This window comes from Scyliorhinus torazame, chromosome 10 (assembly GCF_047496885.1).
Source record: "Scyliorhinus torazame isolate Kashiwa2021f chromosome 10, sScyTor2.1, whole genome shotgun sequence".
NCBI lineage: Eukaryota > Metazoa > Chordata > Chondrichthyes > Carcharhiniformes > Scyliorhinidae > Scyliorhinus > Scyliorhinus torazame.
Genome location: NC_092716.1, coordinates 206,648,495 through 206,792,673, shown reverse-complemented (window position 1 = coordinate 206,792,673; position 144,179 = coordinate 206,648,495). Strand labels below are relative to the sequence as shown.

Genomic DNA, 144,179 nt, shown 5'->3' with positions numbered 1-144,179 from the left:
GACAAAAAGAACTGTTACATATTAGGATCTTGTCTGAGACATTCTGTCGTATACAATAATAATGCTGACACCCTATAAGTTGTCCAAACACAGATTTAGCAGTAAGCTTGCACTACACAAAGTTGAACTCTGTAACAGTAGAACCTTGTTTTGGAGTTGGGGAAGTTTGTGTCAGATTCAATAATATGATCAGAATATGATGAGATCCCAATATTCATGTCTTTCACAAATGGGCTTTTTCAATCCCTTGTGAAGACATTTGGTGAGAACAGACCAACTATGAATCATGAATCTGCTCTTTTCCTCACTGAATAAACATGACTAACAAGTCTGATCAAATTTACTTCTTCAAAAAGTGCAGATTGTCTTTGCTTAAAACGGCAAAATAATGAACACACTGCAATTCTCCATATCAGTGCATTGCTTTACTTCATTTAAAATCACTTCTAACTAACATTGTGCATTCTTGAGCCTGGTCCGAGGTAGATTTGCAGCCTTCTGCTTAATATTTGACCAATTTTGCACCTTATGCTGAATCTGATGGACAACGTGAGTCATTGTTATTTTTATTTTGTTCTCACTTTCTGAAACATTCTGAAAGGAATTGTAGACAATGGGAGGAAGCTGCATTCATGAGATCTGGGTGAGGAGCAGCACGGTGGCGCAGTGGGTAGCACAGCTATCTCACGGCGCAGAGGTCCCAGGTTCGATCCCAGCTCTGGGTCACTGTCCGTGTGGAGTTTGCACATTCTCCCCGTGTTTGCATGGGTTTCGCCCCCGCAACCCAAAAGACATGCAGGCTAGGTATATTGGCCACGCTAAATTGCCCCTTCATTGGAAAAAATGAATTGGCTACTCTATATTTATTTTAAAAAATAAGATCTGGGTGTGCTGGTAAGGCAAACTTTTATTGCCCATCCTTAATTGCCCTTGAGAAGGTGGTCATGAACTGCATTCTTGAGCTATAGCAGTTCATGCAATGAAGGTATACCCACCAGGGCTATGTGGGAGGAAATTCCAGGACTTTTGATTCCCAAGTCAGGAAGCATAGTGTGTGGCTTGGAGGGGAATGCAAATACATATTCTATCACAGAACTGACCCGTACCTTGTAGATGATGGGCTTTTGAAAGTCAGGAGATGGGTTTCTCACGACAGAATTCCCAGCCTTTGACCTGCTCTAGTAACTACATAGAAGCATCGAATCCCTACAGTGCAGAAGAAGGCCATTCAGTCCAACACGTCTGCACCGACCCCCCAAAGGAGCACCCTACCTAGGCCCCCATATCCCTGTAACCTAGTAACCCCACCTAACCATTTTGGTAATTAAGGGGCAATTTAGCATGGCCAATCCACCTGACCTGCACACCTTTGCACTGTGGGAGGAAACCGGGGCACCCGGACAAAACCTACGCAGTCACGGGGAGAAAGTGCAAACTCCCAGACAGTTACCCACGGAAGAATTGAACCCGGGTCCCTGGTGCTGTGAGGCAGCAGTGCTAACCACTGTGTTATACTAAACATTGGGCAATCATCAGTGAACATCTTCTGACTTTGTGATGGAGAGAATGTCATTGATGAAATAGTTGTAGATCAGTGCGCCTAGGATATTATCCTACAGTGATGCCCTGGGGCTGAGATGATTTGCCTCCACCAGCCACAACCACCTTCATTTGTGCAAGATATGACTCCAACCAACTGAGGTTGTTCCCCATGATTCCCACTGACTTCAATTTTCTTAGGGCTCCCTGAAGGTACTCCCGGTCAAACACTGCATTGATATCAAACGCAGTCACTCCCACCTCAACTCTTGTGTTCAACTCTTCAGTCCATGTTTGGATGAAGGCTGTTATGAGGTCTGGAGTCGAGTGACCCTATAGAACACAAACTGAGCATTGATGAACAGGTTATTGGTGACTATTGGCTTGCTATCCCTGTCAATTACACCATTATCACTTTGCTGATGATTGACAGTAGACTGATAGGATGATAATTGGCCAGGTTGGGCTTCTCCTGTTTTTTTGTGGACAAGACATATACAGGTAATTTAACATGTTGTGGAGTCGATGCCAGTGTTGTAATTGTATTTGAATAGCTTGGCTAGAGGATGGCTAGTTCACATAATCACAGTGCAGAGCGAGGCCATTTGACTCATTGAGTGGGCCTTGGCTCGCTGAAAGAGCATTCCACCTTGTCCCACTCCCCTGCCTTATCCCCATAACCTTGCATATTCTTTCTTTTCAGAGAGCAATTTATATTCCTTTGACTACCTTGATCAAGGTTTTCCATAGTTCTGGAGCACATCTTCAACACTGGAATGTTGTCAGGGCCTGTAGTCTTTACTGTATCCAGTGCTTTCAACAATTTCTTGACATCACAAGGAGGTAATCAAATTAGCTGAAAACGGGCATCTGTGATGGTGAAGACAGTGGGGACTTCAGGAAGAGGCTAAATGAATCATTCACATGGTATTTCTGTCTGATAGTATTTGCAAATACTGCAGTCTTGTTTTTTGCACTGAGCTCCCTTTTCATTGAGGAAAGGAATATTTGTGAACCACTATTCACGACTGGGTGTGTCAAGACTGAAGAGCTTTGATGGATCTGATTGGATGACCTAGTTCTGTCTATGACATGCCGTTTCCATTCTTGACATGGATACCTGTTGTACATTCATCAGGTTGGCACCTCATTTTTTATATGCTTGCTACGGTTCCCGGTATGCTCCCCACACACTTCATTGAACCAGTGTTTGTCCTCTGGTAATGATAGAGTGAAGGATATACCAGACCATGAGCTTCCAGGTTGTGGTTGAATACAACTCTGCTGCTGCTGATGGCCCACAGTGCCTCATGGATGCTCGGTTTTCAGCTGCTAGATCTGTTCTGAATCTATGTGATGTAACACGGTGGTTGTACAAAGATGGGACTTTATCTCCCCAAAGATTGTGAGGTATTCGCTATATCAATATTGTCATGAACAGATGAATCTGCATCAAGTGCATTGCTGATGATGCGGTCAAGTTGGCTTTTCCCTCTTGTTGGTTCCCTCACCACCTGCTGCAGGCCCAGTCTGGCGGATATGTCTCAGGACTCTGCTAGCTTGGACAGCAGTGTTGCTATTGAGTCAATCTTGGTAATGGACCTGGAAATGCCCTGCCCAGGGTGCATTTTGTGCCTTGCCACTCCCAGTACCATTTCCAAGTGATGTTTAACATTGGGAGTATTGGTTCATCAGCTTAGGGAGGGCTGTAGGCGGTGATCAGCAGGAGGTTTTCATGTCATGTTTTAAATCAATGTTGAGGGTTCTCATGGTTATGTCCTCCTCGCTGCCGCACCTCTGGCGGTCCGGTTCTGCGATGGGACAGGACGTGCCCAGAAATGGTGATAGAGCGGGTAAGGGACCTGTTTGTAGAGGGTGCGTTTTCAGGGTGGAAGGAATTGTGGGAGAATTTTGAGTTGCCGAGGGAGACTGAGTTTAGATATATACAGGTTCTGGACTTTGCACAGAAGGAGGTACCTTTGTTTCCTAAGTTTTTCAAAATAAATTTAGCGTACCGAATTCATTTTTTCCAATTAAGGGGCAATTTAGCGTGGCCAATTCACCTACCCTGCACATCTTTGTGTTATGGGTGAAACCCACGAATACATGGGGAGAATGTGCAAACTCCACTTGGACAGTGACCCAGGGCTGGGATCGAACCTGGGACCTCGGCACTGTGAGGCAGCAGTGCTAACCACTGTGCCACCGTGCTGCCCTTTTCTTTACTGCATTACCGAAACATACGTCGTTAGAAAAGTTGTTGGTCGGGCAACACGGTGGCGCAGTGGGTTAGCCCTGCAGCCTCACGGCGCCGAGATCCCAGGTTCGATCCCGGCTCTGGGTCACTGTCCGTGTGGAGTTTGCAGATTCTCCCCGTGTTTGCGTGGGTTTCGCCCCCCACAACCCAAAGATGTGCAGGGTAGGCGGATTGGCCACACTAAATTGCCCCTTAATTGGAAAAAAGTAATTGGGTACACTAAATTTATTTTTAAAAATAAAAAGAAAAGTTGTTGGTTCCAGATGAGTGAGAGGAAGGGGAATCGGGGATATTTATGGATGGTTGGGAGGGGAAGGAGAAGGCGCTAGTGGAAGGAATTAAGTGGAAGTGGGAGGAATAACTTGAGATCAAGTTGGGGTGGGGAAGGCCTGGAGCCAAATGATGCATCGGATCAACTCGATCTCCTCTTATGCAAGGATGATCCTCATAAAAGTCAAGGTAGTACACAGGGTCCATATGACGTTGACCTGGTTGAGTAGGGTTTTCCCGAGAGTGGAGGATGTATGCGAGAGGTATGAGAGGGGACCGGCGAACCACGCTCATATGTTCTCGGGGTGTGTAAAGCTGGACAATTTCTGGGAGGTGGTGTTTGAAACTCTGTGGGGGAGCCGACTTCCGGTTGCGGCAGGGATGAGCTAGCCGCACGTTTCGGCGGCTCCAGCTCCGACGGAACTTCGGGCTCTTTTAAGAGCCCCAACGGGGACTTGGATGGCCGTAAAACCCGGTGCGAGGCGCGAGGGAAGGGAGCCCCCCCCGAAAGACGGAGGGAAAAACCGGCGGTGGCAGCTGCAGCCCAAAGAATCTGCAAGCAGAAGATCAGAGAGAGAGAGAGAGGGAGTGAAACAAAATGGCGGCGGAGAAACCACAGGTGGCATGGGGGCCTGAGCAGGACGAGGTGGTGAGACGGTGCGTGGACCTGCTGAAGAAGGAGGTAATGACCCCATTGTTACAGGCAATTGAGGGGCTTAAGGAGGCTTTAAAGACCCAGGAGACGGAACTTCGCGTGGTGGAGCAGAAGGTGTCAGGTATTGAGGACGAGGTCCTGGGCCTGGCGGTCAAGACTCAGACGCACGAGGCACTTCATAAAAAGTGTGCTGACAGGATTGAGGCCCTTGAAAATGGAGCGCGAAGGAAGAACCTTAGGATACTAGGACTCCCTGAGGGTGTGGAAGGAGTGGACTGTGGAGCGTACGCAAGTAAGATGCTGAGCTCACTGATGGGTGCTGAGGCCCCTGCGGGCCCCATGGAGGTGGAGTGGGCAAATCGGATCCCGGCGAGAAGACCAAAAGCGGGAGAACCGCCCAGGGCGATAATCGTGCGATTCTACCGCCTTAAGGACAGAGAAGAGGTCCTGAGATGGGCCAAAAAGGTGCGGAGTAGCAGATGGGAGAATGCGGTGGTAAGGATCTACCAGGATTGGAGTGCGGAGGTGGCGAGAAGGAGGGCGAGCTTCAACCGAGCCAAAGATGTTTTGCACAAAAAGAAGGTGAAGTTTGGGATGCTGCAGCCGGCAAGACTATGGGTCACGCATCAGGAGAGACAATATTATTTCGAGACGGCGGAGGAAGCATGGTCCTTCATCAATGAAGAGAAACTGGACCGGAACTGAGGGACTGATGCTGCAGGGAACTGTTATTGTTGTTATTATTGTTTTTGTTAATGGGATGGTGAAAGTTAAGCGAGAGGTAAACAGGGAAGGGGGGGGACACTGGGGAAATGTGGGCGCCGGTGAGGGGGGAGAGGCGGGACATAGTCAGAGAATGGGGAAGGAGAGGGGGAGGGGAAAGGGAGCTGCGCCATAAGAGGCGGGGCAGGTAAAGGGATGTTCCCGCGCCAGAAAGAATAAGGCGGGAAAACAGGCGCAAGGTGGGTGGGAGTTCCCTCACACCGGGGGGGCCGAGGAGCGAGCAGGAGCAGCTGGGGTCAGTTGAAGTCAGCTGACTTACGGAAGTGATATGGGGGGAGCAATCAAGCTAGATATGGATCTAGCGGAGGGGGGGGGAGGGGAGGGGGGAACGGGACAACTGGGTTGCTGCTGCGGAAATCCAAAAGGAAATGGCTAAAGAGAAGGTGGTCAGGGGCGGAATGCGACACTGGGGGGAGCGTGCGGGAGCGCGGAGGCGGGATATGGGACTGGCCTAGAGAAGGTAATGGCTAGTCGACACGGGAGGGGGGCAGGTAGCCCCCCAGTGAGGCTGATCACGTGGAACGTGAGAGGCCTGAATGGGCCGATAAAAAGGGCCCGAGCGCTCGCGCATTTGAAAGGACTAAGGGCAGACGTGGTTATGCTCCAAGAGACGCACCTAAAGGTGGCGGACCAAGTTAGGCTAAGGAAAGGATGGGTGGGACAGGTGTTCCACTCAGGACTGGACGCAAAGAACAGAGAGGTGGCCATTTTGGTGGGGAAACGGGTAGCATTTGAAGCAAAGAACATCGTAGCAGATAGTGGAGGTAGATATGTAATGGTGAGTGGTAGGCTGGAGGGAATGGAGGTCGTGTTGGTTAATGTGTATGCCCCAAATTGGGATGATGCGGGGTTCATGAGACGGATGCTGGGGCGTATTCCGGACCTGGAGGCAGGAAATTTGATTTTAGGAGGGGACTTCAATACGGTGCTGGACCCGGGGCTAGATAGATCCAGCTCAAGGACTGGAAGAAGGCCGGCAGCAGCCAAGGTACTTAAGGGGTTTATGGACCAAATGGGGGGAGTGAATCCATGGCGATTTCTTAGACCCAGGGCTAGGGAGTATTCCTTCTTCTCCCACGTCCATAAAGTGTACTCCCGGATAGATTTTTTTGTTCTAGGAAGGTCGTTGATCTCTAGGGTGGAAGAAGCTGAATACTCAGCCATAGCGGTTTCGGATCATACCCCACATTGGGTGGACCTGGAAGTAGGAGAGGACAGGAAGCAGAGAACACTCTGGCGATTAGATGTGGGACTGATGGCGGATGAGGGAGTGTGTGCAAGAGTGAGGGGGTGTATCGAGCGATACCTGGAGGTCAATGACGATGGCGAGGTCCCTGTGGGAGTGGTCTGGGAAGCACTAAAAGCGGTGGTCAGAGGAGAGCTGATTTCTATTGGGGCCCACAAAAGGAAAACAGAGGCCAAGGAAAGGGATAGATTACTGGGGGAGATTTTAAAGGTGGACAGGGAATTTTCAGAGACCCCGGAGGAGGAGCTGTACAGGGAGAGGAGACGACTCCAGACCGAGTTTGACCTTCTGACCACCAGAAAGGCGGAGGTACTGTGGAGGAAGGCACAGGGGAGGAGGTATGAATATGGGGAAAAGGCGAGTCGCCTGTTGGCGCACCAACTGCGAAAGAGGGCAGCAGCGAGGGAGATAGGAGGAATTAGGGATGAAAGGGGAGACACCGTGCGAAGGGCAGGAAAGATAAATGAGGTGTTTAAGCCCCCAGAGGGAGAGGAGGGGATGCGGCAGTTCCTGGACCAGTTGAGGTTCCCGAAAGTGGAGGAGCAGGCGGTGGCAGGCCTGGGGGCGCCGATTGAGGTGGACGAGGTTATTAAGGGACTGGGAAGCATGCAAGCAGGGAAGGCCCCGGGGCCAGACGGGTTCCCGGTGGAATTCTACAGAAAATATGTGGACTTGTTGGCCCCGTTGTTGGCAAGGACGTTCAATGAGGCCAGGGAAGGGGGGACACTACCCCCGACAATGTCGGAGGTGACGATATCGCTAATTTTGAAGAGGGACAAAGATCCGATGCAGTGTGGGTCCTATAGACCTATTTCACTATTGAACGTGGACGCCAAACTGCTAGCAAAGGTGCTGGCATCGAGGATAGAGGACTGTGTCCCAGGGGTGGTGCACGAAGACCAGACAGAGTTCGTAAAAGGGAGACAATTGAATGTTAACGTGCGACGGCTATTAGGGGTGATAATGATGCCCTCAGTGGAGGGGGAGGCAGAGATAGTGGCGGCAATGGACGCAGAGAAGGCATTTGATAGGGTGGAGTGGGAGTATTTATGGGAAGTGTTAAGGAGGTTTGGGTTTGGGAACGGATTTATTCGCTGGGTTAGACTTCTTTATGGGGCTCCAACGGCAAGCGTAGTTACAGGTCGACATAGATCGGAGTCTTTCCAATTATATAGGGGAACAAGACAGGGATGCCCGCTGTCTCCATTGTTGTTTGCGCTGGCAATTGAACCTCTGGCCATGGCGCTGAGAGACTCCAGGAAATGGAGAGGGGTGACTAGAGGGGGGGAAGAACATCGAGTCTCGTTATACGCGGATGACCTATTGCTATACGTGTCGGACCCAGCGGGGGGGATGATAGAGGTTATGCGAATCTTGAGGAGGTTCGGGGAATTTTCGGGGTATAGGTTAAACATGGGGAAGAGTGAATTATATGTGATACATCCAGGGGACCAGAGTAGAGAGATAGAAGGCTTACCGCTAAGGAAAGTGGAAAGAAACTTCCGAGGCTTGGGGATTCAGATCGCTAGGAGCTGGGGAACCTTGTACAGACTTAATCTGACACGGCTGGTAGAACAAATGGAGGAGGACTTTAAGAGGTGGGACATGCAGCCTTTATCGCTGGCGGGCAGGGTGCAGGCAATTAAGATGATGGTCCTCCCGAGGTTCTTATTTGTATTTCAATGTCTCCCTATTTTAATCACCAGGACCTTTTTAATAAAATAGATAGGAGCATTACGAGCTTTGTGTGGGCAGGGAAAGTTCCGCGAGTAAGGAGGGGGTTCCTTCAGCGCAGTAGGGACAGAGGAGGACTGGCACTACCAAATTTGGGAGATTATTATTGGGCCGCCAATGTGGCAATGATACGTAGATGGATGATGGAGGGTGAGGGAGCGGCGTGGAAAAGGCTGGAGAAAAGGTCCTGTAAAGGGACGAGTCTAGAGGCGCTGGTGACGGCGCCACTACCGTTCTCACCGAAAAAAGTACACCACGAACCCGGTGGTGGCGGCAACACTGAACATATGGGGACAGTGGAGGCGACAGAGAGGGGTGCGGGGAGCCCTGGTGGGGTCCCCTATCAGGAACAACCATAGGTTTGCCCCAGGAAGAATGGATGGAGGATTTCAGAGCTGGTACCAGTTGGGAATTAGGAAGGTGGGAGATTTATTCATAGGTGGGACTTTTGCGAGCTTGGGAGCACTGGAGGAAAAGTATAAGTTACCCCGGGGGAATTTCTTGAGATATATGCAGGTGAGGGCGTTTACTAGACAACAGGTGAGGGAATTTCCGCGGCTCCCGACACAGGGGATACAGGACCGGGTGCTTTCAGGGGTGTGGGTCGGAGAGGGCAAGGTGTCAGAGATTTATAGAGAGATGAGGGAAGAGGGGGAGGAGTCGGTGGGCGAACTAAAAAGAAAGTGGGAAGAAGAATTAGGGGAGGAGATAGAGGAGGGTATGTGGGCTGATGCCCTAAGCAGGGTAAATTCCTCTTCCTCATGCGCCAGGCTTAGCCTGATTCAATTTAAGGTGCTACATAGAGCACACATAACGGGGGCAAGTTTGAGCAGGTTCTTTGGAGTGGAGGACAAATGTGGGAGGTGTGGCGGGAGCCCGGCAAACCACGCACATATGTTTTGGGCGTGCCCGGCACTGGAAGGGTATTGGAAGGGAGTGACGGGAGTGATTTCGCAGGTGGTGAAGGCCCGGGTCAAACCAGGCTGGGGGTTAACTCTATTTGGAGTTGCGGAAGAGCCGGGAGTGCAGGAGGCGAAAGAGGCCAATGTCGTGGCCTTTGCGTCCCTCGTAGCCCGGCCCAGGATCCTACTCATGTGGAAGGAGGCGAAACCCCCCGGACTGGAGGCCTGGGTAAACGATATGGCGGGGTTTATTAAACTGGAGCAGATAAAGTTTGCCCTGAGAGGATCGGCTCAAGGGTTCACCAGGCGGTGGCAGCCATTTCTCGACTACCTAGGGGAACGTTAGAGGGAAGACGGATGACCAGCAGCAGCAACCCAGAGGGGAGGGGGGGGAGGGAGGGGGGGAGGCAGTTGAGTATAGGTCAATAGAGTACGAGGTTTTGTTACTTGTATATTATTACTACTATTATTATTATTGTTAAAAAGTTTAAAAATTTCTGGTTTGTTACTGTTATCGTTTCGCTTGTTTTGTAAGCGGGAAAAATGTTGCTCAGGGAAAAAAATTTCAATAAAATATTTTTTTTTAAAAAGAAAAGAAACTCTGTGGGGGATAGCGGGGGTTAAGAAGACGCCATACCCTTTTGTGGCAATTTGTGGGTGTCAGACTTGCTGGTGCTGCTGAAGTGGAAGGGGGTCGAGATTGTGGTCTTTGCCTCTCTGATTGCCCGCCGGTGGATGTAACTGAGTTGGAGATTAGCAGCACCGCTTCAGGTTACTGCGTTTCATGGTTATTTTGAGGTGTTATGTGCTGTTTGCATCTAAATGTGTTTGGGACAAAATATATATTTTCCAGTTCCCCGGTCACATGGTTCTCGGCAGTGCGCCTGTTCGCTGGCGGCTGGATTCTACCTTCCCGCTTGTCAATGAGGTTTCCCATTGAAGCAACCCCTCGCCATCGGGAAACACATGGATGGGGATGCACTGCCAGCGGGAAAAGAGAATCCCAATGACTGGAGAAATCTGGCCAATATTTAAACAAAACTCCTTTTTCAGCTCCTTTTTGAGGAAATAAGTTCAAATGATCTTAAAACATGACAGGAATGAGCTCATTTATGTTCTCCTGCTTGCCCCATCCAGTGGTTTACCAAACCTAAGGACCTTTCTCATGTGAATGACATTTAGCTGATGATGACTAGGTTATGCAATAGATTACACAAATCCCTTAGTCATGGGTCATCTGAGTTGTTCCGAAGTACAGCTCAAAGGCTGAATCATGTGCTTAACAGGGTGAAATTAACTCTTTTGTCTGCTCGGACTGTGCTCTGTTTCTATGCTAAAGTTTGTATTTGGTTCTATTATGATTCTTTCTTTTCCTTTCTGATGTTCTCCCCCTTCACTCATAAAAATACTAATTCCTTGTTGAAGCAGGGTGGAAGTGTCTCCATTGCCCTTTGATCTCCCATTCAAATAGTCACATATGGGGATAGATAAATAGTTTTAGAAGGCGATATGACACGGTACGCATCACAGGCAAGACTAATCTGGGGCGTCATTCTCCGACCCCCCGCCGGGTCGGAGAATGGCCGTTGGCCGCCGTGAATCCCGCCCCCGCCCCCGCCGAAGTCTCCGAAGGGAGAAAAGTCGGCGGGGCGTTAATGGCGCCGCTGCCGCGGAGAATGTCACGGGTCTGCGCAAGGCAGCCGATTTTCGGCCTGCCGATATTCTCCCATCCGGATGGGCCGAAGTCCCGTCGACGTGATGACCGTTCACGTCGACGTGAATCAAACCTCCTTTTCATCGGCGTGACCCGGTGCTCCAGGCTCACGCCGACCAGCGAGGAGGTGAGTGACGGCCTGGGGGGTTGGCTCTGGGCAGGAAATGGCGTGGCCGCAGACTGATTGCGTGAGGAGAGGTGTGTCTCGGCTTGTGTGTGTGTGTGTGCGGCGGGGGGGGGGGCGTGGTTAGAGTAGGCTGGGCTCCGGGGGAGTGCCGGGAGGGGGTCCGTGCCGGGGTGGAGGTTGTGGGGGGGTCCGTGCTGGGGTGGAGGTTGGGGGGGGTCCGTGCTGGGGTGGAGGTTGGGGGTTGGGGGGGGGTCCGTGCTGGGGTGGAGGTTGGGGGGGGTCCGTGCTGGGGTGGAGGTTGGGGGTTGGGGGGGTCCGTGCCGGGGTGGAGGTTGGGGGGGGGTCCGTGCTGGGGTGGAGGTTGGGGGGGGGTCCGTGCTGGGGTGGAGGTTGGGGGGGGGTCCGTGCTGGGGTGGAGGTTGGGGGTTGGGGGGGGTCCGTGCTGGGGTGGAGGTTGGGGGGGGGGTCCGTGCTGGGGTGGAGATTGGGGGTTGGGGGGGGTCCGTGCCGGGGTGGAGGTTGGGGGGGGGTCCGTGCTGGGGTGGAGGTTGGGGGGGGGGTCCGTGCTGGGGTGGAGGTTGGGGGGTGGGTCCGTGCTGGGGTGGAGGTTGGGGGGGGGTCCGTGCTGGGGTGGAGGTTGGGGGGGGTCCGTGCTGGGGTGGAGGTTGGGGGTTGCGGGGGGTCCGTGCTGGGGTGGAGGTTGGGGGTTGGGGGGGGTCCGTGCCAGGGTGGAGGTTGGGGGGGGGTCCGTGCTGGGGTGGAGGTTGGGGGGGGGTCCGTGCTGGGGTGGAGGTTGGGGGGGGTCCGTGCTGGGGTGGAGGTTGGGGGGGGGGTCCGTGCTGGGGTGGAGGTTGGGGGTTGGGGGGGGTCCGTGCTGGAGTGGAGGTTGGGGGGGGGGTCCGTGCTGGGGTGGAGGTTGGGGGTTGGGGGGGGTCCGTGCCGGGGTGGAGGTTGGGGGGGGGGTCCATGCTGGGGTGGAGGTTGGGGGTTGGGGGGGGTCCGTGCTGGGGTGGAGGTTGGGGAGGGGGTCCGTGCCGGGGAGGGTGATGGGAGGGCAAATGAGTTGGTCCACCTGGCCAGGTGCCAGCCTCCAACAGTTGGACCCATGCGGTCCATGCCACCTGGCTGGGGGGAGGAGGGGATATGGGCAATGATGACATGTCGTCGTTCCCCTTCCCCCCCCACCAGGCCGTCATGTTTTCAGACCATCCAGCGATGTTGGCCGCCGTGGTGGCAGCCGCTCATGTCTATGTTGCCCTGGATGAGGAGGAGGAGGAGGAAAGGAGCGTGCCAGAGAGGCGGCGCAGGCTGCCGCAGAGGGGCAGGCGGCAGCCGCCCAGGCTGGAGGGACACCTGACCGACAGGACGAGGAGGGGGAGGAGGATGTCGCGGCCCCACGGCAACGGAGGCACCCGAGGGCGCCCCGTGTGTACCGGCCCCGGCAGTCATACCAGGACCTCACGGACGGGAATGCAGGAGGAGACTCCGGATGAGCCGGGAAACCGTGGCACACATCTGCCACCTGCTGGCACACCTGTCACCGCGTGGCACTGGCGGGGGACACCCTCTCCCCGTGTCCGTCAAGGTTACGGTGGCCCTGAACTTTTATGCAACGGGGTCATTCCAGGCACCGAGTGGGGACCTGTCCGGCATATCGCAGACATCGGTGCATCGGTGCATCCGGGCAGTGACAGATGCCCTTTGTGCCATGGCGCACCGCTACATCCGCTTCCCCGTGGACCGGGCCAGCCAAGGTGCCCGGGCCGTGGGCTTCTCTGCCGTTGCCGGGTTCCCCATGGTCCAGGGCGCGATCGATGGGATGCACGTCGCGGTGCGGCCACCTGCAGAGAACAGGGCCGTGTTCATTAATAGGAAGGGGATCTATTCGATGAACGTACAGGTGGTCTGCGACCACCGCATGATGATCCTGCACGTCTGCGCCCGTCACCCAGGCAGTGTACACGACTCATTCGTGTTGTCGCGGTCATCCATCCCCGGCATGTACGAGGGACGCCATCCCCGGCTGAGGGGCTGGTTGCTGGGCGACAGGGGCTACCCATTGCGATCGTGGCTGATGACGCCTATACGGAGGCCACGCAATGAGGCGGAGAACCGCTACAATGATGCCCATGTAGCGACAAGGGGAGTGATCGAGAGGTGCTTTGGCATGCTGAAGATGCGTTTCAGGTGCCTGGACCTCTCTGGGGGCGCCCTCCAGTATCGGTCAGATAGGGTCGGCCGCATCATTGTGGTGTGCTGCGTCCTGCACAACATAGCCCAGCAGAGGGGCGATGTGCCGCAGGCAGAGGAGGGCGGAGTGGAGGAGCAGCAGGAAGAGGCGCAGTCCTCCCCAGATGAGGGGGATGGGGGCAATGGTCAGGGCAGACGGGGTAGACACAGGCAGGTGGCTGTCTACCGTTACCGGCTGGCCCAGCGGGCACGGGACAGACTGATAGACGCCCGCTTCACTGACTAGATGGGCGTGGGAATCGGGTAGTATGGCCACAGACCGCACACCATGGCAACAGCCGACCACCCACACCCCCCACCCATCCACCCACCCAGCACCCTCACCCCCCTCCCCAACCCCACACACCCCACCCGCATGCACACCACCTCCCCCCCCCAATTGCCGATCCACCGGCGGCACAACGGGCCGGGCTCACCCAGTTGCGGGTGGACGCGTGTCTATCGCAGGCCATGGAGGATGATGACAACCCGCCTCCGATGAGCTCCTGGCTCTACATCGTTGGAGTATGTCTGACCCATGGCCACAGTACCACCATCCACCCGGACCATCCCTGCATGCGGCTGTGACACTGCAGCGCACGGTCCCGTCCTCTGCCCGGGGGATGTTGATGGCGGCCCAGGGGGAAGGGGGCAGACTCACCTGGGGCTGAGGTAAGACCACCCGTCACACACACACTTGCGCTCAACGTACATGACACGCCCGCACACTTTGGACAGAGCACAAAGGCAGCTTCGGTAGGTGTAACATTGACTTTAATAACCAAAGGAGTTCATGCACGTGCCCTAGCCCCTAAAACTCATCTGTGCCCTGCACCTGTGCCAACTTACTCAGTGTCTAATTGTTTGGCCTTACGGGCCCTTTGACTACGTCTACGTGGTTCCCCAGACGGTACAGCAGAACTGGAGGTGGACTCCTGTGATTCCTGCCCTCTGACACTGGATCCCTTTGGCGGCCGTTTCCTGGGGCGTCCTGGCCTAGATGGGCCAGGCTGCGGCCCGGGTGACTGGGATGGCGAGCTGCCAGCCTGTCCTGCCCGTTGCCCACCCGATGCACCTGGGACGGAAGGGGGGGAGTCCGAGGTGTCGCGGTGTACCGGGACCTCCCCTACAGAGGGAGCCGGGACGGACCACACCACCTCCTCCTCCCTCGGGGTGCCCGATGGCCCCCAGGCCTCTGCATGGGTGGGGGATGCGAACGGACTGGCCATCCGACGCGCCCCCGACATCTGGCGCTGCCAGTCCTGGAGGCCCGTGCTGGTATCGACAGGGGTCTGCAGGTTTGCAGCCATGGAGCCCAGGGGGTTGTCAAACCCTGTCTGTGACAGTGCGACGCCGGCTCGCACATGGCCACTGGCGCCGATGCCCTCAGCGATGGTCTGCTGAGACTGGGCCATGGCCTGCTGAGACTGGGCCATGGCCTGCAGAGACTGGGCCATGGCCTGCAGAGACTGGGCTATGGCCTGCTGAGACTGGGCCATGGCCTGCTGAGACTGGGCTATGGCGTTGAGCGCCTCTGCCATCTGGCGCTGGCACTGGCTCATGGCCTCCTGTGAGAGGGCAGCCATTTCCTGGGCCACAGACACCGCCTGCACGGAAGGCCCCAGGCCTCGCAAACCGTTCCCCATGTCTGACACCGTCGCACCCATTGCCTCCACCGCGGACGCCACCCGTGCGGTGTCAGCCTGGGTGGCACGCATGACCGGGACCACTCCCAGCTCCTGGACGCGGGTGGACTCCTCCACCTGCGACCGCAGCCGCCGCAAGCCACCCGTCACCCTATTCACTTGTCTCCGTGTCGGTGGTTGCATCGGATCTATGTGTGGGTGTGGTAACTGCAGGAACCCGGGATCCATCTGGGCGGCAGATGTTCGCTTGGCCTGGGCTGCCCTCCGACCGCCCGGTCCCTCTGCTGCTCCTACCTCCACCTGCTGTACCGGGACGGCTGTGTTGTGCGCACCAGTGAGTGTACCAGACGCCTCATCACTAAAGTGCCCAACCGTGGTGAGTGTTTCTGCGATGGTGGAGGGTGTTGGTGACAGCAGTGGCGTTGTGTCGTGCTCTTCGTCCCACTCTGACTCCATGGCACTTTGGGGTGGGGGTTCGTCTCCACCCATCCACTCTGAGTCACTGTCCGGTATTTCGTCTTCCCGGGTAGGGGTGTCCTTGGTAGTGCTGTCCCGGGTAGTGCTGTCCCGGGTAGTGCTGTCCCGGGTAGGGGTGTCCTGGGTAGTGCTGTCCCGGGTAGGGGTGTCCTGGGTAGTGGTGTCCCGGGTAGGGGTGTCCTGGGTAGTGGTGTCCCGGGTAGGGGTGTCCTGGGTAGTGGTGTCCTGGCTCGGATGTGACGGGGGCCTGTGGCTGCCCCCCTCATCGCTGGGTGGTCGCTCCCGCACGTGACGGGTGTGTCGTCTCCCTGTTGCTCCAGGTCTCTCCGTCTCCCGTGGTGTGCGAGGGGCATCCTGCGGGCGTCGCATGCTGGAGGGTCCGGGTCTCTCCGTCTCCCGTGGTGTGCGAGGGGCATCCTGCGGGCGTCGCATGCTGGAGGGTCCGGGTCTCTCCGTCTCCCGTGGTGTGCGAGGGGCATCCTGCGGGCGTCGCATGCTGGAGGGTCCGGGTCTCTCCGTCTCCTGTGGTCTCCGAGGGGCATCCTGCGGGCGTCGCATGCTGAAGGGTCCGGGTCTCTCCGTCTCCCGTGGTGTGCGAGGGGCATCCTGCGGGCGTCGCATGCTGGAGGGTGCGGGTCTCTCCGTCTCCTGTGGTCTCCGAGGGGCATCCTGCGGGCGGTGTGCATCTGCGGGGATGGGTGCCTGGACGTTTGGTCCTGCGATACACAATGAAGCATGCATGGTTAGACATCAGGCAGTGATCAGGTGATACGGGGGAGGGGGATATAGGGGAGGGGGGATATGGGGACGGGCTGTTGATGGCTCACTTGCTCGTGGGCCCCCGACCTCTGCATCAGCAACCTCCCGGTCCTCAGGTCCGCCAGCCAGTTCCAGGGCCCTTTCCTCGTGTACGGTCAGTGGCCTCTCATCAGCGGGCCCTCCTCCAGTCCTCACATGCTCCCTATTGTTGTGTGCGCGCTTCTCCTGTGGGGGGGGGGGGGTGGTGTCAGGGGTAAAAGGCAACAGTGTTAGGCAGGTATATGAATGCACGCCATCGGTTGCGCGTGCATTGCAGAGGTTAAGGTTAGGGCTGGATTCACTTGGGGATATGGGGGATGGGGGGATATGGGGGAGGGGGGATATGGGGGAGGGGGGATATGGGGGAGGGGGGATATGGGGGAGGGGGGATATGGGGGGATATGGGGGAGGGGGGATATGGGGGAGGGGGGATATGGGGGAGGGGGGGATATGGGGGAGGGGGGATATGGGGGAGGGGGGGATATGGGGGAGGGGGGATATGGGGGAGGGGGGATATGGGGGGATATGGGGGAGGGGGGATATGGGGAGGGGGGATATGGGGGAGGCTCACCCTGCCTGCTCTGACGAGGTTGTTCACCTTCTTGTGGCACTGGGTGCCTGTCCGTGGTGTCAGGGCCACAGCGGTGACGGCCTCTGCCACTTCCCTCCACAGACGCCGGCTGTGGCGTGAAGCAACTCTGCGGCCGTGCCCGGGATACATGGCGTCCCTCCTCTGCTCCACCGCATCCAGGAGCGCCTCCACATCGCGTGACTCGAACCTCGGGGCTGAGCGACGGCCAGCCATCAAGTCGGGTGTTGCGGTCGGCTGTTCCGGTCGCGGCCTTATGAGCCGTCACACCGTGCAGCGCGTATGACGCTGCACGGCGTGAACCACTGCGCAAGCGCGGATCCCGTTACGTCGCTGCTAGCCCATTTCGGGCCGCAGACTATCGGCCCATTTTTATGACGTGACGCAAGTGGGATTTGCACTATTTTTTGCGCCGATCGGCGGACTTTCCGCCGATAATGGAGAATTTCGCCCCATGTTCTCAACTGATATCCGTACATGTCAACGTTCCAAGTCAGATTTTAGCTTTTTTCTTGTCCTTGCTAATCTAGGGGTCCAGTAGTGAACCTGCTGCTGCCCAGATTGAGATTAGTTAACTCAGCACAAATTGGGAAATTATAACCTGATCTGCATAGATTATTACCTCCCTGGCTGGTGCCATTACTCATGATACCATAATATTCAGTGCAGCTTCTTTCACAGCATTGCAAGAAATTAGTGCTCCATCAGGTCATGCCATGAAACAGTTAGACCCGTGTCATTATTTCCAATCATCTACAAAGTTTCCAATCTCAGCTTTGGCTGCAAAATAAAAGCCAAATACTTGTCGACATAGAGGGAACCTGATGGACAAAGAATTCATATAATAATAATAATTCCTACAGTGCAGAAGGAGGCCATTCAGCCTATTAAGTCTGCACCAACCCTCTGAAAGAGCACCTTACCTGGGCCGACTCCCCCACCCTTTCCCTGTAACCCAATAATCCCACTTAACCTACACATCTTTGGACACTAAGGGGTAATTTGACATGGCCGATCCAACTAACATGCACACCGTTGGACTATGGGAAGAAAGCGGAGCACCCGGAGGAAACCCACACAGACACGGGGAGAATGTGCAAACTCCACACAGACAGTCACCCAAGGCCGGCATTGAACCCGGGTCTCTGGTGCTAACCACTGTGCCACTGTGCTGCCAACTTTGCCACCGTGCCGCCCTCTCAGGTAACTAGAGTTATCAATTTTGCCAAGTTCATATCAGGACAGAGCACAGCAGAGAGGTAGGGTTGGGACCGCAGGTGGATATATTCCTGCTGATCTAAGTTCTTTATTTAAATAGGTTAACAAAAAGGTGATTATGCATTTTTAGTTAATTTTTCACAGATACTGATGCTCAAGCACCTGTTAGAATAGGCCAGCTCTATAGTTTTGACGGTTGGCTTTGGGCCTGGGGGGCCATCAGAGCCAGCCTGCCAGCACTTTTATAGAAAACTATTGGGGGTGTTTCTTCAGGTAAGGAGAGGAAGGTGTAGGTGCTTGTGGGGAGTTAAATCAACTTAAAGTGTCAGGATCCAACATCACCTGCCCATTTCCAGGTGGCACCTGAGCTGGTTTGAAGGCAAGCAAGGAACCCTATGCAGCTGTCAGATAAGGCTAAAATATTGAAATAGGTCATTAAGTTCTGTTTTAACCAAGGCTTCTGGCTTTAACAGACAGCAGATCTGTTTCCTGGCTGTCAGCAATACACCAGAGTCATCAAGCCAAGTGCATAGGGGAGATTGCTACTTCAGTGAAACTAACAGGTTGGGAAGGCTTTGGGGTCCAGTTTATATTTTAGGCACTTTCACAGAGCATATTGAAATCTTGGAGTGTTTACTTCAATGACAGGTAGGTGGCAATGCCACATGTATCTCCCCTGTGGTCGAACGGCTACCTAAGATGGCATCCTGCAAAGGACGTTGGGAGAATTGGCCAACTATAAGCAGGCTGAAGTTTAAATAAACATTGATGAGTAAGCTGCAGCTTAGACGTCGCAATACACAGGAAAAAGGCCATCTCCAGGCCATCCCAGGGACAATAGTACTACACTGTCAATCACACTTTTTTACCAGACACAGCGGCACCTAATCTCCTTATTTGGAAAGCCTACATGTCCCTAACACCTGCAGGCATGGCCATTGAGGGTCCACCACAAAATCTATGTGGCAGCACCTGATTGGACCTAATCGATCAGGGTGACCGAACCCAGATCAATTGATTGACAATGACCCAGAGGCCGCCCAAAAGGGCGTGAAATCCAGGAAGGTTAAAAGGTGTTACACCAGCTTAGAATCTCTCTTTGCAGCAGCAAGAAACAACGGTGATCTTCACCGACCACCACGAGGAGGACCATCACACCACCAGCAGAAGGAAGATCAGATCCAGAGCATCAGACCAGACCGAGGACCACGCATTGAGGCCTACAGGAGTCAGCACACAGAGTCAGCACACTGATGTGTTGGGTGTTCTGGATCACATACAGGTCACCAACACTTGAAGTAGTGCAACACTATTTTATTAAAAGATTAACTATTTAAACATACTTGAACTGTGGGTAAATACGATACCAGCTTTAACTAAAGACTTTGCCTTGTCCTAACCAGTTGATGCACTCAGCACATGGTGAATGTCTGTGTTGCAGGCTGTGAGCTCTGTGCTCCTAGCTAGCTGCTACTCGAATGCGCGGGAACTCTGATGTCCCCTGTCTTATAGTGCGTGTGCTCTCACTGGTGATTGGCGGCGGTGTTGTGTATGTTGATTGGTCCCCACTGTGTGTCCATCAGTGTGTGTCTGCACCATGATATACTGGTGTATATTATGACATCCCCCCTTTTATATAAAAAAATGTGCCTGCGTGACAATAAATAGTGTGTGGTGAATGTTCCTGACTATGTGTGTGTGAAATATTTACAGGACTATGTACATAAAACTAAGCTATTTAAATGGAAGGTGCCTGGTGCAGAAAAAAAGTGTGTCACACAAATAACGAGATGAACACTATATACAAACCACTTGAACGATTAAACGGAAGAACAGAACAGACCAGAGAGTCCACTAGTGCAAAGTTCATAAATTAAGTCTCTGAGGTGGGCGACGAATTCTGGTTGACCGCCTCAAGGGTGGGTCAGGAGCCGCTGGCTGAGGAGCGGGCTGGACTGCGTCAGAGTGAGGAGGATGCAGAGTAACTGGAATCTCTGTACAGTCCAGGTCAGGGACAACAGGAGGGCGTGGCACTGGTGGAGGATCACGTAGCGAGCGTGGAACGAGACGAAGGGCACGCCGATTACGGTGCAGAATGGAACCATCCGGTAGATGAACCAGGAACAAGCGGGGAGCCACCTGCCGAAGAACCACAGCAGTTGCAGACCAGCCACCATCCGGAAGGTGGATGCGGATGTTGTCATCTGGAGCCAGAGCAGGGAGATCAGCTGCACGGGAGTCATGAGCCGCCTTGTGCTGTGCACGAGACAGCTGCATCTAGCAAAGGACCGGAACGTGGTCGAGGTCTGGGATGTGAATGGACGGCACCGTCGTCCTCAGGGTGCGACCCATGAGCAGCTGGGCTGGCGACAGGCCAGTGGACAGTAGGGCCGAGCGATAGGCCAGCAGGGCGAGGTAGACATCGGATCCCGCATCGGCAGCCTTGCAGAGGAGCCGTTTGACTATGTGGACGCCCTTCTCTGCTTTGCCATTGGATTGGGGGCACAGGGGACTGGATGTCACACGCACAAAGTTGTACCTCCTGGCAAAGTTGGACCGTTCCTGGCTTGCGAAGCAGGGGCCATTGTCCGACATAACCGTGAGTTGGATGCCGTGACGAGCAAAGGTGTCCTTACAGGCACGGATGACTGCAGACGATGTGATGTCGTGCAAACGTACCACCTCCGGGTAGTTTGAAAAATAGTCTACAATCAGAACATAGTCCCTGCCCAGCGCGTGGAACAGGTCGATGCCGAACTTGGACCAAGGGGACGTGACCAACTCATGGGGCTGTAGGGTCTCACGTGGTTGGGCCGGCTGGAACCGCTTACAGGTGGGGCAGTTGAGCACTGTGTTGGCGATGTCGTCATTGATGCTGGGCCAGTACACTGCCTCTCGAGCCCGGCGGCACTTCTCCACGCCAAGATGGCCCTCGTGTAGCTGTTCCAAGACGAGCTGGCACATGCTGTGCGGGATAACAATGCGGTCCAGCTTCAGGAGAATACCATCGACTACCGCCAGATCGTCTCTGATGTTGTAGAACTGCGGGCATTGGCCCTTGAGCCACCCGTCTGTTAGGTGGCGCATGACACGCTGTAGCTGGGGGTCAGCCGCAGTCTCGCTGCGAATTTGGACGAGGTGTTCATCCGTGGCCGGTAGATTGGAGGCCACGAAGGCCACATGGGGGTCAACCTGGCAGACGAATCCCGCTGGGTCACGTGGGGTGTAGACTGCCCTGGACAGAGCGTCGGCTATGATCAGGTCTTTGCCCGGGGTGTATACGAGCTGAAAGTCGTATCGCCGGAGTTTGAGCAGAATGCGCTGGAGGCGAGGCGTCATGTCGTTCAAGTCTTTTTGTATTATATTGACAAGCGGGCGATGGTCGGTCTCGATGGTGAATTGGGGAAGGCCGTACACATAATCATGAAATTTGACGACACCAGTCATCAGGCCCAGGTACTCCTTTTCTATCTGCACGTAGCGCTGTTCCGTGGGGGTCATGGCGCGTGACGCATATGCAACGGGGGCCCATGATGCGGCCTCATCACGTTGCAGGAGCACTGCCCCAATGCCGGATTGGCTGGCATCGGTCGAAATATTTGTCTCTTTCGCTGGATCAAAAAATGTCAATACCGGGGCCGTGGTAAGTTTGGTTTTAAGTTCTGTCCATTCGCTCTCGTGGGTAGGAAGCCATTGGAAGTCTGTCGTCTTCCTGACCAGGTTCCTGAGAGCCGTGGTATGAGAGGCGAGGTTAGGAATGAACTTCCCTAGGAAGTTGACCATGCCCAGAAATCGGAGGACCGCCTTCTTGTCCTCTGGCTTTTTCATGGCTGTGATAGCAGCTACCTTGTCCACATCCGGCCGCACACCCAACTGGGAGATGTGGTCCTCTAGGAACTTGAGTTCCGTCTGGCCAAAGAAGCATTTAGCTCTGTTGATGCGTAGGCCCTGCTCCCGTATGCGTTTGAACACGCGCTGGAGGCGACTGGAGGCGACCAAATGATTATGTCGTCAACATAGATGCGAACACCTTCAATGCCTTCCATCATTTGTTCCATGATCCTGTGGAATACCTCTGACGCCGATATGATCCCAAACGGCATCCTGTTGTAACAATATCTGCCAAAAGGGGTGTTAAAAGTACACAGTTTCCTGCTGGATCTGTCTAGTTGAATTTGCCAGAATCCTTTCGAGGTGTGAAGTCTGGTGAAGAGCTTGGCCCGAGCCATCTCGCATGTGATCTCTTCGAGCTTGGGGATTGGGTAATGCTCCCTCATTATGTTGCGATTCAGATCCTTTGGATCAATGCAGATTCTGAGCCCGCCGGACGGCTTCTTTACGCACACCATGGAACTGACCCAGTCGGTTGGTTCCGTAACTCTGGAGATCACTCCTTGGTCTTGGAGGTCCTGCAGCTGCTGCTTGAGGCGGTCCTTGAGGGGTGCTGGGTCTCTGCGAGGTGCATGCACCATAGGCGTGGCATTCTGTTTGAGTATGATCTTGTAAGTACATGGGAGCATGCCCATGCCTTCGAAGACGTCGCGGTGCTAGTCGATGATGGCGTTGAGTTTCACCCTGAAGTCAGCATCCTGGAAGGCAGACGTGTCATCAGGAGAGAGAGAGTGAACTCTTTGAACGAGGTTTAGCAATTTGCACGCCTGTGCGCCAAGCAGAGAGTCCTTCGAGGAGCCCACGAAAGGAAGGATGGCTTTTCGTGACTTGTGCGTCACTTTGAGTTGGCATGAGCCGGTAGCAGGAATGATGTTGCCATTGTAGTCCAAACGCTGGCAGGCCGATGGGAGAATGGTTGGTTTGACACAAAGGCTTTGGAAAGCAGACAACGCCATGAGATTGGCGGAGGCACCAGTGTCCAGGTGGAATTGTATTTGGGACCTGTTGACCGTCAGGGTTGCACACCACTCATCGTCTGGATCAATGCTGTATACCGACAGCGGCTGGTGTCTTTGATTCGGGGACAGCCTGTTTTTCATTACGACACCGACTCGAAAAGGCGCCTTTGGGTCCTCGGTGTCACTGATGTGTGGGATGTTGGAATCGGACTCGGTGACCGTGGGTTGAATTGCCCGAACATTCCTGCGAGTCTGGCTGAAGCGATATGAATTGGAAGGCTGAGCTGCTCGACGGCAGGCAGCATAGTGGCCAAGTCTTCCACATCGTAGGCATTGTCAAGATTTCGAGGGGTATTGCCGCTTTAAATGGGCGGAGCCACAGTTGCCGCACGTCGTGACGTCAGCACGTTCATTGCGCCACCGCGCATGCGCGGTGCGGTCTTGCGTGGTGCCGCCTGCGCATTATGTTCCTCCACGTTGCCGTCCCCTTGTTTGGTGCGTACAAGCGTGGGAGTCTGCGAAAAGCGCGCGAAATGGCCGCCCTCATCCAGGCTGAGGCCCTGGAGGTGTTCAATCACTTGGACCTGTTCCGCCTCTTGGGGACCTTGCCGTGCCGTTTCAGCCGCTTGTATATGGGAGAACCGACTGGTGGCACTTTCATGTAGGACATAGGTCTCGATGGCGGTCGCTAGGGTGAGTTGCTTTACTTTGAGGAGCTGCTGACGTAGGGGGTCCGACTGAACACCGAAAACGATCTGGTTGCGTATCATGGAGTTGGAGGTGGGCCCGTAGCTGCAAGATTGCGCAAGGATGCGGAGGTGTGTTAAAAAGGATTGGAAAGGGTCCTGACCCTGCAAACGCTGCTGGAACACGTAGCATTCAAAACTTTCATTCACCTCTATGCTGCAGTGAGTGTCAAATTTGAGGAGAACCGTCTTGAACTTCGTCCTGTCTTCGTCATCTGCAAAGGTGAGAGAGTTGAAAATATGGATGGCATGGTCCCCGGCCGTGGAGAGGAGAAGAGCAATCTTTCTGGTGTCCGAGGCGCCCTCCCTGTCCGTGGCTTCGAGGTAGAGCTGGACGCGCTGTTTGAAAATCTTCCAGATGGCCCCGAGGTTGCCGCCGATGCGGAGAGGCGGCGGCGGGCTGATGTTGTCCATGTTGCAGAATGACGGAATGCTGGCGGAAGGCAGATCACTTGCAGTTAGGTCTAAGAAGTGCTAGTATGCGACCACTCCTGGTATCATGATGTGTTGGGTGTTCTGGATCACATACAGGTCACCAACACTTGAAGTAGTGCAACACTATTTTATTAAAAGGTTAACTATTTAAACATACTTGAACTGTGGGTAAATACGATACCAGCTTTAACTAAAGACCTTTGCCTTGTCCTAACCAGTTGATGCACTCAGCACATGGTGAATGTCTGTGTTGCAGGCTGTGAGCTCTGTGCTCCTAGCTAGCTGCTACTCGAATGCACAGGAACTCTGATGTCCCCTGTCTTTATAGTGCATGTGCTCTCACTGGTGATTGGCTGCAGTGTTGTGCATGTTGATTGGTCCCACTGTGTGTCCATCAGTGTGTGTCTGCACCATGATATATTGGTGTATATTATGACACACATAATATCTGTCTGGGTACTTGCTAGTCACTCAAAAGTTAAGTTAAGGTACTATAAGAGTACTATAAACTTTTAGTACTCTGTAGAATAACTTGTGTTGAAGGAGTGATTGATTAACTGTAACATTGTGTGACTGAATAAAGACTCACAGTTATTTGTCCACCGCATACGGTCCCGATCATGTTGCGGGATAACATTTGCAGAGCCCAAATGCAGGTTGCTTGGAGAAGGATGGTTGTAGACAGGTCTGAATTAGAATTGAACAAGTAACTGAAGGCAGAGGATTGCAACCTCTCCAGTTTCATTGGAATGGCAATATTTTGAGAGAAGGGGAGTTTGAAACAAATAAATAGCAGAGGGAGGCAAAACAGCTTGCAAACCTCTGGAATATTTAGGCATTAACAGAGGTAATTAGAGATTACAGTCAGTCACATGATGCCACCGATCAGCTCTGGGGCTGAGCATTTAATACAGAAATAATAAAGCTCTGTGTGCTTCTTTTGAGTGCTAGAATCTGCTGTGCCTCAAAGCACTGAGGAGATGGATTTTAAAGACCTGTGTTGGGTGGGGTTGAAGACCTAAATAACCACATGTGGGGCCTGGAATCGTAACTTTGAAAATCTTCTACAACTTCAAACCAAACATCGTATTGTAGATAATGGCACAGATCTTGTTATCAGAGGGCATCTAACATTGTTTGCTATTAGTTAAACAGGCCCTTTCAAATTTAGGTTTTCAAAACTTTTTTGCGTTGTGATTTGCTGTATGTTGCAGCTAACAATGCCATGGTGAGGGAGACCAGGCACCTGACATTTGAGTGAACAGCACAAGTAGTTGTATATCTTCTTAACCAATAAGCTAAAAGGATTGATAAATAAATAGAGGAATAATAAAGAAGAAAGTGCAACGCACGGTAGGTGAATTCAATGTTAAGTAAAGTATAGAACAAGAAAATACAGCTGAAAGGAAATATTGAATTAAGGGGGCACGGTGGCACAGTGGTAAGCACTGCTGCCTCACAGCGCCAGGGACCCGGGTTCAATTCCGGCCTTGGGTCACTCTCTGTGTAGAGTTTGTATATTCTCCCAGTGTCTGCATGGGTTTCCTCCGGGTGTTCCGGTTTCCTCCCACAGTCCAAAGATGTATGGGGTAGGTGGATTGGCCATGCTAAATTGCCCCTTAGTGTCCAGGGATGTACAGGTTAAGTTATGGGGTTGCAGGGATAGGGTGGGGGTGTGGCAGGTGGACATGGGTGGAATGCATATTTGAAGCGTCAGTGCAGACCCGATGGAACAAATGGCCTCATTCTGTACTGTAGGGATTCTATGAGAGAGGAAAAATAAGCAGAGAGGAAAACTAAAAAAAAGCTTTTTAATGTTCAATTTTATGTTTTTTAAATTGCCAAAAACATTTATAATCTGAAGGATGAATTTGATTCCACGCTTTTTAAAAATAAATTTAGAGTATCCAATTCATTTTTTCCAATTAAGGGGCAATTTAGCATGGCCAATCCACCTATCTTGCACATCTTTGGGTTGTGGGGGCGAAACCCACGCAAACATGGGGAGAATGTGCAAACTCCACACGGACAGTGACCCAGAGCCGGGATCGAACCTGGGACCTCGGCACCGTGAGGCAGCATTGCTAACCACTGTGCCACCGTGCTGCCCGATTCCACGTTTTTAATATTCAGTGCCAGAGAGGTTGATTGACAGGACTTAATAACTGTCATGTTGATGAATGTATACTTACACATGTAATGACAAAACTTTGCAAATGCAGTAACTTCACACCATTAAATGCATTTCAATGGTGAGGCAGCCTGCAAGATGCTGTTTTGGTGAAGCTAATGGTGGATATACATAAACTCAATCTGTGTTACTTGATCTTAACTAGAACAACAATTGGAATGCTAAATTATAAATTAGCTCCAGTGCGCTGGGAAAACATCATCTTTCTAAACTGATAACTAGTAACCACTGTCTGAAAGTGCACAAGCAATCATGTAGGTTGAGCTTTGGATACAAGTCTGGTCTCCTCGTCTTTTGGAAGTTTAACTGGATAAAGGACAATTTAAATGGATTGGTGTATCAGGGACTTCACAAGTAGGGTCTACTAAGTTCATGTAGCAACAGAAGTTATATCTTATTTTGCATTAAGAAACTGAGAACCGAGGAGAAGGAATGAAATTCAAAATGCAGGAAATTCCCAAATCAAAATCATAAAGTAAATCGAGAAGTAATGATTAGTGTTTGGCAGGCAAGAAATAGAACTAATGATCCTAAATTCAAAGTTTAGAGTCTTGCAGACGAGTGGACTTGACAAGAATGGCCTTCTCCATGACAGTGTCTGTCATCTTCACCATCAAAAAGACTGTCAATATCCTCTAAGATTCTGACTGAAATAGCATCTCAAGCATTTCCAATTATTAAATCCAGACAATAAGACAAAGAATGAGACATTTGATTCTCCATGTAGAAGAAGCAGTATTCCAGGAGCCACCCATTATGTGGGATAAATTTTTACAGGCATTGTTGGTACTTGGTGCAGATTTTAGATTCATCCAGAAGGTTGCGGTGCAGATTCTATAGCGTTTCTGTACATAGCCTTTGGATTTAATCATTGGAAATGCATGTGGTGCTATTTCATTCAGAATCTTAGAGGATATTGACAGTCTGGCCATATCTCTTTGATGGTGAAGATGATAGACACTGTCATGGAGAAGGCCATTCTTTCAAGTCCACTAGTCTGCAAGGCTGTAAACTTTGAATTTGGGATCAGTACTTCTATTTCTTGCCTGACAAACAGCACTTCTCGAATTACCTCATGATTTTGATTTCCCCCTTCAAGAATTCATCCAATTTCCGATTGAAAGTTATTATTGAATCTGCTTCCACCATCCTTTTGGATTATAACAACTTGCTGCGTAAAAGAAATATTTCCTTGCCTCACCCCCGGGTCTTTTGTCAACTACCTTAAATTTGTGTTATCTGGTTACCAAACCTTCTACACTGGAAACTGTTGTCTCCTTATTTCCTCTATCAAAATCATTAATTATTTTAAATATCTCTATTAAACTTTCCCTTAATATTTTCCATTCGAACAAATAACCCCACGCTTTATTGAATTGCAGTGAAGGTACAGCATAGAAAATTCTAGGCAGCTCAATCAGTTTTAAAAAAATAAATTTAGAGTACCCAATTATTTTTTTCCAATTAAGGGGCAATTTAGCGTGGCCAATTCACCTACCTTGCACATCTTTGGTTTATGGGGGCAAAACCCACGCAAACACGGAGAGAATGTGCATAGGCAGCTCAATCAGTATATGCTTATATTCATATTTCATACAAGTTTCCTCTTGTCCCATGTACCCACCTCAGCCTTTCAGAATGGCTTTCTATTTCCTTTTCTTTCCTGTATCCATTCAAATTATCTGCCAGAGCCACATCCTGTAGTAGCAAGTTTTACATTTTTTTTTGTTTGCAAGTTTTACATTTTAACGACTCTTTGAGTAAAGAAATTTCTTAGTTTCCTATTTTGGATTTATTAGTGATTATCTTGTATCCCGAGCCCCTATCTTGGATATTGATTTTCTTTTTCTCTGCTCACATTTTAGTCTTCCCTTTTCTAAAGAGAAGAATTCTATCTTTGCCTACATCTGTAAACTTTCACCTCCGACACTATTCTGTAAATCTTTTTTTTGTATTTTCTCCAGTAACACAATATCCTTTTTATGGAATGGAGATGAGCAATGGACTAACTCTATTTGCGGCCCTCCCAGGGTCCAATAAAAGTTTAATATCACATCTCTAGTTTCTCCAAGTAACTGAGGTCCAGCATCCCTTGTATCATTCCAGGAATCCTGCTTTGTCCCTTTCTGGGGCCTTGGTATTCAGCCTAAAGTACTAAATTTGGATATGAGACTCTAGGCAAGACCGATGTAATGATTTATAAAGGTTTAGCAAAACGTCCTTGTTTTTCTGTTCTATGGGGGAGTTCTAATCCACTCAAAAATGGGTGGGTTTGGATTGGTTGAGATGTAAAAATGTTTTAAAAATCTCAATCTTGATCCCCAACCTGCCTCCTACTGGCCCACTATTGGTTCAAGGGAGGTAAGTTGGGGGTGGGGTTGGGTGGTGGCCAGGCAATCAGTTCACTAGACGAAGTGGATCAGCCGTTTAGTTATTATTATGCAGCTATATGACTCAGGTTTAATATATTTTCCAGGTTTAATTCTTTTTCTGCCAGGTTTCTTCATTAAATGTTTTTAAGATAAAGATACATAGCTTTTTGAAGAATAAAGAGATTAAGGGTTATGGTGTTCGGGCTGGAAAGTGGAGCTGAGTCCACAAAAGATCAGCCATGATCTCATTGAATGGCGGAGCAGGCTCGAGGGGCCAGTTGGCCTACACCTGCTCCTAGTTCTTATGTTCTTATGTTTCCTACACCTCAGGAAACCCGTCAGAGAGTTGAGGATTGCTTTGTGAAAGAGCCCTGATAGCACGGTTTGTGGGCCATAGAGGAGCAGCAGTGCTTCTACCTAGCTCACCAACCTTTGTTCTACCCACTATTGTTGGAGACCACTGGGATTTAAAGCCCCCACCTACGACTGTGGCATCAGAAACACCCTGGGATCACTGAAAGGCTTTCCCAGGATTGGGGTCCCTGAGATATAGGCTATACACCCCTGCCCCACACTACAATTAAACAAGCTGCAGGCACCATACCTGCTCCGAGGCCGTAACCTACACCAGATCATTCACCATCCAAAGGGAGCCTATTAATCAGGCTGGCTTCCAGATGGGAAACTCATAAGAAAAAAAAGGCACGTGTTGTGATATTAAAACTGTAGAGTGTGGGGGAAACGCAGACTTCAGGGTTTCCAGACCAAAAGTCTTCTTCTTTCACCACCCAGACACAGAACCTATCCTAGTCAAAAACGAGGCCTCGGCCTTGTATATTAAGCCAAGTGTGATGACTGGAAGATTTTAGGAAAATTGCTGATAAATGTATTGGGCAATTTAAGGGTTAAAAGCCTGGGGTTAGAATGTGTTTGACTGCAACGGTCATGCTTTTGAAAAAAAAAAAAATCTGTTTTGCAGGGCCTTGGTGGCTTTAGCAGCCAGCAGGTGAAATTGACAAAGGAATGTGTTTTTCAGTCTGGGCTCATGCATAGTGGTTTGCCTGGGAAGTCTCTGGGGAGTTAATGTGCTTTCATTCCCTGAAATGTCAATTTGCTTTTTAGCTTGGGAGATTAGGTCATTGCTGGGTGGGGCAGAGGAAAGCAGAGAGCCATTTTGAGAAGCTGTGGAGAGAGGCAGTTTTTTTTGCGAAAGCTGTAGAGAGACAAGAGTTTTGTAGAAAGTCTTTTGGAAGTGATGTCTGATCTGGTAACCCTTATTTTTTAGACAGGCAAAGACAGTTTTCTTTCATAGTAGGAGAGTTTAAAAGAGTAATAATATTTAAAAAGTCTGAGGACAAGAAAGAGGCTGAAACAACACAGTTGAAACAGCTATTTGAAGATGTTCAAGAGTTTGAAGGGGTTCTAACAAGAGCCAAAATCGGTCCTGCAGAGCAAGTATTACTATATGCCCTGCTGCTTTGTAAGCTGGATTGAGAGCTGTATGTTTCTTTTCTTGTTGTTTAATTAAGTAGTAGCGTTAAGGGGTAATTGTGAAATGTTCTTTTTCGGGTGTGTAGATAAAAAGTTAAATCTTGAATTTATAATAAAGTTTTGTTTTAGAAATACCGAAGCCCTATTGTTTTATGCAAGCACTCCTGGAGTGAATCATTTTTTACGTCCAGTCTTACAAAATAAACTAAAATATTGGAGTTTCGGTCCAGTATCCTAGTCACTGTTGTGGTCTTGCCTGGGAAACAAGGATCCCCTTAATTTTATTGACAGCCTTCTCAACTGACCCTGCCACCTTCAAAGATTGGTGTTCATACACCCCCAGATTACTTTGTTTCTGGCTGTCATTAAAGATGTACCACTTAGTTTATTTTGTCTCTTGTCATTACTTCTTCAAAAATGAACCATTTCACACATTTTTGCAGGATGTATGAACCTGCCAGGTGTTCTGCCCATTTAAACAGTTGGTCCATTTCCTCCTGAAACATGTTACTATCCTCCCACTGTTCGCAACATTTCTGCATTCTAAAATTCTAACCTATGTCCAGTTTAATGATGCACGGTTTATGGAAAAGAGCGATTTGTCCAAAAAACAGACACGAGTGGACAACATTAATTTTTACCTCTAATGTGAAAAACAACCATTCACTGCTAATTGCTTTCTGTCCCTAAGCAACTATTAATTTTCCACTTTAATGTAAAATACTTTGAGATGTTTTCCTGCACATTTCAAATGTAGAATATTCCTTGCCATGCGACACATATGGATACTTTGAGCAAAATTTTAGCTTTTTGGGTGGGGACCCCAATGGTCTAGTCAAATGGGGGTCACGACCCTGTATTGCGTGGGAAATAAATGGTAACCTGATGTGCAGGTCTTGAAGTTGGAGAGCCAGCAGAAGACCGCCAGCTTGGAAGGAGCAGTAGCCTGTGGCTCAGGTAAAAGAGAGAGAAAGAGAGAGGGAATATCCATTTTGAGGGGCCACCTCTGCAACCGTTAAAAGTTTTAGATCAAAAAACAAGCTCAGCTGCCAGGCTACCATAGTGGAGAAGAAATCCTTTCAGTATGGCTGTGATATGATGAATGAAGAGGACCATAAAGCCTGGCTCCAAAGCTGTCCTCGCTCAATTTGTTACTGGGAAGCTACTTTCTGGGAATGGGCTTAATCCTCAGCTGGCCTCTAACAATTAGCCTGATGGACCACTTACCCACTTAACATAACATCCCTACAGTGAAGAGGTAGGCTGTCCTACTCGGGACCAATCCCCCGCCCTATGGTTATAACCTTACCCAACCTTTGGACACTAAGGAGCAATTTACTATGGCCATTCTCCCTAACTTGCACATCTTTGGACTGTGGGAGGAAACCGGAGCACCCGGGGGAAACCCACGCAGACTGTCACCCAAGGCCGGAATCAAACCCGGGTCCTGGCGCTGTGATACAGCAGTGCTAACCACTGTGCCGCCTTAATTGGCTAACTGTGGGCAGGCAGTCCTTCCAACCGGCAGCCTGCCTTCAGGACACTGGGCGCGGGACTGGGGATGGTGTCAGCAAACTAGAATGCCAGCTGGCAAATTTTCACCCCTCTCTACTTGCCCATTTATGAGGGTGAAAATCCTGCCCCAAACCGTTGGACAGTTTAAATCGAAAGGCTTTTCTCAACATTTCAATAAAATCACAATCTTTCCTTAACCCAACACACAGGGGAATGTTTGTACTTTAAGATGCTATAAGTGCAGCAGTTTCAGCAGTGAATTTACTTAACTCCCCTTTTTTTGCTTTAAATTCACCATGGAACACACGCTGCGGTTCCAAATGCGATAAAATGCTGGACATGTGAAGCAAGAACTGTTGGAATGTCGGTCAGGCAGCAACAAGCTGACTCTCTGGGTGTGGGCACAGGTGGTTCCTGACTTGCATGAGAAAATTATTGTTACAAAAGAAATTATACTTGTTTAAAGAAAGCTATAGCAAGTTGGGATGAGGAAGTGGAAAGAGGGACTTAATAGGCAGCAGATGTCTCATGTGCATGTGGTTGCTATTTGCAGCAGGGGTTGACGCACAGTTTTAAAGGCGGGCTGAGGCCGTTCCTTCTTATTCGCGTTGGAACACAGGAGCTGTGCAGATCTCCCAAGTTGTTGCTATGAGAGTGGGAGCTTCGTTATTGCTGCTGTCGGCAGCATTTGCTGCTTGCCATGGGCTCTTGCGGTAAGCATAGTGGGGGAGGGGCGGTTGTTTGTTGAAAGGAGGGAAGATTACCGAGACAAAAAGGACTGTTGTGATGAAAGATTGTTTTGCTGGATCAGTCTCTCACTCTCTGTCTTATTAAACAACTCAGCTGCTCTTAACTCCCTCTCCGGAGACTCTCCTCCAGCCATACAAATAGCAACAAAGGGGCGCTGCTTTCTTCAAGGTCACGGTTGTGGTGGGGAGGATTTTCCATGTTGCATTTGCAATGAATAGCGTTATATTGTGTTGCAGTTGTTAGCTTTCCTGTTTGTGTGTTCACATTTGTTTTGTATGAAGCAGGCAGTATAACCAGTTCCTCTAAACTGCTATTCCTTCACACCAAAGAAATATTGCCACTTTCTACTGATAAGCCGACCATAGAGTTTCCTCTATCTCTTTCCCCCCCCCCCCCCCCCCAAAACTGTTCAATCTATTAGCCTTAATTTTTCAGTAGTGAGTAGCCAGTTAAATCTAGCGACTCTGGGATTCGCTCTGTATTGACCTGAAGGGAGGGGGGGGGGGGATTTGATTTGCACTGGGAGGGGTATGTGTTTTTAAAAGGTTTCTCAATCTCTTTCCCCCCCCCGTGTTGTGCACCATCTGTCAATCTCCTATGAATCAGCAGGCCTGAGCTCACTTGCCCAGGATATATTTGTGTTTCAACTGGAGATGTGAATTGATGAAGGATGCTCATCACTGAGCCTGATTCCTAGAGGGAATTTTGCACATTCATGCTTGTTTGGCAGTCGTTGCTGAATGAAGTGGACATCTCACCAACAATTTGATGTTATGTGAGTGGTCACTTTATTGGATTCTAACGTGTGGCATAATTTGTATTCGCAACATAGCTGGAAGTTCAGCCTTTGCTGGCCTCTCAAATTGATTTACCAGGCAGATTGGTTGAGGTCACTTGAGTGTGAGAAATTATGTGCTGTTTGTGCAATGGTGGCCTTGACCAATGTGGGCAAGAGTCCATTTTTTAGACTTTAGTTGTGTCACTAAAGAACAAAGAAAAGTACAGCACAGGAACAGGCCTTCGACCTCCAAGCCTGCGCCGACCATGCTGCCTGACTAAACTACAATCTTCTACACTTCCTGGGTCCGTTTCCCTCTATTCCCATCCTATTCATGTATTTGTCAAGATGCCCCTTAAATGTCATTAAAGTGTGTAGTGTGGTAGCTTCAGATGGAGGCTGGCAGAGGTGGGCATTGGCCCTGATGTTCCAGCAGCCTGGCTATCATGTACAGGGCATTGGTCACCTCCTGTATACAGCTTGGGAAATGCCACACCTTCCTGTGGAATCTTGAAGTGAGCCACTGGTGTAGACATTTAGGGCCCCAGTGATCAAGGTGACTGGCATGGGTTTCCCTCTGAGGTTAGTTACGGGGCTGCAGGCCTTGTAGGAGTGCGCACAGGTCAGGAGATGCCTCCTGAGGAATTTTCACTGTCTTTGACGTAGCTTCTTCAATATCTAGAGATAGTTGATGCACCTTTTTGAATATTTGCTGACATGCCAATGCTCGGAGTTGAAGACGACGCTGGTTGGGTTCCTTGGCGGGAGGGGATGGGGAGAGGGAGGGAAGGAGTGCGGTTCCAACTGATTGTCTTGTGCCTTTGATGTGGGCGAAGGTCCCCCTCTGACTAATCCTCTCCTCCACTGGCTGACACACACACATGTGGAGATCCATTGCAGATGCGCAAAGTGAAATACGTGAAGAAGGCAGCAAAGATATGAGCACCTCTGACAGGGATTTCAATTCTAGACCAGCTGCAGTTGATCAATGGGTTAATCCATTGAACAAAACTGCCTACTTTTCACAGTAATTTCATTGCAGTCCCAAGCCGACTTGGGATAATAAAGATTATTATTAATTTGTCAGAAATAATATAAGGATCGTTGATTTGAGAACCCCTACATGGACGCGATTTAAGGGGAATGTGAGTCCTGTGTCGAGTGCATTTAGCTGGGTGTTTCCGGTCCCTCGCAGCCCTGAGAAAGCAGCTTAAAAGTGCTGCTTACTGCAGCGGTTATATGCAGATTAGCCAGATCTGGATCTTGCCCACAATCCAGATATCGACTTTTCACAAGATTTAACAGATGCGCTGTGCCCCATTTGCACGGGGCGCAGCTGTTAGATTTTGCCCATTTGAGACAAAGGCTCCATGTTGGGAGTGCTGAATGGCTTTTGCATTTATCCTTGGCTGATGAAAGTGACCTGGGGAGACCTTTAATGCTGGTATTCATTGAAACATAGAAAATAGGAACAGGAGGAGGTCATTCGGTCCTTCCACCCTGCTCTGCTATTCAATATCATCATGGCTGATCCTCTATCTTGCATCATATTCCTGTACTCTCCTCATACCCCTTGACACCGTTTAGAGTCTAGGAATCTATTGATTTCCTCCTTAAATGTATTCTGAGTGATTTGGCCTCCACGGCTGACGTAGAGAAATACTGCAGGTTCACCTCCTGAGTCAAGAATGTTTCTCCTCATCTCAGTCCTAAATGGCCTATCCCATATCCTGATACTGTGACCCCTTGTTCTATAATCCACCCAGTCAGAGGAAACATCATCCTTGCATCCAGTCTATTCAAATCCGACAGAATTGTATATGGTTCAATGAGATCCCCATCCAGCCCCACAAGTCTGCTCTGCCATTCAATACATAATGGCTAATTTCACCTCTGCTTCAACTTCACCGTCCTGCCTGACCTCCATAAGATGCTCGTTATTTTAAAACACAAGAAGTGGGGACATGGTGCAAAGATTGGATTGAGGATTGGCTGGCTGATTGACAGAAAGCAGAGAATTGGGGATAAATGTGTCCTTCTCTGGCTGGTGAACTGTGGGGTGCTGCAGGGATCTGTCCTCGGACCTCAACTGTTTACTATTTATATAAATGATCTGCAAGCGGGGACAGAGTGTAACATAGCAAAATTTGCGGATGATATGAAAATAGGTGGGAAAGCAGGCAGTGAAGAGGGATAAAGATTTTACAGACGGATATAGATAGGCTAGGAGATTGGGCCAGAATTTGGCAGATGGAGTTTAATGTAGCTTAAGTGTCAGGTTATGCATTTTCACCGAAAAAATAAAAAGGCAAATTATCTAAAGGGAGAGCAGATTCAAGATGCTTCTGGGCAGAGGGATCTGGGTGTCTTTGTTTATTAATCGCAGAGAGTCGGTATGCAGGTACAGCTTGTAATTAAAAAGGCAAATGAAATATGAGCAAAAAGACTGGAGTATAAAAGTAGAGAAGTATTGTTGCAATTGTATAGGGTGTTGGTGAGACCACATCTGGAGTATTGTGTCCAGTTCTGGTCTCCTTTATTTGAGGAAGGATGTGGAGGCAATTCAGGGGGTTTGCCAGATTGATTCCGGGAATGAAAAGGTTGGCGTATGAAGAGAGATTAAACAGTTTGGACTTGTACTCGCTGGAGTTTAGAAGGATGAGAGGGGATCTGATCGAGGTATATAAAATACTAAAAGGGGATAAAGTAGGGCAAGCCAGAACGAGAGGTCAGGAATATAGGTTGAGAGGCGGTACATTTAGAACTGAGGTGAGGAGGAACCGCTTCTTGCAGAGGGTGGTGAATTTGTGGGACTCACAGGTTCCACCGCACCATGGGACAGAGTCATTAAATAGTGTCAAGAAGGAGATAGGTATATTTCTGATTTTAGAAAAAAAGTGGTTAAAGGGATATAGGCAACAGGTGGGGAGGTGGATTTGAGATCAGGAAGAGATCAGCCATAATCTGATTGAATGGCAGAGTAGGCTCGAAGGGCTAAATTGCCTATTTCTGCTCTTTAATTCCTATGTTCCTAAAATACTTATCAGTTTTCAAAAGTGGTTTGAACCAACCCTTAATCTTTGTGTTTTCTGGGCAGCACGGTGGCGCAGTGGGTTAGCCCTCCTGTTGCCTCACGGCGCCAAGGTTCCAGGTTTGATCCCGACTCTGGGTCACTGTCCGTGTGGAGTTTGCAAATTCTCCCCGTGTTTACATGGGTTTCGCTCCCACTGCCCAAAGATGTGCAAGGTAGGTGGATTGAACACACTAAATTGCCCCTTATTTGGGAAAAAAATGAATTGGGTACTCTAAATTTAAAAAAATAAATCTTTGTGTTTCTTCTCCCAGATGATGTGATGTGGCTTGTTTCTACAGGATCATTCACTGGAGTTTCCTAGCGCAGAGTTTGAATGATCCAATGTTTCTCGAACCTCAAGTCCAGTTTGTGATGAAGGACATTTCCCATAATGCTTTAGCTCTTGAGGTGTGCCATCTGAATCTGTGTTTTTGTTTTGCAGAATTCCCTTGAGAAGATTTCGCTCAATTCGGCGAACCTTCACTGATTCTGCGAATAGCATAGAGGAACTTCTTGCAGGAGACCAATACTTTAAATATAATTTGGGCTTTCCACATAGCAATGGACCAACTCCAGAGACACTGAAAAATTACCTGGATGTGAGTATGGTCTCTAATATCAGTATTAAAGTGGATATGGCAACATAGATGTGAAACTAGTTAAGTAATAGAAGAAAGAAAGCGTAATATCAACATTTGCAGACAAAGATGCATTTAAGGCACTTGAGTACATGAAGGAGAAAGGAATAGAAGGATATGGTGACAGTGGGCGGATATGGTGACATTCTATGGTTTATATGGAGCATAAACAACAGCATAGATATCTATTATTGTATCACTGTTCGTTTACGTAATACTGCGCACAGTTTGCCTTCCAAAAAGACTCCAACCTGAAGCTACATGTGTGTTAACTTGACTTTTCCTATTCCAGGACTAGGATCCCCTAGATTGTTTATGTGGTCATTTAACTTTTGCAGGCGTTGTTAAATAATCTATTTGCAGCCAGAAATATGTTCTAGATAGTGGTGAATGTAGTAGCAATGTTAATCTTTCTACTGCCTTCAGTGCAGAGTTCTTTGCTCTGAAGCATATGTGATGGCAATATTTCTGATTAAAGGAATTTGTGAATCAGTGAAAACAAATTTAGGTCAACAAGAATTATCAGTTTATCATAATCTTTGGGCAAAAAGCTATATGCTGAACAATAAATGCAGCTCTTTTGAGTGCACCAAAAGCACATATTTTATTCCTAATTTTTCTTTGACCAGCCATGAGCTTTCTCTCAAATCTGAGCACTTTGCCTTCCTCATGCTCTCTGCTTCTCCCACTTCCTTTGGTTTAAAATTGGAAGCAATATTCTCTGCAGCAGACAACTCTCTTGGCCAATAACTCATTGATATAGAGTACAGACAAGAAATCCTATCCAGTGCCAATGATTTTGTGTTAGCTTAAGATAGAATCATAGAATCATAGAAGTTTACAGCATGGAAACAGGCCCTTCGGCCCAACCAGTCCATGCTGCCCAGTTTTTACCATTAAGCTAGTCCCAGTTGCCCGCGCTTGGCCCATAACCCTCTATACCCATCTTACCCATGTAACTATCTAAATGCTTTTTAAAAGACACAATTGTACCTGCCTCTACTACTACCTCTGGCAGCACATTCCAGACACTCACTACCCTCTGAGTGAAGAAATTGCCCCTCTGGGCCCTTCTGAATCTCTCCCCTCTCACCTTAAACCTATGCCCTCTAGTTTTAGACTCCCCTACCTTTGGGAAAAGATGTTGACTATCTACCTTATCTATGCCCCTCATTATTTTATAGACCTCTAAGATCACCCCTAAGCCTCCTACGCTCCAGGGAAAAAAGTCCCAGTCTATCCAGCCTCTCCTTATAACTCAAACCATCAAGTCCCGGTAACATCCTAGTCAATCTTTTCTGCACTCTCTCTAGTTTAATAATATCCTTTCTATAATAGGGTGACCAGAACTGCACACAGTATTCCAAGTGTGGCTGTACCAATGTCTTGTACAACTTCAACAAGACGTCCCAACTCCTGTATTCAATGTTCTGACCAATGAAACCAAGCATGCCGAATGCCTTCTTCACCACCCTGTCCACCTGCGACTCCACCTTCAAGGAGCTATGAACCTGTACTCCTAGATCTCTTTGTTCTATAACTCTCCCCAACGCCATACCATTAACTGAGTAGGTCCTGGCCTGATTCGATCTGCCAAAAGGCATCACCTCACATTTATCTAAATTAAACTCCATCTGCCATTCGTCGGCCCACTGGCCTAATTGATCAAGATCACGTTGCAATCCTAGATAACCTTCTTCACTATCCACTGTGCCACTAGATGGTGAACTATTTAATGAAAATTGTTGGTGGCCAATTCTTGGTGGCCAATTCTATGCTCATCTGCTGACCTCAAACTTGCTCTTTTGAGTAAGATCCTTGAATAGTGATTGGGAGAAGGAAGCTAGACTAATTGGAAGTGTTGTGATAGCTGAAATCAGATCCAGGACGAGTTTAAAATTTATGCATAATTTTTATTATCTTTATTGTCACAAGTAGGCTTACATTAACACTGCAATGAAGTTACTGTGAAAAGCCCCTAGTCGCCACATTTTGCCACCTGTTCAGATACACTGAGTTATAATTCAGAATGTCCAATCCGCCTAACAGAACGTCTTTCGGGACTTGTCGGTGGATTCCGGAGCACCCGGAGGAAACCCACGCAGACACTGGGAGAACGTGCAGACTCTGCACTGACAGTGACTCAAGCCGGGAATCGAACCTGGAGCTGTGAAGCAACAGTGCTGCCCATAGCTATTGCACAAATAGATCACACCCTTTTCATTCGCATGTCAATGATCCGCAGGCCGTAGTTGTGTGGGTGTCCAGCTGCTGTTGGACCAGTGCTATGATGCAGCCAATTGGCACTTTACATGTTGTACAGTCCCTGCATCTTGCTTCCTACTCTGTTCATTGAACATGCTACTTCCAAGTATTTAAAAAAAAAAAAAAAAAAAATTCTCTGATTTGTCGTCCTGACAATCAGAATGCTCTGCTCTAAAATTCATGCAAATAAAGAGCATTTGACCGTTTTTGAGTGAATTTGAATAGGTTTTTTTCTGTACAGTGTTATGTTGGTTGTGTTTGAGTGCACCAAAGCACATCATTTTATTCTGTTTCTGAATATGACTTTCAGGTTCACAATCGACCCAAACTTAAAGTCATTTGATGGATTATAATTTTTGTGACCGATTCTTTGACCAGTTATGAGTGCTTTCTCAAATCTGAGCACTTTGCCTGGAATTCCCTTCCTCATGCTCTCTGCTCCTCCCACTTCCTTCCTTTCTAACCTCTTAAAGGTTTTGGTCAACTGCCATCTCCTCAAATTGGCTTAGTGTTCGATTTTGCCTATTGCTTTCCAAATGCTAGCTGGTGCGTAATCCAATTCGGAGTCTTGCTCTTGGAATGCAATCATTCAGATTACCTTGATCAACCAGCTGAGGCACTGACTTTCTGTGATAACATATGACTGCAAAAGCTTCATGAATTTTCCAAAGGTTGTAAAATTAATTAAACATTTTCTTATTTGTTCCATAACCATGCCTTATTAAACTCCCACCCATTTTCTAGCTGGTAAACTGTAACTCCACATGTCTTAACCCAACCTAATATCACTTGCCCTTGAGCCATTTGATCATGTTTATTTTCCAACTCCCGAGTGAAATGACTTTCATTAAAGCAATGCAGCCATGCATTGGTAGTGATTTATAAATAACTAGACTCAGCACGGTGGTGCAGTGGTTAGCATTGCTGCCTCACGGCGCTGAGGTCCCAGGTTCGGTCCCTGTTCTAGGTCACTGTCCATGTGGAGTTTGCACATTCTCCCTGTGTTTGCGTGGGCTTTGCCCCCACAACCCAAAGATGTGCAGGTTGGGTGGATTGCCATGCTAAATTGCCCCTTTTAAATTGGAAAAAATTAATTGGGTAAGCTAAATTTATATAAATAAATAACTAGACCTAGTGTGAGCCAAAGGTGTGATAGATCCATTTCTGTAAGTATAGACTTTAGAAGACTAAGCATGGGAGCCAGTCCCATTGGCAGCTTAAGTTGTAGTAATTTAGAGACTGAAACTGTATCTAAAGATCGCTTTTTGATACATTTAAGGGATGTAGCCTTTGCTGGCTAGGCCAGCATTCATTGCCCATCCCTAAATGTCCTTTAGCAGGTGGAGGTGAGCTGCCTTCTTGAACTGCCGCAGTCTGCATCTAGGTACACCCACAGTGCTGTTAGGGAGGGAGTTCCAGGATTCTGACCCAGTGACCAAGAAGGAATGGTGATATATTTCCAAGTAAGCATGGTGAGTTACTTGGAAAGGAACTTCCAGGTGGTGGTGGGTGTTCCCATGCATCTTCTGCCCTTGTCCTTCTAGATGGCAGTGGTCGTGGGTTTGGAAGGTGTTGCATAAGGAGCCCGAGTGAGCTCCTGCAATGCATGTTGTAGGTAGTACATAGTGCTTCTATTGTGCGTCTGTGGTGAAAGGAGTGAATGATACCAATCCAGGTTGTAACTGGTTCAGGAGCTCAGTGGCCCTGATGGAACCTGAACTGTATCAGTGAGCAGGTTATTGCTAAACGAATGCCACTTGATTGCATTGCTGATGACCCCTTCCATAACTTTACTGATGATCAAGAGTAAACTGATGGGGCTAAAACTGGCTGGGTTAGATTTGTCCTGCTCTATAGGATATATCTGGGCAATTTTCCATATTGCCAGCTAAATGCCAGTGTTGCTGAAAGAGAACCGCTTAACTAGGCACATACTGTTTCTGGAATGTTGTCGGAGCTCATACTTTTGCCAGTGCCTTGAGCTATTTCTTGATGTCACATGCAGCGAATTGAATTGGCTGGGGACCTCCTGGAGGAGGCTGTAATGGATTATCCATCTCTTACTTCTGGCTGAAGATTTTTGTGAATGCTTCAGCCTTATCCTTTGCACTGACATGCTGGGTTCCCCCATCATGAGGGTGGGGATATTTGTGAAGAGCTTAGATCTGATCTGTTTGTTGTGGGATTGCTTCTTGCTGCTTGCGCTGCTTGGCACAATTGTCCTGTGTGTCGCTTCACCAGGTTGGCACCTCAGTTTAGATATGCTGCTGCTCCTGGCATGTCCTCCTGCACTCTTTATTAAACCAGGGTTGATCCCCTGGCTTGGTGCAAATCGTAGAGTGGGGGATATGCTGGGCCAGGAGTTTAGAGACTGGTAAGGTACAATTCTGCTGCTGATGGCCCTTAGCATCTTGTGAATTTGCTGAAAGCATTTTGCCTATTGTGGGCACTTAGAGATGTGGATTTGAATGAGTTTTTTTTTTTTTTAGAGAAGTTTGCAATGGTTACTTGTTGTATAATACTACGTTTCTGCATACTTAGTATTGAGCATGTGACGTGATTACAGTCTCTATGTAATTCCTAACTTTGACTAGGACCATTTTAGACTATGGGAGGGGCAAGATACTGGGAGATTTGCAGGATGTCCTGATATGCAGACAGGCGGCTGGAGCACAGAGAACAGGACATAACCAATCGGCAGGCTGAACGCTTGGGGGTGGTTTCCCACTGTGGAGGGCACGAGGTACTCTTTTTCCACTAGGGACATATACAGAGCGAGTCCGGTGTATATATCACGTAACGCATACAGCACGTGGCTAAGAGTTAGTCTGGTTCAGTCCGACAGAGAGATCATACTTGGGTTAGGAGAGAGTCAAACTCACAGAGAACTCTGTGACCGGTTCAATAAATCAAATTGAACTAACTTCAAGGTCTGGAGTCTATTTCAGTTAAAGCTGCGTCCAGTTGCAGCCCGTGTTATCTCCGTGTGCTTAACACGACATGGTGCCAGTAGACTGCTATCCTTAGGTGGTTTACCTCAATCTGTTCCATGACAACCAGCAAAGTCATCCCCTCACCATGGAGAAGATCCAGCCTCCTCAACGGCTGCGGACCTCCGGCAATCTCAGTGCCAACTGGCGGACTTTCAAGCAAAGGTTTCTGCTGTACACCGAAGCCTCAGACCTCGAGGGTGCGTCTGATACAAGAAAAATCGCGCCGCTTCTCCTCTTAACTGCGGGGGATCAAACCATCCAAACCTTCAACTCGTTTAACTTCACCGAAGGCCAGGACAAAAAGTTTCAGACCATCCTGGACAAGTTTGATAGTCATTGTGAAGTGGACACCAATGAAATCTCGAGCGCGTCATATTTAAACAGCGCTGACAAGGTAAAGACTAATCTTTCAACTCCTTCCTAACTAATCTCTGTCTGCTAGCACTATCCTGCAACTTTGGTGATATTGCTGACTCCATGATCGGGGACCAAATAATTTTTGGCGTTCACTCTGATCCTCCGAGAGCAGCTTTTAAAAATCGAGCATATGACCCTGTCAGTCGCGATTGAAACATGTACACTGCATGAGCACGCCAAAAATTGGTATTCCCAATACAAACCAGCTGAAACTGAAAAACTTTTGCCTCCCACGAGGCAGGGAGTGGGCAGGCCATCGCCTCAGCCTTGATGAAAGCGGCCATTTTGCGCGCTCTTCACAGAGCCCCACGCATGCGCGATCCGAATGGGATAACGAAGCGGCCGATCACCATAGTACGCAGGTGCGAACGTCTGCCGACCGCATTGCGCATGTGTGACGATGCACTGAGCGTAACGACGTCATGACGTGCCCGAACTGTGGCACCGACCACTTAAAGAAACACTGCCCTGCAAGAGGCAGGTGCTGTTTAAATTGCGGGAAGCCTGGACACTATGCAGCCTTGTGCAGGTCTGCAACACCAGTCAAGGACCAGCGTTTTCAACTCCAACGCAGGTGCGTTCGGAGTGTCCAGCAAGGTTTACAGGATTCTGATCCTGGCAGCTTACGGATCCAGAGGACAATTGCCTGCGAGTCCCCCTACCATGTGGGCATCATCACCACACGTGAACATGCCTCACCAACATCACGGAGCCTGCCCATCCTCACTGTGGATTCTGCGGATGAATGGCGTGCGGTGATGCAAGTAAATCAATGCTCTATCCAGTTCAAGCTGGACACTGGTGCTTCTGCCAATCTCCTTTCATAGGCAGATTTCAACTGCATCAAGAAGCCACCCAAGCTCCTTCCAGCAGCCTGCCAGCTCCTGGACTATAACTGCAATGCCATCACAGCACTGGGATCCTGCCATCTGCTTGTCTCCAACAGGAGCATTCTTGCAAGGCTAAAGTTGAAATCGTCAAGCCAGACAGTGTCTCCCTGCTCGGCGCACATGCATGCAAGCACCTAAACCTTGTGCAGCGGGTCTACACAATGACCTCCCCTCAACGTGGATCTTCAAGCCGGCATTGACATCCTCACTCCGTATCCGGATGTGTTTGACGGGCTGGGCACTCTGCCCATCCTGCTGCGGCCTGATGCCACGCCTGTGGTCCACGCTGCATGCCGGGTTCCAGCTCCACTGAAGGAGCGCCTGATGGCGCAGTTAAAGGATCTTCAGGACCAGGGCATCATCTCCAGTCGCAGAACCGACTGACTGGGTCGGCTCGATGGTCTGTGTATTTATATATTTTTTTAAAAGCCTTTGAGGGAGATGCGCATCTGTATTGATCCCAAGGATCTCAACCAGAATATAATGCGGGAACACTACCCCATCCCGAAGCGGGAGGAACTCGCCAGTGAAATGGCACATGCACGGTTTTTCACCAAGTTAGAAGCATCACACTTGTTCTGGCAAATCCAGCTGGATGAGTCCAGCAGAAAGCTCTGCACCTTCAACACCATTTGGCAGGTACTGCTATAATCGTATGCCGTTTGGCATTGTCTCGGCCTCGGAGACCTTCCATTGAATCATGGAGCAGATGATGGACATTGGAAGGGGTTCATGTGTATGTGGACAACATTATCATTTGGGCCACAACACCCAAAGAGCACATCTCTCGTCTCCAGCAGGATTCCACCGTGTCCATGCCAACGGCCTCAAGCTGAACAGGACAAAGTGTTGCTTTGACATGTCGACACTGAAGTTCTTGGATGACCAGGTATCTCCGCAGGGTGTGCGCCCGGACGCAGACCAGGTCAAGGCCATCGAAGCCATGAAGACCCCTGAAGACAAGAAGGCGGTGCTGCGCTTCCTAGGAATGGTGAACTTCTTGGACAAGTTTATCCCAAATCTGGCCTTGCACACCACAGCCCTCAGACACCTGGTGAAAAAGTCTACTGCCTTTGAGTGGCAGGCAGCTCATCAAGCAGAGTGGTTGGAGCTGAAAGCCAAGCTCACCACTGCACCACCTGTACTGGCATTGTTTCAGCCTGACATGGAAACAAAAATCTCGACAGATGGGAGCCACGACGGCTTTGGCGCGGTGTTGCTCCAGCGCGATGACACCTCCTCCTGGGCACCCGTTGCCTACGCATCACTGGCGATGACCCCCACTGAGCAGCGTTACGCCCAAATTGAAAAGGAATGCCTAGGCCTTCTCGCTGAAATTCTCAAGTTCCACGATTATGTCTACGGCCTGCCGACGGACCACACGCCTCTGGTCCACATTATCCACAAGGAGGCGAACGACATGACGGCCCGGCTGCAGCGCATCCTCCTCATGCTCAGACGGTATGACTTTGAGCTCGTGTACACACCTGGCAAGGAGCTCATTATTGCGGATGCCTTGTCCCGCTCCATAACCTTGCCTGCCGATCCAACCGATCGAATCACAGGTGGTGCAGCTGTGGGCCAGCAACCTCCCCGACGTCGGATGAACAGGTGATCCGCATTCGCAACAAGACAGTCAAAGACCCGCTTCTGCAGCATGTCATGCACCACCTCACCAATGGCTGGCATAAAGGGCAGTGCCCTCAATTCTTCAATGTGAAGGACGACCTGACAGTGGTTGATGGTATCCTCCTCAAGCTGGATCGCAATGTCATTCCATGCAGTCTCCAGCAAATCCACTCCACGAGGGGCATCTGGGTGTCGAGGTGCAGGCGCAGAGCCAGGCAAGCTGTCTACTGGCCTGAGATAAGTCAGGACATCTCCAATATGGTCCTCAACTGTCCAACCTGTCAACGCTTCCAGCCAGCACCGAGCAAGGAGACGCTTCAGCACAAAATCGTGACCTCCCCGTGGTCCAAGGTGGGCATCGACCTCTTTCACACCAATGGTCGTGATATTATGTGCTCATCATCGATAATTTTCCAACTACCCAGAAGTTGTGAAGCTCCCGGACTTCACATCCACGACCATCATCAAGGCCTGTAAGGAGACGTTCTCCAGGCATAGTATTCCACTCATTGTCATGAGTGACAACGGTCCTTGCTTCAGCAGCCAAGAGTGGTCAAGATTTGCCCAGCTACATCAGTTTCATCACGTCCCTTCCAGCCCACATTACCTGCAGTCCAACGGGAAGGTTGAGAAAGGGGTGCACATAGTGAAGCAGCTCATCTGCAAGGCTGCGGATTCTGCTTCTGACGTCAACCTTGTGCTGCTTGCGTACAGGGCGACCCCACTGTCTACCGTCATGTCACCGGCTCAACTCCTGATGAACAGGGACCTGTGGACGACTCTTCCAGCCATACACCTTGCCTGATCTGGATCCCCTCCCGGTGCTGCAGAAGGCACAAACTCTGGGACCGGCAAAAGCAGGGCTATGATGTTCATGCCACTGATTTGCCTGTGCTATCCCCGGCGGATGCTGTTCGGATCAAGCTACTTGATGGAGCTGGTCAGCTCCAGCTGTTGTCTGACAGGCTGCTCCTGGATCATACGTTGTGCGTATGGCCGATGCTGCTGTTCGTACGTTGTGCATATGGCTGATGGCTCTGTTGTGCGGCGAAACAGACGGGCACTGCGCACAGTTGCCCGCCCGCAACCACATTCTTCATTGTTTCCATCTGTTATTGTGCCACCTCCTGACACCTCGAACCACGAGGCCACCAGTCTGGCTGCAATCCGCCCATCAAGGCGCCGTCGTCCCCACCACCACCTCTCCGGCGGTCGACCAGGATCAGACGCAAGCCCCAGAGACTGGACTTGTGAACATTTGTTTTGTTTGCTATGTTCTGTTTTCGCACATTAGACACCTGTTTTCACATGTACATATGTTCCCATCTGCCATCTCATGTAAATACGTTAGTTTTTTGGCCTACACATGTAAATACTTTCACATAGGCTGCAGAAAAACATTTCAAAACGGGAGATCTCATGATATGCAAACATGCACGTGGTGAGACGCAGACAGGCGGCTGGAGCACAGAGAACAGGACATAACCAATCAGCAGGCCGAACGCTTGGGGGTGGTTTCCCACTGGAGGGCACGAGGTACCCGCACTCTGCCTCTTTCCACTAGGGACGTCTACAGAGTGAGTCCGGTGTATATATCACTTAACGCATTCAGCACATGGCTAAGAGCTAGTCTGGTTCAGTCAGACAGAGATCACACTTAGGTTAGCAGCGAGTCGAACTCACCGAGAACGTGCTAATGTGTGACCGCTTCAACAAATCAAATTGAACTAACTTCAAGGTCTGGAGTCTATTTCAGTTATAGCTGCATCCAGTTGCAGCCCGTGTTATCTGTGTGCTCAACACGACACAGGAGAAATGGATAAGGATTTGAAAGGTGACATCTGCATGGAAGTCAGAGAAAGGGAGGTTAGAGATGGGATGATTATGGGATGGGCATTTTGAGGCGTGTGATGCTGTAAATGGAAGTGCAAATACAAAGTCTGCATGTGTGACAAACCAGTAGGAGAAGGCTGAAGGCACATAGTCAGTGCGTGGCTGTTGCTGTCAGTTATAAAATTGCTTACTTGAAAATATAGTTGCTGATATGGACAGTCAAGTGAGAGATTCTGGAACATCAGGGTGACTGCCATTCAAAAAAGGTATTGGATTGAAAGAACAGCGTGTAATATAAGTAATTGATCAGTCTACAATTGTGCATGCACCTCGTGCAAGCTCTACCTGTATGTTAAGGATTTCTTTAAAGTTGTGCAGCACCCATCAGCAGGAGCAGATGACACAATTCCTGCCCTACTTAGTGACCTAGATTTCTGCACTCCTATGGGCACCGCTTTATTCAGTTGCTAAATGTCAAGATTAGCATAACTCTTGTGCAACAACAGACCCCCCCCCCCCACCTCCCCCATTATGTGTTACATGCAATGAGAAGGTGACATTTTACTGTAAATAAAAACTTGCACTTAGTAACACTTTCATTTAATGCTGAATTTCCCCTTTTTAAAAAAAGAACTGTACAAGGTCCAACAAGGAATCTGTTGAAGACAAACTGTAAATCAGTACAGTTCTGTTGAGAGGTGCATGGTTCCTCTCTAGCTTTGTGCCTCATCATAACTGTTCAGTTAAATGGTGTCTCATCATTTATATTGTAAAGATCAGTTAAATGAAAATGTGCTTGTCACCTAACGTTCCCTCAAATGCTGCCTATTCTTTTGTGCTCACCTGAAAACCAGTCTGTTGGTGATTTTCCAAATTTGGGATCTGATTCAACGGGTTGGCACTACTTGTTATGTGTGATGTTTTAGACACCATTAAGCAGTCTTGAGAGGTTAGCGTGTCCTTGCATGTTTCTGCCTAGCTATACACTACCCTGGTCGCTAGGTCATGTGCCTTCTTACATTGCTGGTGGGCAGTACTGTACTCTGCCCCAGGTTAAACCTCAAGTTCCAGTTCCTTCTACTACGGTATCGGGTTTGGAAGAGTATTGCATTTGAAACTAGACAGCACTCCCTTGGCAAGTGATTACTGTTGAGTGAAGGTTACTGTTGAGTGAAGGTATCTTGGTCTATTCAATTGTTCAGCTCCGTTGCAATCCAACACCAGTTCTCAACCTGGTAAAGCCAGTGACTGCACATCGTGCGGCATGGAGGTGGGGGGAAGAGAGAGCATGGGACTTTGTATGTCTATTTGGGAGAGCTTTAAAAAACTAATTAGAGTTTGAAGCAAGCAGAATGGCACTGTGTAAGGGTTGACAGAAAGGTGATCTGTTTAAGCCAGTTTATTTGATGAGTTGTTTCCTTTTGATTATAGATTGAAATTTAGTAGACTTAACTGATCATTAGATTCTTGGATATGCTGTAGCCTTTCAACAAACATAAATTATATTCTAATGCATGACTTTTGTGTGTTAGTCCCTGCAGTGCATTCTATTATGTCTTGCTGAATTTGCTGTTCCCAAGTCTTTGCCACGTTTTAGCTGACTTTTTTGATTGGTGCACAGTTTAAAGGGTTCTCCTTCTTTTGTGGACCATATTTCCAGGCTGATGGCCAGTCAAACTTAATACTGCCCTAATTCAACGTCCATGTGAACACTTTTTTTCTCGCTGGTGTCACTTTTTAGAAGACCTCCTATGAGGAGCAGTTGAGAATTCTGGATCTGTACTCGATAAGAGTTTAGAAGGATGAGGGCGGATCTCATTGAATACTGAGAGGCCTAGATAGAGTGAGTGTGGAGAGGATGATTCCGTTCGTAGGAGAAACTAGAACCTGAGGGCACAGCCTCAGACTGAAGGGACCATCCTTCAAAAACATGAGATATTTCGGTCAGACGGTGGTGAGCCTATGGAACTCATTTCCACAGAAGGCTGTGGAGTCCAAGTCAAAAAGTGTCTTTAAGACCAGATAGAAAGGTTATTGGTTTAATAAGGGGATCCAGGGTTATGGCGAGAAGACAGGAGAATGGGGTGAGAAACATATCGGCCATGATTGATTGGCAGAATAGACTCTGGCGGTCTTAAATAATTTCTTTGTTTTCCTAATCTTAGCTGCCATGTAACATCCCAACTGCAGATCCAGTTAGGTTAGTTCGATGCTCAAAGACTGAAGATTTGAGCAGGACCAGTTTGGTTCAATTACCTTTGTCCTGGGTGGGAATGGGGGAATGCAGTGCAGATTGGAGGGACTTGTGGGTACATGTACTTGAACCTTTTGAAAGTGGTGGGATGTATTTAGAGTGTTTGTTAGCAAAGCATATGAAATATTGGGCTTCATAAATAGAAGCATTGAGAGGATGGTGACGTTCTGGAACGTGCCTTCTGTGAGGGTGGTAGAGGCGGGTTGCCTCACATCCTTTTTAAAAATTACCTGGATGAGAACTTGGCAGGTCTTAACATTCGAGGCTATGGGCTAAGTGCTGGCAAATGGGATTAGGATTGGCAGATCAGGAGCCTTTCATGTGGCGGTGCAGACTTGGAAGGGCCTTTTCTGCACTGTAATTCTCTATGATTTCTTTGATATTTTGATAGGTTGTGATTGGGTGGTGTGGGAGAATGTACACATATTTCCATGTAGACTTCATTTGGACCTAATAAAAGATGGAATTTGATACTTTTATAAATGGTGTTGGCCAGCTGGAAAACCCAGTGGGGGTGGTGTAGTCGATACAGTGAACGGGTAAAAACATGCTAATGGAATTATGGCCTTTTTATAGGTAGAGAAATTGGATACAAAGATTTACTCATGCTGCAGCTATACAAAACTCCGGTTGGAACATCCTGGAGTATACAACCATAATAGGCATTGCACTCTAGGCAGGATGAAGAGGATTTGGAGGGAGTGTAGAGTAGATTTAGCAGATTGCCTGGACTCCCAAACTGAGGGAATGATTACACACACTATTCTCTGGGTTTTGGAAGGCTGAGGAATGGTTCTGATCCTGAATCATAAAGAACTATGATGGCATGAGGTGCAAGTTGGCTACGATAGATTGGGAAACGTTACTTAAAGGGATGACCGTGGATAGGCAATGGCAAATATTCAAGGAGAACATGGGGAAACTGCGACAATTGTGTATTGCTGTCTGACACACAAGTAAAACTGGAAAGTTACCCAATCCATGGCTTGCAAGGGAAATTACAGATAGTATTAAATCCAAGGAAGAAGTATACAAACTGGCCAAGAGAAACAACGGGACTGCGGATTGGGAGCAGTTTAGAATTCAGCAAAGGTGACCAAGGGATTGATTAAGAAGAGGAAAGTAGAATACGAGAGTATGCTTGCAGGGTACATAAAAACTGACTTTTCTCTAGGTATGTGAAGAGAAAAAGATTGGTGAAGACCAATGTAGGCCCCTTACAGTCCGAAACAGGGGGATACATAATAGTAGAGAAATGGTATTGGGGAAATTTATGGGATTGAAGACCGATAAATCTCCTGGGCCGGATCATCTACATCCCTCTACATCCAGAATACGTAAGGAAGTGGCTTTAGAAATAATGGATGAGGGAAGCACGGTGGCGCAGTGATAGCACTGCAGCCTCACGGCGCCGAGATACCAGGTTCGATCCCGGCTCTGGGTCACTGTCCATGTGGAGTTTGCACATTCTCCCCATGTTTGTGTGGGTTTCGCCCCCACTACCCAAAAGATGTGCAAGGTAGGTGAATTGGCCATGCTAAATTGCCCTTTAATTGGAAAAATGAATTGGGTACTCTAAATTTATATATTTTTTAAAAAGAAAGAAATAATGGATGCATTGGTGGTCGTCTTTCAGGATTCTATAGTCTGGAACAGCTCCTGCAGATGGAGGGTAGCTAATTTAACTCTGCTATTTAAAAAGGGTGATAGAGAGAAAACAGAGATTTATAGACCAATAAGCCTGACGTCGCTGGTGGGGAAAATTCTAGAATCCATTATCAAAGATTTTATAGCCGAGCACTTCTAAAATAGTGGCAAAATCGGACTGGCAGAGTCGGACAAGTCCGCATGGATTTATGAAGGGGAAATCATGCTTGACAAATCTACTGGAATTCTTTGAGGATGTAACTAGTAGTACAGTTCACGAGGGGGAGTCAGTCGATGTGGTCTATTTGGACTTTCAACAGGCTTTTGACAAAGTCCCACATAGAAATTTGTGTGCAAAATTAAAGCACATGGGATTGGGGATAGTGTATTGAGATGGATAGAAAACGGGATGTCAGACAGGAAACAAAGAGTAGGAATTAACATGTCTTTTTCAAATTGGCAGGCAGTGACTAGTGGGGTACGTAATATCTCCAGATTTGCAGATGACACCAAGTTGGGTGGGAGGGTGAGGTGTGAGGAAAATGCGGAGGTCCTTCAGTGTGATTTGAACAAGTTTGAGTGAGCGGGCAAATGAATGGCAGATGCAGTATAATTTGGAGAAATGCGAGGTTATCCACGTTGTAGTAAAAAGAGAAGGCAGTATATTATCTGAATGGCCATAAACTTTGTGCAACCAGACCTGGGTGTCCTTGTACACCAGTCACTGAAGGAAAGCATGCAAATATAGCAGGGCGGTAAAGAAGGCCGATGGTATGTTGGCCTTCATAGTGAAAAGATTTGAGTGCAGGAGCAGGGATGTCATGCTGCAATTCTATAGGGCCTTGGTGAGGCCACACCTGGAATATTGGTCTCCTTATCTGAGGAAGGATGTTCTTGCTCTAGAGGGAGTGCAGCAAAGATTTACCAGACTGATTCTTGGGATGGCCAAGACTAATATCAGAGGAGAGATCAAGTCAGTTATGAATTTATTCGTTGGAGTTCAGAGAATGAGGGGGTATCTCATAGAAACCTATAGAATTCGAACAGGACTAGACAGAGTAGATGCAGGAAGGATGTTCCCGATGGTGGGAGTGTCCGAACCACGGGTTACAGTCTGAGGATATGGGGTAGACCTTTTAGGACAGAGGAAAACTTTCTTCACTCGGTGATCAGCCGGTGGAATTTGTTACCACAGAATAGTTGAGATGAGGCTAAAACATTGCATGTTTTAAGAAGCCGTTGGATAGAGCACTTTTTATGACGAACGGGATCAAAGGATATGGGGGGGGGGAAAGCAGGATTAGGCTATTTGAATTGGATGCTGGTTTAGCACAGGGTTAAATCGCTGGCTTGAAAGCAGACCAAGGCAGGCCAGCAGCACGGTTCAATTTCCGTACCAGCCTCCCCGAACAGGTGCCGGAATGTGGCAACTAGGGGCTTTTCACAGAAACTTCATTTGAAGCCTACTTGTGACAATAAGTGATTTTCATTTCATTTCATGATCAGCCATGATTATTATGAATGGCTCGACTGGCTTCTTCCTGCTCCTATTTTCTATGTTTCTATGATCAAAATGTTAGGGAAACAAGAGTGTAGACAGCGAGAAACAATTTCTGGTGGTTGGGGAATCTAGGACCAGGGCATAGTCTAGAAATTATACCCAGACCTTTTCAGCGACATGAAATTAGAAAACACCTACAGGAGTTTGGAATACTCAAATGGCAATTAATACTGAGGTAATTGTTAATTTTAAGTCTTGAGGAATATGGTTCGCAGATCAACAATGTGACCTCCATTGAATGGCTGAAAAGGCTAAATGGCCTATTCTTGCTTTGACCGTTGTAAACACTGATCGGTTCTAAATATGATCTAACTGAAAGTTCAATTATTTAACAGGAGAATTATTGCACACATGTATCTAAAGTTTTTTTTTTTTAAATTGAGAGTACCCAATTTATTTTTTCCAATTAGGGGGCAATTTAGCGTGGCCAGTCCGCTTACCCTGCACATCTTTGGGTCGTGGGGGTGAAACCTATGCAAACACAGTGAGAATGTGCAAACTGCACACCGACAGTGACCCAGAACCTGGATCGAACCTAGGACCTTGGCGCCGTGAGGCAGCAGAGCTAACCACTGCGCCGCCATGCTGCCCTCCCAAAGTATCTAAAGTGACAGAGATTTCACATGTAGGTTGGCAGAAGACAAATTCTTGATCCGCAAAATAGGAATTACAGATCCACTAATAGCTTGACTAGCATTTTGAACTGAGGGGAATGGAAGTGAGGTTGGGTGATCGAACAGAATGGCAAATGATAAATGGATTATTTCCAGTGACCTGACTGTCAAAAATAGTCACTTGAGCAAGTGAACAAATGACTGCCACCTGTGTAATTGGGATCTCAGCAAGCTTTGATATTTGGCATGGTCAACGGAAGGGTACGCAATACTGGATTACCATTCCTATGTTGCCTTTTACTATTTTCAATGTATACCCCATGTAAGATATATGGGGATCTACAAATATTTCTTTGTGTTTAATGTACTTTTTTTTTTTCAGGCCCAGTACTATGGGGAGATTGGTATTGGCACACCACCTCAAGGCTTCACTGTGGTGTTTGACACTGGTTCATCCAACCTCTGGGTTCCCTCCATTCATTGTTCTCTAACAGACATTGCTTGCTGTAAGTTTATTTTTCTGCCCCTACGTCCCACCCGCACCTCACTCCCATGTCCCTTTTGTAAAATAAGTGCCCAGCTTTTTGGCTGGGGAAATGTTTGTGCATATGAATTGCTGGAGTAGTGCTTTGTTCTACCTTTTTGGGGAAGTAAGCGTAAAACTGATGACTACCATGGAGTCTGGAGTTGGATTAAAAATCGGTTGAACTAATATTTAGAAAATGGGAAATGTTCCACTAGTGTAGTAATGGGTTCAGGTATGTTGCTCAGCTATCGTAGAGACCTTTTTACATTCGTAAATCCTGCTTGGCAAAAAAATATAGATCTGGATAAGTTTTAAATAGAGAACATGCCATGCATGTACCTAGGCAAGGTGGGTGGTTCTCAATCAACTTGGAGCTGCTATAGAAGATCTCTCTCTGTCACTGACCAGTATGATCCAGTAGAAAGGAAAGCGGTCTCCATACAAAATATTAGCTTTTTAATATATAAAGTAATACCCCTGCTGAAAATGTATATGGAATTTTAAATGGTACCAGCATCTGACATTATTAGTACTTTACAAGGTCTGTCAGAAGTTCATTGTGTGTAGATTTTTGCGCAAAATATTTTAAGCTGGAATGATGCCCATATTTATTTAGAAAACAAGCAAAGGCAAATTCATTTGGTGAGTGTCAGGCTTCTTTCTGAAAAGCCTGAAGATAGTTTGTTTGAAGAAGGGATGCACATGCTTCTTGTTTTGAAGTCTGGGGATAAAATGTGTGATGTTGGAAGATGGACAGGTCAGTATTTGATTCTTCTCCACAAATAAGGAGTGGGTGTAGCTTTTAACGTCTGAGGAAGAAACCATCATTTTGGCAGTCATTTCACCAGCAGCATCTGTAGTATGAGAACTAAAATGTGTTGGCTTTCTCACCAAATCCTTTTCCATCTTTTACCTTTCTTTTAAAAAGGGTTGCATCACAAGTATAATGCTAAGAATTCCAGCACATACGTGAAGAATGGGACTGAATTTGCTATTCAGTATGGTACTGGCAGCCTATCGGGATACCTCAGCCAGGACACTGTTACGGTATGTACAGAGCTTTTTTAAAATCTTGCTCAGGAGAACAAGAATGTTGGCATATCATAATGACTGATAACTTAAACTAGTTCTTTTTGGGTAAGGCACTGAAGAATTGTAATTGTGTGAAATCCTCTGTTCTATGGAGGAAAGGTATTTCGTTTCTGAATCAAATGTTTTTTTTAGACGTACGCATCAACTTCAGCTGCTGCACTTTCTCACTTGCGTCCCGAACGTATGTTGGAGAGGCAATGATTCCCTATTTAGAGGAGCAAAAATGTGAAAAGGCCTTGGTTTTGCATTTTGCTTCATGTTCACCAATCTCCTCCCCTCCCCACCCCCATATATTTTAAACAATGGATGATGACATGAGTAGTGAACAGTGGCTTAAAATCTTCAGATGCAGTGTCCAAAGGGCATTTCAATTCAACATTGCATCATTAGGCACCATACCCATGTGGAGATTGAAGATGCTATGCAATCGATCCTTCACAACATCCGAGTATTGCAAGGTATTAGTGAATCTTTGTTTCTAACATGGGGGGTGTGTATGCGTGCGTGGGGATGGTCTGGCACCTAACTCTTTTCTCCTCAGCCGGTAGCACAGTGGTTAGCACAGTTGCTTCACAGTTCCAGCGTCCCAGATTCGATTCCCGCCTTGGGTCACTGTCTGTGTAGAGTCTGCACATTCTCACCATGTCAAAGAAAAGGTTAGGTGGGGAGTCGGGGTTGGGACATGGGCTTAAGTGGGGTGCTCTTTCCGGTGCAGGCTCGATGGGCCAAATGGCCTCCTTCTGCATTGAATGATTCCTCATTGTCCTAGTTAGGCCAGTCTAGCAAATAAGACAAGGGAATACATGAGGTACTGCAGGACCCTGGGAAGCACCAAGGATCAGCAGGACCTTTGTTTGGATCAGAGGGACCTTGGTGTGCATGTACAACCGGTCCCTTAAGATAGCAGGGCAGGTGGATAGAGTGGTTAAGAAGGCATATGGAATAATTGCCTTTAATAGCAGAGACATAGCGTTTAAGAGCAGGGAGGGTATGTACGTGTTGGTTAGGTCACAGCTAGAGTATTGTGTTCAGTTTTGAAATCAACATTATAGGAGGGATGTGCGAGCACTGGAAAGGGTGCATACACGATTTATCAAGATGTTGTCTGGGCTGGAGAGTTTTGGTTATGAAGTGAGATTGGATAGACTGGGTTGTTTTCCATGGAGCAGAGGAGACTGAGGGGGGACATGATTGAGGTGTATAAAATTGAGAGACAGAGATAGAGTAGACATGAAGAAACTTTTCCCCTTGGTGGATGGTTCTATGACCAAGGGCATAAATTTAAGTGAGGAAAAACGTTTTCACCCAGAGGGCGCGGGGAATCTGGAACTGGCTGCCTGAAAGGGTGGTGGAGGCAGAAAGCCTCAGAAAATTTCAGAAGTATTCAGCACTTGCAATGCCAAGGCTATGGGCCAAGTGTTGGAAAATGGGTTTAGAATAGCTAGATGGTGGTTTTTGACTGGTGCAGATACAATGGGCTGAAGGGCCTTTCTGTGCGGTAGACCTCTTGTGATTCTATCTCACACTGTGTGGCTTATATACATTCTAAACCGTTTTATATGCCTGTCCACTATTGGACCATTTTCAGCAGCATTGCTGGTCTGCCTCAGATGAACAGTTAATGTAGGACTGCCTCATAATATAAAATGAACAGTTAAAATATGTAGTTCATCAAGGTAGATGGGAAAGTAATGGGAACACTGCTGTTTTTATTTGAATAGAGATCCCATCACACCTGACTTGTTTTTCTTTCCCATTCTGATGTTTGCAGGAAGCACCATAATGGGTGCATTCCACTTAATTTTCCATAATTACCAGCCTCGTTTGCTGTGTTGCTGTTTTCCAAATTAAAAGTGGAAGAAGAATATTCAAAGCTATGCAAAAAAATTGATTAAATCAGTTCAAAGCTTAATTGTGACATTTTGTGGGCAATGGGGTTGGGGATGCTCGTTACTTATAGCTGCAAGAGGCGAGGTTGTTGTTTATTTATTTATTCATTCCTGGTATGGGAACATCACGGGCAAGGCCAACATTTGTTGCCCATCCCTGATTATTTTGAAAAGATACTTGTCTGGGAGGTGTCTTTGCATTGTGGCCATTTATGTGACCTATGTAATCCTTTTCTGCATAAAGGCTTGAGAGCAGAAGCTATTTCTTCACCACATGGGGCATGGTGTCAGGAGTGTGCAGCTGAGATTAGTGGATTTTGATAGCTGAGGGCCAGCTGCTGTAAGGTACGGCAGCCAACATTTCGGTCTGTAATTTTTATGCTCAGCGAGCCAGTACGGTTTTGAATATTCCAGCACCACTTCCGATGGAGATGAAAGGAGATTTGAGAATGAAGTCTCAATGGCAGAACTATGAAATTGCCGTAGAGTTAAAATAAGAGTAGCAGTTCTTGTTGTCATCACTGGGGAAAGAGTGCACCCAATATCTTGCTGAGGAGCAGAAAAGCGAGTCTTGTGAAAACCCACTTTGAATCTTGTACTAATGTTTATGAACAGTGCGTGTTTAATGCCAGAACTAAGCGGAGGGGGAGATCTGTGTGTGACTGCACTGAGACGCCTAACTGAATCTTGTGAACTGGGGCGAAAAAAATATGATCAGAGATGGGAAATCATCCTGCAGTCAGAATGCGTTTACTAAGAGAAGAGAAACTTGCCCTCAAGAAAGCTCAATAAATGTTGGCCTTGCCAGTGATGTTCCCATACCAGGAATGAATAAATAAATAAACAACAACAATTTGATGTGCAGAAAATTAGGTTGTTAACTGGCTGAAAAGTATTAATGGCAGAACTGCCAAAGGCTTTGTGCTGTGCCAGTCCAGGCCTTGCAATGAAGAAAAGGAAGAATTATTTCAAGATTGGCCAGAGTACAGGATGTCATTATTGTGGAGGTCCTAGTCGCCACATTCCGGCGCCTGTTTGGGGAGGCTGGTACGGGAATTGAACCGTGCTGTTGGCCTGCCTTGGTCTGCTTTAAAAGCCAGCACTTCTAGCCCTGTGCTAAACCAGCCCAGGTGAATTGAAGAAAGTCAAGTAAATATGGAACTTTGGAGGGAACGGAATGTAGAGTTATGATCATTTGAAATTTCTGTAATGTTTATTATCAGATTTTATGAATAAATTATATTTTTGGAAAAAAAAATCTGTTATCAGTTTAATGTCTCGCCCCTTATCTGGGGACCATATATTAAATTGATTTTTGGAACAGGGAGATGGAATAGAGGATGGCTTCGTCCATTCCACGCATCGACTGGGATTACAGTATTGCAGTATCTGGGAATTTATGGGGAATTTCAAAGTCAAAAAAACATGTGCACATACAAATCTATGCTTTATACCTTTTTCTTTTAATTCTCTACTCAGTTGCTCAATCGCAAAACAAAATTACTGTCCATTCTCCACATCCTGCACACTTAACGCACCACACTGCCTCACCGCTTTGCTTTACACACCTTACCTAGACCTCCCACTGCCTTGCTAAAGGGACCAGCATAATCAAACACCTCTCCCTCCCACCCGGCCGGCCTATTCACTCTTACAAATTCTTCCATCACCCACGACATAAAGTCTGACAACACCCACTAATCACCTTCAAAAACACCACCTTCCCCCTCCACTGCTCTTATCACACTCACTCCTAAACCACCCTCCTACGTACGTACGTATGCTCCCCAACCGGAAATCATTGCTTAATCGCCACATTGACTCCCTACTCTAGGTCAGGTCTGAGGCATTGTCACGCTGCCCTGACTCCGACAAGAAATCCAGCTACCACCATATGGCATGCCAGGCGACAATATCACACCAAGCTACAGTCACAGACTAGTGTTACAGACTCTTGGCGGTTGTGGCAAGGACTATTTGATTTGATTTATTATTGTCACGTGTATTAGTAAAGAGTGAAAAGTATTGTTTCTTGCATGCTGTACAAACAATGCATACCGTACATAGGGAAGGAAGGAGAGACTGCAGAATATAATGTTACAGTTATAGCAAGGTGTAGAGAAAAGACCAACTTAATACGAGGTAGGTCCATTCAAAAGTCTGATGGCAGTAGGGAAGAAGCTGTTCTTGAGTCGGTTGGTACGTGACCTCAAACTTTGGTATCTTTTTCCTGACAGTAGAAGGTGGAAGAGAGTATGTCCGGGGTGCGTGGGGTCCTTAATTATGCTGGCTGCCTTTCTGAGGCAGCGGGAGAGTCAATGGATGGGAGGCTGGTTTGAGTGATGGACTGGGCTACATTCATGACCTTTTGTAGTTTCCTGCGGTCTTGGGCAGAGCAGGCTCCATACCAAGCTGTGATACAGCCAGAAAGAATGCTTTCTATGATGCATCTGTAGAAGTTGGTGAGGGTCGTAGCTGACATGACAAATTTCCCTAGTCTTCTGAGAAAATAGAGTCGTTGGTGGGCTTTCTTAACTATAGTGTCGGCATGGGGGGACCAGGACAGGCTGTTGGTGATCTGTACACCTAAAAACTTGAAGCTCTCGACCTTTCTACTTCATTCCCATTGTAGACAGGGGCATGTTCTCCACTACGCTTCCTGAAGTTGGTGACCATCTCCTTCGTTTTGTTGACATTGAGGGAGAGATTATTGTCGTCTCACCAGTTCACCAGATTCTCTCTCTCATTCCTGTACTCTGTCTTGTCATTATTTGAAATCCGACTTACTACGGTGGTGTCATCAGCAAATTTGAAAAGCGAGTTGGAGGGGAATTTGGCCACAGTCATAGGTGTATAAGGAGTATAGTAGGGGGCTGAGGACACAAGCCATGTGGGGCACTGGTGTTGAGGATCATCGTGGAGGAGGTGCTGTTGCCTATCTTTACTGATTGTGGCCTGTGGGTTAGACCGTTCAGGATCCAGAGGGAGGAGCCGAGGCCAAGGCCACTGGGTTTGGAGATGAGTTTCGTAGGAATGATTGTTTTGAAGGCTGAGCTGTGGTCGATACATGGGTGTCGTTGTTATCTAGGTGTTCCAGGGTAGAGTGCAGGGCCATGGAGATGGCGGCTGCTGTGGACCTGTTGCAGCGGTAGGCAAACTGTAGTGGATCATGACAATCCGGGAGGCTGAAGTTGATTCAACGGCCATCTGGCCCCTCGAGCCTGCTCCACCATTCAATGAGATCATGGCTGATCTTTTGTGGACTCAGCTCCACTTTCTGGCCCGATCACCATAACCCTTAATCCCTTTATTCTTCAAAAAACTATCTATCTTTATCTTAAATACATTTAATGAAGGAGCCTCTACTGCTTCACTGGGCAAGGAGTTCCATCGATTCACAACGCTTTGGGTGAAGTTCCTCCTAAACTCATTCCTAAATCTACTTCCTCTTATTTTGAGGCTATGCCCCCTAGTTCTGCTTTCACATGCCAGTGGAAACAACCTGCCCGCAACTATCCTATCTATTCCCTTCATTAATTTTATATGTTTCTATAAGATCCCCCCCCCCCCCCCCCCCTCATCCTTCTAAATTCCAATGAGTACAGTCCCAGTCTACTCAACCTCTCCTCGTAATCCAATCCCTTCAGCTCTGGGATTAACCTAGTGAATCTCCTCTGCACACCCTCCAGTGCCAGTACGTCCTTTCTCAAGTAAGGAGACCAAAACTGAACACACTATTCCAGGTGTGGCCTCACTAACACCTTATACAATTGCAGCATAACCTCCCTAGTCTTAAACTCCATCCCTCTAGCAATGAAGGACAAAATTCCATTTGCCTTCTTAATCACCTGTAAACCAACTTTTTTGCGACTCATGCACTAGCACACCCAGATCTCTGCATAGCCGCATGTTTTAATATTTTATCGTTTAAATAATCCCTTTTGCTGTTATTCCTACCAAAAATGGATAACCTCACATTTGTCAACGTTGTATTCCATCTGCCAGACCCTAGCCCATTCACTTAGCCTATCCAAATCCCTCTGCATACTTCCAGTATCCTCTGCACTTTTTGCTTTACCACTTATCTCAGTGTCGTCTGCAAACTTGGACACATTGCCCTTGGTCCCCAACTCCAAATCATCTATGTAAATTGTGAATAGTTGTGGGCCCAACACTGATCCCTGATGGACACCGCTAGCTACTGATTTCCAACCAGAAAAACACCCATTAATCCCCACTCTTTGCTTTCTATTAATTAACCAATCCTCTATCCATGCTACTACTTTTCCCTTAATGCCATGCATCTTTATCTTATGCAGCAACCTTTTGTGTGGCACCTTGTCAAAGGCTTTCTGGAAATCCAGATATACCACATCCATTGGCTCCCCGTTATCGACCGCACTGGTAATGTCCTCACAATTCCACTAAATTAGTTAGGCACGACCTGCCCTTTATGAACCCATGCTGCGTCTGCCCAATGGGACAATTTCCATCCAAATGCCTCTCTATTTCTTCCTTGATAGATTCCAGCATCTTCCCTACTACCGAAGTTAAGCTCACTGGCCTATAATTACCCACTTTCTGCCTACCTCCTTTTTTAAACAGTGATGTCACATTTGCTCATTTCCAATCTGCCAGGACCACCCCAGAGTCTGGTGAATTTTGGTAAATTATCACTAGTGCATTTGCAATTTCCCTAGCCATCTCTTTTAGTACTCTGGGATGCATTCCATCAGGGCCAGGAGACTTGTCTACCTTTAGCCCCATTAGCTTGCTCATCACTACCTCCTTGGTGATAACCATCCTCTCAAGGTTCTCACCTGTCATAGCCTCATTTCCATCAGTCACTGGCATGTTATTTATGTCTTCCACTGTTCAGTTCCTCAGCCATTTCCGCAACTCCCATTATTAAATCTCCCTTCTCATCCTCTAAAGGACCTTAGCCACTCTTTTTTTTGTTTTGCCCCCTAAAGATTTCCCAGTCCTCTAGTCTGCCACTAATCTTTGCTACTTTTGTATGCTTTTTCCTTCAATTTGATACTCTCCCTTATTTCCTTAGATATCCACGGTTGATTTTTCCTCTTTCTACCGTCCTTCCTTTTTGTTGGTATAAACCTTTGCTGAGCACTGAAAAATCGCTTGGATGTTTCTCCACTGTCCTCAACTGTTTCACCATAAAGTCTTTGCTCCCAGTCTACCTTAGCCAGTTCTTCTCTCATCCCATTGTAATCTCCTTTGTTTAAGCACAAAACACTGGTGCTTGATTTTACCTTCTCACCCTCCATCTGTATTTTAAATTCCACCATATTGTGATCGCTCCTTCCGAGAGAATCCCTAACTATGAGATCCTGAATCAACCCTGTCTCATTACACAGGACCAGGTCTAGGACAGCTTGTTCCCTCGTAGGTTCCATTACATACTGTTCTAGGAAACTATCGCGGATACATTCTATAAACTCCTCAAGGCTGCCTTGACCGACCTGGTTAAACCAATGTAGATTAAAATCCCCCATGATAACTGCTGTACCATTTCTACATGCATCAGTTTTTTTGTTTATTGCCTGCCCCACCATAATGTTACTATTTGGTGGCCTACAGACTACTCCTATCAGTGACTTTTTCTCCTTACTATTCCTGATTTCCACCCAAATGGATTCAACCTGATCCTCCATAGCACCGATGCCATCCCTTACTATTGCCCGGATGATGGTCGTTGTCTTGAAGCAGATAGGGACCTCGATTGTTGTAAAGAGAGGTTGAAGATGTCTGTGAATACCCCCGCCAGCTGATCTGCACAAGACCTGAGTGCTCGTCCGGGTACCCCATCCGGGTCAGTGGCTTTCCGTGGGTTGACCTTCGAGAAGGCTGCTCTGACATTTGCAGTGGTGATCTCGGATACAAGCTCATCCGTGGCTTCTGGGGTGGAGGGCTCGCTCTCGCTTTCCTCTTGCTCAAAGCGGGCATAGAATGTGTTGACCTCATCAGGGAGGGGTGCATTGGAGCCGACGATTTTACATGCCTTCATCTTTGTAGCTCGTTATGTCTTGCAGACCCTGCCATAGACGGCGGGGATCCGTGTGGCTAGTCTGGGACTCGAGCTTGGTCCGGTACTGTCTTTTGGCATCTTTGATGATTTCTTTAGATCATATCTGGCTTTCTTGTAGAGGTCAGGGTCACCTGACATGAACGCCTCAGACCTAGACGAAACAGCATAACGACCTACAAAGTGAAGCTGAGCAGTATCTCTGGCAGAAGCACACCCCTCCCAGATGAACTCCATCCATTCTATGCCAGGTTTGAGCAGGAAACCATCAATCCGCTGTCGACTGCCCCAGCAGCCCCCGGGCACACCAATACCCACCATCACAACTTCCGAAGTCTGATCAATCTACTTGATAGTGAACCCTTGGAAGGCGATGGTCCGGACGGGGTCCCTGGTCGTGCACTCTGAGCCTGCGTGGACAATCTGGCAGATCTTCAACCTCTCCCTACTCCGTTCCGAGGACTCCACCTGCTCCAAGAAGACCACCATCATACCAGTGCCAAAGAAGAGCCAGGCAACATGCCTCAATGACTACCGTCTTGCGGCCCTGACGTCCATTGTAATGAAGTGCTTCAAGAGGTTGGTCATGAGTTACATCAACTCCATACTCCCAGGATGCCTAGATCCACTGCAATTCACATACTGCCGCAACCGGTCCACAGCAGATGCCGTCTCTCTGGCCCTACATTCATCCCTGGAGCATCACATCAACAAGGACTCCTACATCAGACTCCTCCTATTTATTGACTACAGCTCCGCCTTCAACACCAAAATCCCAGCCAAACTCCGATCAAAGCTCAAAAACCTCGAACTTGGCTCTTCGCTCTGCGACTGGATCCTTGATTTTCTGACCCCTAGCACAATCAGTAAGAAGAAACAACATCACCTCCTCCACGATGCCCAATACCAGGAGCCCGCAAGGCTGCATACTTGCGCCCCCCCCCCCCCCCCATATACTCCCTATACACACACGACTGCGTGGCAAAATGTGGTTCCAACTCCATCTACAAGTTTGCTGACGACACTACCTCGTGGGTCGGATCGTGAACAACGACGAGTCAGAATTCAGGAGGGGGATCGAGACCTAGTGGAGTAGGGCAGCACGGTGGTTGCTGCAGTTGCTTTGCAGCTACTTTACAGCTCCAGGGTCCCAGATTCGATTCCCGGCTTGGGTCGCTGTGCGTGCGGAGTCGGAGTGTTGTCCCCGTGCCTGTGTTTCCTCCCACAGTCCAGAGATGTGCTGGTTGGGTGGATTGGCTATGATAAATTGCCCTTGGTGTCCAAAAAGGTTAGGTGGGGTGATCTTTCCAAGGGCCGGTACTGACTCAATGGGCTAAATGTCCTCCTTCTGTACTGTAGATTCTATGATCACAAACTATTATTGTGATTCTTCCCGATTTCAAATACACTTGAGGTTCCTATTAGTGAAGAGATCAATTTTAATTTGGGGATGGGAAGACTATGGAAAGTAGCTTTTGATTTTTTTAATGTGGATTGTTGCTTGTGTTCGACAGATTGGTGATATCAAAGCTCCGAATCAGTTGTTTGGTGAGGCCATCAAACAGCCTGGTGTGGCTTTCGTTGCTGCTAAATTTGATGGTATTCTCGGCATGGCCTACCCACGTATCTCCGTTGATGGAGTTGTTCCGGTGTTTGACAATATAATGAAGCAGAAACTGGTGCAAAGGAACGTGTTCTCCTTCTATTTGAACAGGTAAGATATTGGACACTATTTACCTGCCTCATCGCACCCGACTTGGAGCGATTTGAGGCTGTTTAATCTCGTGAGAGGCCTCGTCGCAAGATTTGCAGTGCTCAATGTCTCATGGGATTCAACAAAATCACAACAACGTTGCGATCTGGATCTCTCTCTCTCACTGGGCGTAATCTGGATGAACATGTTTAAAAGTGAACAATTTGGCTCATTTAAATATCTATACGTCTCCCAAACGGCCATGTCTGGGAGACTTTGCTACGATGCCATCTGGCACTGGTCCACACAAACGTGGGCCAGTCGTAACCGCACTGGGGGGGTCTCCCAGGCCATTGAAGACCCAGTTGGTTGGGCTCTGGGCACCCTGGCACTGCCAGGCTGATAGTACCAAGGTGCCAGGTTGCCCATACAAGGGGTTGGGTCCAGGTTGCCTTGCCCATAAGCGGTGAGGCTCGAGGACCATAGAAGAGGTAGGTACGTTGGATGTAGTGGGGGAGTCGGGAGGCTGTTGTGGGATCCCTGAGGGGTTCGAAAGATTGGGGTGCCCTTTGAAAAATGGGCTCGTCAGTGCAGGAAATGGAAGTGCGGCCTCGACAGGCTCTTCCCTGCTGAGGCCAAATGCTGTTGAATAGTGGGGTCTTTCCCAGTGCTGCAGATGGCTAAATGTGCCCAGAATGAGACTTATTTTTTGTTTTTTTTTCTCGTTGAATCGCGTCCAGGGAGGCTGATTCAATTCTAATTGGGATACTGTGTGGGCTTAAAGACCAGTCAGCATAACTAAATCGATAAATTTTTATCATTGTTCAAGATGATGGAGATGCTGTTGTTCTATTTCTAGGAACCCTGACACACAGCCTGGCGGGGAGCTTCTGTTAGGTGGAACTGACCCCAAGTACTACACTGGCGAATTCTTCTATTTGAATGTGACCCGGCAGGCGTACTGGCAGATCCAAATGGATAAGTAAGCTTATTTGCATGTTCAGGACTAGCACTGATCAGTAGTGTATCTGTAACACCTCTGTGCAATGTGCACAAGGTAGTGAGGCTGGAGCGTATTATAGCCGTTCAGCCTATTTTTAAATTTTTTTATTAGATAGTTGTGTCTTATTGTACAGATTTTATGGATTGGTCAAAAGTTTGTACAATCGTGCAACGGAAACACTAGTGCAGACCATCATGTATGACTTTCATTTTATACTAGTTCCAAAACTAATCTCACGCTAATCACTTTGGTTCAGTTGCAAAATTATTGTTATGGACACCAGGTCAGGTCTCAACAGTGGCTAAGGGACTGGACAAGAATCATAACTTTGTTAAGGTTTAAAGGCAGTATGGAAAAATCTATTTGTTAAAGGAGTGATATTATAAGAAATAGGGCTTGGTTATTTTATAAACAAACTTTATTAAAAGAAAACCGTATTCAAACTCACTAACAATAACAGGTTACATCTGGTTTCTTAACCTTAAACACACAGTTCCCATTAAATGGCACTTTAACAGAACCTGCAGCTATTTAGTCAACAAAGACCAAAGAAAAGTACAGCACAGGAACAGGCCCTTTGGCCCTCCAAGGCCGTGCCGACCATGCTGCCCGACTAAACTACAATCTTCTACACTTCCTGGGTCCGTATCCCTCTATTCCCATCCTAGTCAGACAAAGGCAATACCTGCATTTATGAAGCAATGGGGAAATTTGTTTAGAACCCTTTTCCAAAGTCTGCCTCGGTGACAACTTTCATGACCTCACTCAGTCGATTCCCAAAGCCTCCTCCTGTACCTGTTCAAAACAGTGTACTTCTTTCTTTCTTTATCTCTCTGCTCTGCTCAGCCCCTCAATTAAAGGTTCTCTGGGAGTTCCAGACTGTAGCCTATCATCGTTATCTTGGCTGTTTAATTGCCCACTCCCGTTTGTACAAAAGAACAGGGGCAGGAGTCTCCGCGCCGAAATAGTGATCGACGCGGGGGCGGAGAATGGCTGTCAAACCTGAGATCAGGTCCAACTCCGTCCCCGGAGAATCGCCGCGAATCGTGCGTTCTGAGCGGTGCCAGTCAGGGGCCATTGAAAGAGACTTCCATGGCGATTCTCCAACATCAGCTGGCCGAGTTCCGGATGGCGTGGTTCTTTCATGGTCCCACCCGTCAGGAACTTGGTGTGCCAGGTCCGGATTCGGTCCACGACCGTCCCGGGGGATGGCCAGGCAATCAATCGGGGGCCACCGATCTGCGGACCCGCGTGATCTGGGGGTGAACCGATGTTTCTGGTGCCGATCCACAGTGTGGGTCCGCCATGTTGCGCAGGGCGGCCAATACAGGCCGCCGCCGTGCGCATGCGCGGACCCCTGACCGGAGGTGCAGGGCCCCATATCAGCAGCCGGAGATGCGAGGAGCACTCCGGGGCCCTGCTAGGCCCATCCAGGTAAACTAATCGCTCCGGACTTAGAAAGTCCAGAGTGACTCGCCCGTGTTTTTTTGCGGGCCTGGGGACATAGCCCCATTACCCCGCCCAAGATACTATTGATATGCAACTAACCTCCCATTGCTGGATAAAGAGGCTCTGATGAGCTAATAGCTGGTCAGATCAGAGTGTCCCAAAGGGTAATGGATCTCTGACATCCTGTGTATTCCCACCAAAACGCAATGTAACTTGGCCAGGTGTAGGTGTAGGCGTATCCCTTTGACTCCCTGCTAGCAGGTTTTTTTTCCCCCTCTTAAATGTTTTAACTCCTAAATTGCCTGCTACATCTTTGATCTCATTTCTGGACCCAAATTCCGAATAACTCCCTCGTGTAACACCTATATTCTGCATAAACATGGATGATTTTATCTTTAATTGAATAATTTTACAGTTGTATCACTTGATTCGAATGGAGTCTGTTAATTTCCTCACTGGGGGAAATCCATACCCTATACCATTTCAAGAGATTAACCTCTACACTAAATGTCTTTTATGCTATTATTTAATACCTTTTTCAAAAATTCTGGTCTCTGAAACATCTTCGTGCCTTCCATTTATGCAAGTGTGAATTGTAGTGTTCAGGCCTCCTATATGTTTGATATGGGTCTTCAACGTTTGATTCTGCCCTGAGGAATGAAGGGTTTAACGCTGCATTTCTACAAGAAAAGGGCCTTGTGTGTGGGGCCTGACCTTTCTGTGTTGTCTTTTTGATGCAGAGTTGCTGTTGGTGACACATTGACCCTGTGTAAAGATGGCTGCTCGGCTATTGTAGACACAGGAACCTCTTTGATCACTGGGCCTGCTGAGGAAGTTACAGCCCTGCAGCAATCTATTGGAGCTGTTCCACTTGCTCAAGGACAGGTGAGAATGATTGCTGCAGCGGCAGCTTGTTTTCTCCCATTCCCAATTACTGCCAAAGTTGGCTAAGATGCCCTGACCCTGTGGTGAAACGATGAGTTCTGATCACAAACCCTCGTGGAAAATACCCCTGTGGGACATTGAGTGATAATTGAACCAGACTTGGATATCATGCCATTGGCATGATTGAGAAGTTTGTTGATGCTTACTATCCAAGTTCATGTGAAGGACAGGCACTTGAAGGATGTGCCTGAAGGCTGGTGGGATATTTGGAACCATAATCTGTTGGAGCTTTCCATAAGGAAAACTGTGACAGAAAAGCGTCAAATTGTAATAAAAACCATTGCAACGGTAACTTGCATATTTTTTCTTCCTCAGTACAAGGTCGACTGTGACAAAGTTCCCTCACTTCCTTCCATCAATTTTATCCTGGGAGGGCGGACCTTTACGCTAACTGGAGAGCAGTATATCCTTAAGGTGGGTATTTGTTTTAAAACTTTCTGCAAAAGTAGATAGTTATACTCTACTTTGAAGCGCTAACCATATCTGTAACTTGGGCAACTTTGACTCACTGAGCTGGAGTTTGAGTTGTGGACGTTGTGGGTCATCGGAGCGTTATCTAGAAACTTTGTTCCAGGGGGCAGTCACTTAACGTCAGGGGCGGGGGGGGGGGGGGGGTGGTGTGTGACTTGAGTCGGGCAAGGGGCAGGAAGGGTGACTGAGTCGGGCAGGTATGAGGAGCCAGCATGTTGTGTTGGAGGAGCCTTGGCCCCTAATTTTGTCCAACAGATATAGGCACCATGGATGATGAAGGATGCCATTCAAATTGGGCAAACGGAGGAATTAGGTAGTGATAGGAAACAATATAGTGGGGGATAGATAATATTTTCTGAAGCTCTGAAAGTTGTTTTGACTGGTGCTGAGGATTACTCGTTGGAGAGTAACTTCATGGAGAAGGGTCCAGCTGTTATAGTTCATTTAGAGAAACAATGGCATGGGTAGGATTAGGAATGATATTCTGCTGAGATGATATGAAGAGTTAAGGACCAAATTAAAATACGGAGCATCCAAGTTAATCACTGGATTGTTACCGGAGTCACCCACCAAACGGTATAGTGTCCAGCAATTAGAGAATTAAACAGGTGGTCAAAGAATGGTGTGGAAAGAAGGGATTTTGATTCACTGGCAATGACATCCATCTTCAGGGATGTGATCAACTGAAGAGGGCAAGAACCAGTGTCCTGGCCAATCATGTAACTAGGGCTGTGGACAGAGCTTTAAGCTAACAGTGGGTCAGCGGGGTCAGGTGAAGGGGGATTTAGAAATTCAAAAGTTGAAAAGTAAGGTTAAAACATCAGAACAGCAGCAGAATGGGACAGGAAGGGATAGAGTTTAATTTTATTTTTAAAATGTACTTCAGCAATAAGGACACTGCAAGGAATAGAAGTTTTAAAAAAAAAAAAAAAATTGAAATGAAAGGTTCTTTATCTGAAGACACTAAGCATTTGCAGTAAGACAGATGAGCTAGTTCCTGTAGCCAATCTATGCTGCATTTGGCTGCGGGGTGGTGGAACTTGGTGGTGGGGGGGGGGGGGGCACACAAACCTCTGGAGGAGATGCCCATTCCCACAAGAGATGTAACCTTCTTGTAGTTCAGGCCTATCTTCCCGCCAGCCTAAATGTTGAGGCACAGTGGGAAATGGCCCTTAATTGGCCACTTAGTGTGAATTGGGACAAGGGCTGCTTCCTGTAAGGAGTATTGTCCACGTAAAATAGCTGTGTGGTTGGGGGTGAGGGGGCAAAACCCAGAGGGGATCCAACCCCTTCAATTTCTCCCCAACCTCCTCCTATACCTCCCGGTGGGTTTCTGGCCCTATATTGTGTTGTGTAATGAAACGGAGTTAATTAAACACATTGGGGTGATCTGTTGCTCACTCAAGAAGAAGTTGAGGATAGTATTAGATTTAAAAGAAGAGACTTCTGACTGTTCTTTGCAACATTGTAAGTCGGAGGATTGGGGAGTGTTTTGGAACCAGCAGAAATGAGGAAAAAAAATTGAATGATCTGAGTAAACTAGACCGAAATATATGGAAAAAAACTTATAGAAGGTTTTCTTAGCAGAAAAAGGAAGGGGGTAGCTACTGCACACGTGAGGTAGCTACAACAAATATTAGCCTCTTAGAAGCAGAGACAGGAGAAATTCTCATGTGGAATGAGGGAATGGCAGAGGCATTGAACAAATATTGTGTCTGTCGTCACAGTAGAAGACTCTGGTCTCCTACCAGAAATTAAAGGTAACCAAAGTGTTCTTAAAAAGTAAATAAATTAATGTTGGCAGAGAAAATGTGTTTGTGAAACTTCAGGGACTAAAAGCCAACAAATCCCTGGGACCTGATGGCCTACACCCTAGGGTTATAAAAGAGAGAACTTGCACACCCACTATCTCTTGAGTTACGATATTCCAAAATTCCTTTGATTTGAAAATTGTCTTATTAGTTTAGATGTCGGTAAATGTTGCACTTTTATTTAAAAAAAAAAATGAAAAAAAAATGAGGTTAGCACTGTGGCTTCACAGTGCCAGGGTCCCAGATTCGATTCCCCACGAGGTCACTGCCTGTGCGGAGTCTGCACGTTCTCCCCGTGTGTGCGTGGGTTTCCTCCGGGTGCTTCGGTTTCCTCCCACAGTCCAAAGATGTGCAGGTTAGATGGATTGGACATGATAAATTGCCCCTTTGTGCCCCAAAAGGTTAGATGGGGTTATTGGGTTACGGGAATAGGGTGGAAATGAGGGCTTCAGTGGGTCGGTGCAGACTTGATGGGCTGAATGGCCTCCTTCTGCACTCTGCCTTCTTTCTTACATAGAACATAGAGGGAAACCATAGGCCAGTTAGACTAACATCAGTTGTTGGGGAAAATGTTGGAATCTATTATTAAGGAAGTCTTATTGGTGCAGTACTCTAGGGAAACTCTAACAAATGTAGGGAGTTTTTTGAGGATATAGCTAGTTGGATTGACAAAGGGGGACCAATAGATCCTGGAAAGATCTTCAATATAGTGCCACAGAGGTTTAATAGCAACATACAAGCTCATGGAGTATCTATCAAAGTTTACTGAGGATGCCAAGCTAGGTGGTAAGGTGAGCTGTGGGGCGAACACTGGTTCCCAAAAAGATATAGACAGGTTATGTGGGCAACAATGAAATGAAAATCGCTTATTGTCACAAGTAGGCTTCTAATGAAGTTACTGTGAAAAGCCCCTAGTCGCCACATTCCGTCGCCTGTTCAGGGAGGCTGGTACGAGAATGTAATTACAATGTAGGGAAGTCACCCCCTTTAGTCCGAAGAATAGAAAGGCACATTATTTTGGTGTGTATCTTTTTAAATGTATTTTATTCCAGACTTGTATAAAAGGTTACAAAACAGGGCAGCACGGTAGCATAGTTGTTAGCACAATTGCTTCACAGCTCCAGGGTCCCAGATTCGATTCCTGGCGTGGGTCACTTTCTGTGTGGAGTCTGTATGTTCTCCTCGTGTGTGCATGCGTTTCCTCCCGGGTGCTCCGGTTTCCTCCCACAGTCCAAAGATGTGCGGTTTAGATGGATTGGCCATGATAAATTGCCCTTGGGCGTCCTAAATTGCCCTTAGTGTTGGGTGGGGTTACTGGGTTATGGGGATAGGGTGGAGGTGTGGGCTTGGATAGGGTGCTCTTTCCAAGAGTCGGTGCACACACAATGGGCCGAATGGCCTCCTTCTCCACTGTAAAGTCTATGATTCAATGATAAACAATTCGGGGAGCAAGCTCCCCAACGCAACTCTACAGTTTCTTCAAATCCCCCCCCCCCCCCGGCAACGAACAGCTCCTCCAACACTGGCACGAACATCCCTCACCTACCTCGAAGCTCTCCGCTGAATTCATATCCGAAGAAGAATGTCATTAAGTCCCCCAAGGTGTGATTCACTGGTCCCCGCTCACACTTACCTGCCACCTCCTGGAACTTTCCACTTATTCTTGCCGGCATCATATATGCCCCGTGTACGACCTTGAACTGTATCGGGCTCTTCCTGCGCACAACAAAGTCACATTTACCTTATGTACCTCCCTCCTCACTCATTAATTTATCTCCACTCCTACCTCTTAATCTTCACCTGCTCACCTCCTTGCTCTCCCAGGAATGTTGCCTCCTCTCCTTCCCACCACCGCCTCCCCTTCTGTGTTCGCCACCCAATAATAACGTAGCAGGTTCGGCAATACCAACTCTCCTTTCTGACTCTGTCTCTGTAACAAATGTCCTCTTAACCCTTGGCACCTTCCCTGCCCAGACAAAGTCTGAAATGATCATATCCAGTTTTCAAAAGAAGGTCTTCGATACAAAGACCGGGAGTTTCTGAAATATGAACAGGAACAGAATGTTCATCTCCATCACTTGGACCCTCCCTGCGAAACTCAAGTGCAACGTGTTCCATCTTCAGATCCTTCCTGACCCCTGACCAGCTTTGTTAGATTCCATTTATGTAATATCACCCATTCCCTCGCTACCTGAATCCCCAGGTATCCAAACCTGCCTCTGGTCACCTTGAATGGCAGCCCCCCTATATTGGCTTGCTGACCCAACTCGTTCACTGGGAACACTTCACTTTTCCCTACATTTAGCTTCTATCCATCACTAACGCAAACGACAATGGGCACACCTGCCTTGTTCCTCTGTGCAGTTTAAAGTTTTGTGAGCCCATATCGTTGGTCCGTACACTCCCATCGGTGCTACTTACAACAGGTGCACCCATGCCACAAACTTTGATCCAAACCCGAACCTTCCCAGGACCTCAAAAGGTACCAACGCTCCACCCATTTGAATGCCTTCTCCGCATCCATGCACACCACTACCTCCAGTACCTGGGCTCTCGACGAGGTCATGATCACGTTTAACAGCCTCATTACAAGAAAACTGCCTGCCCTCTTTACAAAACCTTTTTGGTCCTCCGTAACCATCCCTGGGACACAATCTTCCATCCTTCCCGCCACCACTTTCACATCCGTATTTAACAGCGATATGGATTTATATGACCCATTTTCAACGGGTCCTTCCCTTTCTTTGGTATCAGTGTGATTGTTGCCTGCGTCATCGCCTCCAGCAGCTCCCCCTTCTCTAGCGCCTCTTTCATTAAGTGACCCCCAAGAGATGTGCTGCCAGGTCCATCACAAACTCCTTCTAGAAATCCGACAGGTAACCATCGGGCCCTGTCTTTTCCCAACTTAATAGCCCTTATAGCGTCCAATACCTCCCTCAGCCCCAAGGGCTTCTCTTGCTCCAACTGTGGAAACTCCAGTTCGTTGAAGAACCGTCCCATGACCCACCTTCTTGGTCTAATCTGGCCCTTCAAGCGGAGGTGCGTCTCCTGCAGAAAGACCATCTCCGCTTTTAAACTACTGAGGTGCGCAAAGACCCGAGATCTCTTCACCGGTCTGTTGAGCCCTCCGAAGTTCCATATTATCGGCCTTATCGGGGCCTTGTGCCTCCATTTCCCCTCCATCATCCTCCCCTTTTGACTACCCCTGTTAATTTCACCCTGTACCTGGCCCATCCAAGATGGCCTCTTTCTACGCTTCTGACTATGGTTGTTCTCCAACCTCGCCGCGTCGCATTCTTCTCTTTTCACCCCACCCCTACCCCGGTCACCTCTCTCTACCTTCTCACCCACCTCACTTGCAGCATTACTGGGCTTCATAGGTCATTCACAGTTTCGCCGGGTAGAGTGCAGTTGCGCTTCTCCCTGGCCCATTGCAGAATCTTCTCCTTCTCCATGAACCTATGGAGCCTCACGACCTGCGACGGCTCCCCTGCTCTAGGCTTCTATCTCCGATACCTGTGTGCTCTGTCCACCTCGAGCCTTGTCCAGCAGCCTCAAAACGTACCTCGTGACACTTGCACCTTCCACTCCTTCAGGGAGGCCCCCACTCTGCAGATTCTCCCTTCTCGACCTGTTTTCCTGCTCCTGTACCTTTGCTCTCAACGTCTTGCAAAGGTCTTTTAAAAGCCCACTTCCGCTTTCATCATCCTCTCAGTCTCTCGGATCTGCGACCCCTGCGCCTCCTAACATTCTCCACCCTCTCCATCGAGCCCTTCAGGGGTGCCACAGCCCCTTGGATCGATCATCCTGCATCTCTTTCCTCTGTTGGCAGAACTCTTCCTTGATGAAGGCCATCAGTTGTCACACTGGGGCTTTGCTGCTTGCACTGACCCTCTCCCCTCTGTTATCTTTCCATTGGCTGCTGTGCCACAGGTCTCTTTTCAACTCCTTGACCTTCTACTGCGTTTGATAATCCGCAGACATACTACTCCTGGGGAGAACTTCTCCTCTGACCTTCAGTTACACTTTTCCGTAGAAGTTACAGCCAGTTTTCAGGCAGAAAGAGCTTTCTCTATGCCTTCAAGCAGGAGCTGTCCTGTGTGTGACCACTCATACCATGGCTGCGACCGTCCACAAGGTGTGAATCTTGTAAGAATTGATGTTCAAAGAGACTTGGGTGTGTTCATATAAGGAATGCAGAAGTTAACATGCAGGCACAGCAAGCAATTGGGAAGGAAAGTGACATGTTTGCCTTTATTGAAAGGGGATTGGAGAGCTGAATAAAGAGGTCTTGCTGCAATTGTACAGGGCTTTGCTGAGATCATGGAAGAAGACTGCACCTTTTTGGTCAACAAGATATTTTTAGTCAACAAATTATATACTTGCATTGGAGGTGGTACAGCGAAGGTTCACTACATTGGCCACTGGGAAAAGGAGGCGGTTTTATGATATATCGAAGTACATTTGGCTTGTATTCTCTAGGGGTTTATAAGAATGAGAGGTGATCTTATTGAATTCTTCAAAGTTCTGAAGGAGCTTGATAGGGTAGACCGAGATTTGTTTCTGCTGGTTGGTGAGGTTACATCAGCAATAGCACAGTCTCTGGATAAGTGGAGGATCATTTGGGATTGAGGCAGAGAAATTCCATCACCCCCAAGGGTTATGAATCTTTGGAATCTCTACCCCAGAGGGTTATAGATGTACCATTGGTGAATATGTTTAAAGCTGGGATCAACAGATTTTTGGGCCCTGGCAAATTGAGAGAAGTGGGAAGCGCAAGATCAGACATGAGTTCTATTCCATGGCAGACCAGTCAACGGGCCATCGTCTGTTCTCTTGTTCGTATTTCATGTGCCCTTGCTGGTTGGATGAGTGTAGCTGCCCCTGCTCACCACCCTTTTCTCACCCCTCGGATGTAATGTTCATTAATTTATTTAAAGATGGCTACTCTCTGCTCTTCTCTCTCTCTACCCTGTCCCTTCAAAGGTTCCAGCTAAGCCCATTGCCCACCAAATTTGGGTACCGGTCAGTCAGAGGTGATGTCTTGAGCCAGATGCTACTAGGTTTTTTTGTAATCGTTTTGTTCTTGGAATTTGATCGCCGCCGGCATGGCAAGCAGTTATTGCCCATCTCTGGAGAAAGAAGCAGTGGACTGGCTCCTGAACCATTGCAGTCCATGTGTCTTTTTAAGCAGACAAGAATTTGACCCAGAAACAATGAAACATACATGTTCAAGTCAGAATGGTTTGTGCCCAAGGGGAAATGGAAGTGTTCACAGGTAAATGCTGCCGTAGTCCTTTAAGGAGGCAGAGGTTGCCTTGTTTGGTCGGTACTATCAAAGGAGCCTTGGCACTTGCTGCACACCGTAGAATGTGCACACTTGTGGCCATGGTACATGCTACAGGACATGAAAAAACATTCAAAAATGAAGTTATCTTTGCTTGGGCTGTGGAAAAAGTTTGGTAAAAAGTTTGGTTTCTCAAGATGTGATTTAATATTTGTTCATTGTCCTTTTCAGGAAACGCAAGGTGGTATCACTGTCTGCCTGAGTGGATTCATGGCCCTTGACATACCACCTCCTGCTGGCCCAATGTGGATTCTTGGAGATGTATTTATTGGGCAGTACTACACAGAGTTCGACCGAGACACTAATCGGGTTGGATTTGCAAAGGCTGTGTAACCATGACTGCCACGTCAACAATCCAATAGAATATTAAAAATTGAAGTGCACTAATATTCAAAACCAACTTGCAACAGTAACAATGAGAATCCCTTAGACTTGTAATTTTATGACCGTGACTTCCAAGAGATTGATTATGGACGGTTCTGGGCTGTTCAAGCTAATGGAGCAGAATGCTAGTAATACAATGGGAATGTAAAGTTCTCTGTTCAGGGTTCGTGATCCGTTTCACTCTATGGTACTTGTTTTTTTTGAGGAGGGGTCAAAGGAGAGAAAAATCAGAATTTTGCTGTTCGAGAATCAGTAAGTGAGGCAAAAATGGAGCCAACAAAAGAACGAAATAAAGACTGGTGTTAAACAATGGAAGAATTGTTGAAATCTACATCATTTTAATTGTTTTAGGAATATTTTGGCATCTGTTGTAAAGAGGTAGCTAGAATCAAATAAACTGAAATACAACATGTTGCTGTTGCCATCCATATTTGTACGTGTATATAATTTTGAAATCCATTCAGCTGATGGCCCTTTTGCTTGAGTCCGAATTCAAACACCACTCCACACAATGCAACACTTGTTGAACCTCAATCGCAAAAGAATTTGTCATTATTTGGAGAAAGCAAAAAGTGCTCTTGTTTTTTTCTTTCTGCTTGTACTAAAGCATTCATTGATGATTCATTTGCACATAAAATAGCCATTTGTCTAATAATGTTAGAATTCGGAGTTCATTGTATTCAAGTTCCTTGTGAAATGAGGAACAAGATTATCTTGAAGAACATAAGAAGCAGGAGTAGACCATATAGCATGTTGATCCTGCTCCACCATTCAATATGATCTTGGCTGATTTTTGACTTCAACTCTGCTTTTGTTCTGTTCTTCATTTCCCTTGATAAACCGAGAGATCAAAAATCTATCTCCGCCTAAAGTATATTTGACAATACCTCATCAGCCCTCGGGTAATGGAATTTCAATGATTCAGATCCATGAGTGAAGAACCTTGGAAGGAGAAGAAATGTGCACTCTCTCTCGTACTCTCGCTCGCTGAAGTGAGACCTGCTTTATTGTTCTAAAACCAGTGAGTGCCTGGAACATCTTTGCTGTCAACTTGACACGGTCTTGAATCTACAGAGAAAGTAGACCACCTTTGCAGAGGAAACCATCTCCAGCCTAGAAGGAAGAAGTACCACAAAACAAACTGGAAGTCATCCCAGTGCATCCAAAATCCTTTATCATTTTATTTTCTTCCCCATAACTACCTTTTCTGTTTGTTTGTTTGTGTTTGTGTGTAGAAAGTGGAGGGGGAGTTGGGAGAGGAGTATTAGTCAGTTACATTTTCTGTCTGTTTAATTATAAATCCGTACATAATAAAGATTGCTTGTGTTAAAACTACCTGGTGACTGGAGTTTATTGGGCTCAATCAAGGACACTATTTTAAATAAGATCTAATTTCACCTGTGTTGTGACTCCCTGTCAAAGTGGGGCTGGAATTGACCATGCACTAGCCCAGGGTGTTCTGACACTGAGGCAACAACTTCTAGATCTACCCTGTATTATTCAAAGAAATCATTTCATTCTTTTAAACTCCGAATGTAGACCCAGTTTACTCAGCCCTTCATCATAGGACAACCCTCTCAACTTGGGGAAGGTAATGGTGTAGTGGTATTGTCCCTGGACTAAAGTCCATTAGCATATCAGAAAAATATTAATGACATGTGAATAATCTCTGTTCCATATTATACTCATCTGCCACCATGTTACCCACTGACTTAACCTGTTTATCTCTCTTCAGCAATCTTAAATACATAACTCTGTTTCTTCACGTAAGTGATTAATACAGATTGTAAATAGTTCCTCATTCTCCTCTTCCTGCCTGCTAAGAAATTCTGTATCTATGTTAATATATTGCACTCCATTATGTGCTCTCCCCTTGTGTATCATCTGGCAGCTTATAAAACACCTTTTAAAAATCCACATATACTACATCTACTGGTTTTCTTTTTACCTATTTATATGTTCAAAAAACTAGTCCAACATTAAACTTCTATTGCAACTTGCCTTGCTATGGTTGGATTGTGGTTTTTTTTTACTTGATAACAATGGAAATTGATCTACACGTTCGCCTGTGGGACATTCAAAACAATTTCTCTCATTGATCTAGATGGGAAAGTTGAAGAGTGGATTTGATCAGATTGGTTACTCTGTTTACTATGGAATGATAATACACCTGGTGTGAGGGAGTTTAAATAACAGTATAGGGGTGAAAAAGGAGTGGATCAGGTTTCGGAAAATACCATCCAAGGCTTTTTTTTTACAATTTGGGATGCGAGCAACAGAACCAGTATTGCAATACCTAGATAAGTGTTGAGGTTGCACAGAATCACGCTTGTGCTGTAGCCACACCTTGAGCTCTGGTCACAACAAACCATTCCTGCATTAAAAGCATATTGGAGGGCTGAGTTCATAATCTTTATTAGTGTCACAAGTAGACTTACATTAACACTGCAATGACGTTACTGTGAAAATGCCTTCGTCGCCACACTACAGTTCAGGTACATGGAGAGAGAATTCAGAATGTCCAATTTACCTAAAAAGCACGCCTTTCGGATTTGTGGGAGGAAACCGTAAATCCACGCAGACATGGGGCGAACGTGCAGACTCCGCACGGACAGACCAAGCCGGGAATTGAACCTGGTTCCCTGGCGCTGTGAAGCAGCAGTGCTAACCAATGTACTACCGTGCTGAGGAAGAGTGAAGATTCATCCTTGTAAATGGAGACTACAAGAATTTCAAGACTATCTATGCCTAGATTTTCCAAATGGAATGGTGGATACGCTACAAGGGGAAAACATAGGTGGTACTGTAAAATACTAAAGCCCCCTCCTTTACAAATTAACTTGTTATAGGACACACCAATCGAATAGTACTGATACTTGCATGACACGTGTACAGAGTGTGACTAATCTGTAGAATAGATATCCAGGTGGGCAAGTTGAATCAAGATTATGGAGTTATTTGGGAAACCATTGTTCCGAATAGGTACGGAGGCGATTTGCCAATTGATTCCATTGCAAGTTGCATCCACAGACCTGTGCATGACAGTTGCCCTTTAAAATTGTTAACAATTTGTCCAAAAGGTGTGCTATGGTCTTTAAGCATTTGTAATTTTGAAAAGAAACATAACTTTTGAGATGAAAAGAAAAACTGCAGAGACTGGACGTTTACAATAATCTCTGCAAAGAGGGAAGGTAAGCTCCCACTTCTCTCCAGCATTACTGGGTTTTAATTCGGATAAATCCCATAAACAGTCCATGGACCTTGATTCCCATGCTGTTGGGTTATAGGAACTATGCGCATATTGAAAAGCAGCCAACCAAGTGGAGAGTTGGCGCTGAGCTGACAACGGTTCTGGTTGATTATATTTGGGGATGAAGCGTAAAATGCAACCAGTGACCCTGGTAAGGCAACTCGATAAAAGGAAATTGGTGTTTTCATCTTGGTGGTGATGACCAACAAATCGGGTTCTTGTTAAATTTGAGTCCTGTTTGCTACCTTTTCATTTTATACTTTTTTTGGTAGTGACTAGAATAAAACCGTATTTTCTGCCATTTCCGAAACATTGTGTATTAATAACTAATTGACTAATATTTATTGTCACATGTACCGAAGTACAGTGAAAAGTATTTTTCTGCGGCCAAGGAAAGGTACACAGTACGTACATAGGAGACAAAAGAATAATCGATAGAGTACATCGACAGTGGTGCATCAACAAAGTGTGATTGGTTACAGTGTGGAACAAGGACAAATGAACAGCATAGGGCTTTGTGAATAGTTTTCTTACAGGGAACGGATCAGTCCAAGGGAGAGTCGCTGAGGAGTCTAGTAACTGCGGGGAAGAAGCTGTTCCTATGTCTGGATGTGCGGGTCTTCAGACTTCTGTATACTCTGCCTGATGGAAGGGCCTGGAAGAGGGCAAAGCCTGGGTGGGAGGGGTCTCTGACAATGCTGTCTGCCTTTCTGAGGCAGCGGGAGGTGTATACAGATACAATGGGAGGATGGCAAGCTTGTGTGAGGTGCTAGGCGGAGTTCACCACACTCTGCAGTTTCTTGCGATCTTGGGCTGAGCAGTTGCCATACCAGGCTGCGATGCAGCTGGGTAGGATGCTCTCTATGGCACATCTATAGACGTTTGTGAGAGTCGATGCAGACATGACAAATTTGTTTAGCTTCCTTAGGAAGTAGAGAGGTTGTTGGGCTTTCTTGGCTTTCATCCATGAGTGGACCAGGACAGACTGTTGGTGATGGTGATCCCCAGGAACTTAAAGCTATCGACCATCTCTACTTCGGAGCCATTGATGTAAACGGTGGGGTGTGTCATGCTACGCTTCCTGAAGTCGATGATCAGTTCCTTGGTCTTTCCAGCATTAAGAGAGAAGTTGTTTTCGGTACACCATGCAACCAAGTGATCTATCTCCCTTCTGTAGTCTGATTCGTTGTTGTTTGAGATACGACCTACCACAGTCGTATCTGCAAACTTGTAGATTGAATTGGAGTTGAATCTTGCCATATTGTTGTGTGTACAGGGAGTACAGTAGAGGACTGAGCACATATCCTTGCGGGGCCCCGGTGTTGAGGACTATTGTGGAGGAGATGGTGTATTCTATCCTGACAGATTGCGGTCTGTTGGTGAGGAAGTCAAGGATCCAGCTGCACAGGGAGGGGTCAAGTCCAAGGTTGCAGACTTTGGTTATTAGTCTTGTTGGGATAATGGTGTTAAAGGCAGAGCTGTAACCTATGAACAGCAGTCTGAAGGTGTCCTTGTTGTCGAGATTTTCGAGAGTTGATTGTAAGGCCAGAGAGATGGCATCTGCTGTGGATTAGTTGCCTCGGTATGCAATGGATCGAGATCATCAGGGAGGCTGGCGTTGATCCATCTCCAGCCACTCAAAGTATTTTATGATAACAGACGTCATGGCCACCGGTCAGTAGTCGTTGAGGCAGACTACCTTGTTCTTCTTTGATACTGGTATCATGGTGGTCTTCTTGAAGCAGGTAGGGACCTCGGAGCGGTGAAGTGAGGTGTTGAAGATATCTGCGAATAGACTCGCCAGCTGATCAGCGCAGGCCCTGGGAGTGCTCACCTAGGGACTCCGTCAGGACCCCTCGCCTTTTGCGGGTTTACTTTCAAGAAGGCAGCTCTTACCTCCGAGGCTGTAATAGTGGGTATGGGTGTGTCCAAGGCTGTTGTGACGGGTGGCACTGATCATAGCGGGCATAGTTAATTATCAGAGAAGGAAAGGCTACTCATTTGGTCTACCCAAACATTTATAGATGGTGTTGCTGCCTGTAACCGTCCAGTAATTGTAATCGTCCAGTAATTGACAGAGAACAGTGTTGTGCTATACATCACATGGAGTGTTCAGGCTTCATTGCTGATAAAGCAACCTTAAATGTAAGATTTAATGAATTTGTCGCCTCTAACAGCAAAGATAACGGTGATAATTTAGAAACTGACTTGTCGCTACGAGCATCTGTTCTTCACGTAGAAGTGATATATTGTACCTTTTTTCTTCAGAGGCATACAGTAATTTATTTCCACACCAGATGTACTAAAGAAGAAGCCTGAAAAAAAACTTTAATTTATTTAGTTCTGAATGGAGTGCTAATTTGCCAGGAGTTTTCGGATGCAAACCGGGCCCCTCAAGAATCTACTGGTTGATAAATAAGCCCACATGTAAAAAATAAATAAAGTAAATTTTCCCGCTTTGCCTCTAATATTGATTGCTGAGGTGATTTGGGTGACTCATCATCAGCAAAACAAGATAGCAGAAATTTAAAGTGAGATTCTAATCCCCGTTCCTCCTGTCAGCTTTCGACAAGTAGAAGAAAACCCAAATGTGATGGATAACATTGAGAAAGAGGACACGCCGTCGTCTAAGGCCGGATGTTAGTGCTGTGCAGGGTCTAAGCTCAGCAATGCGAATAAAAAAGCTTCAACACAGCATTCATTCCAGAACCTGGCTGCAACTGACTGAATCGAATTGCACATTCCGGGCAGAAAGCTGGGTAAGTGGTGTACATATGGTTTGTCACGAGGCAAAATGTCATTGTCAGCAAATGTGCCCTCTTTAAAAGATTGAGCTTCACACTGAAATAGTTTTACTACACAAACCATCTGTACACCACTGCCTGGAATGTGCAATTTGATTCGGTCAGCACTAACTAACAGCACTAAAACCAAATGAGGCTGTCACATGGAGGATGCACCCTTTTGCCCCCTTCCTTTTGGTGTCACCTGCAGTCATTTTATACTTGATGCAACCCCCATATTTTACCAGAAATAAAACCAAATACTACAGGTGATCTGAAATAAAAACAACATGCTGGAAATAAGCACACATGGTACCTGACATGTGTGTGCATGTGTGTGTCTCAGCTGCGGTACACAGACAGCAGATGCCCCCTTGCATGGAGCAGCAGTTTCGGTCTAATGAAGGACATACGTGCCCAAGAGAGAGTAACAAAGGTTCCTGGATTGCTTCCTGCAGTTTAGAAGAAAGGTGACATTCTCCAGTGAGGAGAAATTTCTTCACTCAGTGCTGTGAATATTTGGAACTCTCTATCCCAGGTTCAGGACAGAGGCCAACAGCTTTTTCGATACTGTGAAGGAATTAACGGTGCGGAGGTAGTGGGGCAAAGTGGAGGTGAGGTACATCAACCAGACTCCAGGAAGGTGGATGAGGTCCATCAAAGCAGGCTCGAAAGGCCAAATGGGTCATTTTAGCTCTTGCGTGACAATCATTTCACCTAGCGAAATGTGAGCTTTTACGCACAAATAACAGGTTGTCTACATTCCATATTAACTGTCATCAGAAAAGACAAGTCTCTCATTCTATTTTTTATATGTACGGTGGTTTGAATTTAGTACACAGTCCAGATAACTAACAATTTTTTAATGTTCATTGGATAATGTTCAATGGAACCATTGCTGATTCTGGCTTAACCAGCATCAATTGCTGATCCCTAATTAAACGTCAGAAGGTGATGGTAAGCTGCCATTAGCCACTGAAGTCCATGTGATCCAGGTACACGCACAGTGCTGTTGGGAAGGGGATTGCAGGATTTTGACTTGACCAGGTGACAGCAAAGGATTGACAAAAGTCTGGTTCTTGGTACTGGTGGTGGGGGGGGGGGGGCGGGGGGGGGGGATGGAGGGACTTTGCAGATGTTTTTAGACATTTGCTCCCCTTGTTCTTCTAGATGTTGGAGGTCATAGGTTTGGAAGGTGCTGTGGAAGGGGCCTTGATGTGTTGCTGCAGAATATTTTGTAGATACTGCACATTGGTTTGTCGGATTTGAAGGCAGTGAATGGTTAAGGTGGTGGATTGGATGCCAATCAAGCCGGCTGCTTTGGTCCTTGATGGTGTTTAGCTTCTTGAGTGTTGTTGGAGCTGCACACATCCAGGCAAGTGGAGAGTATTCCGTCACATTCCTGACTTATGTCTCATAGATGATGGGCAGGCTTTGGGAAGTTAGGACGTGAGTCAGGCTTGGGCTGACAAGGGCAAATTACATTTGTGCCACACAAGTACCAGGCAATGACCATCTCCTACAAGAGGCAACACCTTATGAAGGGCAACTTTGGATGGGCAATAAATGCTGGCCTAACCAGAGATACCCACATCCCATTAAAGGAATTTTAAAAACTTGCTGCAGAATTCCCAGCTTCTGACATGCTGTTGAAGCCACAGTGTTTATATATCTTGCTCTCCCCTGCCACCCACCAGCCTCCATATTCACAAATCATCCTCTTGTCGCTTTCACCAGCCCCAGCACAATGCCACCATCATCTTCCCGTTTTCCCCTTTCAGCATTCCCAAGGTGCTGTTTCCTGTGTGACACCACCTAGTCCATTCACCAATCATCCCTAATGCCATCTTCCTGCCCTGCAGTACCACTCTGTCCAAATGCAGGAGATGTAACACCTGCCCTTCTTTGATCCCAAAACCGCCTTCCAAGTGATACAATAATTTACACGCACTCCTTTCAATGTATTGTACTATATTCACTGTTCATGATATGGCCTCCCCTATAGTGGGGGGACCAACGTGGATTGAGTGACTGCTTTACGGAACACCTCTGGTCAGTCCACAGGCATGACCTGGGGTTTCCGGTGGCTTGTTATTTTAATTCTGAACCACGTTCCCATCCTGTCTTTATGTCCTTGGCCTGTTACAATGCTCTAGCAGAGCTCGATGCAAGTTCGAGGAATCGCACCTCTTTTTGCCTTGACATCCTGCAGCCTCTGGACTCAACATGGAATGCCGAGGTTATGATTTAAAGATGTTAAACTCTTTTTGTTGTTTTTTTGATTTGCTTGGTTGATTTTTGTCTTGTTTCTTCACACCTCATCTGAATATATTAGCGCACTCTCTTTGCCTGTTGCATCATTTTTTTAAGTTGATCTATCCTGTCCTTCAAAGCTATCAGTACTCATTTGTGCTTCTTGCCACTCGCTCCCCCCCCACACCCCCCCCCCACACCCCCACCCATCGCCCCCTTCCACTGGCTTAAAAACAATTATAATTCGATCTATATTCAGTTCTGCTGAAAGGTCAACTTGACCTGAAATGTTAAATCTGTTTCTGTCTGCTGATGCTGAGTATATCCAGCATATATCTTTTTGTTTTTATTTATATGGCTGGTCCAGCTAATTGTGTGAACCATGGTAATCCTCAATGTTGCTAGTGGGAGATTCACTGATAGTAATGGCATTGACCGCCAAGGGGAGATAATTAGCTTCTCTTTTGTTGGAGATGGTCATTGCCTGGCACTAGTGTGGCATTAATGTTACGTGCCATTTTGTGGCTCAATCCTAAATGTTGTCCAGATTTTGCTGCATACGGGTACTGACTGTGTCAGTGTTGCCATTTCCTCATTTGCCATCTCAAATTTTTTAGGAATGCCTGATGCTGCTCGAGGCTTTTTCCCCTATATTTAATGAGCTGGGGTTTATCATCTGGCTCGATAATGGTACAGTGACGGACATGGGATGTAGGCAATGCTGGCTAGGTCAGCGATTATTGCCCATCCCTAAATGCCCTTAAGAAGGTGGTTGCGCCTTCCTGAAACTCTGCTGTTAAGAAGGAAGTTCCAGGATATTGACCTAATGACAGTGAAAGAACTGGGCCATCAGGTAACAGATTGTGTTTGGATATAATTCTTCTGCTGCCTATTCCTACAGGGCCTCATACATGCACAATTTTGCGCAGCTGGATCTAATCAGAATCTGCCCCATTTAACATAGCGGCAGATCCACACACCACAATGGAGGGTGCTCTCTAAGAGGCCAAGAACAGATCTATGAGAGAAGGATTGGAGCGAACAAAGTCAAATAGGTTTTTCCCTCTTGCTGGTTCACTCACTACCTTAATTTGTAAACTAGAGAAACTGAATGAATTAATCTACAGAGAAGATCATGACAGGCTGTAAACCACTCGCTTTAATCTGCAGGCTTGCTATGAAGAAAAGTGTGCTAAAAACAATAATCTGAATCAGACTCTTTCTTCCTTTCACTTATGCTTTTGCCCCTTCTGTGTCCATGTAGAGGATGGGGGCAGGTTAAAGTGAGAATTAGGTATTAGCTGACAGTTAACCAGCTGTATTTGCTGCGTATTTTTTTATAGTTCTTGTTATAAATAAACAGTAATCATGTTTACATTTACAAACCTGGTGACTGTGATTATTGGGCAGCCAAGGGCGAAAGGCTTTGGGGATTTTTATAAGAATTATTGGTTAATTCACTTGTGTTGTGACTCCAGGGCATGTGGGGCTGGAATTGATCGCGTACTAGCCCAGGGTGCCATAACAGTGTGTATTCCAAGTGGTGTTCAACCGATCCATCAGCTAAGGGTGGGGGTTTCACAGTAACTTCATTGCAGTGTTAATGTAAGCCTGCTTGTGACAATAATAAAGATTATTATTATTGTAGTAGGCGGTAATCAGCATTGAAATGTGTGATGGCAACGTGTACCATGTTGTTGCGACAGTGCAGAGCTAGGGAACTTTATCTGCTGCAACTGATGTTGCAGGAATGTTTGGGCTACATGCTGCTCAATGCTACTAATCATGTTATTTACGCTTGGTTAATATTAAAAGATGTAGCACAGAGCTATTTTTGTTACTTTAAATATTTGTCCTTTACCTATCAAATAAAATCCGTACAGAAATTGACGTAAAATGTCCCTGCCTTTTATTTCCCTCCCCTTCTGGAGCTAGGGACTTGCTCAACTATCCCCATCATATCAAGCGGCCATTGTTCATGTGTGAGCCCAGACTTGAGTGTGTTCACTGGCTATTTGATCATGGGTGTTGCAGCCGACCGTGATCCTTTCTTCACTCAGTGTCCACACACTTGCAATTTTCAGTCACTTGAAAATGATTAGGTGTGAGGAAACATTAATCTTCTCTCTCCATAATCTACAGTTTCTGGTGCCATTTGTGGCATCGATGAACCGTTACTTTGAGTATGCCGTCCAACAAAATACTGAGGTTGCCAACTGAGTCCTTGTGGTGAAACACTCCATCTTTTGGCCAAGCTGAGGTATTGCAGTGGCTGGAAAGGTGACGTGTTGCTGCCTTGGAATTTGAATTGCGGCTATCAGCATGACAGTTGCAGTCAGTGCAACTTTTGTTTTCCTATGTTATCAGATTATTTTCTGATCTGTTTGTGGTGTCTGTTTAATTAGTCCCTATTCACAATAGAACACTATCACCCTACTTTTTCTCAGAAGTGTTCAGTAGGTGAATATTCTGCAATATTTGTTTAGAAAGACAAGTTACAAGATTGTAACAGTGGGACCAGTTGGTTAATTCAGGCACACAGACCAGATTTAGGTTGAGTTGCTCAGCTGCCTTTCCCAGTTGAACCACTAGGAGGAGCTCATGGTGTTTTATTTTACATGGATTTATTTTTCAAGAACTGATGCCGGCTGAGTGGGCAGTCAGGTAAGCTGATCTCTGGTGTTTCGGCAATTCTGTTTCAGCAGCAGGGAGTGAGGGTGGATGCTAGAGCCGCCTTGCCAGCAAGTACCTGGCTTTGGATGTGACAATTTCCCACCGTAGCATTGGCAAGATCAGGAATTCATCTGCGAAATGGAAAGTGAATCTCTATGCTAACGTTATAGAGTCGTAGAGTATTACAGCACTGAAAGAGGCTCTTTGGCCCATCCTGTCTGCGCCAGCCATCAAGCACCTATCTATTCTAATCCCATTTTTCAGCACTTGGTCTGTGGCTTCGTTTACTATGGTGCTTCATGTACTCATCAAAAAAATACCCCATATGCCTTCTTAACCATCTTATCTGTCTATATATATATATGTTTCTGGAACATACCTCTTCATTCACCTGAGGAAGGAGCAGCACGCCAAAAGCTAGTGACATCGAAACAAACCTGTTGGACTTTAATCTGGTGTTTTAAGACTTCTTACTGTCATCAAATATTGGGAGGGTTCCGACTCCCTTGCAGGTAGTGAATTCCAGGTTCCCACCACCCTCTGGGTGAAAAAGCTTTTCCTCAAATACCCTCTAAATCTCCTGCCCATTACCTTAATTCTGTGCCCATCTATTTGTTCTTCATAATTTTGTACACCTCAATCAGGTCCCCCCCTCAGCCTTCTCTGCTCTAAGGAGATCAACCGCAGCATAACCACCCACTCTTCATAGCTGAAACACTCCAACCCAGGCAACATCTTGGGAATCTGCTGTGCATCTTTTCAAGTGAAATCACATCCTTCCTATAGTGTGGTGACCAGAACTGCACACAGTACTCTAGCTGTGGCCTAGCGAGTGTTTTATGCAGCTCCATCATAACCTCCCTGCTCTTATATTCTCTGCCTCGGCTAATAAAGGCAAGTACCCCATATGCCTTCTTAACCATCTTATCTACATGTCATACTGCCTTCAGGGACTTGTGGAAATTGTACTCCCAAGATCCCTCTGGTCCTCTGCACTTTCTAGCATCTTGTTCTTTTTTGAAATATATTTTATTGAAATTTTTCGATCACAATTTTTTCCCTTTACAAATCAAACATAAAAACAAAAAGAAAAATGTAACAGTACATGTAACATGTTAACCACAGTCTACTAAAAAGTAACTAACCAACATGATAAACTAATCAATTAACATAAAATGAAACTTTCCCCTCCCCCCTCCCCCCTGGGTTGCTGCTGCTGGTCATCTATCTTCCCTCTAACATTCCGCTAGGTAGTCGAGGAATGGTTGCCACCTTCTGGTGAACCCTTGAGCCGATCCTCTCAGTGCAAACTTAATCTGCTCCAGTTTTATGAACCCCGCCATATTGTTTATCCAGGCCTCCAGTCCGGGGGGTTTCGCTTCCTTCCACATGAGTAAAATCCTACGTCGGGCTACTAGGGACGCAAAGGCCACGACATCGGCCTCTTTCGCCTCCTGCACTCCCGGCTCTTCCGCAACTCCAAATAAAGCTAACCCCCAGCCTGGTTTGACCCGGACCTTCACCACCTTCGAAATCACTCCCGTCACTCCCCTCCAATACCCCTCCAGTGCCAGGCACAACCAAAACATATGTGTGCGGTTTGCCGGGCTTCCGCCACACCTCCCACACTTGTCCTCCACTCCGAAGAACCTGCTCAACCTTTCTCCCGTTATGTGTGCTCTATGTAGCACCTTAAATTGAATCAGGCTTAGCCTGGCGCACGAGGAAGAGGAATTTACTCTGCTTAAGGCATCAGCCCACAGACCCTCCTCTATCTCCTCCCCGAGCTCTTCTTTCCACTTTCCTTTTAGTTCGCCCACCAGCTCCTCCCCCTCTTCTCGCATCTCTCGGTATATCTCTGACACCTTGCCCTCCCCGACCCACACCCCCGAGAGCATTCTATCCTGGATCCCCTGTGTCGGGAGCAATGGAAATTCCCTCACCTGTTGTCTTGTGAACGCCCTCACCTGCATATACCTAAAGAAATTTCCCCGGGGTAGCTTATACTTTTCCTCCAATGCTCCCAAGCTCGCAAACGTCCCGTCTATAAATAAATCTCCCGCCCTCCTAATTCCCAACTGGTGCCAGCTCTGGAATCCTCCATCCATCCTCCCTGGGGCAAACCTATGGTTGTTCCTGATTGGGGACCCCACCGGGGCTCCCAGCACACCTCTCCGTCGCCTCCATTGTCCCCAGATATTTAATGTTGCCGCCACCACTGGGTTCGTGGTAAATATTTTTGGCGAGAACGGTAGTGGCGCCGTCACCAGTGCCTCTAGACTTGTCCCTTTACAGGACTTTCTCTCTAGTCTTTTCCACGCCACTCCCTCTCCCTCTATCATCCATTTACGGATGATCGCCACATTGGCGGCCCAATAGTAGTCGCCCAGATTTGGCAGCGCCAGTCCCCCTCTGTCTCTGCTACGTTGTAAGAACCCCCTCCTTACCCTCGGGACTTTCCCTGCCCACACGAAGCTCGTGATGCTCCTGTCTATTTTTTTAAAGAAGGCCTTCGTGATCAGTATAGGGAGACATTGGAATACAAATAGGAACCTCGGGAGGACCATCATCTTAATTGCCTGCACTCTGCCCGCCAGTGACAGTGGCTGCATGTCCCCCCTCTTGAAGTCCTCTTCCATTTGTTCTACCAGTCGTGTCAGATTAAGTCTGTGCAAGGTTCCCCAGCTCCTGGCTATCTGAATCCCCAGATATCGGAAGTTTCTTTCCACTTTCCTTAGAGGCAGGCCATCTATCCCTCTACTCTGGTCCCCAGGGTGTATCACGAAAAGTTCACTCTTCCCCATGTTAAGCCTATATCCCGAGAAATCTCCGAACTCCCTCAATATGTGCATGACCTCTGTCATCCCCCCCACTGGGTCCGTCACATACAACAGTAGGTCATCCGCGTAGAGTGACACTCGGTGTTCTTCTCCCCCTCTAATCACCCCCCTCCATTTCCTGGAGTCTCTCAGCGCCATGGCCAGTGGTTCAATTGCCAAAGCGAACAGTAATGGAGATAGCGGGCATCCCTGTCTTGTTCCCCTGTATAGTCGGAAATACTCCGATCTTTGCCGACCCGTGACCACACTTGCCGTTGGGGCCCCATAAAGGAGTTTGCCCCAGCTAATAAACCCCTTCCCGAACCCGAACCTCCTTAGCACCTCCCATAGGTACTCCCACTCCACCCTGTCAAATGCCTTCTCTGCACCCATTGCCGCCACTATCTCTGCCTCCCCCTCTACTGGGGGCATCATTATCACCCCTAATAGCCGTCGCACGTTGACATTTAGTTATCTCCCCTTTACGAATCCTGTCTGGTCTTCGTGCACCACCCCCGGGACACAGTCCTCTATCCTCGATGCCAGCATCTTTGCTAGCAATTTGGCATCCACATTTAATAGTGAAATAGGCCTATAGGACCCGCACTGCAGCGTATCTTTATCCCGCTTCAAAATTAGCGATATCGTCGCCTCCGACATTGTCGGGGGTAGAGTCCCTCCTTCCCTGGCCTCGTTAAAAGTCCTCACCAACAGCGGGGCCAGCAGGTCCACATATTTTCTATAAAATTCCACCGGGAACCCATCTGGTCCCGGAGCCTTCCCTGCCTGCATATTCCCCAGCCCCTTGGTAACCTCGTCCACCCCAATTGGTGCCCCCAGGCCTTCCGCCTCCTGCTCCTCCACCCTCGGGAACCTTAATTGGTCCAGGAACTGCCGCATCTCCTCTTTTCCCTCCGGGGGTTGGGGCCTATAAAGTCTTTCGTAAAAGGTCTTAAACACCCCGTTTATCTTCCCTGCTCTCCGCACCGTAGCTCCCTTTTCGTCTCTAATTCCCCCTATCTCCCTCGCCGCTGTCCTCTTTCGCAGCTGATGGGCCAACAGGCGACTAGCCTTTTCCCCATACTCATACCTCACCCCCTGTGCCTTCCTCCACAGCACCTCCGCCCTCCTGGTGGTCAGAAGGTCGAACTCCGTCTGGAGTCGTCGTCTCTCCCTGTACAGTCCCTCCTCCGGGGCCTCCGCAAATTCCCTGTCCACCCTTAAGATCTCCCCCAGTAGTCTTTCCCTTTCCTTGGCCTCTGTTTTCCCTTTGTGGGCCCTGATGGAGATCAGCTCTCCTCTGACCACCGCCTTTATTGCTTCCCATACCACTCCCACTCGGACCTCCCCGTCGTCATTGGCCTCCAGGTACCTCTCGATACATCCCCGCACTCTTCCACAGACTCCCTCACCCGCCAACAATCCCACATCTAATCCCCAAAGTGCTCGCTGCTCCCTCTCCTCTCCTAGTTCCAGGTCCACCCAATGTGGAGCATGATCCGAGATAGCTATGGCTGAATACTCAGTTTCTTCCACCCTCGAGATCAACGACCTTCCCAAAACAAAAAAATCTATCCGGGAGTACACCTTATGAACATGGGAGAAGAAGGAGAACTCCCTGGCCCTTGGTCTAAGAAATCGCCATGGATCCACTCCCCCCATTTGGTCCATAAACCCCTTGAGCACCTTGGCCGCTGCCGGCCTTCTTCCGGTCTTAGATCTGGATCTATCTAACCCTGGGTCCAGCACGGTGTTGAAGTCTCCCCCCATTATCAAGTTTCCTACCTCCAGGTCCGGTATACGTCCCAACTTCCGCCTCATAAATCCCGCATCGTCCCAATTCGGGGCATATACGTTAACCAACACAACTTCCATTCCCTCCAGCCTGCCACTCACCATTACATATATGCCTCCACTATCTGCTACAGTGCTCCTTGCTTCGAATGATACCCGTTTCCCCACCAGTATGGCCACCCCGCTATTCTTTGCATCTAGCCCCGAATGGAACACGTGTCCCACCCAACCTTTCCTTAACCTAACTTGGTCCGCCACCTTCAGGTGCGTCTCTGGAGCATAGCCACGTCTGCCCTCAGTCCTTTCAAGTGCGCGAGCACTCGGGCCCTTTTAATCGGTCCATTTAGGCCTCTCACGTTCCACGTGATCAGCCTCACTAGGGGGCTACCTGCCCGCTTCCCGTGTCGACTAGCCATCACCCTCTCTAGGCCAGTCCCACGTCCCGATTCCGCGCTCCCACTCGTTCCCCAGGTGCCGCATTCCAGCCCTGACCACCCTTTCTTTAGCCAGTTCCTCTTTGATTTCTGCAGCAGCAACCCAGTTATCCTCCCCCCCCCCCCCCCCCCCCCCCCCCGCCAGATCCCCCTCTAGCGTGATTGCTCCCCCCATATTACTTCCGCAAGTCAGCTGACTTCAACTGACCCCGGCTTCTCCTGCTCACTCCTTGACCCCCCCATGTGGGGAACTCCCATCTACCTTGCGCCTATCTTCCCGCCATTATCTGTCTGGCGCGGGAACATCTCTGTAGCTAACCCGCCCCTTGTGGGCTAACCCGCTCCCTCTCCCACCCCACTCCCATTCCTCATCCTCCGCCTATACCTCTTCTTTCCCCCCCCCAACCGGCGCCCACATTTCTTAGTGTCTCCCCCCTTCCCAATTTACATCTCTATATACATCGACAGTGACATTTCCCTGTAATATCAGTCCCTCAGTTCCGATCCAATTTCTCATCTTTAATAAAGGTCCATGCTTCTTCCGCCGTTTCGAAGTAGTGATGTCTCTCCTGGTACGTAACCCATAGTCGCGCCGGCTGCAGCACCCCGAACTTCACCTTCTTCTTGTGTAACACCTCCTTGGCTCGATTAAAACTCGCCCTCCTTCTCGCCACCTCCGAACTCCAATCCTGGTACACCCGTACCACTGCATTCTCCCATCTACTACTCCGTACCTTTTTGGCCCATCTCAGAACCACTTCTCTATCATTAAAGCGGTGAAATCGCACGATTGTCGCCCTAGGTGGTTCTCCCGCCTTTGGTCTCCTCGCCGGGACCCGATGAGCCCCCTCCACTTCTAAGGGGCGCGCAGGGGCATCAGCGAGCTTAGCATCGTGCTCACATAAGCCCCGCAGTCCGCTCCTTCCACTCCCTCAGGGAGACCCAGGATCCGAAGGTTCTTCCTTCGTGCTCTGTTTTCTAGGGCCTCAATCCTTTCAATGCACTTTTTGTGGAGCGCCTCATGCGTCTGTGTTTTGACCACCAGGCCCAGGATCTCGTCCTCATTATCCGTCACCTTCTGCTCCACCACGCGGAGCTCTGTCTCCTGGGTCCTTTGTGCCTCCTTAAGCCCCTCAATTGCCTGTAGCATCGGGGTCAGCACCTCCTTCTTTAGTAGCTCCACACACCGTCTTAAAAATTCGTCTTGATCGGGCCCCCATGTCGCCTGGGCTTTCTCCGCCGCCATCTTGCTTCTTTTTCCTTTCTGTCCCTATCGTCGAGGATTCCTCGCGATGTAGCCACCGCCGCCGATATTTTCCTCTTTCGTTGGGGGGGACTCCCTATTAACTCACCCCACACCGGGTTTCGTCGTGCGAAAATTTCCCGTTGGGGCTCTTAAAAGAGCCCGAAGGTCCGTTGGAGCTGGAGCCGCCGAAACGTGCGGCTTAGCTGGTCATCGCCGCAACCGGAAGTCGACCTCTAGCATCTTGTTCATTGTGTATTCCTATGCCTTGTTAGATCCCCCCCCCCCCAAAAGTGCATCACCTCACACATCAGGGTTAAAAATTTGCCACTGTTCTCTCCATCTGACCAGCCCATCTATATCACCTCGTAATCTAAGGCTTTCCTCCTCGCTATTTACCGCACCACCAATTTTTGTGTCATCTGTGAACTTACTGATCATACCACCCATATTCGCATCTAAATCATTAATGTACACTACAAACCACAAGGGACCGAGCACTGATCCCTGGACACAGGCTTCCAGTCACAAAAACAACCTTCAACCAGCTTGTCACTAAACCAATTTTGGATCCAATTTTCCAAATTGCCTGTATCCCATGGGCTCTTCTTGATCAGTCTCCCATGCGCGACCTTGTGAAAAGATCAAAGATTGACAGCAAAGAATGTTAACCTCATAAAATTGTGAAACTTAGATGAATGATGAGAGCCTGTATTACAGGATACTAGTAATGTAGAAAGGTTAGATTCTTTAAAATGCTTACGCATTGTGGAAAGAAGGAAATACTGAGAGCTAAGGGTATTCCATCACTTTGAGATCCTGCAAAAGAATGAATTAAAGAGGAAACCCCCTAAGTCTTGATTTAAAAACAAAACTGCAAGTACAGCAATGAGTTAGGTGGTTATTTGTAGCTCATGAGAAAGAAGAATGAAAAATTCACCAGAACCACAACCCTGGTAGTGCCAATAAAATGCAAAGTCTTGGCTTTTGTGGGTAAATGATGAAACAATAGTTCTTGCCACTCGCTTTGAAGAAAGATCCAGTACAAAGAACAAAGAACAAAGAAATGTACAGCACAGGAACAGGCCCTTCGGCCCTCCAAGCCCGCGCCGACCATACTGCCCGACTAAACTACAATCTTCTACACTTCCTGGGTCCGTATCCTTCTATTCCCATCCTATTCATATATTTGTCAAGATGCCCCTTAAATGTCCCTATCGTCCCTGCTTCCACTACCTCCTCCGGTAGCGAGTTCCAGGTACTCACTACCCTCTGCGTAAAAAACTTGCCTCGTACATCTACTCTAAACCTTGCCCCTCTCACCTTAAACCTATGCCCCCTAGTAATTGACCCCTCTACCCTGGGGAAAAGCCTCTGACTATCCACTCTGTCTATGCCCCTCATAATTTTGTAGACCTCTATCAGGTCGCCCCTCAACCTCCTTCGTTCCAGAGAGAACAAACCGAGTTTATTCAATCGCTCCTCATAGCTTATGCCCTCCATACCTGGCAACATTCTGGTAAATCTCTTCTTCACCCTCTCTAAAGCCTCCACATCCTTCTGGTAGTGTGGCGACCAGAATTGAACACTATACTCCAAGTGTGGCCTAACTAAGGTTCTAGTAATCGCTCTGCAGTGTGAATCTTTGCAGTGTGGATTTCCCATTCTCAATGTTAGATTGAAACTGGCAACAAGTCGATGACATCCAGCAAGAGGGACATTATCAAGCAGGATTAGCGCCAATCACATTAAACTATTCTCAAGAGCCAACAAGGGAATAAAATGCACTGATTATCCTTCACATTACAGAGTGAAGTAAATGAATAGGACATACATATGGGGTTAAAGTTAAAGCTCAAAAAGCATACGCAGTTAAAGAACATTTTTATTTTTAAAATGTGGAATTTTGTTTTGCAATGACGAAATTTGAAATTTCACAAGTATTCGTTTTTCTGGATCAGAGAAACTTTTCAGCAGTAATTATGAACTTATTACGCTGTTAAAATCTCAGTCACACCTCATTGAACAAGGTGAAATATTTTCAAGGGTTTTACAATGAGGCTAACTGTGAAACAGGCAAATTGTCATCAATTCAGTCATTTCTAATCGATTGCATGACTGTAATGGGGTTGAGGTGCAATCTCAACATCACACCCTGTGAAGAAGCATGAGACCACTGAAAGCGACGTCTAGATGTTCTTGTTTAACTGCAGGCATGCAGACTTTCAGATGTTGGCTACCAGTTTCTGAGTGGTGACAATGGCGAACTTGTAACAGTTTTGCCATCATCAGCGCTGCTGCAAAATGGGGGTCCGATGAGCGAAAATAAAACTTGTCATGGTGGTGGGGGTTGGGCGAGGGTGTGGGGAGAAGATCAATGAACGGGGCTGAAGAGAATGTGCAGAGTGACTGTCACGTTAATCATGTCAGAAAGTGATGATACATCATGTGACGTGCTAGGCCATTTGATATTGATGTACACAGTGTCTTGTAAAATGATTCCACGCTTCTGAATGTTCCAACCTGTTGCTGCCAGCTCATGGCTGTGAGTTTAATCGAGCTACCAGAGGCATTGCATCACTATTTTTTTCTATTTTGTACCAGCTATGGTTCTGGTCATGCTCCTTCCCCCAAATCAGAGCGTTTTTGATTCGGGACTAACCCCAGAGACTTGAGTACATCATCCAGACTGGCACTTCAGTGCTGAGGGACTGTTGCACTGTTGCATTGCTGGCTTTTGGATAAAAATTCTACCTAAGGCCTTGTCTATCCCCTTATGTATAAATGTCCTCTTTAGAATGAATATTTATCGCATTGCTGTTTGTGGAATCGTGCTGTGAGCACGATGGTTGTCCTGTTTCTTGCGTTGTAGCAGTGCTGGTCTTCAAAAGAGACCTGGACCATCAGTAGCCGGATATATGACGGTGATGCATGCTGGATCCCTGTGGAAGTCCTGTCACACTGACGTATGTGGGAATTTCCCGGGAAGTTACAACTTCTGAGAGGCACTTCCCCTGTTCCCTGGGACCCTCCATGAATGTACCTGACTGAGGTAGAGTCTTGGAGAAATCCATGGTTCTTACCTGAATAGAAGGAAATATTAGACATTGTCTAACATCTGGGTAAATACAAAACCAACTCTCCAATTACCCGACTAGCCCTCCAACCTGATCTGTTTACTCCCCTGACATGCCCCCCTGACTGCTCATCTATGCCCTACACCCTCCATACTGCCAATGTACCCATTACCTACCTACTTTACTCACGTAGTCATTCATCCATTCATTAACATTCAAACTGGACCTTTAAACTTATCATCCAGCAGCTAGTACCCTATCCAAGGGCAGAAGACAGGAGTATGTATTCTGCTAGTTCTCTTCTTCAGTGACGGCATGGATCCCTGCGCTGAGTGGTGACTTCTGGCTGCTGCGTCGGGAGACAGGCCATTAAAGTGCGTGGTTTTCTGATTGATCAGCACTAGATGGAACGGTTCCTAGGCTGATGGGAAGATTTGGGCCATTACAGTTGGAGAGATTGCAGAGTAGAATTACCACAATCGTACTTGGACACCAAGAATTGAATTCTAAGCAGAGATTACACAAACGAGGGTTGTATTCCCAGGAATTTAGGTGGTTAGGAGATGGGTTGATTGAGGGTTTCAAGATATTAAGGAAAACTGATAGGGTAGAGAGAAATCATTTCTTCTGGTTGGAGTGCTTCAGACAAAGGAACATAGGGTGAGATTCTCTGTTTGGGAGACAATGGATGGGACTCTCTGTCCAGTGACGCCAGAATCGCGAGGCAGAGAATTGCGCATCAGCAGAAAATTGAGGCCGGCACTGGGCCCTTGACGGAATGTCATGCCCTGGTGCCTTGACAGCAGCATGAATGCGTTCTAAGCCGCACGTACAGTAAACACTGTTGGCATGTCGTAACCAGGCCCTTCCCGGTAGTCTCTGGGGCTCCTGTGATGCTCTGCCTTTGACAGGAGGAATTGCCAAGGGCGAGGTTTACTTGTGGTTTGAAAAATCATGAAACCGGCTGCTGAGGGAGAGAAGGGAGGTAGAACATGTTTCTAGAGGCGCGACCATGGGCTGCCTTTCCTGCCGCTGGCATGGCTGGCTGAGGAGGGACATCTGGCAGGGCTGGGGGCAGTAGCGGAGGGTGACCAGGAGATGAGCCATGAGGTTGGGGTGTCCCCCATGGACCGGAGTGTCCGGGCAAGGACCGCCATTGCCGCGCACCATGCTAACCGCCCAACGTGGCCTATGGTTGCGCAGAATGACACTGGCTGTGTGGGTGCCCCCACCATCCACTCCCCCGCCAAACACCCACCCAATCCCTCCAAACCCCCTCCATCCCACCACAAACACTGCCCCACCCACAACCAGGTGTCAATCTGCCAGTGGGGCATCATGCGGTGCACCAAGGGGGGTGCCCACAGTAGCTCCAGCAGGAGGACACCAGAGGGGGGCAGCATAGTGTACCGCTGGCATAGGCAGCACCAGCCACCTGTACGCCAGCTGGCAGGGATGGGCGTCGAGCACCGATGGGACCAGGGGTGTGGTGCGGAGGGCAGAGTGCCAGGGGGAAAGGTCGGTGGGAGAGGGGGGGGCGGAAGGGGGACATGCGGAGGCAGCGGCTGCATTGTAGGCCGGGGTCACCATGTAACCTGGGCTGCAGTGCAGGCCGGGGCCACTGTGTAGCCCATTGGACTTAGTTGGGCATGAGGGTATGCACCATGCTAACATGTCTGCCTTTCACCCCCTGCAGACAATGGATTTCAGAATCCAACCAGAAGTGGCTGATATTTGCCTTGCCCTGCAGTTATGGGGATGCACTGAGGCTGTAGGACGAGGAGCTGCTTGGAGAGAGCCCTGCAGCAGCGGAGACAGCTCCAGAGGAACAGGGCCTGTGAGGAAGGGGGACCGCTGCCCAACGGGCTGTGGAGGAGGTGGGAAGGAGGTGCTGCATCAGGCTCCATGTGTACCGGCAGCACCTGTCCTTCGAGGACCTGCCAGACCAGGCATGTCGTCGAAGACTCTGGCTGAGCAGGGAGACCGCATGGTATATCGATCATGAAGCACCTGGAACCGTGCGAATATTGGGGAGGGCACCTGCTCCCGGTAACCGTCAAAGTGACTGTTACCCTGAACCTGTTTGCCTTCCGGGCATCGAGTGGGGACCTGTCGGAATCTCACAGACCTCGATGCACAGGTACATCTGCACCAACATGGAGGTCCTGTATGCCCAGTCAACACAATACATTGGCTTCAATGTGGACCGAGCCCACCAGGATGCCCGGGCAGCAGGGTTCGCTTCCATCGCTGGGATGCCTCAGGTCCAGAGGTGATCAATGGGATACATGTCCCCCAAGGAGCACCGGGCATACGGAGATGGCCTTCACAAACTGAAAGCGGCACCACTCCATGAATGTGCAGCTGGTATGTGACCAGGAGATGCACATCATGCACGTCTGCGCCTGATACGCAGGCAGTATCGCCTTCATGAAGCAACCCCTTCATCCTGGCACACTCGACTGTTCCTGACATCTTTGAGGTGCAACCCCGGGTGAGCAGTTAGCTCTTGGGCGACAGAGGTTATCCGCTACAGTCATGGCTGATGACACCTATCTGGAGGCCACAGACTGATGCAGAGACCTGCTACAATGGCGCCCATGCCGCAACCAGGCCCGTGATCGAGCAGTGTACCGGCATCCTGAAGATGCGGTTCAGATGCTTGGACCACGCTGGAGGGGCCGTCCAGTGTAGGGCTAGGAAAGTCTCCCACACCATGGTGGCCTGCTGCGCTCTTCACAACATCGCGCAGCAGAGGGGTGACGTGTTGGAGGAGGAGGATGAATGCCAGCCCTCATCCGACGAGGAGGATGCGGAGAATGGCTAGGAAGGGCACTGCATGGGGCCTGGGCAGGCACAGGAGGCCACACAACGCATGTGACAGGGCCGCCGCGCACATGACGCTCTAATCTCCTGGAAGTTCTCCGACTAGGTGGCCTGGCCAACGGCGGCACAAACATCCCGTCCCATCCCCACAAGCCCCCAAACCCCAGTCAACCATCCCCTCCATGTCCAGCCTTCCTGCACCAACCCTCCATGACCTGCAATTCCCTCCGCGAGTCTCTCCTGCCTCGCTAGAGGCTGCGTGCGGGCCCTGGGTTGGCAGTGACAGCGGGTTTCATCCATGGGATGGAGGCTGATGGCGACCCGCTCTGCGATGAGCTCTGGTTGCTCCATATCGTTTGACAACGTCTGATTCCTACCCGAGGTATCATTTTCCACCTGGATGATCCCTGCGTGCTAGCTGGCCATCCCATCACACAGTCCCATCCAAACAATGGGGTGGCAGAGGTGGGGACGGGAATGGGGTCGGGGGTGCTGGACAAGGGGCTTTGCGCTGGCTGAACCGGGGGCGCTGGCTTGTGCCCTCCTCCAACGGCCACCCCCCACTTCCCCCTCTGCAGCCAGCCTAATGCAGGCGATCCCTTTTGACTGAACATAACGTAAGAACATAAGAACTAGGAGCAGGAGTAGGCTATCTGGCCCTTCGAGCCTGCTCCGCCATTCAATGAGATCATGGCTGATCTTTTGTGGACACAGCTCCACTTTCCGGCCCAAACACCATAACCCTTAATCCCTTTATTCTTCAAAAAACTATCTACCTTTATCTTTAAAACATTTAATGAAGGAGCCTCAACTGCTTCACTGGGCAAGGAATTCCAGAGACTCACAACCCTTTGGGTGAAAAAGTTCCTCCTAAACTCAGTCCTAAATCTACTTCCCCTTATTTTGAGGCTGTGCCCCCTAGTTCTGCTTTCACCCGCCAGTGGAAACAACCTGCCCTCATCTATCCTATCTATTCCCTTCATAACATTCCCTTCGTAGTCCAACCCCTTCAGCTCTGGGATTATCCTAGTGAATCTCCTCTGCACACCCTCCAGGCCAGTACGACCTTTCTCAGGTAAGGAGACCAAAATTGAACACAATACTCCAGGTGTGGCCTCACTAACACCTTATACAATTGCAGTATCACCTCCCTAGTCTTAAACTCCATCCCTCTAGCAATGAAGGACAAATCTCCATTTGCCTTCTCAATCTGTTGCACATGTAAACCAACTTTTTGTAACTCATGCATTAGCACACCCAGGTTTCTCTGCACAGCAGCATGTTTTAATATTTTATCATTTAAATAATAATCCCTTTTGCTGCTATTCCTACCAAAATGGATAACCTCACATTTGTCAACATTTTGTATTCTATCTGCCAGACCCGAGCCCCATTCACTTAACCTATCCAAATCCCTCTGCAGACTTCCAGTATCCTCCGCATTTTTTGCTTTACCACTCATCTTAGTGTCGTCTGCAAACTTGAACACATTGCACTTGATCCCCAACTCCAAATCATCTATGTAAATTGTGAACAATTGTGGACCTAACTCTGATCCCTGAGGGACACCACTAGCTACTGATTGCCAACCAGAGAAACACCCATTTATCCCCACTCTTTGCTTTCTATTAATTAACCAATCCTCTATCCATGCTACTACTTTACCCGTAATGCCATGCATCTTTATCTTATGCAGCAACCTTTTGTGTGGCACCTTGTCAAAAGCTTTCTGGAAAACCAGATATACCACATCCATTGGCTCCCCGTTATCTATCGCACTGGTAATGTCTTCAAAAAATTCCACTAAATTATTAGGCATAACCTGCCCTTTATGAACCCATGCTGCGTCTACCCAATGGGACAATTTCCATCCAGGTGCCTCGCTATTTCTTCCTTGATGATAGATTCCAGCATCTTCCCTTCTACCGAAGTTAAGCGAACTGGCCTATAATTACCCGCTTTCTGCCTACCTCCTTTTTTAAACAGTGGTGTCACGTTTGCTCATTTCCAATCCGCTGGGACCATCCCAGAGCCTAGTGAATTTTGGTAAATTATCACTAGTGCATTTGCAATTTCCCTAGCCATCTCTTTTAGCACTCTGGGATGCATCCCATCAGGGCCAGGAGACTTGTCTACCTTTAGCCCCATTAGCTTGCCCACCACTACCTCCTTGGTGATAACAATCATCTCCAGGTCCTCAACTGTCATAGCCTCATTTCCATCAGTTACTGGCATGTTATTTGTGTCTTCCACTGTGAAGACCGACCCAATAAACCTGTTCAGTTCCTCAGCCATTTCCTCATCTCCCATTATTAAATCTCCCTTCCCATCCTCCAAAGGACCAATATTTACCTGAGCCACTCATTTTTGTTTTATATATTTGTAGAAACTTTTACTATCTGTTTTTATATTCTGAGCAAGTTTACTCTCATAATCTATCTTACCCTTCTTTATAGCTTTTTTAGTAGCTTTCTGTTACCCCCTAAAGATTTCCCAGTCCTCTAGTCTCCCACTAACCTTTGCCACTTTGTATGCCTTTTCCTTCAATTTGATACTCTCCCTTATTTCCTTAGATATCCACGGTCGATTTTCCCTCTTTCTATCGTCTCCTTTTTGTTGGTATAAACCTTTGCTGAGCACTGTGAAAAATCGCTTGGAGGTTCTCCACTGTTCCTCAACTGGTTCACCATAAAGTCTTTGCTCCCAGTCTACCTTAGCTAGCTCTTCTCTCATCCCATTGTAATCTCCTTTGTTTAAGCACAAAACACTAGTGTTTGATTTCACCTTCTCACCCTCCATCTGTATTTTAAATTCCACCATATTGTGATCGCTCATTCCGAGAGGATCCCTAACTATGAGATCATTAATCAATCCTGTCTTATTACACAGGACCAGATCTAGGACGGCTTGTTCCCTCGTAGGTTCCATTACATACTGTTCTAGGAAACTATCGCGGATACATTCTATTAACTCCTCCTCAAGGCTGCCTTGACCGACCTGGTTAAACCAATCGACATGTAGATTAAAATCCCCCATGGTAACTGCTGTACCATTTCTACATGCATCAGTTATTTCTTTGTTTATTGCCTGCCCCACCATAATGTTACTTTTTGGTGGCCTATTGACTACTCCATTCAGTGACTTTTTCGCCTTACTATTCCTGATTTCCACCAAAATGGATTCAACCTTATCCTCCATAGCACCAATGTCATCCCTTACTATTGCCTGGATGTCATCCTTAAATAACAGAGCTACACCACCTCCCTTACCATCCACTCTGTCCTTCCGAATAGTTTGATACCCTTGGATATTTAACTCCCAGTTGTGACCATCCTTTAACCATGTTTCAGTAATGGCCACTAAATCATAGTCATTCACGATGATTTGCGCCATCAACTCATTTACTTTATTCCGAATACTACGAGCATTCAGGTAAATTTCACTTATACAAAGAACAAAGAAAATTACAGCACAGGAACAGGCCCTTCGGCCCTCCCAGCCTGCGCTGATCCAGATCCTTTATCTAAACCTGTCACCTATTTTCCAAGGATCTACTTCCCTCTGTAACCCGCCCGTTCTTATATCTGTCTAGATGCATCTTAAATGATGCTATTGTGCCCGCCTCTACCACCTCTGCTGGCAAAGCGTTCCAGGCACCCACCACCCTCTGCGTAAAAAACTTTCCACACACATCTCCCTTAAACTTTCCCCCTCTCACCTTGAAATCTTGACCCCCTTGTAATTGACACCCCCACTCTTGGAAAAAGCTTGTTGCTATCCACCCTATCCATACCTCTCATAATTTTGTAGACCTCAATCACGTCCCCCCCTCAACCTCCGTCTTTCCAACGAAAACAATCCTAATCTACTCGACCTTTCTTCATAGCTAGCACCCTTCATACCAGGCAACATCCTGGTGAACCTCCTCTGCACTCTCTCTAAAGCATCCACATCCTTCTGGTAAAGTGGCGACCAGAACTGCACGCAGTATTCCAAATGTGGCCTAACCAAAGTCCTATACAACTGTAACATGACCTGCTGACTCTTATACTCAATACCCCGTCCGATGAAGGCCAGCATGCTGTATGCCTTCTTGACCACTCTATCGACCTGCGTTGCCACCTTCAGAGTACAATGGACCTGAACTCCCAGATCTCTCTGTACATCAATTTTCCCCAGGATTCTTCCATTGACCGTATAGTCCGCTCTTGAATTAGATCTTCCAAAATGCATCACCTCGCATTTGCCTGGATTGAACTCCATTTGCCATTTCTCTGCCCAACTCTCCAATCTATTTATATTTTGCTGTATTCTCTGACAGTCCTCCTCGCTATCTGCAACTCCACCAATCTTTGTATCATCTGCAAACTTGCTAATCAGACCACCTATACCTTCGTCCAGATCATTTATGTATATCACAAACAACAGTGGTCCGAGCACGGATCCCTGTGGAACACCACTAGTCACCTTTCTCCATTTTGAGACACTCCCTTCCACCACTACTCTCTGTCTCCTGTTGCCCAGCCAGTCCTTTATCCATTTAGCTAGTACACCCTGAACCCCATACGACTTCACTTTTTCCACCAACCTGCCATGGGAAACTTTATCAAACGCCTTACTGAAGTCCATGTTTTTGACATCTACAGCCCTTCCCTCATCAATTAACGTTGTCGCTTCCTCAAAGAATTCTATTAGGTTTGTAAGACATGACCTTCCCTGCACAAAACCATGCTGCCTATCACTGATAAGTCTATTTTCTTCCAAATGTGAATAGATCCTATCCCTCAGCATCTTCTCCAACAGTTTGCCTACCACTGACGTCAAGCTCACTGGTCTATAATTCCTTGGATTATCCCTGCTACCCTTCTTAAACAAAGGGACAACATTAGCAATTCTCCAGTCCTCCGGGACCTCACCCATGCTCAAGGATGCTGCAAAGACATCTGTTAAGGCCCCAGCTATTTCTTCCCTCGCTTCCCTCAGTAACCTGGGATAGATCCCATCTGGACCTGGGGACTTGTCCACCTTAATGCCTTTTAGAATACCCAAAACTTCCCCCTTCCTTATGCCGACTTGACCTAGAGTATTTAAACATCCATCCTTAGCCTCAACATCAGTCATGTCCCTCTCCTTGGTGAATACCGATGCAAAGTACTCATTAAGAATCTCACCCATTTCCTCTGACTCCACGCATAAATTCCCTCTTTTGTCTTTGAGTGGGCCAATCCTTTCTCTAGTTACCCTCTTGCTCCTTATATACGAATAAAAGGCTTTGGGATTTTCCTTAACCCTGTTAGCCAAAGATATTTCATGACCCCTTTTAGCCCTCTTTATTGCACGTTTGAGATTTGTCCTACTTTCTCGATATTCCTCCAAAGCTTCATCAGATTTAAGTCGCCTAGATCTTATGTATGCTTCCTTTTTCATCTTAGCTAGTCTCACAATTCCACCTGTCATCCATGGTTCCCTAATCTTGCCATTTCTATCCCTCATTTTTACAGGGACATGTCTGTCCTGCACTCTAATCAACCTTTCCTTAAAAAACTCCCACATTTCAAATGTGGATTTACCCTTCAAGAGCTGCTCCCAATCCACATTCCCTAGCTCCTGCCGTATTTTGTTATATTTGTCCTTTCCCCAATTTAGCACTCTTTCTTTACGACCACTCTCGTCTTTGTCCATGAGTATTATAAAACTTACGGAATTGTGATCGCTATATCCAAAGTAATCACTGACTGAAACTTTAACCACCTGGCCGGGATCATTCCCCGATACCAGGTCCAGTATGGCCCCTTCCCGAGGTGGACTATTTACACACTGCTCTAAAAATCTCTCCTGGATGCTCCTTACAAATTCTGCTCCATCTACACCTCCAACACTACATGAGTCCCATTCAATGTTGGGGAAGTTAAAATCTCCCATCACGACCACCCTATTGTTCCTACATTTTTCTGCAATCAGTCTACATATTTGTACCTCTACTTCGCGCTCGTTTTTGGGAGGCCTGTAGTAAAGTCCCAACAATGTTAGTGCACCCTTCCTATTTCTTAGCTCTACCCATATTGCCTCAGTGCTCGAATCCTGCATCATGCCCTCCTTAATCACAGCTGTGATATCATCTCTGACCAGTAATGCAACTCCTCCACCCTTTTTACCTCCCTTTCTATCCCTCCTGAAGCATCTATACCCTGGGATATTTAGTTGCCAGTTCAACCAAGTCTCCGTAATACCAATAACATCATATTCCCAGGTACTAATCCAAGCCCTAAGTTCATCTGCCTTACCTGCTACACTTCTTGCATTGAAACAAATGCACCTCAGGCCACCTGCCCCTTTGCATTCATCATCTCTTCCCTGTCTACTCTTACCCTTAGTCACATTGGGTTTATTATCTAGTACCTTACTGGCTTTAGTTGCTGCCTCTTTACTGACCTCTAACTTCCTTATCTGGTTCCCATCCCCCTGCCACATTAGTATAAAACCTCCCCAACAGTGTTAGCAAAAGCACCCCCTAGGACATTGGTTCCAGTCCTGCCCAGGTGTAGACCATCCGATTTGTAATGGTCCCCACTGCGCCCAGAACCGGTTCCAATGTCCCAAAAAAAATCTGAACCCCTCCCTCCTGCACCATCTCTCAAGCCATGTATTCATTCTGACTATTCTTGAATTTCTACTCTGATTGTCTCGTGGCACTGGTAGCAATCCTGAGATTGCGACATTTGAGGTCCTACTTTTTAATTTATCTCCTAACTCCCTAAATTCTGATTGTAGGACCACATCCTGTTTTTTACCTATCTCGTTGGTGCCTATATGCACCATGACAACTGGCTGTTCACCCTCCCCCTTCAGTATGTCCTGCAGCCGATCTGAGACATCCATGACCCGTGCACCCGGGAGGCAACATACCATTCGGGAGTCTCGTTTTCGACCACAGAAACGCCTGTCTACTCCCCTTATGATTGAATCCCCTATGACTATAGCCCTGAGTCTTTTTCCCGCCCTTCTGTGCAGCAGAGCCAGCCACGGTGCCATGAGGCTGGCTACTACTGCCTTCCCCTGGTTAGTCATCTTGATCAGTAACCTCTCCTAAGTTATTTTTCCTCTTAACTTTTCTCCTAATTGTTTCCTAATTTTGCACTGAGCACTGAAGCAGGTTGGAACCTTTGTGAACAGGTGGACATGTTTCTACAGGTTTGTGCCCTAGCCTCTGTCGCTATACTGTGTGCTGCACCCATGCCAACTTACCTGATGTCTAACATTCTGGCCTTATGGACCCTAACGCTATGCCTAGGTGGTTCCCCAGGCGGTACATCAGGAGTGGAGGCAGTCTGTTGTGATTCCTGCACTGTGACCTGAGTCCCCTTTGGCGGCCATCCTCTGGAGCGACCAGGCCTGGACTGGCCCAGCAGTCACTCGGGTGTCCGTGGTGCCACCCTGTTCTTCCTGCTGACCATCGGACCCACCAAGGACAGGAGGGAGGGATTCAGAGTTGTTGCAGTGTTCTGGCACCTACCCTGCAGGGGTCACCCATATGGGCCCCATCACCTCCTCCTCCTTTGAGGTGTCAAATGGCCCACGTGCTACTCATTGGGATGGGGATGCGGCCGGAGTGAGTTGCGGGTGCTCCCCCGCCACCTGGCCCAGCCAATCCTGGAGGCCAGCTCTCATCCCAACCAGGGTCTCAATGCTCGCAGCCATGGAGCACAGGGACCGTGCCATTTCCCTCTGTGACTGGCTCAGGTCAGCCAGCGCCCGGGCAATACCGTCGACGCCCGTAACCCTGAGCTGTTGTGGCTGGGCCAGGCTCTGGAGCGCTACTGTCATGTCCAGGTGGCCCTGGTACATGGCTGCCTGAAACAGCGCCTTGTGCCTTAGCCATTGCCCGCACAGATTACCCCAGGCCTTGTACATCCTGATCCACGGCCGATACCTTCACCCCCAAGGACTCCACCGCAGACACCAAATTTTCAGTTTTGACCTGGGTGGCACACATGGCTGACACCGCCTCCTGCCCTGAACACGGTTGGATTCCTCCAACTGCACCTGCAGCTGCTGGATGGTTGCTGACGAGCCCTCATGTAATCCCTGGCTCTCTCCAGCATCGATGGGACCGCCCTTTCCAAAAGCCTGAGACCCATCTGGATGGTAGCTGGTCCCTGAGTCGGGACGCCCTCTGCTGATCCACCCCTCAGGGGTTCTTACCTCCACCTGATGTACCACTGCATGTGTGTGGTGCAACCAGATAGTGCCGCAGGAGCCTCTTCACTATAATGCCCAACCGAGCTGCGTGTCTCTGGAATGGTGGAGGGTGTTGGAGATAGCTGTGATGGAAAGTCGGTGTCAATCCAGACTGATGCTCTGGGATGTCGCGGGCTGGCATTGGGGAGGGGCTCGCATCGCTGTCCGGTCCTGCTTTGTTGCTTGGCATGTCCTGGGTTGTGGCCAGGGTATGTGGCACCAGAAGATCTCGCCTCATCGCCTGGTGATCCTGCAAGACACAAGACATGAAACATGGTTGGATTGCGGGTTGGGGTTGTGGAGGGGTGGGGTGGCAGTGGTGGGGTGGGTTGGAGGTGGTAGGGGGCTGGGGGTAGAGGGTGGTAGGGTGCTGGGGTGGGAGGGTGCTGGGTCATGTGGGCAGTGGTGCCATGCGTGCCACAGGGACACTACAACTCAATGGGGGTTCACTTGGTTCTTCGATGCTGACCTCCGCATAGGCGACTGCCCGTTCTCCGGACCCACCCACCAGTCCGATGCCCGCTGCTCCTCGACGGTGAGGGGGCCGCAGGTCTGGCAGGCCCCCCCCCCCCACCCCCGCCTCTCAGCCTTCTCTCTCTCCCTGTGGTTGTGCGCCGGCTGCTCCTGGGAGGGGGGATAGAAAATGCAAAGTGTGAGGCAGTCGGACGTGGGCAGCACAGGGGGTGGGCAGCTGGTGGCCTGCGTGTACAGGGCAACCGGCCATTGCGGGCGATGTGGGTGTTGGCGTGTGGTGCAGGGTGGGGTGCGAGCAGACTGCCGGTGGACGGGGTTCACCCGCTGGGTGGGGGAGGGGTACTGGTGTATGGGATGGTGGGTGGTGCCAGGGGCACAGTGCTGGTTACTCACCCTAGCTGCCCTGAGGAGGTTGTGCAGCTTTTTCCGGCACTGCTGGCCGATTCTGGTGGTGGGGCCCACGGCGCTTATGGCGTCTGACAACCGGCACCCAGGCCCGGTGTGCGGTGATGGTTGGCAGCCTCCTTCCTACCATGGTGAACAGGCTGGACCCCCTCTCCTCCATGGGATCCAGCAGGATCTCAAGCTCCGCATCTGCAAAACAGGGTCCCACTCTTCGGGGTGCCATCTTCTTGGCTGGAATGAGTGTGTGGGGAGTGGAGTGGTTGCATGCAGCTGCAGCTTGTCAGCCTCTCGAGTGCCAATCCCAGCCCTGGCGAATTGAACGGCGCTTTGCATTGGAATTGCAGTAGTTCCAAGTGGCACCGGTGCTAGCCCATGAACAAATCCTGAATAGCTCCAGCGCCACTTTCAGGGCCGTGGAACCCAACTGAGACAGTCCCAGCGTCAGCACTTAGTCTCTGAAATGGAGATCCCGCCTCACGTTCTCCCGCCAGAGGAGAATTGCAACCAATCTACATTCCGCCTGGGAGTGTAAATTGGGAAGCAGTTCCACATCCCTTGCCATGCACAGTTATGCATGGCGAAGAATACAAGGGATTCCCGCTATCCAGCTGCCATTTCGATTGGATGGCCCGATAGCGAAGTTCCTCAGCCAGTCTCCCACCCCAGTACCCCCTCCCACCACACCGCAAAGCAGCTCCCCGCACCATAAAGCAGCCCCCACCGCTGATTGCTTGGGTACCCACCCCTCCCCAAGTGCAAGGGTGATCCACCCTGCCCCCTCAGGGACTTCGTAACGAGGGAGACTTCCCCACCCCCACCCCCCCGGACTCCCTTAACAGTCAGATCCTCCAGGGACCTCCTGAACAAGGAGGTTAACCCCCCCAGAGACCCCCTGAATAGGAAGACCCCAACAAGGACCAGTTGAATAGGGGGAACTCTACAGGGACCCCCTGAATAGGGAGACCCACCCGCAGGACCCCATGAATAGGGGGAACCACCCGCAGGACCCCTTGAATAGGAGACCTCCCCCATAGGGAGACACCCAAGGACCCCCTGAATTGGGAGACCAGGGATCTCATGCATAGGGAGGCTCTTCCCCTTTCCCCAGGGACGCCTGTAATAGGGAACCCATCCCGGGACCCCTTGAATAAGGAAACCCCCAGGTATCCCAATCTCCTGACAGAAATAATCCACCTCCAAGAGTCCTCTTAACAAAAGAAAACCCCCACAGAGACCTCCTAACTAAAGAAACCCCCCAAAATGTCCCCCCCAACTAAAGGAACTCCCCACAGAGTAGGGAGCAGGGAGACTGTCCGACACATCTGCCACATGATGGCACACCTGGCACCGCAGGTGAATGGGGGAGGGCACCCACTCCCGGTGGCCGTCAAGTTGACGATGGTGCTCAACCTTTATGCAACGGGGTCTTTCAAGTCACTGAATGGGACCTGTCCTAAATTTCACAGGCATCGGCGAACAGGTGCATCCACGCCGTCACTGACGCCCTGTATGTCCTTTCGGACCGGTACATACAGTAAGTACCCTGTGGACCGCGCCCACCAGGATGCCTGGGCAACAGGCTTCGCCGCCATCGCCGGGGTGCCCCAGGTCCAGGGGTTAATTGATGGGGTGCATGTCGCCCTGTGACCACCGATGGATAACAGGCCGCTGTTCATGAACAGGAAGGGGTACCACTCCATGAACATTCAGGTGATCTGTGACCACCAGATGAGGATCCTGCACGTCTCCGCCTGATTTCCAGGCAGTGTGTATGACTCGTTCATGTTGGCACAATCTGTGATCCCCGACATGTTCGAGGGACCCCCCCCCCCACCCCAAACCTGCTGCGGGGCTGGTTGCTGGGCAACAGGGGTTACCTGTTGCAGTCCTGGCTGATGAAGCCTATAAGGAGGCCACAGAGCGACACGGAGAACCACTACACTGATGCCCATTGTGCGACTAGGGGTGTGGTCGAGAGGTGCTTCAGGGTCCTGAAGATGCGTTTCAGGTGCCTGGACCGCTCTGGAGGGGGCCTCCAGTACGAGGCCAGGAGGGTCGGCCACATCGTTGTGGTCTGCTGCATCCTCCACAATATAGCCAAGCAGAGAAGCGATGTGTTGGAGGAGGATGAGAAGCAAGGGCATGCCTGACCGGACGAGGAGGACGAGGGGGAGGGGGACAATGAGCGGGACATGGGGGCTGGCCAGGCATGGGAGGCCGCACAACACCATCACCAGGGCCAGCGAGCACGGGACACATTAGTCGACACACGTTTCACCAACTAGGCGGGAGCGGGGTTGCTGGGCAGGGGCACGGACACCACAATACCACACCCCTTCACCCCGGCCACCTCACCTACCACACCGCCAACCACCCTCACCTCCCACACCACCGAACACCCTCACCCACACCACCAAACCACCCGCATGCACACCCCCTCCATTATACATACTTGCGGCACTACGAGCTGGGGCACTGGGTTGCCAGTGACAGCAGGTCTGGTCCATGGGATGGAGGATGATGACAGCCCGCTCTGCGATGAGCTCCGTGCTCCACATTGTTTGACAATGTCAGAATCATGCCTACAGTCACACCTTCCACCTGTGTGATCCCTGCATGCGAGCTGACCAGTCCATCACATGGCCCATTCGAATCGCTGACTACAGGGTGATGGGGCGGTCGCGGAGAGGGGGGGACTACACGGTCCACCCACTGGGCCTCACTCGTTTCCACCCCTCACTCTCAGTGGCCATCACTGACCGCCTAAACAGGTGTTTAATGTGAAGTGGTATATACGGTCTGTGCCCTAGCCCCTATAACTAAACTGTGCCCTGCACCCGTGCCAACTTAACTGGTGTCTAATATTCTGGCCTTACGGACCCTAACACCAGGCCTAGGTGGTTCCCCAGACGGTACAGCAGGAGTGGAAGCGGATTGCTGTGACTCCTGCCCTGCGACGAGTGCCCCCATTGGCGCATGTCTCCTGGGGCAGCCCGGCCTGGATGGACCCGGCTGCTCCTCGGATGTCCTGGATGGTGTGGTGCTGCCTTGTTCTGCCCGCTGCTCACCAGATACACCAGGGACAGGAGGGTGGGGTTATGTCTGGAGGATCTGTGGCATTTTACGTGGGAAAAATCGGCGAGGCCCCAACACCGATCCTCCGACCGGTGAGGGGCTAGCAGCCGTGCCACGTAAAACGCCCGGCCTTCCTGATATAAACAGCCAGAGAATTGCCGGGTCGTGGTCGCACATGCGCACGGCGACGACCTGCAGCGGTCGCGTCGCACAACATGGTGCTGGCTGTGCGTGGACCCGATCTGCCAGATAGCGCCCCCCTGGACACCGCTTCGCATCCCCCGGGCCACACCACACAAGTCCGCCCAGCCCTCGCCGAAGCGCCCCCGACCAGCAGCAAGGCTCCCGCCCGACTTTGGAGGCGCTGGACACCGTCCGCAGCTGCCACACCGGATTCCCGAATGCTGAGACCACACGTGCCCCGCGCTGTCAGGGACGTGGCCCATCGGGGCGGGGGGGAGCATCGGTGGAGGGCCTTCAGTTAATGTCCTGCAGCCGCCCCAGCGGCATGCAGCGTATTCAATGATGACGCCGTTTTGGAGGGGGCGGAGCATCCGAAAACAGGCCTCGCCCTCGATTCGGTCGTAAAAAGGGATTCTCCGCCCGATCGCCGATTACGAAATTGTCGTCGGCAAGCAGAGAATCCCGTCCAGGGAGTTCTTCTGGCATCTTATAACATTTATTATTCAAAAACCACTGAGAAAATCCCCAAAAGACTTCAATTTAGAAATGTTTCCCATGCATTTAGCAATTTCCAAGTGAGGCAGTGATTTCCAAATGCAATCTACTAATTTAAGTAGCTTGATCCTTCATTTTTTTTCAGCACAGAATTCTTTCTTTGTGTTAATCATACTTAATTGAGATTACTTTGTCTTTAAGAATGACATTGAGTTACCTGGATAAAACGTATTCAAAATTCACAAAGCGCTGGGTATATTTTGGCTGACAATTGGCAAACACCTTGACTAGGATTCTCCGTTGCGAGTCTGCCCACTACCACTGCTAGCGAGGATGGAGAATGTGTCACTCAGCCAAATCTCCCATTCACTGCGCCGGGACAGGAGAATCTCTGATGCTGTGAATGGACAGAGAATCCTGCCCCTTAATTCTGTCTTCCAGTATAGTCCTAATTAAACAGTTCTCTGCACACTTCCAACTAAAGTTGCAAGTTTGCATAAAGGTCTTCATAGCTTCCAGTTTTATAAAAAATCAATTTGTCAATCTTATTACCTCACTAGCTAAAATAATAAAATTAAGGTTATGTATTTGAGTAGAAGTTAACTTCTATTTTTGAAACTGAATGGGACTCCGTGAAATATACTGAATGGCAGTGAATGCATCTTGTTGACTGGAGTATCTTGCTGTGGACTGGCTCATTCTGTCCTGCACTAGCCTGTTCTGCAGTGATGTCATTGGCTGAATGTTCCATCGAGTTATTCATCATCAAGTTCCATGTTTGCTTGCCTCAAGACACACACATCGCAATATTGACCATCTTTACCATCATTCTGATAAGTGATCAATTTGTGTGGTTTTGTGGATTCCGCCTTTGTGTTCTGTGGGGCAAGGATGGGAGGGAGTGGTGTGTGGTTTGGGGCGGGGGAAGAAATGAAGTAAATCCACCTCTGCTTTACGGTCTCCTGGATTCAATATGAGTTCAACAGTTTCTGATCATATCCACTGCTCTCGTTTTTCAGATAGCAGCAGTTGATAAGAATTAGATTCTCTATATCCATCTTTACTTGTCTTTTGCCTTGAACCATCATCCGTTTTATCATTTAATCATTCTGGCCTTCTCTCCTATCACATCTCCCCTTTTTCTGCTTTTCTCTCTCTTTCCCACACCACCCACCCCTCTCCACTACATTTGTATTTGATTAACACCCTGTAATATCTCCAGCATCTTCCAATTCTGAGGATAGGTCATCACCTTCTTTTTCCACGGACGCTGTCTGACCAGCTGAGTATTTCCAGCATTTTCTCCTTTGATTTCCCAATTCCAGCATCGGCAGTATTTTGGTTTGCTATGGAAGATGGATGACGTGATATCAGTTTGTGTGAAATTCTATCTGCAAAGTAAAAGCATGTGATGGAAAGCACCTATATATTCATCCTTTATAAATATATTTTAGATTTCATAATTGATTCCTGAGAGAAATCATACTATGTCCTCGGGTGCTGATCAAAAATACAGGTTAATTTCTGAGCATCATTTACATCACACTACATTATCAATTGAGTTGATTCGCAATTATATAACCTTTTCCCAATTAAAAAAAAAAGTCAGGATACCCATTATAATTTTGATGTGGGACTACAATATGCTGCGATGTATATAGATAATTTTCTATTCCTCTGGTTTTGTTGTAGATAGTTAAATGTTTATTCCAATTGATTGGGATTATATGGTTAACTATGTGTTCCTGTTGGTTCGGTGAAAAATGTTCTTTAACTTTTTTGGATTAATGAAATCAAATCACTGTGAGGGTGAGAATTATTTCAATCTTCTGAGCACGGTAAACAAGATCTGTACATACGTATTTGTAAGAAGTGCTGCACAGTGAGTTCATAAGATAAACATCCCATGTGATATTCTATCTGCAAAATAGAATCATGTGATTAGAAGTGTGTCATTCAATGTTTTGCAATAGATTAAGAGAAAATAAAGTGGTTTACTTGAGTAAAGACTCTGCTAGTCTTATTTTGATATGAGATATTTTGATGTGAGACTTTTCCTGACTTTTTTAAAAGTATTCATCCATGGGATGTGGGCATCACTGGCTGAGCCAGCATTTATTGCCCATCCCTGAGGGGACACTTAAGAGTCAACCACATTGCTGGTGGGTCTGAAGTCACATGTAGGCCAGACCAGGTAAGAATGACAGATTTTCTTTCCTAAAGGGGCATTAGTGAACCAGATGGGTTTTTACGACAATTGACAGTGGTTTCACTGTCATTAGAATTCTAATACCAGATTTTTTACATTGAATTCAAATTCCACAATCTGGTGGGATTGGAACGCAGGTCTCCAGAGCATTGCCCTGGGTTTCTGGATTACTACTACAGTGACAATACCACTAGCCACTGACTGCTCACTAGAAAACTTGCAGGAACCTTATAAACACCCACTTTTGCCAATTATGTAGGGACTACCTTGAACTTCTGCTAAATGTATGGTGGGTGATGGAAAAACTGTGGAAATTAACCCTAGATTCAGTTTCCGGTCGTTGTTGAACTCCTTGACCTCAACTAAGGTCATGGTTGTCACAGCGGGAAGGAGAAATATAGAAAAGACTGATCGAGTCTCCAGGTATCTATCTTGTGAGAACCAGAGAAGTCTTCAAGCATTTCATTCAGTGTGTAATAATTGCGGAATCTGCTGGGGGTGGAGGTGGCCCCTGGTCCAGAGATGGGGATATTCGGGATGTCGGAAGATCCGGGAGTCCAGGGGATGAGGGAAGTTTTGGCCATTGCCTCCCTGATAGCCCGGAGACTGATCTTGCTTGGGTGGAGGGATTCGGAGCCGCGGAAAGCAGGAGTGTGGGTGAGCGAGCTGGCAGAATCCCTGAGCCTGGATAAGGTCAAGTTCATCTTGAGGGGGTGGGTCGATGGGCTCGACCAGAGGTGGAATCCATTTATCGATTTCTTTAACAGAGGGTTTGAGGGGTTAGCAAAGGGGGTGGGGGGGGGGGGGGGGTGAGAGGGTTAAAATGGGGAAGGCAGGATGGGAGAAGGGGCGGTGTTAGTGGAGCAGGGGGGGGAGTGGGCGTTGGTTGTTTATAATGTTGTTTGGTTATTCTTCTGCTTTTATTTGCGCAAATGAAAATCCCTTGAATAAAATATTTTAAAAACACTGTAGAACTCTGCAGGGGAATACCCGAAGTACTGTGTACACGTCTCCTCCCCATATTATTAAAAAATACCCACAATATATATATTAAATTGAGGTACTGGAAAGAGTGAAAATATATTTACCGGGATGATCCAAGAAATGTGAGGCAAGACCTGTCAGGAAAGGATGAAGAGGCTGAAATGGGAAATCTGGAATTGACCCAGTGAATTTGTTTTAAAGTATGACATATATTTGAAAGATGAGGCGCAGAGTTTCCACTGGTTTGGAAAAGCAAAGGTAAAGGCCAATATTAGAAGCTCAGAAAGCCAGAAATCAAACACGGAATACCCAGGATGTCCCTTCATGAATAGAGTGGCGAGGCTGTCGTTCTCGCGCCTAAAATGAGGCAAATATCGGGATGCACAAAAGGGAAAAGATCGGAATGCGGGGGAAACGGAGCTGGGAGAGTTCAATGACAAAATGATGGGAGGAGGCCCCAGTTGAGCACATGAAATGCTGAATGGTTTGGTCCTGTTCTGCATAGTCCATGCAATTCCTGATAGTGTATCACTTCATTTAGAATGAATGGCCGCTGTGAACGCTTGCAGCAGCGGGTAGCTGGCAAGGCTGCAAGGTGCCTCAGTCAATCGGGAGGGAATTGAAAAAGAAACCGAGTGTGGGTGCAGTATCAGTGTGAAGGATTCGTTAGAATACGCCTCTAACGGGATGCTGTAGGAGGCAATGTACCTGCCCCAGCATTAATAAATTATTGAAGTGTAATATGTGTAATGAATACTGTACCATCTTACCCGCGAAAAGACGGAGGCAGTTTTGCAAACTGGGAAGCTTGTAAAGAATCAGCAAATGCAATTTGTTCCGAGTGTTGGAGATATGCTGTCAAAGTGATGTCCTTCCACACCACTGTGGGCCCAAGTGGGGTTAAATAACGCTGAATAAAGATTGGGATTAAGATCCACCATTCCCTAACGCTGAGCTTTGATCTCTGGCTATTTCTGTTGGTCTGAGTTAATGTCATTAACACAGGGCCGAGTGTTTTCGCTGTTCAAGATGTCAAATAGTTCACGTTCGTTAAAGAAAAATACACAAAATGCACAAGCGGGGCTCGCCTTTTTTGACCCATGTAGTCCCGAGTCCAACCTCCAATAACATAATGAAAGAAGTCGTTACAAGAACTACGTATCAAATCAGTTCCTCAGGATTGTTTCTGAATGGGAATGAAGGTTGCTCACTGTTAACCGGGTGCAGTGTCCTCCGCGGCGCTCTGAAGACACTGGAAAGTCTAATGTGCCACCATGCGTTGGGGGCATTTAACAAACGGTTTGGTTTTTGCTGAGATATTCAATGGCTGGCGGTAAATGTGAGTCAAACCGGGCCCCGAAACACGGCGGACTTTACCTAAATTTCGGACTGCATTTTAAATTGGCTCTGACATATTTTTTTTGTCTAATCACATGTTGCTCTTATTCGGGCTCTTGGCTTGTCCGCCTGCCGCCTGCTCTTTGCAATCCCGATTTTGGGATGAGATAAATTAGAGCTCCCTGCTTCACAGTGACCAGTATTCCATTATTTCGGGATCCTGAGCAATGTTTTGAAGATCACATTCCACCACTCTATCCATGTTGCTTTGAAAGGCACATTTCAGCGACCTTGGACTTGATGAATTCCTGCTGCTGAGTCTGGTCTCTGGAGCTCATTTTCTAACGTGTGGGAAGAATTTCATTTCACATTTCCGACCGATTGTGACTGGTATGTGAGGTAAGGATAGTTCGGGAGCAACAGGAATAATAGCACCTGGTAATATATTCCATACTTGCCATATTTTTTTTAAATCTCAGAGTGTTAGGAATAGAAAATTGGGTTATTTTTTTAAACATTGGTTTATTCTGCTTCTTTGTCGGCCAGTGGCTGCTGTCTTTTTCGTTATAAAACGAGATCAAGGCCACTGCCACTTCGAGAACAGAAAGGAGTTTCCCTCCTGACCCCTCGCGCATCCACAGGAGGTCTGACAGCCCATTCAGGGTTTTATTGAAATGCAATGTTGCCCACACATTTGAGACAGGGCCAACTTGATCATGTGTTTTGGATTGTGTTCACGGGATCTCAGAATTGTTAGGAGTGCATTAAGAGGCCATTTGGCCCACGGTGTATACACCGGCTCTCCAAACGAGCATCATGGTTTACTGCCATCCTCCCAGCCTTTCGCCCGGCACACTGTCTCTACTCAAGTACTCATCCAATGCCTTCTTGTGGATGCCTCGATTGAACCTGCCTCAACGCACAGGCATACAAGTGGAGCAGACACTCGCCCTGAATAAAAATCTCTGCTTCTTTCTATGAGACTTAAACGCTCACAGTTAAGTTTCTCAGTATGGCAAGTCACTGGCTGGAGTGCCAGAACTTGTGCAGAAAAGGGGAAAACTTTTTTTTTTATAAATACCTTTTTTTTATTTCGCATTTCTTGAAACAGTCTTGGCATTCACACTGATAATATATAAATATATAAATTTAGTTTGGCACATCAAACCAAGCATTTCTATAAACAAGCGACATTAAATATTTCAATGGGTTGGCAAAAGGCAACTCTTATTTACAATTATACACAAAGCTTTACAAAAAGTGGTCCACATTACGTTTTGATTTTTTTTGTTGGGATGCATTTCAAGAAGGAAAAATAGAAAAAAAAAGAAACACGTTTTTGTTTCTAAATGCAGACAAGAATTAAATCTGTGTTTGGTTAGGCTTTAGTACATGTGGCTGGAGAGTGTGGGTCACACCGTTTTGTGAGTCCGTTCTTGGATGACTAGCCTCACTTCTGGCTATGAGCCGTTCTCTCTAACCTGGTGCCGCCTTCTCCTCAGCCGGGTTCAATCGTTATCGTCAAATGTACCGAAGAGTGTCTGGGCGGTTACCCTCAGCCCGTTATAACACCTGGTAGATGGGGTTGTCAGTCGGAATCTCGATGCGGGTGCATCCGTCGGGCGATGGTATAATACCTGTGGGGTCGTTCAAAGTGGCCCCTTCCCGGGGAGATGTGGGACTCCCCACCGTCCCGCCTGGGACTATCATTACCGGACACGTCGGTCGATCCGTGCAAATCCTTTCGACGATGTTGGAGAGACAGTCCAGGCTTGAAATAACGGAACTCTTGCCAGTTCTCGAATCTAAACACATTGCAATGGGAGACAATGAAGGACGGCAACACTCGGCTGGAAGGAGCTCAATTGCCAACGCGCTACAGAAACAGCAGCCCGTGTCATTTCGAAACTAGCGAATCGAATTAACCGCTGACAACTTCTCAACCAATACAACAAAGGAAGGGATAAATATTCTGAAAAACATCAGTCTGACACTGGGCACAATTATTGCTGCTCCATATTGGAGGTCAAAATATAAATGCAATGCGGGATATATTTCTCTGAAAATCAAGCAATTGTTCATGCCTCCACACCGCATGCCAGATGTGTCACATTGAGACCGATTTGCTTCTCTCTCTACTAATGTAATGTAATGTTCCCACCGTCATACACTGGATTTACACTGACCACTTGGCTGTGTCGTGCAGCTTCGTTCTCAGGGTGGGACCCCGCTGCGTGTGATTTGTATTATTTATTTAGTTTGCTGCGATCTGGGCTCCCTCTGGCCAGTAAACACGTACTCACCGTTTGGCGTTTCCGAGAAGTAGGTGTTGTCGAGGTGACCGCGTCTCCTGGTGCACGTGGGGCCTCTGCAATCCAACTGCAAAACAAAAAGAGCACCAGACAGGTCAGTCACAGTGCCTTGAACTGGAGTGACCAGCGAATTGTTTGTTTTGTGTTGTCCGGGGGCTGACATATTTTAAACGGTTCATATGAGATGGGAATCTAATCGCAGCTAAACCGTTCTTGCATCTGGCTTTAAATGCAGACAAAACAATCTGAAAATCTATCAGGCAGCATTCCTTCCGCGTGGACTTAAGATACAAGGAGTGTTAATAATGTTTATATATTTACTTTACGAAATTGTGGCACATAAAACCTTGAAAGCAATTTAGTCGAACGAAATCAATCGTTCAAATGTTAAAGATGTAATTGACAATGATTTGCCCTTCATTTTCTCTATCTCTTTCAATATTGATATTGCGTGCATGTCTCTCCATATACCCATCACAACGTTCTTACCATTCCATCAGAGCAATTGGATCGTGGGCTGGAGGCATCTGAGTCCACACTGTATTGATCCATGACTGAGAAATAGTTCTCGTCCTGATCTCTCAGGAGGGCCTGCAAGCTCTCGATGTACCTGATCGCATTTCTCAGAATTTCCACTTTGGGCAGCCTCTGGTTCGGGTTGGTGGACGTGCACCTCTTGAGGGTTTCAAACGCCTCGTTCACTTTGCTGAGGCGCCTCCTTTCTCTCATGGTGGCCGCTTTCCTGCGGTCGGCGTTGGTTGTTTTCCTCTTGCAAGCCTTGCAAGCCCAAAGCAAGCAGCGGCCGGCTTGGTGGTGCCCACTCGGGGCTCGAATGTGCTCGTCCTCGGCCGGTCCCTGGTCGGGTTTGAGGAGCCCAACGTGGACTAACCTGGGGTCTAGATCCTCGAAAAAGTGGATGTCTGAAGTGGAGAAGCAGGGGTCATCGTAGAAGTCATCAGCAGACGAGAAGGAGCACAGAGAGGTGTCCGTTATCTCCATGATGGGGCGGCCTGGGATCCTAATGAACTTATCTTTAAAAAAGGACCTTCCTCTCGTTTCCTCTTAATGTTAGGATTGTGTTGCCCTTGGCTATATCGCTCACGTACCGTTCGGTACCTGTGCTCAGTGCAGTGCAAGTTTTGCCCTATTTATTCCGAACTCTGGGGGCTGTGGGACAGAGTCCTCGAACGCCCAAACTCTTCCATCAACCAATCGGATGGCTTCAGCCGGAGGCTGCCTTATTCAGGGTCCGGGGCTGGCCCATTTCCCATTGGCCCAGGCTCTCGGTGGCTGGGTCAGTCAGTCAGGCTGGCTGCTATCACACTATTAAACACCAGCCCTGTCCACAAGAGCTTTCGTATTTCTCTCCTCACAGCAGCGACAAGTGCAATTTTCCCCGAGGGTTTCATTAAATACAATTTATGCTAACCACTTGCGTGCATGCGTTGCTTTTTAAAAACATATTTTGAAAGGCGGAGTTCTAATTTTTTCTCTTTCTATTTTCAACGTCGCCAGCGTGGTGTTGCTCAATTCGGGTTTAAAACGTGAGAATTAAAATAATAAAGATTATCGCGCGTGTTTCCCCTTGACGGATTGATCAGCCTCAAAAGAGCCCAGGAACTCCGGCGTCGTTTTCAACGCTTAACTAACACATTCAAACGAACTCGCTTAAACAGGGCAACCCCTGTCCAGTCAGTGTCTGCGAGGTGAAATGGTCGATGGAGATGTAAATTATTTTGTGGTGACCTGGCCCGATTTGTATCTCACGAGACAATTGTCTTTGCTGCACTGAATTCAGTATTTAAAAGGAATTATATATATACTCGGCCAAACAGGCGGAACGTGGTGTTTTCATTCATTTGGACCAATGATTATTTGGAAAAAAATGTCTAAACCCCGCGGAGATTATCGAATTATTAAATTAAATGTAGATGTTTAAGTTTTAATACTAAAATGACATTTGCCGACGCGTGGTGTGAATACATTTCGCTGGAGATGGTTTTTGAAAGTTGACATCCAATTTATAACCAAATTTCTAGAAAAGTGGAAAACCAGAACGATTTTTCCATCTTTAAAAAAAACATTATAGAGGATGATGTGAGGATAGAACGACATCCCCGGGGATTGGTTCAAAGAGGTGTCTGTAACGCGGAGAAATCGTTACACCCGCCTCCCCATCACCTCCACACTTTGACGCATCAGGCCCCATGTGTCCAGTATGTAGCCTGGCAGCTTCTTGGACATACGGTGGTGTGAAATCTTTCTTGCAGGCCATTTGCTACCAGCAAGGCTGGACATGTTGGGTGAATCCGGTAGATGGAGTTAACTGTCCAATGACTGATCTGGCGCTAATAATCACATTATAGCGCCTCTCACCAATGAAGCGGGCTTATACACACCGCTTCGAATCCCAGTAAGGTATTCCCCACGCCAATGTGTGAGTAACTATCACCCATTCTCCGAGGGCCAGCTTTTAATGGCCGGCTAAAATGTAAATGTGTGTCTTTCACGCTCTGTTCTCATGTAAGGTAGACTATGAAAGTAAACTGGCTCAGAACATAAAAGCAGACAGTAAAAGCTTCTACAAATATATAAGTCAAAAAAGAGTGGCTAAGGTAAATATTGGTCCTTTGGAAGATGAGAAGGGAGATTTAATAATAGGAGACGGGGCTGAACAGGTTTTTTGGGTCAGCCTTCGCAGTGGAAGACACAAATAACATGCCAGTGACTGATGGAAATAAAGATATGATAGGTGAGGACCTTGAGATGATTGTAATCACTAAGGAGGCAGTATTGGGCAAGCTAAATGGGGCTCAAGGTAGACAAGTCTCCTGGCCCTGATGGGATGCAGGAGATGGCTAGGGAAATTGTAAACACACTAGTGATAATTTATCAAAATTCACTAGACTCTGGGGTGGTCCCAGAGGATTGGAAAGTAGCAAACGTGACACCACTGTTTAAAAAAGGAGGTCGGCAGAAAGCGAGTAATTATAGGCCGGTAAGCTTAACTTCAGTTGTAGGGAAAATGCTGGAATCTATCATTAAGGAGGAAATAGCGGGGCACCTGGAGGGAAATTGTCCCATTGGACAGACGCAGCATGGGTTCATAAAGGGTAGGTCGTGTCTGACTAATTTGGTAGAATTTTTTGAGGACGTTACCAGTGCAGTAGATAACGGGGAGCCAATGAATGTGGTATATCTGGATTTCCAGAAAGCTTTTGACAAGGTGCCACACAAAAGGTTGCTGCATAAACTAAAGATGCATGGCATTGAGGGTAAAGTGGTAGCATGGGTAGAGGATTGATTAACTAACAGAAAGCAGAGAGTGGGGGTAAATGGGTGTTTCTCTGGTTGGCAACCTGTAACTAGTGGGGTCCCTCAAGGATCAGTGTTGGGCCCGCAGTTGTTCACAATTTACATAGATGATTTGGAGTTGGGGACCAAGTGCAATGTGTCAAAGTTTGCAGACGACACTAAGATGAGTGGTAAAGCAAAAAGTGCAGAGGATACCGGAAGTCTGCAGAAGGATTTGGATAGGTTAGGTGAATGGGCTAGGGTCTGGCAGATGGAATTCAATGTTGCCAAGTGTGAGGCTATCCATTTTGGGAGGAATAACAGCAGAATGGATTCTTATTTAAACGGTAAGATGTTAAAGCATGCTGCTGTGCAGAGGGACCTGGGTGTGCTGGTGCACGAGTCACAAAAAGTTGGTGTGCAGGTGCAACAGGTGATTAAGAAGGCTAATTGAGTTTTGTCTTTCATTGCTAGAGGGATGGAGTTCAAGACTAGGGAGGTTATGCTGCAATTGTATAGGGTGTTGGTGAGGCCACATCTGGAGTATTGTGTTCAGTTTTGGTCTCCTTACCTGAGAAAGGACATATTGGCACTGGAGGGAGCGCAGAGGAGATTCACTAGGTTGATCCCAGAGTTGAGGGGATTAGATTATGATGAGAGGTTGAGTAGACTGGGACTGTACTCATTGGAGTTTAAAAGGATGCGGGGGGGGGGGATCTTATTGAAACATATAAAATTATGAAGGGAATAGATAGGATAGATGCGGGCAGGTTGTTTCTACTGGTCGGGGAAAGCAGAACTAGGGGGCATAGCCTCAAAATAAGGGGAAGTAGATTTAGGACCGAGTTTAGGAGGAACTTCTTCACCCAAAGGGTTGTGAAACTCTGGAATTCCTTGCCCAGTGAAGCAGTTGAGGCTCCTTCTTTAAACGTTTTTAAGAAAAAGATAGATACCTTTGTAAAGAATAACGGGATTCAGGGATTTGGTGTACGGGCCGGAGAGTGGAGCTGAGTCCACAAAGATCAGCCATGATCTCATTAAATGGCAGAGTAGGCTCGAGGGGCCAGATGGCCTACTCCTGTTCCTAGTTCTTATGTTCTTATGAAACATTTTATTTCGTTGACCCACGAAACATTCCCTCTGTACATACAGGGTGGTGTGCCTGAACCCATCTTCCTCTATTGCTGAGTCTGTGTTCCTCATCATGCCATGTGCTCCAGTGTATCACTCGCGTTGACCAACCCTTGTCCATTGTGTGGAGGAGCTGTAGTGAGATCTTTGCAATGAATCCAATTCCGCTTTTAGTTGCCGACTGTTTTGTATGGACCTGTTTTCACATCTTTTGGAATTTTACTTGAAGGTGGACATTTTACGACCAACCAAGGACAGTCCCCAAGCTTGAAACTGATGTGGAATTGGGAGCGATCACAGAAGCCGGCAGCTGGCCAGTACTCGGCAGCAGTGACAAGGTAGCAGAAGAGGGGAATGAGTGTTCATTGAAAGTACCACCCACCGCTTACATCACCTCCAAATTCCATTACCTCAACTGCTCTCCTGTGTTGCTCGTCGGTCATCCACAAAAAACCTCCCCATGTACCTCATAAGTTCACCTTTAGGGTGACACGGTAGCACGGTGGTTAGCACTGTTGCTTCACAGCTCCAGGGTCCCGGGTTCGATCCCCAGCTTGGGTCACTGTCTGTGCGGAGTTTTCACGTTCATCTCGTGTCTGCTGGGTTTCCTCCGGGTGCTCCGGTTTCCTTCCACAGTCCAAAGACGTGCAGGTTAGATGGATTGGCCATGCTAAATTGCCCTTTGTGTCTAAAAAGGTTAGGTGGGCTCGGTTAAGGGTCGGTGCAGACCCGATGGGCCGAATGGCCTCCTTCTGCACTGTAATTTCTATGATTTAATGCGTTCATGGCATCGCCATTCTCTGTAACCTTCTTCAACTTAGTATCTGGCCCTCTCCCTCCATCTGCCATTAGTGGCGCCCCCACCTCACTCTGCAATGTTCCCTCATCTCCCTCTTCCAGCCGGAGATTTCATCTTTTCTTCCAGTTTTCGGTCATTTCTAATCTCTCCTTCGGTTTGGGGACCAACTTTCTTGCTGCCCGTGTGCAGAACGTTCCCCTCAGTAAAATGCACTAATATATAATTGGCTGTCATTATTCTAGCGACTCTGGCAATGGAACTTATATCCGGGAATATCAGCTAGATTGTGACGGCGGGGCAGTCTGCCAGGGCTCCGGCTGATTAAACTAGAACGTTTGCGAAGTCCTGGCATTTTGTGGGATGTTTTCCCCTGTGGCTAGCTCCGGTATTTTTAATAAAATTATACTTGCACAAAAGCCCACAGAAGAGCTTTGACTTTGGAGAATAATGAAGCGATTGCTCTTCTGTGTAACTTTCTCCCGGTCAGAAGTCGGCAACCCACATTGGCACGTCTGGAGTGGGACTGGCTGCTGGCAACATGGAATGGCCGGGAATGTGAAGAGTGCGGGCTGGAATGGTTATTGTGGTGGCACCTTACACACCTTGACTGCACTGAATCGGAAATCAGCTATTAATTTTGCACCGATATTGCGAGTAGTGTGCTTTTAGGGTGAATTATATTGATTGCATCAAAGACTGGGACAGACAGCCATGGAATGGTGATGAAAACTTTCGCACTCCGGGCATGAATTTTAAACCAATACGAGTTAAAGATGCGCAAGGTAAACGTGTGGCCTCCGATGCAGCGATTTTAGGATTCAAATGAAACCAGGCACTCTTTTTTTCTCAGATTCTTTATTTGATTCTGGGTACAAACAAGTGTATCGATTGTAAAACAGCGAGATGAATTCCACCGGTATAAACGCACATAAAAACCCACCCAGAGCAACCTAGAAACACTGGCACATGGATATTGAGTACTGACTGGGGCCAGTGAGATAGAAGATCGTGAACCAGTTCCACAATACAGTTTAGCAATTGTGAACCCCGCCCCCTCCTCCCATGGAGTGTTAAGCAGGACAGCGAAAGGAGCTGTAGGAAAAAATATTTAGAAAATAGTTTTCAAAAACTTTGCTTCCAGAAAAAATGTATACTGCGACAGAATCGTTCGGCTTCTTACAGGTGGAAGAAATGTACTTTAATTGTAGTGCTAAAAATGTTTGCGGTATTGAATGGATGACATTGCAAGGGCGCCCGGCCGCACTTGTCATTGCTGTCGGTGCCTTTGCGATTTCAAGCGAAGACAGATACACGTCTCGCGGAGGGAAGAACAAAGTTGTTAAGGAGTACACCATCCCCTGCTCGAATGCCCCATCCCTTCATTTTAAATTCCTTTCCTCATTCTTAAAGGGGAAGAGAGAATGAAAGGATCCAAATGTCACCAAACGTTCTCACTATGTGCTTTAAAAGCCATTGTACATTAATCCTCGGAGTTGAGGACTTGCCCAGAACCCACTTATATCGTAAAACCGAGTCTCGCCCCCATCCATATCCCGTAACTGTATAAAATGATTTATGCCTTCCCCAGTAAACTATCCCACCTAAATGTGACACCGAGCCCCCACCTGTAGTGTATGTTTCACACGTTTTTAAGTGGAAGACCCCGTTCTGAACTACAATATAATTAACTGCTATAGTTCAAAAACAATGCAGTCTAGCACAAGAGCAGTTAGGAAACTAATGTATGAAATAAGTTGCTGCCATTGCACTTAATAGATCTCTATCGTCAATTTGCTCTAATCCAAGAATGAAAGGTTCCACTTTTAAGTTCAGTGGAAAGGTAACATTTGTCTGAAAAAGCGGCATAAATGCAGTGGAAGCTTGGCCCACGCAGAGAATATCTGTACTGGGATACCGAGTACACCACCCCTTGGTCCCTTTCAAACACTCAACTGTAGGGGCGACAAGCAATCAAAACTTGTAGATAATACAGATAGTCTTACAGTCTTGGTTTGTAATTGTGTGCAGGGGCAGGAATCTGGACGTAAGGACCGATCTATGATGGTGCGGTTTTACTAGGATTACCCATACTACATATGGAGAAAAGGGCGTCTCTTTAAAAGACCACTCTTCAGTCACCTCGATATTCCCGTGTTAGGATATGGGCCATTATCCAGGATAAGGTTAACTGGAGGAATGTAACATTAACAGATGTACTTGGGTAAAGGGATAGGGCCATATTTGAATCCAAATCTTAATCTGGCCTCGTTATTCTTTACAATTAAATCTGAAAATAATACCTTGACGACATTGTACCTAAATACTCTTTGTAAGTGGTCCCTATCCTGATCACCTTCCCCACGCTTCTGCCAAGCGAGTGTGCAGGTTACCTGGGGTCCTAATGGAGCGTGCAGGCTTTACTGAGAGCAACATTTAATTTCCGCGATTTATCAATCTTCATATTATTTAAAAAATATAAGTTATATGGAACACTATAAAATGTTTCTGTTTTTTTTAAAAAATGGCAATAATTAGCCCAGAAGAATAGAGTATCTTTCTAAAGGAGTGAGCTGGTAGCAATGCAGATTGAAAGGTTGTGATCTTTGGCATTTTATGGGACGTAGGAAAAACGATGACCCTCTCAGGCAGGTGGCTTCTGCAACTCCTCCTGCAGCCGGTCAATGAGGTATTCCCCAAAGCTAACTTGCCCTTCATCTGTGCAGCCCAGCCGGGTTGCGTTGGTGATCAAGTCGCCGGCCACTTTGATCTGTTGTATTTTGGGGACGAGGAGGCGTTTCCTGATGAAGCTGGTGGTGTGGGGGTCCGTGCAGCTTTTGCTCAGCGCACAGAGTTCTTCCAAGAAGGTGGCCACCGTTTTCCACTGTTGAATTGTCTGATCCAGCGCTTGGCGCATGTTCTGCACCGACTCGGTACTGGGTTTCTGCAAGGAAACATTACAACGGAAAAAATAGTCATGTAAGGGAGTGCCTGGGTCCTCCCGCTGCCCCCCCCCCCCCCAACCTTGGCGGAAAAGTCAAAAATTCCCCCCTGTTTTTTGGAGTTTTCTGAGGCGGATCATCGGCACAATGCCAAAGTGATGTTTACATTACAATAATCTTAACACCCCCCCCCCCTCCCCCAATGCAGTACTGAGGGAGTGCATCATTATCGCAGATGGGCATAGATGGCCCAAGGGCACTTTCTCAAAAGTGCTTTTGGCGTGCTGGACAATTTTTCTCTTTTTTCTAATTCATTTAAGGGATTATTGCCCATCGCCGATTGCCCTTGAACTGAGAGGCGTGTTTGGCCATTTGAGTCAACCACATTGCTGTAGGTCAGGAGTCACAGGTAGGCTAGAGCAGATAAGGACGGCAGATTTCCTCCCCTATTAGTGACAATGGACAATGGTTTCATGGTCGTTATTGGACATTTAATTCCAGCTTTTAGTAGATTCAAATTTCACCATCGGTCATGGTGGGATTGGAACCCAGGTCCCCGCGATGCCAGTACCACCTGGAAATTCTAGAAATAGATTATCTGGTGGTAATCACATTGCTGGTTGCTATTTGGCTGCTACATTCTTTGACTACACATCAAAAGTACTTCAAATGGCTATAAAGCTCCCTGAGTTGCCAGACAGTCCTGAAAGACACCATATAAATGCAAGTCTTTCTTTTTGCTTTGGAAGTCTCTGACAATGTACATTCTGGTAAAGACCGATTCTATTTGGAAAGTACTTCATTGGCTGTCCAGGATCTTTTGGACATCAGTAAGGAAGGGGGTGCTATATAAACAGCACACATCTCTCTGCTAGACTCTTATTCATACTTAAGGAGCAAATCTATCAGGCATGTCACTGAGACATTCAAATTGCTGCTGGATTGGACCGTAATATGATTAAGATGAAGTAGCTCTGGTGACTGATTGGTACTGACAATGGATATCAATGGCACAATATCACCTCTAAATTTGAAGCAGTAATAAATAACTAGCAGGTCAGGTTTGAGCTGACATGGCGCATGGGAGTCAAACACCGATCTTGGGGGAGGGGGGAGAGGAGGAGAAGTAAATAGATGATTTGAGTTAGATTCGCAGTTACATACGAATTAGGATCAGGAGCAGGCCACTCGCCCCCTCGAGCCTACTCTGCCATTCAATAAGATCATGGCTTATCTGATTGTCACCGTAACCCCACATTCCTGCTTATGCCCGCTAAACTTTCACTCCCTTGTTATTCAAAAATCTATCCAACTTTGCCTTAAAAATATTCAAATACTCTGCTTCCTCTGCCTTTTGAGGAAGAGAGTTCCAGAGACTCACGACTGTTTGAGAGAAAATATTCCCCCTCATCGCCATCTTAAATGAGCGACAACTTATTTTTAAAGAGTTGATCCCTAGTTTTAGATTCTCACACAAGAGGGAAACATTCTCTTCACATCCCTCAGGATCTGATCGGTTTCAATCAAGTCACCTCTTATGTTTTTTAACCCCAGTGGATACAGTCTAGCCTGTCCAACCTTTCCTCATAAGACAACTATACCATTCCAGGCATTGGTTTGATTCCCGGCTTGAGTTACTGTCTGTGTGGAGTCTGCACGTTCTCCCTGTGACGGTGTGGGTTTCGTTTGGCCTGCTCTGGTACTGGCAGATCTGCCAGCTCGCCGGACACTTGCCGATACCTTAATGTCCTTGGCGCAGTAGTGACCCCCTCGCTCCTTCTGGTACTCGAGCAGGATTTCGGCGTTGTGCTCCTCCTCATCCGCCACTTTCTGGAAATAACCAGAAACTCTGGGCAAAGCAACGTCATTTTGCTCGAAGATCTCCGCCTGGCGATAAAAGAGAAAACAGCGTCGTGAGTGAAGGTCAGCAAACAGGTCAACTGACCACCAGCTAGAGTCCAGTCTGCACTCCAACTGGAGGGAAACCCCCGCTCCATTATTTCAGCCACAGTAATTTTATAACATTGACAGAACAAAGATATCGAGAATACAAAACCTTGTGGGGAATCAATCAGTTGCTAATAAAGATTTGCATTAAGCGCGCCATGCAGCCAATACGGTGTTTTTGAAGTATCGCTATTGTTGTGATACAGCAAATATAAAACGTAAATATAGAAAATACTAAAAAACGTTGCTCCAAAAAGAAAAGTGCAAAATTCTAAAGGGATTAGTTGTTTTTCCTGTTCGTTTCTTGAAGGCCATGTATATAGAATTCATAATATGCGAGAGAAGCGCCAACGGGGTTTAGGAGTGGGGACTGGATGGTCTTGTCCTCTGGTGCGTGGTTCCCCCACACAGTCGGAGGAAGAGATCAATACTGTCCCCGATTGAGTCGCTTGATGGTCCATTCATTTACTCCGAATGGTAACTATTCCAGCCCCTCGATATGCGAGCCGACAGCAATCGCTGCTCTTTCTGTTTACCTCCACACATTTTGTGATCAACTCCAAATTGAAAGACAACGAAGCTTGTTCAATTCAGGCGGATTTAAACTTGTTCTTACGCCTATGTAAGCCATACCATAGGCCATACCAAATTCTAATAATATTGCCCAATGACTAACGTAATACACACGGAGCTGTGTCCAACACTTCAGGATGGAGGGGACACTTTTGTTTACAATGTGTGAACTTTTATTTCAAGACTAATTGTGCAGCATTTCGTTATTGCGTGATCGTTCCCAGAGAGAACGATTACGTGTATGTTGGAGAATTCAAAATTTAAAGCGTTCAGTCAGTGTACAGGGCACGGGGAAATGGTCCTCAGTATGTGGTTGACCTCTTCAGACCCTAAAGGGGAGGAGCAAATAGAAGGAAGAAAAGCCGAGAAATAGGTTGCACCCTTACCGAGCCAATCTTGGTCCCTTCATGATTAGAACTCGTTAGGAACAGGCACTAACTAGGTTGTAAAAAATGTTACCTGCCATTTATCTGCTTACGTGTGGATGTTGTTCAGGTCCAGTTATAGACTAATGTGGGCTCCTTCACTCTTGCAAATGCAACATAATACTGTGGAACGATCAGTGAACAGCCCCACTCCTGATCCTATGATGGAGAGGCCACTGATGAAGTAGTTGAAGCTGGGCTCGGGACACCTCCATGAGGAACTTTTGCAGTGATTTCCTGGGCTGCAATAATGGGGTTTCAACAACCATTACACTTTCTTGTTTTAACTATGACACTAACTACTGGATGGACCTTGACCTCAATTTTCCCTTGGTGCTAAATTCAATTGAGAGCTGCCTTAATGTTAGGGCAGCTACTCTTGGTTCTCCTCTGGCATTCAGCTCTGCTGTTCACATCTGAGGCTGTGATGAGGTTTAGGTTTCTGCTAGAATGCAAGGTGACTATCAGTGAGCAAGTTTTTGGTTACTAGATGCCACCTGATCACACCCTTCCTGGCTGCGTTCATCACTTTATTGCTGATTGGGAGGAGGTTGATGGGGCAGTAATATATTGATTTGATTTGTATATTTGGGACAGGACCCACTGAGATGATTTTTCACATAGTCAGGCAGATGCCCGTGAATGGAAGAGCAGTTGGTTCTGTTATCTTATCACTAGGATACTTCCTTTGTGGCTATCTTTGAACATTAGGCTCAAAGTGACATATCGTCTTAAACATGCATTTTTGAAGCTAAATATCGCAAACATTTTCTCCCCCATGCAAAGAAAAATGTCACAGGGAATCTGCTCAGTACAGGGAAATAGAAAGACTTATTTATACAACAATATATGACATGCATAACAGTTGTTTTGAAGTTGGTAATCCCCTACCAGCCTCCCCGAACAGGCGCCGGAATGTGATGACTCGGGGCTTTTCACAGTAACTTCATTTGAAGCCTACTTGTGACAATAAGCAATTTTCATTAATTGTAATGTAGGCAGGTGCAACAGCCATTTTGCACCAAACCTCATAAATGCCAGTGAAATAAAGTAAGTAATCCATTTCTAGTGGTGTTGATGTAGGGAGGAATGTTGTCTAGAATTGTGCTCTGGTATCTTTTATACTTCCTTGAACACCCAGAACAGTCAGACAGGACCGTGGTATAACAGTTCGTTGAAAAGAATGAAACTTCTAATAATAGTTGTGTAGTCAGATACTGAAAAGGTGTGAAAAAAGCAGGGTAGTTGTGATGGGTGATTTTGACTTCCCCCATATTGATTCGGAATCCCTTGGATGGAGTGCAATTTGTTGGATGTGTCCAGGAGTTCTTTTTGATGCAGTATGTTGACAATCCAACCAGGGAGGAGGCCATACTATACTTGGTACTGGGGAATGAGCCAGGCCAGGTGATTAATGATTCAGTTGGGGAGCATTTTGGGTTTAGCGACCATAATTCCATAAGATTTTGAGTAGTCATGCATTCGGACAAGAGTGGCCGAGGGTGAGGGTGCTTAATTGGGCGAGGGCCAATTACATCCAAATTAGCCATGAACTGGGGAATATGGATTGGGAGCAGCTATTTGAGGGCAAATCCATGTCTGACGTGTGGGAGGCTTTTTAATGCCGGTTGATTAAAGCGCAGGACAGGCTTGTCCGTGAAAAATGAAGGATAGAAATGGAAGGATTTGGAAACCATGGATGACAAGGGAAATTGTAAGCTTAATCAAAAGGAAAAAGGAAGCATACGATTGGTCTAGGCATCTAAAAACTGATGAAGCCCTTGAGGAGTGCAGTGAAAGTAGGAAGGAACTTAGATGTGGAATTAGGAGGGCTAAAAGGGGCCATGAAATGTCATCAACAAGGAAAATCAAGGTCAAGGAGAATCCCAGGTTTTATACATATAATAGGAGCAAGAGGATAGCACCAGAAAGAGTAGGCCCACTTAAGGACAATGGAGGGAAGTTATGCATGAAACCACAGGAAGTGGATGAAATTCTCAATGAATACTTTGTATCGGTATTCACCAGGGTGAAGGACATGGCGGATGTTGAGGTCAGGGATAGATGTGTGAACTCTCTTGAGAACGTCAATATATCAAAGGAGGAAGTGTTGAGTATCCTAAATTGCATTAAGATAGGCATGTTCCCGGGGCCGGATGGGATCTATCCCAGGTTACTTTGGGAGGCAAGGGGAGGAATAGCTGGGGCCTTAACAGATATCTTCACATCCCCTTTGACCTCAGGCAAGGCTCCAGAGGACTAGAGAGTAGCCAATAGTTATTCCCTTGTTTAAGAAAAGAAGCAGGAACAATCCAACAAATTATAGGCCGGTGAGCCTGACATCAGTGGTGGGGAAGCTTTTGGAAAAGATACTGAAGGACTGGAAATATGCACATTTGGAGGAAAATGGACTAGTTAGTGACAGGCAGCATGGTTTTGTACGGGGAAGGTTATGTCTCACCAACCTGCTTGAGTTTTTTGAAGAGGTGACAAAGAAAATTGATGAGGGAGTTGAGATGGACTTTAGTAAGGTGTTTGACAAAGTCCCACATGGCAGACTGGTACAAAAACTAAAATCACATTGGATTTGGGGTGGGCTGGCTAGATGGATACAGAACTGGCTTGGTTATAGAAGACAGAGAGTAGCGGTGGAAGGGTGTTTTTCTGAATGGAGATCTGTAGCTAGTGGTGTTCCGCAGGGATCAGTGCAGGGACCTCTGCTGTTTGTAGTACATTTAAATAATTTGGAGGAAAATTTGGATGGTCTGATTAATCAGTTTGCGGATGACATGAAGTTTGGCCGAGTTGCTGATAGTGCCCAGGATTGTCAGAGGATACAACAGGATATAGATAGATTGGAGACTTGGGCACAGAAATGGCTGATAGAGTTTAATCCGGACAAATGTGAGGTGATGCATTTTGGAGGATCAAATCTAGGTATGAATTATACTGTAAATGGCAGAACCCTCAGGAACATTATCCTACAGAGGGATCTGGGCGTGTTGGTCCACAGTTCCCTAAAAGTGGTAACACAGGAGGCCAAAGTGATTAAGAAGGCATATGGCATGCTTGCATTCATCAGCCGGGGAATTGAGTCCACGCGTTGGGGAATCATGATCAAGCTGTATAAAACCTTGGTTAGGCCGCATTTGGAGTATTGCGTGCAGCTCTGCTCACCACATTATCAGAAGGACATGGAAGCTTTGAAGAGAGTGCAAAGAAGGTTTGCCAGGATATTGCCTGGTCTCAAGGGTGTTGGCTATGAGGAAAGGTTGAATAAACTAGGATTGTTTTCACTGGAAAGAAGGAGGCTGAGGGGAGACCTGACAGAGGTCTACAAAATTATGAGAGGTACAGACAGGGTGGATCGTCAGAGGCTTTTTCTAAGGGTGGAAGTGCCAATTACAAGGGGACACAGGTTGAAGGTGAGAGGGGAAAAGTTCAAGGGAGGTGTGCGGGGTAAGTTTTTCACGCAAAGACTGGTGGGTGCCTGGAACACGCTGCCAGAGGATGCGGTGGAAGCAGGCACATTAGCAACATTTAAGAAGCATCTGGATGGATATATGAATTGGGGGGAAGTAGAGGGATACGGACTGAGTAAGGGCAGAGGTTTTTATAAATGTTAGGGCATCATGATCGGCACAGGCTTGGAGGGCCGAAGGACCTGTTCATGTGTTGTACCTTTCGTTGTTCTTTGTTAATATTAACACCTAAATTAGACCATGCTATGCAGAAACTATCCTAAGGTAGATTGCAGAGAATAAAATGAAACAATTAAACAAATCATGAATTAAGAGAAGTAATTGAGAGCTTGGTTGAAAAGATGGGTCTTTTAATGGTCAAAAGTGTAGAGATGAGAGGGTTTAGGAAAGACGATCCAGTTATCAGAGCTGAGATGGTGGCACATTGGAAATAAAGGCTGATACAAATGTCAGTCACAAAATAGATTGATGCAACAAAGAATATGTGGCTGAAGGAGCTTTCAGAGCTCAGATGAAGTGATGCTGTAGAAGGATTTTAAAAAAGGATTCAAGATTTTAATCTCTATACATTTAGGGCACCGGAAACAACGGTTAGAATTCCCCAGTCATTAGGATTCACTTTTCCTGCTGGCAGCGCAGTTCCGTCAGCCGGTTTCGGTGCAGCGTGGGGTGGTTTCAATGTGAAATCCTATTCACAAGCGGTGGGAAGACAGTCTTTGCTGCTGGCCGAGAAACACACGCCTGGGGGAACAGAGAAACCAGCAAGAGCTGAGGTGAAAACTAGGCCAAAGTGCAAGATGGCTTATAGGCTTTCCCCAGTCACTGTAGCTTTTCTGATCATTTCCATCTTACTCTCAATCCTAGCTTCAACATCACAACACTTGAATCCTGATGACCAGAGAATTCTGGCTAGCATTTATAATAATAATAACAGTCACAAGTAGGCTTCAATAAAGTTACTGTGAAAAGCCCCTAGTCGCCACATTCCGGCACCTGTTTGGGGAGGCAGGAGGCTGGTACGGGAATTGAACCCGCGCTGCTGCCTTATTCTGCATTACAAGCCAGCTATTTAGCCCAGTGTGCTAAATCAGCCCCACCATAAAGTTCTGATATTATGCTTCCCCTTCTACTTCACATGGCTGTTCATCACCCTGAACCCCGCACTTGTTCTAACTCCGGATCTCATCCTGCTTCCTGGATCTCTGCATATACTCAAATTGATGGCCTATGTAATTTTGTGTTCAACTCGATCTTGAGCTGAGATTGAAATTTTGCATTCAGCCTGACCAGATTGATAGCTTCCACCTCTGAAATGTCTGTTCTTATCTTATCATGTCCCCATTTCTGTTCAAACCCTCATCTAGAACATAGAACATACAGTGCAGAAGGAGGCCATTCGGCCCATTGAGTCTACACCGACCCACTTAAGCCCTCACTTCCACCCTATCACCGTAACCCAAAAACCCCTTTTTGGTCACTAAGGGAAATTTATCATGGCCAATCCACTTAACCTGCACGTCTTTGGACTGTGGGAGGAAACCGGAGCACCCGGAGGAAACCCACGCAGACACGGGGAAAACGTGCAGACTCTGCACAGATAGTGACCCAGCAGGGAATCGAACCTGGGACCCTGGCGCTATGAAGCCACAGTGCTATCCACTTGTGCTACCATGCTTCCCCATCAATCTCTGTTTGACTATCCTCTTACTCAACTTTCTTAATAACTTCCTCAATAGTCCTCAGAACCTCCACTCTCATTAAACTCCCAACTCATCCAACATTCTACTGCCTGAACCTCTCCCAGATGAAGTTCTTCTCACCAGCTGGTCCTGTCCTTGCCAAACTCCATTGGCTCCCATTCTCAAACACATTCAATTTCAAAATAGTCCCTGATATCTACACATTGGTCTGTATCCTTGCTCTTCCTGTCAGTCCTACCTCATTGTTTGCTTCCTCTACTCTTTGACTCTGCTGCAACCTGTTTCCCCCTGCATCCACACTATATCAGCAGAGATGCTAAAGTCATCATCATGGTCTCTCCTTCAACTTATCACCTTGTGGCATCTCTTTTCCCGTCTTCAAATTCACCTTAAAATCTATCTGTGGACAGTATCTTCAACCACTTCTTCAATTTTCCTCCAATTCCTGCTTAGCTCTGACTCCCAATTGCCAGGAAATTAAGTTTCTGCTATGTTAAATGCTGTTACACTAACGCTGTAACAATGGAAATCTGTTGGTCATGGTAACAATAGTTTGTCAGGTTTCCTGTAGAAAACTCAGCAACAGAGTGCTACTTTTTAGTTCACTATTGACCTAATAATATTGAGATAACCAATTGTGCTGACATACAGGACAAAAATCTTTGCACAAAACTACTAATAATTTGTGATATCCAGACTTAACCTTGCCCTAAAATTTCCTCCAATTCTGAAGGTCCTAATGCTTGCTCTGGTGCAGCTTGATGGACTCAGCGGCATTTCAAGTGGCGATTCTTTGGTTGTTGAGCCAAGGAATGTCCACACACTATTTAATTAGTGCTAGAGCACCAGGGTAATGATCTGAAGCTGTGTAAGTGCCCCTTATCTCATGAAGGTTGAACCCAATTGGAAAGCTGCAACTGATACACTGCACAGAACAACAACTTGTATTTATATAGTGCCTTTAAATATACTAAAACATTCAAAGTCACCTCACAAGGCATTATGAATCAAAATATAACACTGAACCACTAATGGAAATATTAGGGTCGATGGCCAAAAACTTGGTCAAATAGACCATGAGGCACATCTTAAAGGAGAAAAACAAAAATTGTACCTGCAGGTCTTCTCCTATGTATGGTTTAGTAGTAAACTGTCCATTGCCTTCAGCAGCTATGATATATGAGGAGCATCTTAAATGAGTATACATTATTACAAGTTCCAGCATAAATCAGGAATCATACTTCAATGATTAGTCACACATCATTGACACAGTATACTGCAAATCTTGTCCGGCCTGGACATTCTTTTTAAACTCAAGTGCTTCCATCTCCCTATACATTTAAAAATAAGGAAACCTTCTCATAACTAAGCACCGATAGGTGAATAAGGCAGTTTAACTTCGATCTGCCATCTATTATCAAATGCCGCTGGACAGTATCTGTATTCAAATATTAGCTTTTGAATTAATTATGATATATTCCCCTCTCAAAATTAACACTCACCAAGGAAAATCATTTAGCTCAAGTGGTAGTGTCCTAGAACTGGCTGCCCATGAGTGAATCAATGATTCCAAAAGGAAATTAGGATGGACAACTTGCAGGGAACCTAAAAACTAGCAGGGCTACTGGATTGTTCCACAGAGCGTTGACATTGACTCGATGGGCAGAATGGCCTCCTTTTTGGCTTAAATGGCTTTATGACTGGCAGGGGTAGATTAGTTCTCATATCAACCCCTCCCATGTATACAATGTTTGCTGTGGTGCCATATATTTTCAAAGTGAAATATTAGCCAATCCTGTACTGCCAATCCGGAATGCTGCAATAGGCACATTTTTCAAACCACCTCCAATTATTAACAATTCAGTGCTGCTGCCGCCACCGACCCCCCCCCCCCCCCCCCCAAAAAAAAAGAAGCCTGCCTTTGTTTTACAGTACATAAGATGACTGAAGCTCAGGTCAAAGTATACAGCGAGCTCCAGGGCCTCTTCCACGGAATTTAACAAATGAAAAATGTTGATGACACTTCGCCTCACTGAGACTTGGGGTGTGTTTATACTGTAGCTAATTTTGTGACTAGCCACTACTTTGGAGCCCAGCGGCACCTTGCACATATTATTTGCACCTCCACCATCCCCCCCCCCCCCCCCCCCCGCCTCTTATTTGAATTTCTCTCACTGGAAGGATGCTCTTTTCATCCCCTGCTCTTTCTCCATAACCCTGCTAGTTTTGAGATGACATGTAAGCTAACCCACTATCTCTAAAACACTGAAGAGTTTTATAGTTCACAGGAAGTTTAACCCCCCCCCCCCCCTTTGGGCACTGATTTTGGCATTAGGATTATATCTGAAGCAGGGTCAAACTTCTCCACCTCCTCTGGAATTAATGCTATTAACATTGCAGGGAAATGCCCCCTGGTCTATTTTGGACGAGGGCCGTTTTACTGTTGACGAGCTATGCTCAATACCGTACACAGCACAACTTTGTTCACTGTTCATCCATTTTGGCTCAAAAAGTAAATTAGCTTCTTTTTCTAACTCGCTGAATTTAAGAAAACAGAAAGGTTCCCAATTTTAAATTGGGGTTTGCAGTAAAATAAATGAATAACTCTGCTCTGCAGTGGCAGCACATACTTCTTCACAGCCCAACGAGTTCCTTCACCAGCAATTCCGTGCTGGTCAGGTCCCATTGCAAGGTGGTGCCCACCCACCCAGCCAGTTAGCCCCTCGCCCCAGCGCCGCCTTACCAGAGCCTGGAAACGGTAGGAAACCTGGTAGAAGAGGGTGATGAGCCCGCACACCGCCTCCTCCACACTCTCAGGGTAGTTCTGCTTCACCTGGCTGCCAGGCGCCGGCTGATGGAAGGAGCAGATGGGCAGGCACGTTTTCTGGCGCTTCCACTTGGGCTCTGCCATTTGCACCCGGAGAGAGGGAGACGGAAATAATAATAAAACAACTCAATTTAAAAACGTGACAGCGGAGCGGGTCGCAGACAGCTGCAGAACATGTGCAATTTCCTCTTCCAGTTCAAACCGAGCTTCAACCGGATGAAGAGGCCGCCGAGGATCAGGGGGTTTAAAAGCGACAAGCGATCAGCAGCCTGGCAAGGAATAGATTGAGACTGACGGGCAACTTGTCAGAGAGGGAGGGGAGAGCAACTTTAAAGCTGATCACACATTTCACACCATTTGGCAAGGTTGTTGCTTAATCTTCATTGAGTCATCATCGTAAGACGCAAGTAGCCGGTCCATTGAACACATCCACAGAGATTGTGCAGGACAGCCCGAATCTAAGTGAAAGAAACCTGACCTGACAGATGGAACAACACCCTTCTGATAACTTCTGTCAGCAATTGAAACACGAAATATACCCTCACTTGATTTCTTGATTTAAAACTACTCTGTCACACATCTGTGACAACCAGAATATTAGTGCGGTGAAACTCCAATGGAAAGATTGTCAGTCGTGGGCAAAACTCCAGCAACTGTTGGTTTTAATTCAAATTGCTGCTTTAAAAAAACAAACGTTTTTTCCATTTCTCCTCTTCTCCCCATCCCTCCTTTTTTGGAGGTAGGTTCCTGCTCATTCTCTCAATGAGCGTGACGATCCAACCAGCCACTCGTCACATGATCCTCCAGGTAGGACCCCCACCCGAGTGACAGTAGAATGGACACCACCAGAGTGACAGTACAATGGACAATGCCAGAGTGGCAGTAGAATGGACACTGCCAGAGTGACAGTACAATGGACAATGCCAGAGTGACAGTAGAATGGACACTGCCAGAGTGACAGTACAATGGACAATGCCAGAGTGACAGTAGAATGGACGCCACCAGAGTGACAGTACAATGGACAATGCCAGAGTGGCAGTAGAATGGACACTGCCAGAGTGACAGTACAATGGACAATGCCAGAGTGACAGTAGAATGGACGCCACCAGAGTGACAGTACAATGGACAATGCCAGAGTGGCAGTAGAATGGACACTGCCAGAGTGACAGTACAATGGACAATGCCAGAGTGACAGTACAATGGACAATGCCAGAGTGGCAGTAGAATGGACACTGGCAGATGGAAGAAGTAGTCCTGACGTATTACGTTTAAGGAAGACCTACAAGATTGGGACATGACCTGGGCTGGAGTGATGGAGATTACAATGTACAGGGGCTGGTGGCAAAGTCTTGCTGCCTATTTTCCCGCTTGAGACCAGATAAACTAAATCTAACTAAGCCCCCATCTGATGTTTCAATATCGCTGTCTGCTGCCTGAGCTCATGTAAGGAGTTTAAACATTTTTCTTTCATACAGATTGTGTCATGCTGTGATAGAATTACCCAGAGATGCAACATGAACAATCTAAACCAGATGCTTGTGTCATTTGCATTGAAACTATCTGAAGGCAAACCAGGTGAATACTTGGAAAGATTAGGGTTGGTATGTTCACTTATTTCAATCAGTGCAACACGTTATAATCAACACATAGAATCATAGAATTTACAGTGCAGAAGGAGACCATTCGGCCCATCGAGTCTACACCGGCCCTTGGACGAGCCTCCACCCTATCCCCTTTAACCCCGTAACCCCAACTAATCTTTTTGGACACGAAGGGCAATTTAGAATGGCCAATCCACCTAACCTGCTCATCTTTGGACTGCGGGAGGAAACCAGAGCACCCGGAGGAAACCCACACAGACATGGGGAGAATGTGCAGACTCAGCACAGACAGTGACCCAAGCCGGGAATCGAACCTGGGACCCTGGAGCTGGGAAGCAACTGTGCTAACCACTGTGCTACCGTGCTGCCATCATGTTTTCATTCAGAATTGGTCTTTGTGCTTGAGTTAAAATAAAGTAACAATGCATTTTGGCTTTTAGCAGAGAACACTCTCTTCCAATGATCTGTTTTCCCCTGTGCTGGTCTTTTCTGGTGCCACCCTGCACAGAGAGGGAATAAAGAGTTTTCCAAAATCCTATGTGTGGTTTATTTTGATTACTGAGCAAGCTAACAAATGTTTTACTGTTTAGTCTTTGGGGAGAATACCTTTTTATCAAGGAACTTTTTAAAATCTTGAGAGTGCACTTTTGGTTTTTAAATAAAATCTGACGGTGGAGAAATTCTGGGGCTTAGGGACTGCCATAGCCACCAGTGGTGAGGGTGATTAAAATTGAGGGTTCACAAGATTCCAGAATTGGCGGAGTGAAGAGATCCACAAAGGTTTTGGGACTGAAGGAGATTAACGAGAGAGGAAGAGGCACAGCCCATTGAAGAATTTGAAAGTAAGGATGAGCATTTTGAAATTGTGGCATTGCCAGACTGGGTGCCAATGTTAGCATCGTTGGGGGTGGTGAGTGAACAGGGATTTAGTGTGAATTTGGATATGGGGAGCAGAGTTTTAGATGAGATTAAGTTTATGAAGATTGGAAGATGGGAGGGTGGTCAAGTGTTTGTGTACATGATAGTATTTCCAGGTTTAATTGATCTAGAACACTGGGAAATCACCTACTAGAGATTGCGGGTGTTTCCCACCACCTTTTTCTACCACCCCAGAAGTCAAACGAAAACTAAGTAGCACGCGCAAGGATTATTTCATTACTTTTATTTAGAGGTTAAATAATATACAGTAGCAAACAGGCAAAGCAGGGTATCAAATATACCAACAATAGTATATGTTAAGTCCACAGGGTTAGGATTCCAGACGAGAACCCAAATATTTGCAATTTGTAAACCTGTGAGGAAATGTTACTGCTCCACAGGAGTGATAACGCCGACCAATAGGTATCTTACGTTGAAGCAAACTTTAATTTAACAGTGAAATAGCTTTACAGTTAACAGGTATAGCAGTTCTTTAGCAAAAGAGAAAAAAACCTTAACTTACTTCCTAAACCTGCCACTATATTCCAATTAAGCAAACCAATATATTTCAAATACCACTTATGAATAAAATTAACAACCGGGTTTCCATTTGCTTTTCTCTGTGCAGAATCTTTGGGAGAGAGAACCTTTCAGAACCAAACTGAAACACCTCTGTTCAAATTTGCTTTAAAAAAATCTTTTTATTGGCATTTTCAAAATTATATACATTGTTGTTCGATTTCATTTATTGTACAGTCACAAAGGTTCCCTCTTAGGTTTCTCTATTCACAGTCTGTTGCCATCTGTCTGGCTCAGCCTACAATCCTCCCTATACCCCCGCCCCCCCACCCCCCCTCCAGCTCCTCTCTCCCTGACCCCGCCCCCCTTCCCCCCTTTTTCACTGCTGCTCCCCATTTTTTCTTGCTGGGTTTTTCTACCTCACCTTGCTCTCTCCTCCCCCCCCCCCCCCCCCCCACTCCCCAGTCCTCCCTCGCTTTCCTCTTTCTATCTTGTCCTAGCTATTTCCCCCTGGCTACTGGCTATTTATTTATTTATGTGTTGGCCACAGATAGGTCTCGGAACAGTCAGGTGAATGGCTCCCATGATTTGTGGAAGCCCACCTTCCGACCCACGGATGGTGAATTTGATTTTCTCCATTTCGGGAAATTCTGACAGGTTGGACAGCCAGTCTGCAGCTTTAGGTGGTGCTGCTGTTCGCCAACCAAGCAGGATTCTACGGTGGGCGATCAGGGAGGCAAAGGCAAGGGTGTCCGCCCTCCTGTCCATGAAGAGATCTGGCTGGTCTGATACCCCAAACACCGCCACTTTCGGGCATTGCTACACCCTCATCCCCATCACTTTGGACATTGCCTCAAAGGAGGCTGTCCAGTACCCAGCAAGTCTGGGGCAAGACCAGAACATGTGGGCGTGGTTGGCCGGGCCTCCTTGGCACCATTCGCATCTATCCTCCACCTCCGGGTAGAACCTGCTCAATCGGGTTCTGGTCAAGTGGGCTCTGTGTACCACTTTTAGCTGCGTTAGGTTGAGCCTCGCGCATGTGGAGGTAGAGTGGACCCTGTGCAGTGCTTCGCTCCAGAGTCTCCGCCCTATTTTGAACCCCAAGTCTTCCTCCCATTTCCTCCTTGTCGTATCCAGTCAGCCTTCTCTAGCAGTCGTTCATACATGCCACTACAGTTCCCTCTGCCTAGGATGTCTGTGTCCAGTAGCTCTTCTAATATTTTATTTTTATTTTTATTTTTTTATAAATTTAGAGGACCCAATTCATTTTTTCCAATTAAGGTGCAATTTAGCATGTTCAATCCACCTAGCCTGCACATCTTTGGGTTGTGGGGGTGAAACCCACGCAAACATGGGAAGAATGTGCAAACTCCACACGGACAGTGACCCAGAGCCGTGATCGAACCTGGGACCTCGGCGCCATGAGGCTGCAGGGCTATCCCACTGAGTCACCGTGCTGCCCCCAGCTCTTCTAATATTGTCTGTCGTGGTGGTCGCGGCTATGTCCTTGTCTCCTTCCGTAGGAAGTTTTTAAGCTGCAGGTATCTGAGTTTGTTGCCTTTAGCTAGTTGGAATCTCTGTGTCAGTTCTTCCAGGAGTGGTGTGGGAAAGAGGGATTCCATTTCATGGGGCATTGGCATCAGTACTGGGGCAGGAGGGACCTGTACCATTGGGACGGTCTTCACCTGAACCATTCTGGGACCAGTGATCTAGCGAATAGGATAAATAGGTTGGTCACAAGGACTTTAAACTAGCAAGTTGGGGGGAAGGGAAGTGTAAAGCTATGGACACTATAATGGTCAATGGAGATCAAGGCAGCAGGTTACGTGACAGGTTATTATGTAGACATATGGGTTCAAAGACAAGGAAAATTAGGAGAAAGGGTAAGAGGAAAAATAAATTGCGAAAAGTTACTGATCAACGTGTTAGGATTCATAACAAAGACATAAAAAACAGCATAAGTGTACTTTACCTGAATGCTCGTAGTATACGAAATAAGGTAAATGAGTTGATGGCGCAAATCATCGTGAATGACTATGATTTAGTGGCCATTACTGAAACATGGTTAAAAGATGGTCACGACTGGGAGTTAAATATCCAAGGGTATCAGACTATACGAAAGGATAGAATGGACGGTAAGGGCGGTGGTGTAGCTTTGTTGTTTAAGGATGGCATCCGGGCAATAGTAAGGGATGATATTGGTGCTATGGAGGACAAGGTTGAATCAATTTGGGTGGAAATCAGGAATAGTAAGGCGAAAAGGTCACTGATAGGAGTAGTCTATAGGCCACCAAATAGTAACATTATGGTAGGGCAGGCAATAAGCAAAGAAATAACGGATGCATGTAGAAATGGTACAGCGGTTATCATGGGAGATTTTAATCTGCATATCGATTGGTTTAACCAGGTTGGTAAAGGCAGCCTTGAGGAGGAGTTTATAGAATGTGCCCGGGATAATTTCCTGGAACAGTATGTAATGGAACCTACAAGGGAACAAGTGGTCCTAGATCTGGTCCTGTGTAATGAGGCAGGATTGATTACTGATCTCATAGTTCGGAATCCTCTTGGAAGGAGCGACCACAATATGGTGGAATTTAAAATACAGTTGGAGGATGACAAGGTAAAATCAAACACTAGTGTTTTGTGCTTAAACAAAGGCGATTACAATGGGATGAGAGAAGAACTAGCGACGGTAGACTGGGAGCAAAGACTTCATGGTGAAGCAGTTGAGGAACAGTGGAGAACCTTCCGAGCGATCTTTCAGTGTTCAGAAAAGGTTCATACCGACAAAAAAGAAAGACGGTAGAAAGGGGAAAAATTGACCGTGGATATCTAAGGAGGTGAGGGAGAGTATCAAATTGAAGGAAAAAACATACAAGGTGGCAAAAATTAGTGGGAGACTAGAGGACTGGGAAGTCTTTAGGGGACAACAGAAAGCTACTAAAAAAGCCATAAAGAAGAGTAAGGTAGACTATGAAAGTAAACTGGCTCAGAACATAAAAGCAGATAGTAAAAGCTTCTACAAATATATAAGACAAAAAAGAGTGGCTAAGGTAAATATTGGTCCTTTGGAAGATGAGAAGGGAGATTTAATAATAGGAGACTGGGAAATGGCTGAGGAGCTGAACAGGTTTTTTGGGTCAGTCTTCACAGTGGAGGACACAAATAACATGCCAGTGACTGATGGAAATAAGGATATGATAGGTGAGGACCTTGAGATGATTGTAATCACTAAGGAGGCAGTATTGGGCAAGCTAATGGGGCTAAAGGTAGACAAGTCTCCTGGCCCTGATGGGATGCATCCCAGACTGTTAAAAGAGATGGCTAGGGAAATTGTAAACGCATTAGTGATAATTTATCAAAATTCACTAGACTCTGGG

General features: G+C 47.4%; 3 protein-coding genes and 1 long non-coding RNA gene across 4 annotated transcripts; 2 read left to right on the top strand and 2 right to left on the bottom strand.

Moving 5' to 3' along the window:
* The first annotated feature begins 32,322 nt into the window (after positions 1 to 32,322).
* Positions 32,323 to 76,191, top strand: ctsd (cathepsin D). Its single transcript, XM_072466299.1, has 9 exons — positions 32,323 to 32,497; positions 36,828 to 36,984; positions 53,509 to 53,632; positions 54,581 to 54,699; positions 64,191 to 64,390; positions 65,229 to 65,351; positions 67,562 to 67,706; positions 68,082 to 68,180; positions 75,567 to 76,191. Exons 1-9 carry the CDS (start codon positions 32,433 to 32,435, stop codon positions 75,726 to 75,728), a joined length of 1,194 nt encoding a protein of 397 aa, XP_072322400.1. The 5' UTR covers positions 32,323 to 32,432; the 3' UTR covers positions 75,729 to 76,191.
* A 41,536-nt stretch (positions 76,192 to 117,727) lies between these two features.
* Positions 117,728 to 119,790, bottom strand: myod1 (myogenic differentiation 1). Its single transcript, XM_072466298.1, has 3 exons — positions 119,134 to 119,790; positions 118,636 to 118,711; positions 117,728 to 118,137 (listed from the first exon to the last, which is right to left on the bottom strand). The coding sequence occupies exons 1-3, from the start codon at positions 119,641 to 119,643 to the stop codon at positions 117,896 to 117,898; spliced, it is 828 nt and encodes a 275-aa protein (XP_072322399.1). The 5' UTR covers positions 119,644 to 119,790; the 3' UTR covers positions 117,728 to 117,895.
* A 4,916-nt stretch (positions 119,791 to 124,706) lies between these two features.
* LOC140384526 (ferritin light chain) lies at positions 124,707 to 137,986 on the bottom strand. The gene is made up of 3 exons (XM_072466297.1): positions 137,678 to 137,986; positions 128,548 to 128,694; positions 124,707 to 126,809 (listed from the first exon to the last, which is right to left on the bottom strand). The coding sequence occupies exons 1-3, from the start codon at positions 137,843 to 137,845 to the stop codon at positions 126,510 to 126,512; spliced, it is 615 nt and encodes a 204-aa protein (XP_072322398.1). The 5' UTR covers positions 137,846 to 137,986; the 3' UTR covers positions 124,707 to 126,509.
* A 455-nt stretch (positions 137,987 to 138,441) lies between these two features.
* On the top strand, positions 138,442 to 139,895 carry LOC140384527 (uncharacterized). Its single transcript, XR_011933078.1, has 2 exons — positions 138,442 to 138,568; positions 139,237 to 139,895. It is a non-coding gene; the product is annotated as an uncharacterized lncRNA (long non-coding RNA).
* The last annotated feature ends 4,284 nt before the right edge of the window (positions 139,896 to 144,179 follow it).

Bases quoted from the DNA above. Each gene is read 5' to 3' on its own strand.
- myod1 (XM_072466298.1), bottom strand. From the start codon at position 119,643: ATGGAGATAACGGACACCTCTCTGTGCTCCTTCTCGTCTGCTGATGAC. The intron at 118,712-119,133 runs GTAAGAACGTTG...TTTGTTTTGCAG, and splicing joins CCAATTGCTCTGATGGAATG to TTGGATTGCAGAGGCCCCAC. The intron at 118,138-118,635 runs GTGAGTACGTGT...CAATGTGTTTAG, and splicing joins CTTCTCGGAAACGCCAAACG to ATTCGAGAACTGGCAAGAGT.
- LOC140384526 (XM_072466297.1), bottom strand. From the start codon at position 137,845: ATGGCAGAGCCCAAGTGGAAGCGCCAGAAAACGTGCCTGCCCATCTGC. The intron at 128,695-137,677 runs GTAAGGCGGCGC...TTTTATCGCCAG, and splicing joins CCTACCGTTTCCAGGCTCTG to GCGGAGATCTTCGAGCAAAA. The intron at 126,810-128,547 runs GTATCGGCAAGT...GTTTCCTTGCAG, and splicing joins ACTGCGCCAAGGACATTAAG to AAACCCAGTACCGAGTCGGT.
- ctsd (XM_072466299.1), top strand. From the start codon at position 32,433: ATGAGAGTGGGAGCTTCGTTATTGCTGCTGTCGGCAGCATTTGCTGCT. The intron at 36,985-53,508 runs GTGAGTATGGTC...TTTTTTTTTCAG, and splicing joins CACTGAAAAATTACCTGGAT to GCCCAGTACTATGGGGAGAT. The intron at 64,391-65,228 runs GTAAGATATTGG...TTCTATTTCTAG, and splicing joins TTCTCCTTCTATTTGAACAG to GAACCCTGACACACAGCCTG.